Source organism: Pagrus major, chromosome 1, assembly GCF_040436345.1.
Source record: "Pagrus major chromosome 1, Pma_NU_1.0".
In the NCBI taxonomy this organism is placed as follows: domain Eukaryota; kingdom Metazoa; phylum Chordata; class Actinopteri; order Spariformes; family Sparidae; genus Pagrus; species Pagrus major.
In genome coordinates, this window is record NC_133215.1 from 15853164 (window position 1) to 15997342 (window position 144179).

The window sequence follows — 144179 nt, forward strand, 5'->3', positions numbered from 1 at the left end:
TTTATGTCCTCCCCAGCCCATAACTTATGGCAGCAGGTGTTGAAATGAACAAGCTTGTTGGGAGCAAATTCTCACACAAATGACAGATACGATTTCAAAATCTCTCATGAACACATTTGATTCAATGTTTGGACAGTGAGCTAAAGGCCATATGAGTATGATGAAAGGTAAAAAATGACTGTGAAGATAGTTTAATGAGAGAGGATACCAAGTTTCACAGTGAGACTGCAGCCATTGTTTTGTTGCTCTTGGCTCATCTGTGCTGGCCAACTGGCCTCTGTCTCATTTGGCCTACCAATGAAATTACAAGCTACACTACATGGACAATTTGTTTCATCTCACTTTTCTCGCCAGACCTATTCCTTTGAAAACTGTGAGCAGTATGAGCAACAGCTTCCAGATGCTCCTTGTCCTCAGCTGACAGATGTTCATGTAACCAGGTCATCAAACCACAACCTTTAAAAACGTCTGCATTTTTATTTGATAGAAACCAGTCACAATGGTCTTACGCTCATCGGTCAGGATTGTTGACACCTAAACACTCGAGTTAACGATGGAAAACACAGTTGGCAGCTGTTGACGTGTTGTTTCTGTGAGAGAATCCATTATCTGTGACATTCCACCTCTTTGATTAGACTTCTTTTTTCCCCTCTTGTCATCAGAAGATCAGTGTTTAATTACTGCGGGCTGTTTGTACAGTAGGCGCCCTGGGACATGCAAGAAACCACCAGCGGAAGCAGAGCAGATGATGAGGGCTGAGAGAAAGTTGTTACATCAAAAGATCAATCCACAGGAGTGCACATGACTGATGGTAACTCAGTATGTTAATATCCGAGGGCTGATGTTCTTTTTTCTTTCTATCGAGGCTTTGAAATGAAAGACCAGCAGGAAGATGTTCCTGATTTTGCAAACTAGTGGTATTCTGAAAAGCAAAACTAATGTTCCTTGTCCTATCAGGTAACTAATGTTCCTTAAAGAAACATGAAATCCTTGCAACATAATTTGTTTCATAAATATGAGGTAATAGAAACAGAGGGGATTTTCAGAGTTCATCTCTCAGATCCCACTTGTAAAACTAATAGCAGTTTTCAGCATATAGAGCTGGAATATTAATTTCTCAAGCGCATATAACCTAAGCTTGTTCAATTATTCATGATGGCTGTATGAAATCATTTTACTCTACGGCGAGGACTGCTAAATAAGGCAGCAGATATGCAGCAGCTTGTCTCTGCTACTCATTGCTTCATAGTTTAGGCTGCTGGTCTGTGACAATGCTTTTGTTAGGGATGAATTTTCACATCTTGTATTCAAATGGATAATAGAAATAATGTTAGATATACATGTAAATATGTGTAAATCACTAACATTGTTCGCAAAAGAATACATTATTTTCAGTGATCGTTTCCTTGTGTTGAGGCCCAATAAATACTGAATCCACCAAGTGTTGAGTGGAAAACGTTATGCACATGTTTTTGACACCAAGTCCTGCAAAATAGCAGCATTTCCAAAGAAGAAGTGCTATTTGAAGCATGGACCTGCACCACTAAATAAGGCAATTGTTACACAGCAATCCATGTCTGCTGCATATGGCTTAGGAGCGCTGGCCTGCTGGTCTGTGTCAGACCACTTGGCAGGTCAGTCATTTTTAGAAACAGCCTCTCACCCACCACTGAGGTGGAGGAGGAAAGAAGCATAAAACTGTCAATTTCCTTTGTGGCTGCAAAAATACTTGTTTTATGTTTGGTGGTTAAAATTTAAAGAAAACACTTGACGGTCGTGGCCATGTTAACAGAACACTGAATGGATCTGTTTCAGTGATTGCATTTAAGAATCCTCAGTAAGACTCATGTGTGAAAACTGCAGTACTATGTCTTTTTATCCCTCCTTGAGCCACTTTGCTAATATGCATCTTGAGGCTGCCTCTGTTGAGGAATTTATTGCTTCACAAATGAAATAATAGCGCAATTTTTTTTCACCCTGTTCCCCAAGCCTCTGAGTCTGAGGAGGCAGAATGTGCTGCTACACACATCTGTGGAGTACAGTTCCTCTGGAATGAGAAAAAGTTATCATGAATCGCTGCTATCTTCCAAATGTTGACCAAGCTATTTACTGTGAGCTCCATACTTCTTAATTTTGTCGCCTTTTTTAAAAAAGTTTGCATATCATGTAAAACTGAAATATAGTTTGACCAGGATGTGCTTTTTTATTGAAAAAAAGGCAAAGTTTCGTCAGACTTTGCAGTTCTTAAGTCAATGTATACTTCTGTGACTTGATAAAATCGAGCTAAAAAGACTACTCGTCATGTAGGAAGAAATTACAAGTTAATTAGATGCCTGCATACAGGTCGACTCATGTAAAGAATCAAGTTTCATGTTTGATAAATGAACTGAATCTGACAGTAACATAAAATATATCATTAGAATTTTCCCACTGACAGTGGTGATTATTTCTGTTTCTGTGAACCCCTGTGAGTCACCACTCCTGGCTCTAATCTAAAGCACAAATCTTCATAAAGAACTTACCGCAACAAAGAGCTTTAAAGTCCTTTCCCATTATTATGTTCTGTGTATTCACAGTCAGGGTTCACTCTGCATTGAAATGCAGTGCAAATTATATTGCACATGGTGCCATGAGCCTCCAGTTATATGAACTTCTGTATATACCAGCAGTATTGAAACCTGCGACTCACACTGGGTAAATTATACTGACTGTACGGAAGCCACGATGTGAAAAAACTGCTTTTTTTTCTGGAGAGATTACGTACGTCATCAATGATTTAAGTGGTGTATCACGAAGAGCTGACATGCATCAAGAAGCCCCTGGTGTGCAGACTTAGATTGAAAACAGTGAAACGTGCTGTAGTGTGTAGACTTTACCATTTACAATCATTTATGTGATAATACAACATTAACTTCTGCAGGCTTTTTTTTAGATGTTTAACATGCACTCATATTACAAAACATGCTTATGAACGATTACAAATAAACTCAACAGTGTTTCCGTATTAAGAACAACTTAATACGGTAAAACTTTCAGCCAAAGTTTCAGTTTGCAGAGTGTTGTATGAAGGGCTGGGCAAGAGTCGCTGCTCAGCTGCTTAGAGTCGGCTAGAGAGTTTGGATTTGAGCCAGACCCTCTGAAGAATAAACACATGAACTCACTTCGGATTCTCCTCTGATCCAGAACAGTTCACTGACGGTAGGAGAGCTCAGAGATCACTTTTTAACATCTGGGATTAAAAAGTGGATTGATCTTCACTCCTGTTTATCAACCTGACTGCAGCAGAGATCTGCGGAGCTCCGTTTTTGGGCGTTTATGTTCTGTAATGTTGACTGCTGACTGGAGCTGGAGGGGAAATGTACTTAACTTTAACTTGACAGAGATGAGAAGGGAAAAAGAAGAGAGAGAACCAGGATCTCTGGAGAGATGGTATTAGCTAACATTAGCTTACAGCTAATGTAGTTTACAGCTAATGTACAGTAAAGTAAACTGGCTGTTTGGCGCAGATAAACATTGCATGATTAACACAAATAAACGCAAATGTTCCTGCCCATCAAACTCGCATCACTGTTGATGTATACGCCATTAAACAACCTATCAACTATCTGATGTGACTCAAGCACAAATGTTCACAGATGAGTTTTATTCATCTTAAATTCAGTCTCGTTCACTGACTTCCCTGTCCCGGAAGTAGCGACAGGCGACCAAATGAAACACAATGTTACCATGAGTTAACTTGTGGATTTCTCTGGATTTGAACATTGTTGGAAACCTTTGGGATAATATGAATAATCAACTCAACAAAATGTATATAAAAGGTCAAGTCGTTATTTGGGCATTTTTATTCAGAATTCCTACATCTAATATCTTTAAATGAAAGTTATATACATAAAAGTGGATCAACATGTGAGGCTCGATGGACCATTGTGACCACCAGGAGAATTCCTATTGGCGTAACAAGTTGATTGCCCTCACAACTGCAGACCATCAGCCTGCTTTTAACTTGATGGTATGACCTGTCTGTCATCACAAGCATGCACATCAACACAACATGCAGTCAGTGCGTGGCTTCAGAGTGGACAGCACAGGAGAGAAGAGAGAGAGAGAAAAGGCAGAGCTGAGAGGGAGCGCAAGGAGAAAAGCCAGAAAGCAAAGTGCAGCTAAATGCTGTAAAATGACAGATATCACGAGCAGGGGATGTGGTTAGTGCTAAAAATAAGGGAAAAAAACACTCAAGCACGGCCGTTCTCAGCATGTCACAGCACAGCCTACTTTTCACAAGTTGATTTTGTTTCAGATCCGGCTACGTAGGGAAGCAATCAACGTATATACATGGAAATAATCTGGAAAATAATGACATCGTCTCCATAAGTCCTCCAAACTGAAGACACTTGTTTTTAACTATTTTGGATGCCTTTAAAATTCAAAGTAAAAGAGAATGGAGATTGATTATATTGTCAATTGATAGGTCATGAGCTTGCTGTGAAGGCTGTGACAGGCTGATGTCTTATCACACCTGCATTAGGCCATTTAAAGTGAAGAATGAAGCGATGAACTCATTCTGTCAGGTAATCCTTCTTTTATATTAACATTTATATTTCAATGTAATGCATTTCAATAAACACCATTGCCATGAGAATATTAAATATTGTTTTATTATCTTTTGTTACACTGAGTGACTTCAGACATGTTTATAGGAAAATGTCAAGTGTATTTCTACTGAAAAGTTCTTTATGGATTTGACAAAGGTAGTTACCAAAAAAGATGCCTGTTTTCTTTCATTGTTTGAAGTTTCTTTCCTCACCCGCCTCACTTACCTTTCTCATCACTGATTGGCCCTTGTTTTCAGCCTTTGTCACCCATGTTTACCCAATTAATTGGACCTGATTACTCCTTGTATTAAGACTGCACACCCTCTCGCTTACACTTTTACCTTTGCATGGTGTGACAGTTCTGGTAATAGGTGGTTATGTTACACTTTAGTTTCTTCCTATGTCACTTTTAGTTTTGCTGAGAACTGTTATTCTTATATTAAATATTTATTCTTATTAATGTTAATAAATGCTTTCTTTTAGAGACTGAAGTACTGACATTTCCTGGTTTTCTCACCTTCAGATCCAGTACCATTGATAGACCTCTTTTCATTCCAAACCTCCTAATTAACACTCAGTTACCATCATTTGAAAGTCAAGCTGAGGCTAATCACGGGCCTGTTAATTACCTTGATGGGAAACACCTGGAGGTGAGACAATTCATCATGTCACAGTAGAAAAAGCACAGGTGTGAGCAGTCAAATTAATGATGGCTTGATTCCATTTAGCTTCTCAGATCCAAGGTACAGGTATTGTGCATACTGGTTCACTGTCACTCGTTCATTAGATGTTGACTCAGCTATGTGATGTTTTATGGAAACCTTTTATTTTTGCTGAAATGGAGAGATTTTGATCTGATTTGTCTAATTTTGAAGGTTTGGGTTATTTTGTTAACGGAAGACATGCTGTATGGCTGATGTGGAGACTAAATAGCCCACCTTCATATTATCATTGTTTTCTGTATTAACACTGGACTAATTTAAATCGGCCTATAAAAGTATTTAACAACACAAAAGGTTGTGGTATGTGAGGATTCAGATGTGAAGCCCCGACAGTATGAATATCTGACAGATCAATAATGACAACTATTGTCTTGTATTTCTTCCCTTTGTGTTTGACTTTTAATGTACTCCATTTATTAATGTAGTCTGAGAGGGACATGTCTGTTCAGATGACTTATAAACAGCAGCAAACTGATATGAAGCTGATTTACATGAGAATTTGTGTAAAATGGTCAGAAATACCAGTTTGCCTGTGTAGAGTTTTAATAGGCTGCAGTGTCATAATTAATAACAACTGAAGACTGCGTACACACTGATAAATGTGTCTGATAATATTCAAATCAATCAGGGTCAGATCTAACAGGATGTGAGTGTTTCTGTGACTTCCTGTACTGACTGACCTGGAAAACTGTTTTGGCTCTGCCCCCTGCCGCTGCTGCTTGATCTCATCCACTTTCCAGCCAAGGCGCAGCTCATCTCTAATGAGCCTACTGTCATGGCTTTCTGGGACACTTACAGGAACAGAGCCATTGTGTTTTTGTAATACCTGTGCTTTTCCTGCTATGACAAGTCAAAATGTCTGCTGTGAGAAAGACCTATTAATGTAGGGGGAATGCTCAGAAATGCTTTGGAGACACAGACGCCCATTTAGACTGTGTTATCTTTCTTTTTAAATTAAAAGAAATGTACAAAAAACAAGAGAACACATACAGCATACACAAATATAGCCGTATTCATTAAGAGGTTACAGTTACAGTTTCTATAATGTCTCATAAGACTCAGTTTCTAAGTTGCATTGTGAGTAGGTCCCGGTTATAAAAATCACTCCTAGAACCCTGTTGGACTCATTATGGGCAGTTTAAAAACAAATGCTTAAAATCGATACAGCAGAGCCAGAGGTATCGCCTTTTTTATTCCACACATTCTTCTTCCCTTTTAAAACCTGGTGCCTACTTTAACCACAATGCAACTTAACCACTGAGTGTCATCACTGGTGGCATTTCATCAGATTACATGCAGATTATATATGGAGTAGTACTCTCCAAGACCTGTAAACACACTTTAATTTGGAAAGTTGGTGGAGAAAATTGCATATAGAATAATGAAATGAATCAGATATTCAAGAGTGCCATCATCTGGATGTTTTTATTTTGTTTGTTTGTTTCATTCAGGGCACAGGCTTCTCCTGGTAACCCTGTGTTTCACATCACATCACTATGAACTGTGGGTAATTCCTTCAGCCAAAGTCTGCTAGAAATACAGACTTAAGGGATCAAAAGTGTCTGTGAGGGAGCCCTGACGCACTTCACGATTTGATAGCAGGACTGCCCTAAACCCTCCAGACTTAAAGCGAATGCACCTCTAAGTCTGTGATTGAGGACACTGGGATTGGGCCTTTGACCCTGAACCTCTAACTCAGACATTATGGATACAGAGATTATTTATGAGTAGTGTTTACAAGCAGGTAGGTCTGGTGCTGTCTGCCTGTAACTCCAGCCAATGAAAAAGTTAACTTGATAAATCTGTGTGTGTTCTGAGATGTTTACAATTTCGGAACTTTCCGAGAGAAACAAAGTAAAGCTGTCCAGATGAGGCAATGTAGCGTTCATTGTGAGTCTTACGAGAGTATCTGGACATAATAGACCTTTCTCACAACACAGTTTGACTTGTCAAACACAGATGTAATAAATAACACGATTAATGGCTCTTTTCCATGTAGATATTCCAGTTTCAATAGCAATGCATCTAAAATGAAGAGCCATCATTAATATTACTAATGTGTGCTTTAGACAAGACACAGTCTGCTGCATGACATACTATTACTCTGAGGGGATTTCTTACTGTGTGTATGCAAGTGTGACAAAAAAGATTGCGGTATGAAAAGCTTAAGTTAAATGTTCATGAAAAAATGTTTATCCTCAGCTGCACTGTCTTGAGGAGCCTCATGAACACTTCTATAATGAAGACTCCAGTGTGTGTTTAGCGTTGCATGATGTAACAGGAGCCTCAATCTGTGGCGATTCCAGTTTGAGGTAATAACAAGGCTATAAAGTACAGAACATTTGACTAAAGAGGTCATAATCTATGCTAACCAATAAATGACACTTTTTATAAATATTGTGCAAAAAACTTTATACAAATCCACATCGAATATTGTGTAATCTAGTTACAGCATACAGGGTACTTACACTTTCCTCTTGGGCTTTTCCACTGGATATCACCCAGCAACAGACTCAAAAGTTTTGTGCTTAACTTGTTCAAACACTATTAAAATGAGTCCTCTCTCTACCGAATCCTCTGCAGATTTTCCGTTGTCACTGGCATGCATGACACAGCGTTGCGATGTTGGCCAACATTAATTATCCGCTGTGAGAGGAAGACACAACAGATACAATCCTGTGTATTCCCGAACAGCATTCATTCTATTCAGTTTACTCTGGTATATGTATGAGAGAGGGCTTGACACAAACACTTTTGAGCAATATTTATCAAAATCAGTGAATGATAGAGGAAATTCATAACAACAGGCTTCACACATACAAATAGAGTTCCTCTAAACACTACAATAGATTGAAAACACGTCACAACAGAGGTAAACAGAAAGGTGGGATGAATCCAAATGTTCAGACTTCACTGCATTTACAGGAAAGAGATAGAGATATCCTTACATACCAGCATTAGGAGCGAGGCCTGGCTCCTTATATAGACATCCTGGCTCAATCTTGAAGTAATCAGCAACCTTACAGGTCAGTCGGGTTCCTGTTTGTTACATCATGCGCAAACACCTGGCATAAAGTCAAAGTCGAAAATGAAATTGTTTTGTAAAAGCGATCAAGCACTAAGTATTTCTCTGTAAAAACTCTTCCACTAGTAACTACAAGTTATGTTCAGTAAAACACAGTTCACTGTCTGATAAGGAACACCACACCATAATGTTTTCTGTTTTGTTTTGTTTTGCTTTGTGTCATTCATCTTATGTAAATGCTGTGTTCACACAAAGAACAGAGCTAGAGTGGAGTTTTTTTAACAAAATGTTTATTTCAGTGGATACTGATTTATTTAGATAAACATAATATATAAATAACACATAGACAATTTGATCACTTCTGTTGAACTGGAGGTGGGAATGTCAGTTCAAATGACATGCATGGGGGTATTTCAAGGTACTGCATCATAAATTAGTTCATGTATATTTTAAATGTATGCTGTTTTTATCATATTTTTGTATTCAGTCTCATCATAGAGCTATATCTAATATCAAACTTGTTTTTAGATCCCTGACAGTCGCAGGAGAATCCTGACTGTAAAGGGATTTATAGAGTTTGACACCATGGAGAGTTTGAGACTCCTGTCACAGAGGACACAAAGTGTCCACATAAGGTTTAGTGCCGTCTTTGACTTTAAAGCATGTCACCCAACCAAATGAACTGTTCTGTACACAGCACACCTCATGTGGCACTAGACAGTGTCCTCGCCAAATTGTGTAATTGTTTAGTCTGCAAGCAGCTGCTGGATAACAAGACAACAAAAGGATTTTTCTTCTCAGCATTGCATGAAGAAAATATGAGACAGAATCACAGATTATGGTATGACAGCTGGTCGGTGCAACTGTAAGAGTAATTTGCGATAACAAACAGCCGACATTAAGCACCTTTTTGAGCACATATACAGTACATGAGTCAGAGTTCAATAGTTGTGGGTAGAGGAGATAAAGAAACTTTGGCCAAGCAGTGCAGGAGGTAAGAGGGGATAACTAGGAAACAGAGAAATTGCAGGAAGAAGCTCAGTCTGCTACCTACAGTGGACCTGTAGGATGTAACACACCAGTTTATCTGTCTATCTTAAAGCTGGCAGCAACACTTGCCTGAATCATAAAGAGAGACCCTACATTCAGCAGGGGATAATGAAGACAAAGACCGACAGAGCACACTGCCTCAGAGGTGCATTTGACCATGGATTGACGGTTTTGACCAACATAAATGTACTGTGCTTAACAATGGGTGGCTTGAGTTTCTCCAAGACAAAGAAAAGTTCTGGAAAGTTTAATTCTGTGGGAATGAAAATTAAACAGCTAACCATGGATGTAATTTCATTTCATCAGACTCCAAACACCTTCTGCTTGATTTTTGTATACAGCAAATAAAGCCAGCAAGCATCTAGCCAGCAATTCTGCTTGAGCCAGAAAAAAAACTGTTTTCGCTCAGATTAAACACAAAATGGAATTCTGCCACGTTTTAATCCAACTATAGCTGGACTGTTGGCCATGTTTACATGACTGTAAAGAACAGAGTTCAGGACTCTAACATCCTGCAGGTGATAGAAAATGTTTTGGGTTGAAGACCTTTCCCGGGACACCTCTGTGATGAAAGGGGTTTGTATAAATTGCTAAGCAAAATGACAAAGTGAACTGAGTGCTGACTACAACAGAGTGCGCCCTCTCATGCTGTTACTATAGTTACTATCAGTGGCGGGCTACTTAGCGCGAGACCTACAAAAAATATGACATTTCAAAATGCAAAAGAACAGAGCATACTCACTATTGACAGAGGTCACACCCATTGTCCCCTGATATTTCAACATTATGAACAACAAATCCGTGTTGAAATCAGCAGGGTCAGGGCCCTACAATGTGTTTGGTTCGAGGAACAATAATAGCTAATGGAGCCAACAGCTAATGCAGCTAATAGAGCTCACAGCTACACTGTTCACAAGGACGTGAAGCATTAAACAGTCAAGTGCAGTTTAATGTAACAACACAAGTTGACAGTATATAAATGTACCCAAGCACTTCGGCTGAGTGCAGTTTGAAGGTTGAAGTAGTTTGATTGCCAATTGTTTTGACTAACAACTATAGATGACAAAGTAAAGACACAGTTTTGATTTTGGGATGGTTTAAATTCACTTTGGAACAGTTCAAATGTTTTTGTTCTGGGACAGTGGTAGAAAAACAGTGTGGAGCCCTGATAACTACAGCTGTATCGAACAATGTGTATAGTTTGCGACAGTTAAAACTACTTGATTTTTTTTTTTCCTTCCAGACCCCTCTTCTTTTTCCAAGGAAAAGTTATATACCCTTGCACAAGAGTGTGAAAGGGTGCTCACAACAAAGTGCCTTTGCCTAAAATCTCTCTTCACATCACATGATCACATCTGCATCTTTCCACTGACTGTGTATGCAGTCATGTGGCCTGTAAAATGTCACCGTGTATGCATGAACACACATTGAAGGTGTGCTTATACATTAGCATTCCAATCATCTGATACTAATTACTCATATTGCTGCCGACACCCCTGCAATGTGGCTGTGTCAGTCGAAGGTTAGCAAGACAAACTGCTTCACAGCCTTGAATCCCTGAGGTCCTGATTCAGAACTTTAATACTGGTAATCATAGAACAATGACATGTCATGCTGAGACACTTAACAGAGCGATTAATTTTAGCTTTTAACAGCAAAATAATGTTTCACAGTTTTACAATTTTTGGCCAAACAAAGGGCACTAATCAGACAAAGATTATTTCTTGTTATTTCACTAATTCAACAATACTGAACTATAATTTAGCAGAAAACAGTTCTCACTGTGGCTGATGAAATCAATAGTCACTCGCTCTAATTCTCACTCTCTACAACAGTGATTATTATGTAGGCCGAGTTTAGAATCAACAATCACGACTCTTTCAAAAGGCTTCTTTAGAAATGTTTATCTTACAGCCCTGTTATTAGTAACACAAAACAATTTATATAATTATTAATGTAACAGTGAGTAATGTACCTAAGCTAACTGATGTTTTTTCACCTCACCTCACTGATTTCCATCAAAAGTTATTTTTACCTGACTTATTTCAAAGGAAGTGCAAGTTCTCACTGACTCATCCTCAGCCTCATGTGACATTTTACTTTCATCCAATTTCATGCCTGATCTATTAAATTACATGAACACAATGTTGGGTGTGAAATGATGTACTGTCTCCATGTGACTGTTAATAAATGTACGTAAACAAAGCAGTGGAAACTTTATTAACTTTATCTTACATGGCAGTCAGAATAACGTATTGTCCTTGTGCACATTAATCAGCTTGGAGCGTGTTTGATTAAATGTAAGCAACACCATGGTGTGAGTTAATCTCAATGGCATTCACCAACCAGGCAGTGAAAGAGGTTGACTTTTCTCGATGTCCACCTTATCAAAACCACTATACATTTATCCCTCTGTTATCACCTTTGCGCAAACACAGATTTCTTTCAATAAACCATGAAACAGAATAAAAAATGAGCCAGTAATTGCAGTTGAGGTTGCTGTTGTGGAGAAAGCAAACGAGGGTGCAAAAGGAAGAACAAGCCTATATACACTGGCAGTAATTATCATACCAGAAGTCTCCCCTTCTATTTTCAACTTGCTTCCATGCCAACTGCATGGATGACATCAGGCTATGCAACAGAGCGCTCTCTTCCATCATTACCAGGTAGCTAATATCACCCAACCATAGCAGTCAGACTATTTACGTAAATGTTTATCATGTATAAATGAAGCCATAGCAACATGTACGCACATAATGGACACTTATAGAGTTTCGTGATGGAAGGAGCTCTTTCTGGCACCACTGGACCAGGAAGTAAAATCACATTAATTTTCTCTTATACAGTTTTAGATGACTCATCGCACTTTTGCAGCTTGTATGGACATGAAACTTTCCTGATAGAATTACCATTGCAAAAAATTAACAACTGCATTAAAAATAACTCTAAAGGGTTACTTATTAAAAAGTTGAAGGTACGTACCTGTGTGCATTTCCATTTTGTACGTTTCAATTTGCATAACACAAGTGATTCAAACTGAATGAAATTGTATTTTAATTCACTGATTCTCTTGACATTCCATTAAAATTTGCACTAAATTTGGATGAAAACTTATCTTTCGACTCCTAAGGTACATTGGGGTGATAAAAATCGAATCAATTATCCAAAAGTCATATTAGCCAACATGTGCAACTAATAGATTACACTTTGCAGAAACAGTTGGTAGATGCGGATCGATACGTGAATGTCAATACTCGCAATCCCAAATGTTTCCGTGGATCGATTCTCATATTGAAGATCAATATCTAAACTCAGTAATTTGTCGTAAAAGTGTGCTCTATTATCAGCAGGGATTCAGCAGGAGATAACTACACTCAATTAAGTCTTGACAGTAACTACTTTTTTTCCTCCACCTATCATAGTCATCTAAGAACCAAGGCTCTATTGAGAGCCAAAGTCCTGCCCCTTCTGGTGGATCTCATGGGACCTTATTTTGGAAAATAATCTGGAAAGCAGTCAATGGAGAGAGACACATTTTTGAAAACGTTTGAATTGTGCCTTGAATTACACATATGAGACAATTTTTCAAGTCAATAAAATGGCTGTTTGTTGTCAAGATGGTAAAATATCACCTAGTTTTGTATGAAACCGCTCAGTGAATTACATCATCTCTTTCAACATAAGTCCCAACTCGTCCAGTACTGACACTGGGTTGGTGACTGACCCAACCTATTAACCCAAAGCATCAGCCATTTGACAAGTTGAGAATGACAATCAAAAATCAACTATCTTACAACTAGGAGCTTTAAATGTATTTACTTGTAAATTCTGGATACATTTTTAGAACACTGTGTTTTGCTTGCAACACTGGTTATACAATTTTATACAATATTTTGCAATAAAGACTTTATTATAACAATAACTCAAGGCATTTCTATGATTCTACAGCGTCATTCATTACCACAAGCGTCAGGGCTGCCAGTTTGAGGAGCTGCAACAAAAGGAGATCCAACACAGCAGAAGCCCCAGAGGGAAGTACTTATCTAACACAGCACACACTGCTGTGGGAAAACTGTACACAAGCGCCACTAAAGGACTCTGGGGACACTCTTTATCTGTTGGAAATTGTGATTGTGCGTGTCTGTGAAGAGGATAATGACTCTATGCATTGGCATAACATATTGCTGCAGAGTAACAGCAGCCTGATAGCACAACACTGGGCTGAGCTCAGCTGCTGGAACAGAGGACCTATTATACAAGACATAAAAGAACAGTATGATCAACTATACTAGCCTGATGAAATGTGTGAGTATTAATGGGTGCATTATAATGGACATGCCCAATGTTGTGATGAAAACCATTTCTCTGTGTTAAAGCTACAGTTCCTGATCGATTGCAAAAATCAAAAAGTACCACCAGTAATTAATGTCGTCCGATGCTCTAAAAGGTTAGTTAGATTCGATAATATTAGTAAAGCTTGTTTCTTTTTTGCTTGGCACCTAATACATTTATGACCGTACAAGTTTTGTTTCACTTGAGGACATTTGGGCACAGCTAGACTTTGATTTATAGACTTGTTCAGTGACGGCAAAGCAGACCAGACTGTCAACTGCTTGGGGAAGATAGATAGTTTGGGAGGTTGTTGAGCCCATGATAAACAGCTTCTCTGCCGATTTAACTGAAAACTGGGAGGCTTTAAAATTGGCCTGTAATTGCTTCTTCCAAAGAATCTCAATTGCAGTTCAGAGACAAAGAACAGCAGTTTTGTGGGTCTTTTGGAAACAACATGATGAGAAGTGGCTATTCTCTGCAGCACTGAAGATGCCTGAACAAACAAGATTTTAGATGACGCTCAAATTCCTCCAAAGTTCCCTGGTTTAAGAGATCAAAGAGTGTTATATTAACAATGAGCTCTATGTATGGGCTGGAGTGATGCAGGATTTATTCCGGAAATTGGTCACAATTAAGGAGCCAAAGGAGATTCCTGAAAGTTCCCCAAAATGTCACACTTTCACTCTAGTGATGATGAAACACTTCCTCATGCTGACGACATAAAAGATTTGGCAATGACTACTGAAACCAGATAGATGAGTGTTGGAGAGTAATGGTCAAACGTGGTTAATGTGGTGAAACATTCACAGTTTGGTCATGTTTAGGCACCAAAACTATGTTAGGATTAGGAAAAGATCATCGTTTGGGTTAAAGTAAGAATGGTAGTTATAGTATGTGACGTAAGTTAAGTACCTTACGTAAATTCACTTCCAAGTCAGAATAATTCAACGTTTGGTTTCACACGGTTTCACACAGTCTGCTGTGTTCGACCCGTCCATCCATATCAACCTTCTCCCTACATGGATCTTTATGCTTTGTCAACTGGCTTCCTCCTTTGCGCTTGTCATAATAACTGTGGCCTTCAGGGGTCGCCACCTAACATTAAGAATAAGTACGGTTCATAATATGCTGCATGCACAGACAACCTACAGGCTTATGATGAGAGCAAACGTCAGAGGATACTTTCATACAGTAGAAAGGAGGTTATGGTTGGTGTGCAAACAAAACAACCATAGCATCACCACACCATATCACTGATTCATTTTACAACAGTTTTGAAGAGAAAAAACAAATAGTGTCGATAGGGGCATCCAATCGGAAAATGTGTCTATATGCCATGGAAAAACTTACATATTTTGTTGTTTAATTTGGATGACTTTATTTACCAAAGTCATTACATGCTTTGGCGGACATCTTGGGTCCTCAGCGACAAACCTGCCAATGTGAAGTGGATCTGGTGAACGGCTTGCGAGATTGGTGTTGGACACGCAGACAGGCGTTAGATTGTCAGGTCACTGGCAGAGGCTGAAGTAAGGGCAGACAAGACAGAAACAATCTGGTGTACTCGGATTTAAAATGGCTAAGATAGTCACAAAATCACTTCCTGTTCATAATAGTTCAATTCATTCTGGTGCCCTTCACCGTCTCATATGCTGAGTCAGCCAACATTATTCAGAACGCAGGAGAGAGTTTTAGTGCCACAGTTCTTTATAACAAGAGAGTTAAAATCAAAGACAATGACTGTCGACTCAAAAGCAATACAAATGATTGAAAATTTGCAACATCATCAGAAAACAATTTTTTAAATGTCTGTAGATGGATGAGACACAACATGTTTTCAATGAAAGATAAATAGCATCTCCTCCATCTCTCTTATTTTATGTGTGAAATGCTCAACCTCATTCACAAAATTCAAGGACTCAATTGCTTCACTATGGTTTTTTTGCTCTAGCAAAGTCTCAGTTTGACAGAAAGTTTATCACGTCATTGCCGGGCAGAGGAGAACGTTTGCCGACCTTGTTGACCTTACCGGTTTCGCCTGGCCGGGCATGAGAGAGCTCTTCTCCCTTCCTGTCATCTTTATTATTAGAAGGGCCCGTGGTGCAGATTTGGCCTGGCATGGCCATTGAAGGTTGTAGAGGAGGTGGACGACATGGCAGGCCCGGGGGTGAGCCGGGGGAAGACAAGGTGGTGAAGAGGGTTGATGAGTTGTCAGACGAATGGTTGGGCTCAGTGAGTGTTTAGAATGAATTGTAAAAGGTATCAGGCTGCCGGTTAATTTAATTCCACTTCATTCCCTAAGAGAATCCTGAAAGTGTTGAAGGAGCAGACAGAACACTGATCCTTGAGCTGGATAACAATAAGCTGAGGCTGTTTGTGCTGAGACTGCTGCCTGGAATGTGTATGAGAGTGTGGTGTCTGGGAGTTAACGGGTGTTGTCAACCCTGTCTCCTAAAAATGTCTGTTATATTCTACTAAATAGTTTTGCCTATTACATTTGGGATTAAATGTTTAATGCTGCATGGATCAAGTTCGGTTGCTTGATTTTTCCTGTCAGTGTTACTTTCTTGCAATACACATAACTTGTGGGGAGGCATCTGAGGTGAATGCTGGGAATAAAAAGTGTTTTGACACCCAACACCGTAGGCTCACGTCCTGTGTCATGCATGTGGTTTAATTTCAACACGTTCTCACTCCCAACTTGTCAAATTCAGCAGCTTGGTCAATGGCCTTAAGCTTCAAACTATGACGCTCAACCCACCCCTCAAGTGGCACTTTTGGATGTGAATGACTCTCCGGTCAACTTAGCAGGAATGCTTTTTATGCAACGTCTGGTTAGACTATCAAAATAAAGGCTCTGCGGTCAAGTTTGCAACAATACTTTATATAAAATGTTCGGTTATACAAAAAAAGCTTGCTGAATGCTTTGAATGTTACCAACGTCGTCAAATGGCTGTGAGTAAACTAAAATATATAAATAAAATAAACTATTTGGTTAGCGTTAGAAAAAAAATTCTTGCTTAAAACATCATTCTTCAGGTTAATATCACTAACATAAGTGACGTAACCCACGTTACTAATGTTTTACTAATGTCATGTAAATGACATAACTCACGTCGTCCACTTACTTATGTTACACTCTTGACTCTTAAACAAATAGGACATGAACTCCAGTCACTAATGACTAATAAACCACCCAACCACCGCAGTCACCTCTTGACTTCCTCGCTCATTATTATTACCGCGCTAGAGCGGCACATCAAGAACTGGTTTCGATTCTGAATTGGAAATTGTTCAGAATGAGCTATAATTTTAGATTATTGCATTCAAAAGCAGGATCATTTGTTGCCCCGGGAATTTTTCCTCTCTTAACACTTAAAAGACGACACAGCTAGCTTACCAGTCGCCTGCTGTCCGACTTCCAGACACTTGTCTTCTGCATGCAATCACAATCAACCAACTGCTGGAGGTCACTCTGACAGTGTCTGAGATTGTTTTCTTTTTCAGAGCTCCTGTATTGGTTGTTTGGGAAGAGGGTTTACTTGAGACCAATTTCAGAAACTAAACTTTGTAACAAACTGATTTTCCATCTTTTATGGTTTATTATTGTATAATCCACAAAGGGTGGTATTTTCTGTTGAACTCTGAAATCCTTATTTTTGATGAATATTTTTAGAAACTTGCCCAACCTGTAAAGAGGTACTAAAAACTAAACTAGACTTTGGAAGCTATCCACTTCATTGTAATGGTCTGACTCCTCAGTATATTACAAAACTCTTAACCCTGTATGACCCCCACTTTGTCATCCTCTGGCAGGGGCCTTTTATCTGCTCCAGACTCCGAAGAATAAGCCGGGCAGAACTTTTGAAATAAGAGCCCCGAGGCTATGGAGCACCCTGCCCGAGGAAATATGATAGGCTGAGTCTGTGGCTTTTTTTTAATTTTAGCTTAAAACACACTTTTATCGCACTGCCTTTCCTGATATGATGTTATTGTAGTTTCTATTCTCTTTATGGGTTTTAGTGCAGTGTTTGTATGTGGTTCGATGTAATGTTTTTTTGCTCTTTGACTGTGATATGAAGCATTTTGTGCCTTTGTTTTGATAAGTGATATAAATAAAGGTATTATTATCACTTTATTGCTTATTAATTACTATATATTTAAGTTTGACTGAGGGGGATCCCCACACCTAAGATAACAAATCACAGTAAAGACTTCTTAAGGTCATTTTAATCAGAAAACTGCTTTATCCCAAAGCCATTCATGAATAGCACTGACCTAAGTTATGATGAAATGCATCCTGTCCACAAACTTAACAATACATTCTGTTGGTCTTTTACCGTATGTCTGGCGCTTCTGGGACAGGGTGTACTCCACATTGACAGCTGTTCTTGTGCCATGTCCTCTTTGGTATCACTTTGAAATGATTCATCATCTCTTGAATGATCATCCTTGCAAAAATGAATTCTGTTCCCATCTTGGCTTGAAAACCAAACTTTAAAATGCATTGCAATCCATTATGGAGAGAAAATCTCTGCAGAATTGTAGAAGATAATTGATCATGCTAAACTAGTCTGCACCTATATGGTGAGAATAATTGCATTATCTGCATGTTTTCTAAATTCGGGTGACTTATGTTGTTCATAATGGAACAAAAAGAGAAAATGAAAAAAAATCATTAAATTGTGAGTGCACATCTTTCAGTATCAGCACTCAGCCATATCATTCACTCTACGTTATCTGGTAGAGTGGTGGCATACACTGCCTCACATTTTGTGGCTCTGCATGCTCTCACATACTTCATGTATAAATCTTGATGATAATGCATGTTTTACTTACTGCCTGTGTCTGTGCTTTGCCGTTGCCACAATTTGTTTTCACACAGCTTAGTTCATTATAAATCAATTGCTATTCGATTATTGTGAGGAAATTGTTGTAAATTGTAAATATTCCCTTTTTCTCCGAGACCAAATCAGTTGCCAAATGTAATTCTGTCACTGTGATAGTCTCTTGGGGGATTTTCTAAATAAAAAATGTGTGTATGCTCTTGAAACTTCTTTGAATTTGAAGCTGTTACTGTTAAGGTTTTCTGGGTGCAGTCCACAAAGGTGTTTAACCCCTGGAGCGCTCTGCAAGGAGCTAGCTAAATGCATTTTGAATGACATTTTGGCCAAGTACCATAAATCCTCTCACAGTCTATTGCAAACTTGTATTGCTTGTTCTACTAGATCACCATTTCAAGTCTTTCTCTCCTCAAGAGGGATGAAACTGCAGAAACTTGGAGGTAAAATGAGCACTCATAATTTTTCTTTAGGACACCATTCAGAATAGGCCCCTTTGAAAGTAAATTGAACGAAATGATGTGCCCTCTCTGCTTTCCAATATCTACATTCATCACTTGACCTCTCATCACTACAGGAGGTCTGCAGCTCTTTGCCTGTGACACCCTTTTCAGGTCTGAGTCACCTCTCTTTGACATGATGTAAAGAATCAAATACCCTGCTGATGGTTTCATGGCTGTCACTCTGCTGGTGCTCAAGACCAAAGGTATACTGTGTATAATAAGGAAATGCTGCAGGGTGATAAATGGAAACCTGGACATTTGGCATGTTTCAGAGGTTGCTAAGGTGTTTCTGGCATGGCTTGTTTGTGTGTTCTGCTTCTGTCCACAGTTGAGAGGTTTTGCAGGAATAATTCCCACTGCTGACATGGAAACAGAAGCCACATCTATATTTGCCATCAAACTGCTTGGTGCTTCTGAACACTGAGTGGTTAAGTTGGATGGTTGACACATTATTGCGTGCACTTTCATTACATGTTCTACGTTGCTTCCATCTGTCCATTTATGGCATTTTCTTTCACAGTTCATCCACTGAAGCTTTTGACATGGTAAACATGCTGTATGTTTGCAGTTCCTTTCCATTTAAAATCAGGTGATAGGTTCATGGAGACATGCATGCTCTGTGTATTTTGGATATGCTAATAGGCAAATGTTTGCTAACACATTAGACATACCATTATAGACTTGTGACATTGCGGTGGTTTTTCTGCCCTTCAGTGGTCAATCAACCAATTTATGCAGATTTTAATTCACAATATGTAATTTACGCCACTAGGAATCTCTCTATCAAAACGAAACAAAAGTCATTTGTAAAGTGTTGCAACACGATATATCCCAACTACCATTAAACACCCAACAACAACAAGAAGAAGAGTGTTTTCACAGCTGACAAGCTCTGGGGGACAGAGTTGGATGCAAAGCCAGACCTCCTGGAAGAATAAATTCCCAGAGTGACTTCATATTCTGCTCTTATTCGGATTTGTTTACCAATAGCCAGACAACTCAGAGATTACTTTCAAACTTTTGGGATTAAAAAGTGGATTTATCATCACTCCAATTTACCCATCTGACTGCAGCGGCGATCCCCAGAGGTGATCTTTGTTGTCTGATGTATATTTACTGTAATGTTAAATGCTGACTGGAGCCGGAGGGGAAATGTACTTCACAGCTGACATTACAGAGAGGAGAGGGGGGAAAAAGAGGAGAGAACCAGAGCCTCAGGTGAGTGCTGAGGTGAGTGAGAGTTGACCTGAATTTAAACTCACAGACACATAAATCCTCAGTTGGTGCCATTGCTTGATAGTTTTGTTTGATGAAACACCCATTAATGAGTGGACAGGGCCTAAAATGCCTTCTGGGGGGGGCAGAAGTTGGTATTCTCTGTTTTAAAATATACAAGGAGACAAAAAAAAACTGTTCCTTCCTGAGTGCTGCAGTATGATTATCAAGATAATTTATTTGCTAGTTAGACTTGAAGTAATGCAGCATTTAGTGTTACTGTTGGGACTACAAGGAGAAGGAGTTCATCTCAGGAGAGGCCCATATGTAGGTAGTGACTAGGATATTTAATGAAGGAATTGGTGTTCTTTTGTAACATCAAAGATGGATATTCATGAGAACTGCACACTGCGGCAATGAGTCAACAGAAAACCTCAGTGTTTTTGTGAATAACATAATTTACTGCATGACGCGGTTTCATAATTGCAATTTTGTGGCACTCAGAAATGTCTCAAATGTGAAATGAGGTGATAATTTCCTCTCAACTAAAGGCAGCTGTGAATATTTAAAGGTCAGTAACGACAGTTTCAGTTCAAAACAAAAAAGCCTGTTGGCACTGCAGCTTTTATGTCTGTCTCAGCCTCAAACACGGAAACACACACACACCACAAAATGCAGGTCTTTCTGGCATTGTGGACATTGCCCACACAGAAACAAAGAAAAAATATACATCTGGTACATCCATATAGTTGGAATACAGCATTTATTTAGAGAATCCATGCTCTGCCCTGGAGGTTATATATCTATCATACAAAACTATGACAGTTTCAGAAGGGGAAAACCAAATATTACAAAGAGAAATTTAAAAATATCTCAACACTTGAGAAAATTGAGCCTCTTTCTACAGAACGATGTCAATGTGTGAAAAGGAGAGTTGGTATTCACTCCAAGATCTTGTTTTTGTGGCTGACCAGGATGTACTTGATAGGGAGAGGCAGTAAAGGCTTCACTGCATGCTGATGGACCAAAGCAATACACTGCTAAACTTAATGCCTTCCGTAGCCGACCCCACGGACCGATCGTTGAGACTCACCGATCTGATGGGCCGTAATACATAAAAGAACGCCCTGCACATGTCCAGATCAATCATGTTACGCATTATTGACAGAATATAGTCAGCTTCGGTGACTACAGCAGAGTTGCACACATTTATAATGACCAATGACAAGGAATTAGATTCTAATTAAATGTTGTCAAGGTTGTGCATATAGAGTAACAGTAACATAAAGGATTGGACACAGATGCAGGTGCTGGTGTTATTCAGTGATTTTATCAACACAAACAAGGTACAAAAGAAACATGAGATTGTGAAGCAGGCAAAGGTCAAATCTAGAAAAGGTAGCCAACAAATCCAACAGGCAAAAAATAAGCACTGTGGAAAGGCTGAAACGCTTAACACATGATTAATGAGCAGTAGTTTCCCCGGTAAACACACCAACCTCTCTCCTCTGCTCTCTACTGGGGGAGACCCCTTCTGGCTCTCAAGTAATTCGAGAATTGCTTGTTCACTTAAAATTTAGGAAAACTGCCTTTATTGCTGTTCTACCATAAATCATTGTTTAGTGTTTACCCTTCAACGTACAGGAATTATTTCATCAACAATTTATACTGTTCCTCTTGACTGCAGGTGTGCAGGGTTTTCAGAAGACTGCATAGCACAGCCTTAGTTGAACGCAGAGTTAGCCGCCAGCACTTCAAAGTTTTTGATACAGACCCCTGCTGTATGTCAGTGTATGGCTCCACTTTACAGTGCTGAACTCCCCTGACTGGAGCATATGGATGAGGCACTTTGATGATTGATACCCACTGTATTAAGCAACCTATCTTCCTTCATCAGATTCAGACTGACAGAGGGATCGAAGGGGGTTTTCATCCTGTCAATTGTCCTCTAGCTCCCTGAGAAAAGAGATGATTAGGCAAGACAGTTGAATGGAAATAAGCAACACAAAAAAGCCCATAAGGTCAGGACTGCCTGCTGTACCACCAAAACCTTCAGTTCAGGTGCTGCATGAGAACTGATAAAGAGAGTTAACCCCTAAGAGTGTGAATCACAAGAACAAAGAGGTCACTGTCAGGATTGTAAAAACAATTATAATATATAATTCAACACACATTACTTATTAAAAAAGCCATAATGTTACTGTTATACAGAGATGCTCACAAGTCATTTTTTGCAAGTCCAAGTCAAGCCTCAAGTCTCTTATGGTTATAATGAGCATTCTATCATCTGCTGCATGCCATCCGATCTGCTTAGAACACTGCATAGTTATATCTAAGGAATTCAAAGCATGTACTTTATTATCATCACTCCTTTATCTATTCAGATAGAGTATTATCAGCCCTAATTAGTTGTTTGGTTTTTTTCTTTCATTTCTTTCTGAGTCCACACTCCACCTGGGAAAATTAAACTTCACTGCAGTGAAAAAGATCATTGATCCCCGCTTAGCAGAGAGGACAATAACCACCTTTATAGCTGTAATGCTGCATGAAAACATTTTGTGTGTTAAAGGCTGCCAAAAGAATGAAGTTGGTGACATCTGACTAACTACAACATTGATCATTTTGTGTTATTATTATTCATTGCCATATTTATATAAAGGCTGAAGTTATAGCATTTTGTGTTATTACAAATTCAAGTGCAATGATGAATGATGTTCTCTTTACCTATACTTTGGGAATAGAATCAAGTTGCACCAAGTTTCACTTTGTCTCTTTTAAGGACACTATCCTGTAACCCTCAGTTTAGATAAGAGAAAAAATAGGAAAAGGGAAGAAACTTTTTTAAACAGTGTGCATTACTATCCCTGTTCTCAGATAATACTGCTACTAGCAATCTGTCGGACATCACATTGATGAAGTTCCTTTTCTAGTTCCATGTCAGTGGGGAATACGAAATGTTTTTTCCAAAGGCTCCCAGCTTCCTGCATAGAATTTCAATTTTCTGTTGGTCACTCCTTCCTGCCTTAAACAATGCACTGCAAGACCAGTAATTTTAAGTCTGAATTCACACACTACACACATGTTAAGCTACACATTTGCTTTCAGCACTACATCCCTATTTATTCTCTTCCTTTTGGAAGATTAAACTTTCTTTTTTCTCTGGCATTTGCTTGCATGTATTCAGCCGATTACGAGTTGTTACGGTGCCATGAGTTATTGTTCTGGTGCCAAGCTGAAATGTATGTGTCACAAATGTCTGTACGTATGACAGGTGGCTTAAAAGCTTGGAGTTTTTTTATTATAACTGATATAATATGAATAATAGTTCTTTACAACCCCAATCACCAGAGGAAATGCTGGCAAGTAAAACTTCCGCAAACAACAGATACGATTGATAAGGACAGGCCCATATGTATGGAATGTAAAAATTGAAAACTATTCTTTCTTTTTGCAGAAATGTAAAATTGCAAAGTTAAAGCAGTTCACTGCCTTCATTTCCACATGAAAACAGGTACCTGGATTTGTATACGAATTAAAGGTCCATGATCATTTTTAATTGCACTACAAGATACTTTGCCTTTGAAAGTTTGAAAGACATAATCCTCATTGGGGCTGCGTGTGGCATAACAGCTATTTAAATCAAAACAGGTATTCTAAGTGACTACAATCAGTATGATGAATAGATGTCTGAGTAGAAAATGTTGGCTTTTCTTAGAGGTTCTGAGAGACAGAAGAGAAGTTATGTGAACATCAGTGTGTCAGCTCTGTGTGAAAAGAATGAACTGAGGGGAAAAATCCTCCCTGCTGTTTTGGACGTTTTCCATTTCTTGTGCTTTTTGCGAGGGTTCACACATCCCTCAAGAATTGGGCAAAACTGCTTTTTGCTTTCACTTCAAATGTAAATTTGTCAAGCTTGAGTGATTCAAACACAAATGTTATTGTTAAAGGACACACAACTCAGCAAGTGTCAAACCCTCTCTGCTGCCTCGACCATCTTGGCTTCTTCCCCAAAACCCTCCAGGAAATGTTACGGACAGATATCAAGGCAGTCAAATAACTCGAAGAGGAAATTCAACTTCAATTTACAATCGAAAAAAAAAAAAACACTGTACTGTATCACTTAAATGTGGCTTAAAACTAGATGTCAGGGCTGTTTTAAGCACCATGAAGATGAGAGTATATTTTTTCATAGATCTGCTTCACTGACCTCCAGCCTACCTCTGCCCCTAATCCTACTCTTAACAGTTCTCACAGTACTGGAGCAAATACATGTATTGGTGTGAGGATATTGCGTCAGATGGCAATGTCAGAAAAATAGCAACGAAATTAAGGCGTGGAACCAACTGACAAGATTATTTATTAAAGCTGCTGATATATTTCTGTTTTGGCCAAGTGACATCTTCAAAGCTGAAATCAAAATCAAAATTTCTCAGGGGCCAAAAGCCAGACACTGCTCGAAATAAGCCTAGTGTAAATAGTAGCTATGTGACATTTGGGTGGCAATTCTACTGTAACAGAAGAAATACAAACAATCTATCTTTACTCAGTGTTGTCATGTTCCTCAAATGATAGAACCAACAATGTCAGATTGGAAATTGTTGATTGGATTTTCCAGCGAATCTATTGCAATCCCCATCAGTCGTCTGTCCACGGCTGCTGCTGCCGCTGGATTCTTGACAAAGACACTGAGCCATCAACTATGTTGGCTCTTACATACCCTGTTCTCTATAAAAAAAACGTTTCAGCATTTGAAGTCATGTGAAATGGAGAATCTCATGTCTATGTAAATGAAACAGAAGGAAATAGGAATAGTTAACACTCAAATTGTAATTTACAATACAAAAAGCCACCGTAATGATGCAGATGTGTATTTCAGTATATGCACAATATATGATAGCTACTTAAAATGCTGCATAAATCAAACGAGAAACAGCATCTATTTATACAAGTCTGGTAATAGGAATTGTAACATAACCACCAAATATTTGGCATATTATATTAATGGCATTGAGTTAAATTTGCAGGAGTGCCCTCAAGCTCAAGCACTATGATACTCAAGGATTAATTTTAAGAAATATATATTAATTTAAAAATTGTATATCAAAGTTTGAATATATTACATTTTTAATATTAACATAGCAGCAATTTTTTTTTTTTTTTTTTTTACAACTACACACAACATTTTTTTGTGGTCTGAGAGCCTGGCACTCCAGTTCGGTTGGCTGGTTGGTTTGTCAGCAGGATAACACAAAAACTTCAAACACAAAGATTTCCATGAAACTTGGATGGAGGATAGATCACAGCCCAGAATAGACCCCATTAAGTTTTGGTGTGAATCTGCATAAAAGGACAGATGCAGGAATTTCTTCTCACTTTCTTTAGCACTGTGAGATAGGTTGTTTTTCTATGGTATCTATCTATGAGTGAGAATTTAATATTTAGAGTGATACAGGACTAGTATCACTAGTATCACAATAGTATCACTATTGAGTTTAATATTGGATTAGACTCAACTGAATTAAAGTGGATTTTTGGGCCTTGGCGGACGTATGCGCTCTACTGAGTGACATTCTCAGTAGAGCGCATACTCCTGGAAAGATCAAGTTAAAGCAGTATTTTAAAAGGGAGTCAGATTACAATGTATAATGTCAAATGGGTCACTAGGGAATTATTTCTTAGCTTTACTAATTTGGATCAGTCTCACTGCTCTTATTATTGTCATTTAAGGCCGCATACAAGGTTAGTGGCTAGCTGGTGATTATAGTGGAGCACGAAGCTGCAAAAGAGCCACATATTTCCCTCAGGAGTTGCTAAAAAACAAAAATATTAAAATTACGTTAATCGGGTGGCCAGAAACACGACACCAAATGAATGCTGTAGTTGCACCTGGCCTGCTAGACTATGACTACTCTATGTAAGAGGATGCAAGACTGTCTGTCTAACATTACTCAGGTTCATCGATGCCTGAAACAAAACTGATTAACTGATAGAGATTCAATTTGAAAAGCTGCAGTGACCTTTCCATTCCCCCACCCGACATCAGATAAAAGGAACTCATGCATCAGGGATTCATCAAAATTCAACTACTGTGTTTAAAGTAAACACAGATGCAGGTAAGTTACATTATAGATCCTTGTGTTGCTTGGAATCGAAACCTCGGGTCTGGTTTTAAAGCTGGATTCTGTATGTTTTATAAAGACTATGAAAATATGTGGAAGCCTCAGCTAATATGACTTCTGTCTCTGTTTTCATGATGCTGTTATTTTTTTCAAGAAGATATATAAAAAGATTTAAAACCTGCTTTACTGACTGTCATAATGCCTAAAGAGTAATTACACTTGACTGAAGAAATAAGCCAAGATGGTCTCTGTGGGACTTTCTAATCACTGTGTCTGATCAAACTGCATTTCACTGTGAGGAAAACTGTGAAATGCATGTAATGTAATTCATGTCAGCACCAGTAATAGCCTTCTCATGTCTGATAAAATCCTAATGTTTTCCATTCTACAGGGGCCTAATCAGAGCAGTAATACTGTCACAACGCCTGTCAGAGTTCAAACTGTAAACCAAGCATACACCTGAAATAAGATTACATATGGCATAATGCAGTGGTGTGGTGCTCACAGTATATGATTTAGAATCAAATATAAGAGACTGCCCTTAATTGCGCTTCCTATTCCTATTGTTCTTTCGGACAAATGTATTTTGAACATTCAAGCAGCCTCCATACAGTCAAAACGAAGGTCTATTTCGCAAATTGTAACATCAGCATGTTCTACTGCCAAACACTATCAATTCTTTTAGTCTTAATATGCTTTCTTTCAATATTTTTTTAGTCCGACAATGAAGTCCCTATAAGCTTTCTGTTCACGGCTGTTAGGGCAATTAAAAATGAATTACAAGGACACAGCATGAGAGGCACAGTGAGAGATAAATTTCTGCAAAGTCCCTTCTTTTTACAACTAAAAAAAAACCCTTAAAGACTGAAATATTCAAGAACAAGTGGTTCTATGTAAAACCTTGGGGTTCTTTTTGTTGAAAAAAAACATTCCTATAAAGAATCTTTTAAAGGTTTAATCCATACATGTAAAGCATCATTGGATTCCTTTAATTTTGCTTAATAAATGCAAGCTTTTGGCTGTTGCTGTTGTTGTTGTTGCTGTTGTTGTTGTTGTTAAAACATAGTTCTGCAGAATTACCATGATATTAAGTTATATTTAAAGTATAGTTATATAGTTTTTATAGTTATATTTAAAGCAACATTATGTAACTTTTTTACCTTGAAATAACAGCTTCAGAAATCATTTTGATGGTACAGCATCTTGTAATAGGCTGTATGGTGTCTCTGTCACAGCTATGCACTAATGTAACTTCAGTGAGAGGGTAGGATCACAGCGTTACATACATGTTTACTTCAAGATCCAAGTTTTCAACACATAACATTGTTATGACATAATGACTTTTGTTTGTAGTTAGCACCTACATTACATCTGACAAATTGTTACAGACCTGGGATTTGTTTAATACGACAGTGGTGTTGCACTCAGAAACTACAGGGGGCACCAAATCATACAAAATGCCAATTTATATATATTTAAAACTTCAATAACATACAGTAAGCCCTTTGTCACTACAAACCTGTTGTAGACACAAAAAGAAAGGATAAAGGTGGTTTCAAATTGACTGTATTGATGGGTTACATACTCTCATACTTATGCTCTATGCTGTGATTGCTTGATAACTAAAACCATTTACAGACAACACTAACAGTAACTGGAAGAGTCTTCCAACATAATACTGCATAAAAGTATCTCCAGAAGCATAAACTAATCTTAAAAAATCTGCTTCTGAGCATGTTTAAAGCACAGTATTCACCCTCTGCATCTTCCACACAGTTCATATTTGGCAGAAACCGGTCCGACCTTTTTCTTAATTTGTAAACTGTCACTATGCCATAGTGGGGATTTTTAATGATTTGACACTTCTGTAGCTCCGGCCAGGCCCAGCAACTGCACTGCACAACTGCACCACAGTTGTTAATCGAATTTCAATGAAACAGCATTTTGATAAAGTATAAAAATATATTTAAAGCTGAAGTAGATGATTCTCGAGAGATAATTGATTTTCATTACTCAGGACATCAAATACTGACGCTTTGGTAGGCCAATAATAATCAACTATCTTTCTCTAGAATTGTCTACTTCAGCTTTAAACATTTTACAACCGAGGGCAACATTTTAATTTGCCCTTATCAGACTTCGTTCTTTGGTCTATTGATTAGTTTAATGACCTCCACTTTGAGGAAAGATGGTGACAGATACACATGTTATCCCCATCCCCATCCTTACACCCAATTAGGTCATCAAGTGCAATAGCCTTCCTCTTACTTTATGCAATACAACTGTACAGTGCAATATGTGGTTTGTACAATAATGTTTAGAATGCAATATGTTGCCAGGTACAATGTTGTGTAAGGACGTTTTATATGTTTTCGTGTGTGTGTGTGTGTGTGTGTGTGTGTGTGTGTGTGTGTGTTGTACGTACACAAAATGAAAGTATATAATCAGTTTTATAACTGTCAATGCAAAATAATGTATATTGTATACACACTGCTCCTGCATGTATACATTTACATTAACCTGTATACTTCATGTTCTGTGTTTAACTGCAAGACATTTAGTTGCAAATTATTTAGCTTCCCTTCAGGGGAGAACTGTTCAGACTTGATCTACTCATGCCAGCCTGCGGGGCAGAAAAGTTAAAGCAGGAGGTCAGGACTTTAAATATCACACGTCGTTGGCTTTCACAGCTAAAACACAATCCTGGCTGGTTTCATTTATCTTTGGTTTTATTTATTGCTTCTATATTTAATCTTATGTCTCCTTCGATCGATTTGTTTAGACATGTACTGGGGATCTTTTAACCGTAGTTTAAACACTTTTTATGTGCTGTTATGGCTCGTGTATTGACTCGTTCAGTCAACACAAATTATGTCAATCTTGTACAAATTCTTGACAGATTGTTTTGGGTTAAATGAATATATAGCTTTATGAAGGAAAACATCGTCGGCTTTTCTTCCAACTCGATCAATAATTCATTAAAGGTTTGCTACAAGTCATGCCTAATGCAGATTCAGCACAAATGCATTGATTCTTAAAGTGAACTCCAGTGATTTATATTTGCATTCCATAAGTGACAGATAGAGAAAATGGTCAAAATCAATGACATCACACGGCTGAAAGGGGCACCGAGGCTTTAGTATTGTGCCTCCATGAAGTTGGGGGAATCATAAAACAGATTAAAAAGAGGATATTAAAAATCAATGTGCCAGAGACCATTGACTTTAGCCTGGGGTAATGAATGGGTCATTACCCCACCTTCATTTCTTGTCATGCAACTAATGTCATGCTTGGGTGAAAGTTCACTCCCGGACAAAGTCTGACAAAAAAAGTCTTAACTGAAGTTCCACTTGCTGACTTTTCCCATTTTCAACTACATCTCATGGCAATTAGTAATATGAAGAGTGTGACGACTGAGGCATATAGGTATCAGTTACACTGGGGACGCTGGAACATGTCCCCACTACTTTTTAAAAGTAGAATTTGTGAAAAATGTCTTGAAAAATAGCTCCCACCAAGAAATGTTAAATAACCAAAGAGAACACTTTGCTCTCCATCAGCACCTGCGGTTGAAGCTGGCTGCTGCTGATTCTGGTGCACAATTATGACAAAATTTTAACCAAGCACCAAAAATGTACACTATAAACATAAACAGCCTACGATCACAGTTTAAAATAGGACCGGCAGGCAGGTAGAAAACAAAAGGCAAGCTTTTGTGAGCTGAATGAATCCAAAATACAATAATAAATAATAAATAATAAATAATAGATGTAATAAACTGTAAAATTAGCTACAATAGCTAGCTAGTTAGCTAGAATAGCCTAAGGTTGGCAAATATCTTTACGTCTTGCCCGCCTACCTATACATAAGAGATAGTGAGTGCTGTTCGCATAAGTGGTTTCTAACGTCTCCTATTTTTTTCCTCTTCAACATCGTGCAGTTTACATTGCTGTAAACAAGACTGTGCCCACTACGTCTCAGCACATTGACTGATTTAAAACTATAACACTAATATGTTACATGTTACATGTTACAATGTTCTCCTTATTACACCAGCATTATCACCATCAGTCATCATGTTATCGGCACCAGAGACGTGGGTTGTCAGGCCTGTCCTCCACCTCCTCGTCAGCTCAGTAGGATGTGCTTAATAAACTGTGGCAGAAGTAATTTGAGGACAGTCAGTATAATTTGCTTTGAAGAAATGCATGAGATTTTCAAAAGGCCTGAAGACCTTGTAAGATAACTCCAGCAGCAGAAGGCAGCTCTGAAAAGACAAAGTCTCCAAATTCAAAAGGATATTGCAAGAGCTTTGACTGGGGAGGCAGTGGACTGGCCCTCACTGCTGTTAAAAGTCAACCCAAGAATATAATAAGAAGAAAAGGGAGGCACAAATTCTTTTTTTAAAAAGTAGCTTTATTTTTTTTTGTTTAATTTTAACAATAGGAACATTTAAAGGGTCTTTGTCCCCTTGTCTCTTGCTGCTTGAGTTTTTTAATCTATTAAAAAACAAGTTTCTTAACAGAAAAAAAATAGATTCACCAAATTGTGGAAAATACTCCACAACAAGAAAAGTTCATGCATTCAGTTGGTCAAGCCTGGTGTGGCAGCTTTTGTATTTCTCATTGACCACAAGAACGTTTCACAAGGACACAGTGGAAAATAATTGGTTCTGAGATATAAAAGTAGCAGAAGACACACTGAATTCAATAAAAAAATGGATTTAGATTCATAAATAATGTGTCTCGCTTGTGCTTGGAATGGAAAACAGAGAAAAACAAAGTAAAGTTTTAACCAAAAAAACTCCCAAAAAATATGAAGTTTTATTCTATTATTTCATTTAAACATTGTATAACATTGTACCTATATATTTGCAAAAAGACTTGTAAATGTCTTAATTGTGATAATGCATAATGTGTGTCTGAATTATATGTGTGGCTGTTTATGCCTTAACTATTTATTTATCTATTTAAATTAAGGATTAAATAAATGTTGGCTTCAAAGTTTGAAGAGTTGTGATGAATACTTAGAAGCTACTACAGCATTTGGTCATACTCCATGAGCTGATAATGTGATTTTTTTAACTAAATGCCAAACCTTAAAGATCAACTTCTAGCCACAAATTTCAGATGTACAATGGAGTTTCTTTCTTTTAAAGACAAAAAATAAAAAATACTGTAATACTTACACTGTGCAACTGGCTGATGATTGTCTGATTTAGATTAGGAGGTTGCTGTTCTCAAATCACAGATGAAGGATGATTTGCAATCTAAACCTGCAACCAATTATTCAACTCAGCTTTAATAAATCAAACTATAAACCCTTAGTGGTGATAAAGTCGGGCCTTAGAACTTTGTGCAGATCTCAAAGGTCAAATTATTATCAAGACAGTAAAAAAATAAAAAAAATAAAAAAAATAAAGGGTTGAAGAGGTGGCTGAAACAGCTCCTTAATGACATTAATTTACCCCATAAGTATTCATCATGCACGGATATTATCCAGCAAATCATTATCTTGTTAAGCTGATGAAGGATACAGATGTAAATTGTTCATTCTGTGATAATCTATACCAAAAGGGATGGAAGGGCTTTAATAGCATCATTAGTCATAATGTCAACTTTGATTTGACTTTATGTCTGTGATGTTGTTGGGTTTCATTAAAGGTAAAAACAGCTAAATGAAAGACTGCCATGCTACTGCCCAAGTTTTTTGTTAATTTAGGTATTATTTGTAAATAAAAATAATATCTTTTTGCAAACTTGTACTCAGGTATGGACTCATCTTTGCTGGCCAGAGCCAACTGTGTGTTTTGATGTGGCCGTAACAATATTATTAACCTTATCATCTCTTGGCAAAATGTCATATCCACAAATCAAAATGTAATTAATCTAAATCCTCATTTATTATATTTGAAAAAAAGAAACCAAGCAATACATGAAGACATTGTGCGCCTCCTTTGATTAATTAACATCCTCTGGCTGTCTGTCCCCTGGCATTTGGTTTCGTTTATCTTGCTCATCTTCTGTGATGGATTGATGTCACCTGAATGTTTTCTTCCTTGCTGAGAATGTCATCTATGATATACCTGTTAAAACTGTGGTAAAATACCTTCATATTGATGTAACAAAAAATGGAAGCAACAAGCTCAGACCTTGTAAGGTCTAAACCAACCCAACTTTAACTTTATGAATCGAACTCACTATATCAAAGGAATCTATGACTGTCAAAGACCTCTCTAAAGGTGGGCTAAAGGCAAAAGACTGAATGAATGGAACATTAAAGCTAAGAAGGCTGAAACAATGTGTGAAATCCATTGGCAATCTGGCACATATTCCCTCAAACTATATTTGACAAGATGTTTGCTGTATAATTTATCTTAAAGTGTGATTACAATGTCACCAAATTGCCTCTCAAGATTTCTAAATGTCACCTACAGGCGCTACTTTTTCTGGAAGTTATTTTACAATAATAACTTTGCACCTCATAAACAGGTATACTTCACGAAAGAAAATCTTTCTTTAATAGAAACTGGTTGGATGGAAAAATGTGTTATATAATGGACCTTTTGAATGCAAATGGGGATGTATCACTTGACAATGACTTCTGTCTTAAACGTGACTTTAATTGGAACCTCACAGAATTTCAGTTTCTTATCAATGCCAAACCCAATACGTATCCAATTCCATCATTGTACTGTCAGTCCACATCTCATCTTCCCTCACTTTCAACAAATGAAATTCATTTTGGTGTTTGAGCAAATTCACAAAATCAGTTCTAACAAAAAATGTATATCCTGCTCAGTCTTGTAGAAACAGTGATTTTAATATTCATGAGCAACAGACAGTACCCAGTTCCACACAAAACAAAAGAAATTCACTACAAAGTAATAACGATTTCTACTCGGGTGAATTTGTATTATTAAGATTTGGTTTTGAAAGCAATTAATGTGTTTTCTGTGAAGGTGATATTGAAACAACGCCACATCTATTTGTTTCATGCTCTCGTACTCTGGAAACACTTCATGGAATGGTTAAGTAGCAAAACCACAATGCCTGCTGTAGATCAGACGGTAGTATTGGAAGACACAAAATTGGACCTTATGGTCAATGTTTGGCCATACCTACAGTATCTTCATGTGTTATAATGAAATTCAACTCAATCTTAGATTCCTGAAATTAATTAAAGGTGCCAAAAATCTTCACACATACGAAAAATAATCTCACCAATGTAATGTCTTAGTCAAGTTTTCTTTTTAAATTGTATTTCTTTATATATTTTTGTACCATATTGTCTGTGTTAATGTTTTTATGGTTTATGTCTCTTCTGTAGTGTCTGTTCATTATGGAAATTGTAATTATTTAAACATAATGTCAATTATTTCCTAACAGTTTATAAATTAGATTTTTTGACGATAAAATGTAAAGTTTTCTTCTTCTATTCACTCTTTGTGTAATAAAGAATAGTAATAACTAAATGTGCCCCTGCTGGGCAAAAAACACACACGCTTGCTCTCAATTTCATCTGCCATGCACACTTCCGGGTAGAGAACCAATCGCGGTACGAGTAGAAAGTCACGTGTTCAGCTGCTCTGATCAGCGTTCCGTTAAATGTCTCGGAGTCGGACCTGACCTGCGCAGAGGGTGAGTTTGACAAAGTATGACTTTGCAAAGTATGCGTCGTAAATATACAAATACCACAACGCAGTGCTTCACAGTTAGTTCAGCTGTAATGACGCACAACTTGCACTTATTTCCGTGCGGAAGTTATCAAGTGTGGAGTTGGTGAGACAAGTTAAATGAAACGCAGCCATGCCAGATTTACAGGCCTGCAGGGAAAGTGTGAGTAGTAGGAATCACGCAGACTGGCACGGAAGCAGAGGCAACAATAGCTTAATGCAACTGTCAACATGTACACCACAACTATACATCACTGCTGCAGTTAAGGCAGCATTTATTTGCAATCAAGTCTCACACCCTTAATCTAAACTTTAGGGTTTTTATATACCCATAAATCCGCTTGTAAATGGTAGAAAAAGATGATGCTCCTCTTGACGGAACTTTCCTAAGAATCTTCATGTTTTTACGTTTTCTTCAGTATAAGTTGTAGGTAGTTGTTTGTACATTCATGGAGGGAAAACATTGCAAACAGGGACAGCCGGTGGTTAATTCGACATACTTTTGAAGGTGCCAGCTTGCCAAAACTAGGTCTTTCCAATTGGGCAAAGGTGTTGTGCTTGAATTACTAGCCAGACGAGTTAGATCCACACCGTTTCAGATGTCCTTGTAGGGTGTGTTAGGATTTCCATATAAAGCTTACAAAGTCATTTAATTCTTGTAAATATTTGCTTTTGATTGACATTGTGTATTAACGTCCCCCTGAGGCTGTCACTGTACATTATACTACAGATAATTGCAGCTGTCACTCATATGTGCACCATTAGAGTCCTGAGCGGAAGTTTGACTTCACAGATAAATACTGTCCCAATTGGCATGTGTACATTCATTCATTTACACAGAGATAATTTAACCTACTATGACATTGGTATTTAGGGGTATTGATAAGTATACCTTTGATTTAAAAGCTAAACAAGTACAAGGATTTGACACACTTAAGTCCTATCAAAAAATATAAAGCGACATGTCCTCAGAGAGCCTTGTGAGAAATATTGTAATGAAATTGTCATGCATATTTATAGCCACAGACTTTATAACCATCTCCTACAACTAACTATTAAGGACACAGTAATAATGGACAGCTGCCCAATGAGCTCATATTAATACATTCTGATTCCATATAACGCCTGATTTTAGGTTTCATAACGCTCAGTAGTGTAGGCTGCGGGTCTGAGATTTTTTCTCTGAAGCCATAAAACCATTTAGCACATTCCAGGTGTCACTGCACATAATGTCTGTTGAGAAATAGCCTGTCAATCATTACTTCACAGTTGAGCAGAGATTGTTCTGTGATTGATTAATGCAACCAGTTGCAAACCTCAAGTGGTAAATCTGGTAAGAGTTCAGTCTCATGGTGCACTCCTGAGCGTTCACTTCATCTGTCAGCGTGTTTTGACATCATTTTTAGTGAATTATTCTCCTGGTAGAGATTGAGTTTCTTTAGTTGGAGCTGTTTTTCTTTTGTCTTCAAGCAGCTTTGGCTGCTCATGCATATACAGTGATATGTAATATATTCCTTTATTCCTTTATTTGTCATTCTTTACTGCAACCTTTCAGCTGCAATGATCCCTCATAAACACATTTGTAAATATCCAATGAATGCTCAGCAGAAGATCTTTCTTCTTAAGAAAGAGAGCCTCTATCATGAAAATGAACCTGTTGTGACTGTCCAATACCCTGTTTTTGTTTGTTTGTCTGTATCACAGCAGCAGTGAAAGGTGCACCATGGGCCGTCTGGACGGAAAAGTGATTGTGTTGTCAGCTGCCGCGCAGGGGATTGGACGTGCAGCAGCAATAGTAATGAGCTTTAATAAGAACTATTCACTGATATGTTTCCCACCAAGGGAGGAAAATTGTTGACTTAATAGCCTGTGCCTGTGTGCAGACTCGAAGCAGTGTATCTTTTGGCTTTTTTTTACATATTTCAACCAGTTTACGTGCAATGCAGACAGCAGATTTTAATGCTCAAGACATCCCATGATATCTTTTGTCACCGCAACAATACTGGTCATCCAAAAATACATTTTCGTCCAAATTACCACGCTACAAAAACATATAATACATGCGTATGTTTACTCTTACCTTACTCCATCTTTATGCCAAAATTATCCACTAAAAACTACAGTCTATAAACTTTGAATACATTTTTTTTTAAAAATCGTTGTTTTGTAGAATATTTATATGCATGTGCTGTAAATAACCGCTGTAACAATGATTCTCGAGATGAAGCAAACACAGGTTCAGGACAATCCTCACGCACAATCCTCTGGTGGTATACTTGCCAGAGAGATAGCAAAACACTTGAAAATCAGACACACATCCTTGTGAAGATTGGGTCATCGTCACTTCCATTCCCTTCAAGTGTTGTCTTCAAGTGTGCCTTATATGCAGAGATTTGTGTAGTGTGGAGGAATTCAAATGCAGCCGCCTATTTACATCGCGCATCACTAGGTTCAAATCACATAAGTATTAAAATTGGCACATGGTGTGAGGGGTGTATCGAGCATTTTGTATCTTGCCGATGTGGTCTGCTTTGGTCAATAAGGCAGTCACTCCATTAGCTATCACCTGACCCGAGGTAGAAGGGATTAATGTTAAAGACTGAGGGATTAGGGCTAGAAATTCTGTGTCAGCAGATACATGGTAATGAGACCTGAATTATTGCCTGTGTTTGCATCACTGTCAACATTCCTTTTCAAAAAGGGGATCCTGGGCTGTTACATGTTGTGGAACAGCTTGGATCTGACTCAAGTTTTTTCAACTTCAGGCATTTGCAAAGGAGGGAGCCCAAGTCACAGCGACAGACATCAATGGAGAGAAGCTGAAAGAGCTGGACGCCATTCAAGGTAAGGTTCATTTCTGCTGGTGTGAGCCTGACATCTGCTGGGCAACCAGTGCTTTGCAACCAGGAAGGCAGAGGCTCATTTTGGCTTGATCATGTATTAACCTCTGGTAGCTCAGAACAAGATTAATTTGATACATCTCCATAGTTAATCCAAACAAGGCACGGTTTTGATGATTCCAGCCATTTTCAAGGCTGCAACTATTGTCAGGTAATCTCCTTGTTTTAAATTATTAATCAATTAATCATAGGGTCTATAAAATGTAAAAAAAAAAAAAAAAAGTAAAAAAGCCATCACTGGTTCCTAGAGCTTATGGCGACATCAAAAATGTAGCAAATATTATATCAGACTAGCTGGATTGTTTTGGAAATTTTTGCTCAAAAATCACTCATTAAAGTTGCAATATTTAATAAGATATTATAAAAAGAATTGTTTAAAACAATCCAAAAATTGACTAAAATGATCAACAGAAAGTAACTGTTGGACAGAATGTTATGGCGGCACTCCCTGCTGGGTCTCGGTCCAAAACTCTTGTGCTAGTGGGGTAAGCTCCCAGTCAGGACCACTAGTTGCACCACTACCTGAGCTTATTAGCTAACAGCAGCTAGAGTTAGCAGCAGTTTGCAGTTCTCTGTTGATTTGTTTGTCCCTATTTGTTAGGAGTATGAATTCAACAGTCGGTCAATCTTACATAATGCACCTTTAATTCACTCTAGATAAGTAAATGTTTTGTAAGTTTTAGTTTAGCTGATATGGCCAACAGGTAGTTTTCTTATGAAAGCATTTCTAAAGATGATATATGATGAATGCAAGGGCAATAAAGTTTTGCTTTGTTTACACTTTTATGGAAGCCCTGAGAGGCAAGTCAGAAAAATTGTATTGTTTTATTGTTATTTTGCCATGATAATTTTTCCACGTGTTTGTTTTTTCAATACTTATTTTTGGCCACAAGAGGCTGGAGTGCACCACTACCCCATGCTCTAAATAGGACTAAAAGCATTCATGTTTTGGGTCGGGGGGGTCTCTTCCTTAAATTAAGTGTCCTGCAAAAAAATGTTTCATAATAAATTTGCTTTTTTTTATCATTATGTAAATCTGTGCCATTTCCATTAAAGTAAATGTGACTTGTTCTCCTGAACCAAAGCTCTTTTGTTCTCCACCAACAGGGATCAAGACCAAGGTCGTGGATGTGACTAAGAAGGAACAAGTCGAAGCCCTGGCCAAGGAACACGAGCATGTAGACGTGCTGTTCAACGTTGCTGGGTACTCTTTCCTTCTTTCCTGTGTTATCTGACCATATCCCTCTTTTTATTGTCAGGAAATCTCATGAATCAACGAGCCAGACTATTGCACTGGGTGACAGTTCTTTCATTACATTTTAATGGAAACTGTAGTTTATTCGATTCTAGCCCACATATGCATCCAAATATGCATTAGCGTCAGATCCACGGCTGAAAATAGTCTGCAAAACCTGCAATAGCCCAATGACACTGATCCCCCCCTCAATCATCACTTCATATTACTGCCATCTGGATGGAGACACGGGACTTAAAACTGAGGCTTCAGCAGCAGTTCTGTCCCCTCTGCCATTGCAGGATTGAACAAACTGTCTCGCTGACATTGTTGTGTGCTGGGATGTATGAAAGCACTTATAGTTCAAGGTTCAAGGTGCTTTTTTTGTCACATACACAGACCATACAATACAATGTGCAGTGAAATGCACGTGAAAAGGGAGAAAATAAAATAAAATAGTAATAAAACATAGAGATGAAAAGATAAAAATAAAGCATTTTATTATGTATGCATGTGTACATGTTATACAATATACTTAACATATACACTAGAAATGTATGCATAAGCACAAACTATAAACAAATATTAATACTGTTATGTATTGTCTTCATCTGTTTGCTGCTGTGTTTATGTCTGTACCGGGCTGTGAAAACAAATCTCCCTCTAGGACGATAAAGTCTAAATCTGTTTGTGTATTTAAGATATGCTAAAAATTACAGGTCCCATCTGTTTTAGAAAATTACCTCTTTTTTTTAAGAAACAACAATTGGTTGCAGCTTTTAAGGGGGGAGTCAGAAAACCCATGTTTTTGGTCAATTCATGGGATTTGTTGACAACAATAAATGTATATATATTATTGTATGTATACTGACAGCCTATCCTGGTAACACTTTATGAAACCATCCTTAATAATGCTAGTTAATTAAACTTTAGTTAATAGCTATTTCACTTTGAACAAACAACAAAATGCTTTATAAGCCATTTATTAACTAATTGTAAAGGTTTCTAAACATCAATTGCAACTTTTTAATGACAATCTAAATAATGTTTATAGATAACTACACAGTATTTATTAACCATCAAAAACATCAGTTGCAACGTTACAAATATAGTTGCTTAATAAATGGTTTATAAAGCTTTTCATTGTTTCTTAACAGTGAAATAACCATTATCTAAAGTTTACATATAAATTTAACATGTATTAATGATAGCTATTATAAAGTGTTACCCTTCCTTTGACACACAATTAGTGTATAGCAGTTCTGCTTTTCTTGCCAATATGCTGTCTCTACACTAAGCACGTTTATCCATCTCCTGCTTAACTACATTTCCAAAATCCCTATACCTCGAGGTTTAACCTCGACCTGACCTTTTGTCAATCCCCTTAACAAAACTCTAAATCGACCCCTTTTGGACAAATTCTGAGGGGTATAAAACAGCATTTTTTCATGTTTAAAAATCTTCATTACATATTGATCTCCTATGCTCTTACGTTTTGGTTCTGATTGACATATTTTAACCTCTTAGCTAAAGCCATATGTCAAGATAATTTATTTTAATACCGTTTGACTACTTTTGCTACATTCCAAGTTTACGTGTCATCTCCCGCCGTCTACAGGTTTGTGCACCATGGCTCCATCTTGGACTGCGAAGAGGCTGACTGGGACTTCACCATGAATGTGAACGTCCGCAGCATGTACCTCATGATCAAGGCTTTCCTGCCTAAGGTGACCTTTGCCCACTTAACTAAAAGCTTAACACTGTTTATCCTGTTGTTGGGAGGGAGAATGAAATAGGTGCGGTTACAAATTGAGCGACATATGCTTTTATTTTGTTCCCATCCTTTGTCCGCTGGGATTAGCTGTATTACTGTGAGCCTGTAACATGATGGGCGGTGACTGCCCAATCGCTAATCCAGCTTTAGCCACAAGCTAACCAAAGTGTCTCCAAGAGGAATTTTAGCTTGGATCTTGGCCCATTTGTCATTACATAAAAATTAAGACCTAAGCCTGTTGCGTAATGTTACTCTTCATTTTACCTTTTAAGTTCTGTTTAAATGCCACCTTCCTAATTGATTTTGTCATTCTAGATGTTGGCAAAGAAGTCAGGAAACATAATAAACATGGCATCTGTTGCATCAAGCATAAAAGGTAAATGATCTTCCACAGATCTTGTCACTGTAGATGACTGTAGAACAAATTTCATGGGACATTAAGTCGTTGAAGTATGACCATGTTCATTGTAATCCTCTTATCTCAGATAACTGCTTTGCGTGTGTGTCTGTGTGAGTGACATATGTGTTTCCTCGACACAGGTGTTGTGAACCGGTGTGTCTACAGTACCTCTAAGGCTGCAGTGATCGGGCTCACCAAGTCTATAGCCGCTGATTTCATTGAGAAAGGCATTCGCTGTAACTGTGTTTGTCCTGGTGAGTTTAGAACGCCCTACAAAATAAAAGTCAGTGTGTCCTTTTTCATTTTTTAAGTACGACTCAAGGTTACCAGCATTTCAAAAGATAGCTGATGACTGATAAATGAGATAACTGATAAATGTTTGTGGACATTGTGTATTTCAAAGATACCCAGTCCTTGAGTTTGTCCCTTCAAAACATTGTATGTACAAATACTATGTGACTTTATCAGCCTTTTATTTGAACAGCAGACATGAGCTGAATACACTCATACCCGTTTGGTAATCAAAATCATCCAATTAATCAAAAGCTGTCCGTATTTCAGTCTTCAATATTTTCTATATTTCATCAGGTACTGTTGATACTCCATCGCTGCGGGGCAGGATCCAGGCCCAACCTGACCCAGAACAGGTGTGCTAGACTCTACTCTGTCATTTTCTCCATTCGTAATCTGACAGTAATACCTGCTTGAGTCATTTAACATGTACAACTTATCCTTGTTTCCACAAGAACAAATCCTGATGCTTTGAAGATAATGAATGATACAACGGTAACCCTCCCCTCTCTCGCTCTTCTCTAACTTCTCAGGCTTACAAGGATTTCATGGCAAGACAGAAAACTGGAAGAATGTGCACAGCCGAAGAGGTGGCTTACCTGTGCGTTTACCTGGCGTCAGATGAGGTGAGGGCTTGCAGATAACAATGCAATAAATGCCTGAGTGTGGCACAGCATATCAGCAGTCTGGCAGTATTTTCAAGGCTGTAGCTACCACAGGACACAGAAGTCCAGGTGCTTTTTATTTGTTGTAGAAATTTAAGGCAACCTTGTGGAAGTTAACATTAAAGTTGGGATACTGATGGATATTTTAAAGCCTGATTTCAGTATTTTTAGACTCATTACACTTAAATTTAACCGGTTGTAGGAGGAGGCTTTGAAAATGAATCTAAATTCTTTAGATCCTCATGTTGGGAAATAAAATTAAAAGACAGTAAAATTGAAGAGTCAACCATTTTTATTTCCAGTAATCCTAAAACAGACTTTATTCTCTGTGTCTTTCTGAGAGGGGAGAGCTATTTAGTCTTTTGACCTCTGTGTTTCTGAAATCCTGGTTACGTACCCGAGTGCATAGTCCATAGTTTATAACTGCAAATTAAGTTGTTGTTGATTGGATAGTGGTGAAATCATTTCCCAGTGATCTGATGTTTCTCTGCTCCTCTACAGTCGGCCTACGTGACCGGGACAGAGCATATCATCGACGGAGGCTGGAGACTCTGAGAAAACTTCAGCGGAGGCAGTTGCTTCAATTTTCATTTTGAACCACAAATTAAGTGCACAGAATTTGACTTGATTGTTTGTTTTGATTTTGCATATTATGGGAGACATTTTCCAACTTAAATCTATGCTGCAAATGTGTGCAATGCCAAAATATGAACTTGTTGATTGTAATAACTACAGTGTACTTGTGTTGTTATCTAATAATAATAAATACATCCCTTGGTAGATGTTTTCACAAAGTTTGAATTGTGTTATTATTAATAAAATATGTTTAAACATCTATATAAACGTCCTCACTAATACCTCTGAGTGACTTTTCCATTTAACCTTATTCCCCCCCGCCCCAGCCGAGCAGCACTCCTGAGCGCGGTACATACATGCTTGGCCATCACTAATCCGCCTGATTCCTATTTCCCAGCTGGTCTCTGTGCCACAGGGCTGCCAGAGACGCTGCCGCTGCCAAGCGATGACACTGTTAACGATATGAGGTGAGCTGCTTTTTTCCATTTCAATACATATATTCATTTAGGGAATCCCAACAGAGGGGGGTCACGACCGAGGAGCGGTTCCCCTCTGGCGAGCTAACGATACCATGCTGCGTTCACTGACCAGCTGTTGGTACCGTGGGGCGCACAAGGACAGCTACTGGACGTGACTCCAATATCAGACAAGGAGGCGCCTGTTGCCGCGACGTTTAAAGATTTTTTTACCTGTTTGAACCCGCATGTGTCAAGAGTAGGGAGTGAAATTGAGCTTGACAGCAGACAATGTAGGTGACACGACAGTCCGTGGCGGTATAGTTTACCGCTAGCTACGTTAGTCGGCGCATTGTGAAACATTTTTAAGGGCGTTCCCACATCAGTGACAGGCTAATATTCAAGCTGATATTAGAAAATGTGTAGCTAGTTAATAACATGATGTGCTGTCGCCACTGAGAGCGCTACCTGATGTCCGATAATGGGTCCACCGGCGTGGATTTACCTCTTCAGTATCGTTAGCTAATTACTGCAAGCTAACGCTATATGTCCAGTTAACTCTGTCCCTGTACGTGTGTAGACAGAACCAAGCGTGAAGACAACCCAGCCTCAGACATCAGTAAGCTAACCTACACGGCCGCTGATGGCAATTGAGTAGGTTTGTTGTTGGCAGTAGGTGGTTGACTCTAACCTACTTGAGCTAACGCTTGCTAAATGTGCCATATGGTCGAGCTGTAAGCATTGATTAGTGTGGTCTGTCCGGAATTGGATTAACTAGCGTCTGTTGCCATAAGCGGCTGTCAAAACATTGTAGTAGCGTTAGCTTAATGTAAACGACCTGTCAACGTTTGTGTATAACATACCTCGAAGTGAAGCTGATGAAATAGCAAAGAGGGTTGTCCGTAATAATAAGTTACAGCTGAGTTGCGTTGCAATAAAACGCCATGTTGACATGTTAATTAAGCTCCCAGCACTTAGCCTCATATTAGCCTCATACATCCTCCTCATGTAGACAGGACCCATGTGGCTTTTCCCAACCCCAGTACAGTATCTGTTAAACTAAACACAACAGGCATGTGTGTGAGATTAACTTATCATTTCATACCAGTTTCCACACCTGTGCCAACACCTTTGTTCTCCAGTATTAAGTCAATAATAATTTGTTTTCCTTCTGATAAAACCTTGTTATATGAATAGGAGCCTGTGGTCAGAGTTGGACATACAGAAGCAGAAGTGAAGGAACTGCCCATCCATGGACAACCCCACCCCTCGGCTTGTTGTACTGTGATAGAGAAGCCAGTGGATCAGAAGTACTGTAGTCAATTGCCATGGAGGACACCCAGCCCAAACCTGTCACCCCGGAGCCGAGCTCTGCACCCAGTCCAGCACCTAGTCCTGCACCTAGTCCGGCACCCAGTCCAGTACCCAGCCCACTGCTGGAGAGGATTGCTTTGCCGGCAGCAAACCATGTGGAGGTATAGTATTTTACTAACAAGAATATCTCAGTGTAACCTAGCTAGATTCAACTTTTACTGCCTTGAAAAAAGTGTATTTATAAGCCTGGTTCTTGGAGGGAAAAAAGTGTTTCTTGTAGTCACTATATAAGACATTTTAAGCTACTCTCTGTCTCTCGTAGGAGTTTGATGTGTTGATTTAACACTGATCTGTTTTAATATACTGCTCTCTAACCTTGTTAAATTAATTAGATCATTTGTTCATCATCTGTTGCTGTGACTCCAACTTGAGAATTAATTAAAATGCAGCCAGAGGCAAAGGCACAAGTTTGTGTGTGATGTGCCCACCTGAGCAATATGACAAAGAGGGTGTTCTGGGAGTCACAGTTATCAGCTTCCAGTGCAAGTTCATATCTTCACTCTATTATTTGCCAAGAAACCATTGCCTGTTATCTGCTGGTATGACGCACCTCACCCACACTGATAGGGCACGACACTTAATAAGGGTTAGGCAATTAAAGAGGCTACAGGGACATCCTCCAGTTTTATAATCTTTCAATAAGCATTGTATTCATATTTGTGTCAGCGTGGCACCTTAGATCTGGTGTTCTGTGAAGGTGAGCCATTCATGTTGTCTACTCAGCTACGTGTTTAAGGCCTGGATCTTAAATAATATATGTTCTGTGTTGGACATTAATGTGGATAATCATTTTTAAGACATTAAAAAGTATGAATGTATTGATTAAAGTATTAAGTAAAATGTTACAACATATCTAAAAAGTGTAATAAAATTGAAGGTTTTCAAGCAAAAATACTTCTTTTCATGTCTTGACTTTACAGATGTGGTGTTACAACATCTAACAAAACATTATTCTTGTTTCCATTCTGATTCTCCGTCTCCAGCACTTAAACGTGAACCAGATCCAGGTGGTGGTACGGCGCTGCTCTACTCCAAACATCACAGAGGAGACCACCTATTTTATTCCTCGAAACCCGGTGGTGGATGCCGGCACCAACACAGACCCGCCGGTGGTCTGCTGCCCCTTGCTCCACAGATTTTGCCCATGTCCACCGAGAGGCCTTCTGGCCTCACTTATCACAAAAGGTAAGTGACGAGGGGGACTCTAGTTGGCTCAGTGAGTTCCTTGTATGTCAGTCCCTTTTTCACAAGACTGTGGAGAGACTGCAGATGACAGGAGTAAATCTATTATTTCATGCACAAAAAGAAATCACTATGTTCACAATTGTATTGTTAAGTGAGCATCTTTCAGTTAAACACTTCTTTACAAAAAACACTGACCTCTTAGTAGCTCCATTTGTTCAATTCTCAGTGATATAATTACTAATGTCCGTCTCTGGTGTCCCCTCCAGTTCTTTTGGCAGCTGTGCTCTTTGGAGTGGTGTGGTCCATCACAGAGAAAGAATGTCTTCCAGGGGGCAACCTGTTTGGCATCACAATCCTCTTCATCTGCGCTCTTCTCGGTGGCAAACTGGTGGCCCTCATCCGTCTGCCCAAACTTCCACCATTCCCACCACTCCTTGGTAAGGCTGAGGATTCAGTGGTTATGCTTTATGTGCTGCCTTTATATCATATTTAGTTACACAGATGCCTCCACCAGGGTGATATTTAACAACACATTACATCATAAGCATTTTTAATGCTTATTTGACTAGGGAATTTCCTGCTATTACTTGTTTTCTAAACAAGAATATGGAATCACTTTCAGTGCTATTGCTGATGTGGATTTATCAGTCACATATTTGAACATAAATATGGAGGTATTTCTAAGAGGTTAGCAAATGGCAGGTAGAGGTGGTGATTGGCATCATGCCAATACTCTCAGTGATTCAAATCTCACTTTTCCAGGTAAGTCTTCCGCCCAAGCATAAGTCAAAGTGGCCTATAAGCCAATGCTAGCCACAACCGTGGCCAATGCTAGCCACAACCGTCTCTTGGCAGTTGTCTAATGTCTTTGATAAAGCAAATTACAATATACAGCTACCTACAAATACCTGCAAATACCTACAAATACATGTAACAGTCCTTCACTGAGTATTCTGTATGTGCAGCTCTAAGAAAATCTGTGAGTCTCAAATTTGACTTTGAGTTTCATGAATCGCAGTAGAAGCACTTAAAATAATCTAAAACTAATCTCAAATGTCTTTCAGGAGCTTTTGAGTTTCGAGTTTGGCCAAGCAAACATTAATGAATAATAGAATACAAAATAGAATAAAAATAGAAATACCACAAAATATTCTCCTGTCCAGGAGCCTCATGTAATGAGTATGGCACATCTTTAAGCCACGGATGTATACGTTTGGTGACATATAACAAACAAGTTTACTGACTGAATCATTTCACCTTCATGTAAAAAAGGACATTGGGTCAAAAGGGCGTTCATGATTAATTGTACAATCTTGTTACTCACTTTCCGTTCCATGCTTAGTCAAGCACACATATACTGATATTTTGTCTGTTATGTGTTTTATTATGTTGAATTATTAGCCTACATGATCCTAATCCTGTAAGCTTGAAAATGCAAGTCAGTGATCCTGCTATTTATCAAAAGATGTTGGGGAGAAAAATATTTCTTTTCGCAAAGACATGTTGTCACTAATTATGAAATGTAAGAGATTAATTTCCAATCATTTGAATCTGATACTTGAAAATTATAATCTGCTGGCTGCACCCCTAACAAGATTAAAATCAAGAAAGCTGGAGCCACTCCTTATTTGCAAATAACATCAAAAGGTAGATTGAAGTTCAAATAAGATAGATCTGGGAGTCGGCTTCTCTCTAAACTTTACCTTCCGGTGCTTTTCCTCTAAAGGGTGCTCTTGTTTACCAGCTCAGTCTGTTTCTGTATTATGAAATTTGTTTTTGACACACACTGGGAAGAGGATTTCTTTGCGATGATATAATAATATAATAACAACAACACACCTGCAGCCATAGTCATTAAGATCATAGGTATCATAGGTATAACATCGTAATATAATATTCTCAGTCATGTTGCATGTTTTGAACATAAGAACTGACAGGTGCCGTGTGAATTTGTAGAGAAGGTTTGGAACTTGTCTAAACTTGATTTATCAGTGCTGTAAGACAGTGATCGCAGTCCCTCAGTGAGTCTCAGGTGTCCAACATGAGCACTGTAAGTTCAATAAGCAACAGGTGATCTAATTCTCACTCTGTATCTGTGTGAGACAGTCCTGAAGGATTATCTTTCCTCTCTCACACCCTCTGCTGTGTTGCAGGTATGCTGCTGATGGGTTTCATGCTGAGAAACATCCCAGTTGTAACAGATGGGGTGTACATCAACTTCAGGTGGTCCGCGTCACTGAGGAACATCGCTCTGGCAGTAATTCTGGCCAGAGCTGGTCTGGGGTTGGATCCCACGGTATGCCACACTATTGTATCTGCGTAGTGTCTGTACACATAAAGAAAGATGTTTGAATGTTTCAGCCAATTACTCAACAAATCCTCAGCACTACTAGACATCACTACACTTGTTAATCCTCCCTTCAAGCTAATGACTGTAACAAACTGTTTGTATGTGTTGCCAGGCTCTGAAAAAGCTCAAATCAGTGTGTTTACGTGTGGCATGTGGGCCTTGCCTCATCGAGGCTTGCACCACAGCTCTGATCTCACACTTCCTCATGGGCCTGCCCTGGGTGTGGGGCTTCATCCTTGGGTAAATACAACACTACTTACTCTCCCTTTGAGTCTCCTCTCTCCAGCTTCTACTTAAAAACAAGCTTTGTATTACCCATACAGTATTCTAGGACAGACAGACAGTCACCGTTTCTTTTGTGAAACCTATTTCGATGTCAGCTCTTAGGCCAAGCAAGGAAATCTTTGTTAAAAGTCTTTCAACTTCGCTGGCTCTAATTTTTCTGTAATATTTCTTACACTTTTCTGTCAAAAAGACAAAAAGAGCAGAGCTCTTGGTGCTACAGAAACAGTTAACTCCTCTGAAGCGGCAGCAGAGTGTGAATGTCAAGTGTTAGAAATACGACACGGAAGGTTGAACTGTGATGACAAAGATAAGTGAGACTTTACAACTGTACAACACACTAATGGAACATGTTCCCATGAAGCAGAGAACAGCAACATGCTGTTCAGTAGAGCCACCAGATCACATTACAACCTCTTGTATGATGTCAGGTGAGGTACAGTATGGCGGTAGGACTATTACATCAACCACTGATAAGATAATCTATGTTTGAATTTTTTCTGCAAATTTAACTCTACCCCACTTTTTATCAGTGGTTGAAGGGGTAGATTGGGTTAATACAAATATTTTTCCGCTGCACTACGTAAATGTCAGTGTTGTAAATGAAGCTAAAGATTACAGTCGGCATAAAACCTTCTTCCTTCTTCTTCTTCTCCCTCATCTTCTTCTTCTCTTCCTCCCTCTTCTTCTTCTTCTTCTTCCTCTTTTTCCTCTTCTTCTCTTTCTCCCTCTCCCTCTTCTTCTTCTTCTTCTTCTTCTTCTTCTTCTTCTTCTTCTCTTTCTCCTTCTTCTCCTCCTTATTCTTCTTCTTCTACTGGGAGCGCCGAGCCATTGATCAGTCATTTGATTTAAATGTTCACTATGTGAAAAATGTATTATTTACTATTATTATATTACTATTTACTCTTATTTACTCTTTTTTAAGCTTGGTAGCATAATTTTATCAATTAATAAAAAATAAACAAAAAAAGAGTCCATGTTTGAAGCGCAGTAAAATAACCATCGGTAAATACTCAAAATCATTGTATTAAATTTGGTATAACATCCCAGCTACAGTATAAACTATATATTCTGCTTTTGCGTCTCTCAAAGTGCATTTAAACGCTGATACTGTGCAAAGTCTTTACTTGTTACGTGTAGGAATATATAAATTAGTAAATGATGTATCTCTTCTACATTGTAGCTTTGTGTTGGGCGCTGTGTCTCCAGCAGTGGTGGTTCCCTCTATGCTGCTGCTGCAGAAGGACGGCTACGGCATTGAACAGGGCATCCCTACCCTGCTGATGGCCGCAGGCAGCTTTGATGACATTCTTGCCATCACAGGGTTCACCACATGCTTGGGCATGGCCTTCGCAACAGGTGTGTGTGTTTTTGCGTGTGTGGAGTGGTGAAGGACAATAAAAAGTGCTGAATTCACTGTTGTTTTTCTTGAACACAGCACCAGCATAATCTCCAGCAGAGTGGCACAAAGTTCAGTGTACTGCAGTGAAGGTCAACATGAAATAAATAACTTCTGTCTGTAGTTAGTCATGAGCACAGCAGGGGGCGTGAGTGTGCTGTTTACTCTGGGTGAAAACAGTAAGGGGCTTATTTGTGCCAGTGTTTCATGACTCCAGTAAACAAAAATATACAGCCTCTCTTGGGCTATACACGAACACTATGTAATTAAACAATCGGTGTTTACCCAGTTACTTTCACAAATTGTCATTGTGTCTACATTTTTAGGGTAATTAGTTCAGTTAATTGAACTCAGCTAATCATATATTTCCTCTGTTGATCCTTGTAGGCTCCACCTGGTACAACCTGCTGAGAGGTGTACTGGAGGTGGCTGGTGGGATGGTTGCTGGGATTCTTCTTGGCTTCCTCATCCAGTACTTTCCAAGTGTTGACCAGGTAGGCATGCTCTTGCAGCATTACCACGATATTAGCCAGTTTTACTGTTGCTGAGTCATCCTTACACCACTTGACACCACAGCCTGTGTATGTCCCAAGTTGCGGAGAGTGGATAAAAGCCTGCGAGAGAAGTCGGTGAAGTGTTCCGCTTCTGATTTAAAATGGTAAACTCTATGAGTATACAATGAGTATACAGAGATATAATGGAAGAGACGTCTGCCAGACTCAAGAGTTGTCAAAAAACCCTTCTGTATGAATAAGTGTAGATTAAACATAAGTGAGACTAACCACCACCTAAGGTTTGCTACCTAATATCGAATAAATATCTTATATATTTCTGTATATGGAGCATTTTGTAATTATTTCATTACATGAGAATATTCTGTAACCAATGACTGTCTTTTTGTCCTAGAAACACTTGGTGATGAAGCGATCCTTCTTGGTGCTGGGTCTGTCCGTCTTTGCGGTGTTTGGCAGCAGTGTGGCAGGGTTTCCTGGCTCTGGAGGCCTCTGCACCCTGGTGTTGGCATTCCTGGCTGGCGTTGGCTGGGGGAGGGAAAAGGTAATAACATACGCCAGCCATTTAGTACATTTTGACAAGGTTAACTTGGCAGGAAGGTCTTCATTTTTATTGAAGCATACTTTTTCCCAAATTACTAAGATTGAGAATTGTGTGCACGTTGCTGCATGTCAAAGATAAACATTTCTGTGCGCTTGTCTTCAGGCACGTGTGGAGGAAGTGGTGGGGTGGGCGTGGGACGTGTTTCAGCCTCTTCTCTTCGGACTAATAGGAGCAGAGATTCGAGTGTCTGAGCTGGAGGGACACACAGTTGGTGAGACACACACACACACACACACACACAATGAGGTGGCTGTTATCACTGAGAGATTCAAATGTGACTGTATGGATGTAAATATATTTGCATAGCCAAAAGAGAAGCCCCTGGAGAGTTTTACCTCTCTAGTCGGTGTCCAGGAGATATAGAAACCTTCGTCTGTGTTAGCATTCATATACTGCACCTCCATAGGAGTCCCAATAGGAGAGCTTGTTGGGAAACAGATCTTAGACTTCTCACAATAACCTCATCTTATTTGTGCCAGGACAAATGACAAAAATAACATATTTTGATGCTCTGCAGGCAGCTATAACTGAAGCATAATTATACATTATTTTCTTGCAAAATAGTTTTTTATTTTAAATTTCACTCAGTCCTCTCCTAGAAAAACATATATTTGGAATGGTGTACAATATAATTATCATTTGGGACTCTGTGTCTCGACCACAAAAACAGTTTTAGGAAAGATCCACCTTAACTCTCTACTTTACAAAGTGCGTGCTTCTTTTAAAAGAGATGAGACAAGCAGATGTGACGCAAATTATTAAAAAACCTCAACTCAGAAATGTTTATACGTCTCCACTTCTGTTTTTCCAGATGGCTGCATGCTATGCTATCGTTGCACATGTACTTCTGCTGAAAAACACGCTCACTGATCCTTTATTTCGAGTTTCCTGTCCAGTTTATGTTAAGCTCTTAGTGTTATGACACACGGAATATGGTAAATTGATCATAAATGTCTGTTTTTCATTACTGTATTTCTTTCATGAAATGTATGACCCTTCACAGATGCTACTTTTAAGAATAGATTTGTCTCAAAAAGAAAATGTCATATATTATTAGCATGTATGTGATCCTCAGGGACTAGTTTTTTATGTTGTATTTTATACAATATAATTGCTTGAGATGCGTAATGATAGGTGTATGAGTATGTGCACCAGAGTTACAAGATATTTCTAAGTAGGTTATTATAAAAGCAGCACTCGGCCAGCTTCTGCTATTTTCTATTTCTCACTCCTCCTTGCCCACAGCTGTTAAGAGGAAATACTGGTGATGTATTAATGGTTGCTTCTTTATAGCAGTATATCTCAAATATACACATAGTGCATCACCTCTGTATGTCTGTTTGTTTAGGCCTGGGTATAGCCTCGCTGCTCATCGCCCTGCTGGTCCGAGTCCTCTTCACCTTTGTCTGTGTGCTGTGTGCCGGCTTTAACATGAGAGAGAAAGTGTTCATAGCCCTTGCGTGGATGCCCAAAGCCACAGTGCAGGTATGTGCATTCATTTTCCTGAGTTTTACTTTGTGCTCAGTTTATGGGGTTTTGTAGTACATATCTGCAAATGTCTTTTTCTTTTTCTAACTTCAAGTGTCTCCTTGTATTGATGGTTAATGTCATTTGTGAGTGAGCATATACATAGAGAAAAACTCTTGTGTTTTGTCTTCATCAGGCAGCTATAGGCTCCACAGCTTTAGACATGGCCAGGTCGAGGGACGACAAAGATTCGCAGAAGTACGGCATGGACGTGCTGACCGTGGCTGTGCTGTCCATCCTTCTCACAGCTCCTGTAGGAGCTCTTATCATAGGGCTTGCTGGGCCTCGCCTGCTCCAAAAACCAAAGAACTCAGCCTGTGGTGAGCGAGTCAAACCCACTTTATCAGCTTTTTTCTTAGGTAGGTAAAGTCTTACATTTCACAAACTCAAACACAGCTCAACACCCCTGTCGAAGCTCGCCTCGTAGTAGCGTGAGTAGTGAGTATACTTTCCTGCAAAGCTTTTCCCTGCCTCACCTTTGTGGTAGATGCGTCCGCTCAGACAAGGATTTGCATAGTTTTAGAATGCTTCTGTTTACCCTGCAACTCACACTGTCACATCTTTTACATCCACACAACAGTGTCACTGTGGCTTTAAACCACAGCGCAAAAGAGCAACTCATGGTTGTTCACAAGTCTTCAGCTTTTGTTTCGTTTGTTTTTTAAAGAGACAGTTCACCCCAAAATCATAATACACATAAACACAGTTTTGGAGGGATCGGCCATAGAAATGTCTGCCTTCAATCGAATATAATGGAACAAGTTGGCATTCAGCTAGAGGCTAGCTAACTAAGCTAGCTAATGTTACAGCTCAGCCGAGGAGGATGCCATTAAAGTTCACATCCAGCACTGTCACAAGCCTCTTGCCCATGAGTAGATGTTCGTTTCCTTCTGCACGGTTATACAGTGTAATTTGGCAGAAAGAAAATAGTTTTGAGCCTGAATGAAACTGGCCACCACAAGGTCTGTAGACTATCTTGAGTAACCAGGTCATGATTTCTGGAAAGAAACATTGCCGTTGAGTTTTTTCAAATGTAGACAGCCTAACAGCCGATATCTCCAAAACTCAGTAACTCGCACAAAAACAATCTAGATGGATAAATAAAACTACAGGTAAGAAGAAAAATGTCATTTTGATTTTGGGGTGAACTACCCCTTTAACTTGAATAAATCTGAATAGCATGTAATCAGTCTTTTCTCCCTCTGTCTCCTCTCCTTCTTCCAAAGGCACGGCAGCAGCAGGTGAAGACGACAGTGAAACTCCCATCACCTATGAGAGTACACTCTGACATCACCTGTCTTCATCCAGCGAGCGAGGACACTTTAAGAGACCTCCGGTGTGCTTTCACACCTCGGACATTTGAGCTTTCCTTTGGCCACCGAGTGGCTCTCTTTGTCTCTTTATCTGCCCGTCAGCTCCTGATGTCTGCCATGCTTCAGGGACTCATGAATCACCCACACTGTATTTATAGCCTCGAGGGGTTTCCAGGCCTCGGGCTTCGAAACAAATGACCCCCACCCCAGCGTCTGCACTTCCATGCTGTGTGAACAGAAACCATGAGGTGCTTTTTTATGTTTTCTGGTCCTCAATGAACTTCCAATCAGCTTTATTAGTGTGAGGCATGAATATGGTTTACATTTTCATAAAGGTAGATATTGTTCCTGTCTGTCACGAATCAGCTATTTTCCCATTGTTATGACCACATAACTACAACTATTGACTGTAGCTTCCTCTGGATGGCTATGTAATTGAATGTACTGACAGTATATTTTAATGTTTTACTTTAGACAACACAGTTGACACACACTTAAGTCTTTAGGTGTTCTGCACTCAGTACAATATTTTTGATCACTTTGTGTTTGTGTATTTTTGAGTATGTTTTCATAAAATGTGTATTAGCTGTATGTCTTGGTGATGAAAAGGGTTTTGTAGTTTACAAATACTCAGGAGAAGATCTAAATAATCCACTATGCTTCCCATTAGTTCATACACAATGCTGCTAAAACCCATATCCACTACTGCACTCACTGTCCGCTTCCAATATCATGAATTCTCAATGAGGATCAAATCATTCATGCAAACCCATCTTTTTCTAGATTGATAATGAAGATAGATTTTTCACGTTTGTTCCGTATTTGATTTTTTTTTTATGACGTATGCAGTGTAACTTAAGATGTTTTTGATTTGTTTGAATTTATTTACATTTACAGAGGTTGTTTATTTTTAGCAATTATTTATGATAGTTTTACATGATTGAACATTAGTTTTATACAAAATATTCTTTTGAACAATAAAATATAAAACATACCAAGAATTCTGTCTTTCTGCTGTAGTTGTACAGTGATAGATTAAATTATTACTGTACAATTTGACTTTATAATATCCCTGATTCAGATCAATATAAAATGCTATGCAGGATTTTTCAGTTACTGTTTGAAAAGACACCTGGAGACAGTTAGCTGAATGTTAGGCTAGTGGCTACCAAACTGAAGTGTCAGGATTTGATGACCTGGAATATTGACTCAAATCAGGGTTAGGGATCAGGGTTACTATCTTCCTTAAGAATCACTGACACTCAGAAAGGTTGCAAACACAACAAAATACTAAGAAACAGGACAGTGCAGATACAGACATATACCTAGTACACCCTTGGTTTGCCTTGTTAGACATACTAGTACTGTGGCTCCAGAGATGGCAATGTTGGTCTGTCATTTGGTCTGCCACTTTGGTGCAAACTGAAGTGTCAAGACAGCCACTGGATGGATTGTTATCAAATTTGGTGCAGATATCCAGGTTTACGTTGAAAAATACGACTTTGTGACCCTCACTCTTCCTCTAGAGTCATCATCAGGTCAGAAATGTTATTTATTTATAATAAAATACCAAAGTAATAACAATATTAATAATTAAAAAATGGCTTTCCCATCAGCCTCAGCCTTACTCTATCTTTAATGCTAATTAGCAAATGTTTGCATGCCAACATGGTAAACATTATACCTGCTAAACATGTAGCATCGAGCTCACATACCCACTAGCAATGAGAGACTTAGTTTTGTTCTGTTTTCTGAAAATCTGATGCCATAGACCATATTTTCACAGCAAGCATTTTCCTATGACATCATGCACAGGAGGGGAAGCTCAAATGTCTTTCTGCCACGTTTCAGGTTCCAAGTCGTATAAACGTGGGGCATCAGAAAAGTAAAAGTGTATTTTAAATTTCAACACACATCTTGGAAACATTTATGAAATGATAATTTGTTTCCCAAATATAAACGTGAAAAAAAGGAATGAAGCTGCAGTTCTGTTTGAGTTGAGGTTTAACATTATGATTATCCCTTTTACATTTCAAATGCAGAATGAATACATTCCAGCCATTTCTGACAAAGGGTTACAACACACATCATGATCTGACAATAAAGGCCATTTTTTTTATATAAAATATTGCAGATGACTTAAAAAGAAAATACTCTAGCAGGATGTCAACTATATACAGCTGTTATGAAAATACAGAGCAAAAATCTTAAGCTACAGAAGCTACATTCAGAACCCTCAATATGACTGCGAGGATAAACTGTATATAACGGGGTATTAATCAATGGTGAAGACAGTGGTTTGAAATGTTTGAAAGCAACGGAGTTCAATACAATGCAAACTCAAATTTTTAAAGGCTATAAGCAGAAGAAGAAGCCTCCCATACACACAATAATTTAGAAGAGAATATTTCACATCCGTAAAGTGTGGACATGTTAATATTTGGCACACAGACAAACTGAAACAGGAGGAAGATCGTTTACAAAGGCTGGCTGTGAAATCTTACCAAAGAACCAGCCAAAATGAAGACAAACAGTAGATCATATTGATTACAGGTTGGACAAGTATTAAGTATCTCATTTAAACAACCATTTAAGTGGGAACAAACTTTTCCCTGATGGGTTCAGACTACTGAAAGTCATCAAAAAGTCACTGCAATTATCTTTCAAGTTTTCCCCTCAAAGTGGTCCCAGTGATGAATTGTGATTGATTTCTAAAAGACCAAAACATGAGTGAAACTTAATTTACAGTCATATAAAAGCTTCTTCTGTTAACCAGCATATGTGAACAGTGAAGAATGGGACATAAAAAGAAACAACACGCAACTAATATAACGTTTTCACACATTCAGACTGTGGAGATATGTATTCTAGGTGCATTAGGACCACTTCAAATAAAGACTCATTTAAGAAAACATTAACACGACACCAAGACGAGACAGAGATTCTTGTAAAAAGAAAAAAAGGCAAAAAAAAAGACAAATGGTTAAGAAAAGAAAACTCAAGGCAGGGGAGGTAAAAGGAAAACTCCCATCAGTGGTCGATTACAGTATCTTCTTTTTGAGTATGAGCGGTCCCACGTTGTCTCCAGTTAGCTCATTGTGCTTTAAGTGTGACTTGTCACAAACAGGAAACTAAAAGAGGAAACAACTTAATATTAGCTGATCAACAAGATGCAGAAACACTAAACTCCTGCTTATCCTGAAGTCAAAACAACACATATATATATATATATATATATATATATATATACATATACATATATACATATATATATATATATATACATACATGTACATATACATATATATATATATATATATACACATATACATATATATATACATATACATATACATATATATATATATAGATAGATATATCTATCTATCTATATATATATAGATAGATATATATATATATAGATATATATATATATACATATATACATATGTATACATATGTATATATATATGTATATATATATATATATATTAATAACACACTGGCTGATCTGTGTGACAAATAAAAATAACTATGCCAATCAACTGTGATATCTCTCTCGGAAAATAACCCGTCAACTTACAGTTTTGGAGCGCCAGCAGCGACAGTAACACACGTTTGCACTGTTAAGGTCCTCGATGTCTATCTCGTTCACCACTTTTGGGTTCTCCTTCTGGATCTTCAGGTTGATCAGGCTGTCTCTCTGCTTCTTCTTCTTAGGCAGGAACGGGCGAATGGTCAGGTAGCCCAGCAGAGCAAGGATACCCAGGAGGGGCAGCAACCGGAGCCACTCGGACACTGTGGACAAATTATAAGCATTTAACACACACTAACAAATGTAAAAAATGCTATGAGCATTATTCTCTATTTTCTGACATTTTACAGACAGAATTATTTGTTTATTCAGAAGATAACTGACAGATTAACCAGTAAAGAAAATAGCCATTAGTTGAAGCTGTACTCGTAATCACAAAGCCAATTCCCACTTTGGAAAACAATTACAGTCTTCCCCACTAACAGACAAGATTCATCACATGTAATTAACTTAAGACTTTTGAAATAAAAAAAAGTTCTTGGGGAACACCATTCGAATATGTGCACTGTAGTGCACTGATTAGTAAATTCATTGATTAGTAAATCTGCATTTTTACTCTATTACTCTCAAGCAGCTATCGGGGGGGGGAATGCCCCACTGAGCCCAGAAAAGTGCTTTGGGGAAACCCATCATCTGGTCCACCATACATGGAGGGGACAGAGGACAGAGGACAGTGAGGATTAAACCGTTATGTAATTTCACTATTAGCAGCCAGTTTTACTCCAGAACTTCTTACAATATTCTCACGGCAATTGAAATACTTTCAATAAAGGGATTTGATGCCTAATGGGACATTGCTAATCCTTAATCTCTTTAAAGGAATTATATCTCACATGTAGCAGCACTTAATACATCTTTCATCTTCTAATCTGCACTGACTGTTTGTTAATTCATGACAGAAAACACAACTTCAGAAACAGGTTTACACTTAAAAGCCAATCATAGCGAGAAATTCACAAGCCGTAGTGATTAGTACTAAGCACCACAACCATTATAATCTTCCATGTTTTTGGATATCACTGCCTTTGCTACTCAAATTGTTCTAGCATGTCAATTGTCACAAAAGCATTTAAGTAATGCACGACTAGCTCAGCTTTTCTACCTTTTTGAGCTATTTTTAGGCTTCATTTGATACTTTCCACAGATCTGTGTGTGCCAAAAGGTCAAGCTGAAGTGGACTTTCGCTAGTTCTCTAAACTCCTGCTGCGCTTAGTCTGCTTTCTTTTATTTAAACGGTGTCACTTGTACTGAAATAGAAGCTGTGAGAACATTTTCCCCAGTGTTTGGTTGAGGCCTGTCGTTGAAGACTTGCAAATAAGTTCATGAATCAGCTTTTGTGTTCTCAATTCAACAGGTGCAAGAGATGCCTCATGTGATAAGACATGAACAGCAAGCTATGATGTTGTCCAGGAGAGGTTGAGGGGAATTGTTGTGCATTAGATGCAGTATAAAGTAGAAGGAGAGCAAATATAGACTGCAAATAGTTAAGCGCACGTACTTAACTTGAGTTCTCCTTTTTCAGCTACATTATACTCCTACTCTGCTACATCTTGGAGGCAAATATTGAACTTTTACTCCACTACATTTATCTGCTAACTTTAGTTACTAGTTACTTTGCGTGTAGCATACTGAATGTTGCATCAAAGTGTTTTTTTTAATTAATCTATCTTCAAAAGTCCAATTCTGAATATCAGCTTCAACAGTTGGCCAGGCCGATTATTGATCCCTAGTATATCCACATACTTGTTAATATATGTTTAACTTATTATAACTTGTACTTTTGATACCTAAGTACATTTAATGTCAGATACTTTAAGACTTGTACTCAAGTACTACTCGTATGGGTGACTTTCACTTTTACCAAAGTAATATTTATATAAGTTTTTTTCAGTATGACTTTTGGGTAGAACAATGTTATTTTCATATTCAATAGCCTGGTGATTTCTCATATTAATCATTTGTTCTGCTAAATAACAGAAAAAAAGTGAAAAATATTTTCATCACAATTTCCCACGGCCAAGGTGGGGTCTTTGAATGCCACATTTTGTCTGACCAGCAGTCCAAACTTGAGAGAAAATCCAATTTACTAAAATGTAATATAAGAAAAAGCAGCAGATTCTCAGATTTAAGAGGCTGGGACGATTCCAGTTGCCTTTATTTATATTTTTTAAACTTTAAATGACTTGAACCTTTAGATTTTGGGACCTAACATGGAGTGACAGTGATCTTGAAGTGGGCTTTGTTCTGAGACTGTATGTTCCCTCTAACTGTCGTGCCTGTGCATCACTTTATGTCTGAGCTGGTTACATATTGTGCTGCAGGCAAACATAGCATCACATATCCAATTGTTGGAGTTAGCACGGTGTCACTTACACAGCACGGGACGGGGCTGCAACTTATGCAGACACTTTATGTTTAAGGTCAATATCATATTAGCATTTAAACACAAGAGCAAACTTGGCTAACTGTGGGGGGGTAGCAGGCACTACCACAATAAGGTCATTGCTGAGTTGATGTTGCTGATAAGAACAACACAATCAAACATTAATGGGGAGTTTTAAAGCAGCACTTGAGGATATAACACAGGTTTTGTCAGACACTGCCGTCCACAGCACGACTAGGACTAAGTTGTCGCTTGCAGGCTAGCTAAAGGTGAAGAGCTATGTGCTGTAAAGTTAAGTGTGCCCGATGAGTTCAGGAGTCATCTTCACAGGACAGCCAAGAAGTGCTGCGGTTCATTACCTGTTAACCTCGCGAATCCGCCGATGGTCTCCGGAAGCGGAAGCCTCTTAAGGTAGGCTGGAAGCTGGACTTTTATTATCCTTGAAATACTTTCCAAAACCATCTTGAATTGCTCAATGCGGCAGGTTTTGTGTTTGACTCGAGTAGTTCCTGGGGTTCGTTCATGTCATTGCGCTCATTTCGGAGCGCAGCCTGTCACCCGGTACGTAAGCTCTCACCGTGGAACTGGGAAACCACCGAGGAAACGCGGGGAACGCGTTCGTGAATACGCGTAACGAAGACCTGTGACGCTGGAGAGCGTGACCAATCAGCGTTGGAAGAGTTGGTGGCTGCTGATTGGACAACTTAAATTCCGGTTGTGTCTGCCTGCTTCACGTGCTCCTCGTAAACTTCGCATTCAAATACAAAAATTAGGTCAAATAAATTAATATACAGGTATATTATATATTATATCAGATCAAATCAGTTCATGACATTCGGTATTAATAAATACATATGTTAATATGTATTTTATGTTTTAATAAAGTTTATTGACAAAATGAGACGCATAGCCTGTGTATGTTGCTACGGCATATGTTAGTCTTTTTAACCATTAGCTGTTGAATGGGCGTGCATAGTCTCCATTATTTAGAGTCACCTCTATGCAGTGTGTTGATCACTGTTTCATGTTTACAGTATGCATTTCACTTTACAGGGTTCAGGTTTCATGTGGTAAGAACAATAATTACGGATTATTGGAGGTGCAACCAAAGGCAGCGCTGTTGTGGATGATCCAGTTTGGCCTTTTTGACATAATTTTACAAAAACAGTGTTGCAGAAACCTTTTGAAAAGAGCAAACATCTACAGAGCTGCAAATGTAATTGACTACATTAAGTGTATTACATGATTTGCCACACTGCTTCTCACTCATAGCCTTCACATCCCAGAGTGAAAGTACTGGTACATCAACTTTTGTCCCAGGTATCTCAGAACATATCTAGTAATGTTGGCATATATGACATTATGTAGGGCTAATATGAGATTTTATATAGATTTGTCAAGTGTCAGAGAGTTTGCCGCTAACACTGGAGCTATCCTTTTTATATCATTGTTTTTATGAGGCCACTGTAGGCGATTCTGATGCTTGATTTTGCACCAATTTGAGTACCTTGATTTGTCAGCTATGTAATTTTGTAATTCTTCAAGTTACATTCATGAAATTGCTCCAATTGTAGTTTGAGACTTCAAATTCTTGGTCTTAAAAAAACAAGCTTGGCTTTGACTAATTATATGCAATTATGTAAGCTGGTTATGGGTGTTGCAACTGAGACTGCAACACAACAAATCTAACTTTGCTTTAGGCAAATCTGGATATCCAATAAAAAAAATGGAAAAGCTCTGTATATTCCCATGATTCAGCCTGCATGAATAAAGTGACATCGTTACAGAAAACCAGCCAAGTGCAATTTTTTAGGCTCAAGGACTAAGACCTGGGACACCATGAATTCATTAGACTTCAAGTAAAATGGATTAACCCCTTCTCTTTAAAACAGTGAAGCATGATTCTCAGATTCTCCACAAATGTATAATATACTAAGAGAAAATTTCCGTTACAAGTGAAGGTCACATGTCATTGTTATTACAGTAACTTTTTATTGAGCAACTATTTATTTCCATAACATAGCTTGCCTGCCTTCAACTGTATAAAATTATTGTAAATTATTTAGGTTTTATTATAAAGTTGTAGATTGTTCAGTTAATGTTAAGGCTGACTACAACGATTTACTGTATTTAAGAATTATTGGTACAGGTTGACCTATATACAAGTTACTGTCTGATATATTTAGGCAACAATCTTGCAGTTTTTTCCTGTGAAGAAAATACACATCTCACAAAATGGAAAGCTCCAGTGCCTAAAAACTTATTTACAGTATGTGAGTAAATGTACTTATAGCCACTAGCAATCACTGACTCATGAATGTAATTGTACATTCAACTTATGGTAGATTGCCAACCAGATCCCTGGCAAACTCCAGGAAATCCTGTTATAAAACTCACAATCATCGCATGTCATGACACGCTCACAAGAGGATTTAACATAAAAAATCAGCGACTCTTCAATTCATATCACCCACATACACTGCTCAGATACCAAAGAGACAATTTTTCATGCATTTCAATGTATCCAAATTAGCTTCCTATAATGTTTCGTTACATCTCCAAGGTAATAATGTGGAGTACTTTGTGGTCACAGCAAATATATCCTGCTCACTGAGCTGGATTTTGAAGTTCAGAAATGTAGATGCACAGTGGGGCAATTATGAGCAAAATCACAATGAGCCTATATTAACAATAAAACAATACAATTATTATTTAAATTAAGCATTTATTTTTTGATGATAGTCTAATTTATGACAACTATGGCTCAGTTAAATATTGTTTGAACCCATCAAGGTTGCCTTCTGTGAATAGTTCTACAGCAGATACATATATAGGCTATATATTTTTAAAATAATCATTATATGAGTGCAATAAAATCTTTAAATGAGTGCAAAGTGTTATTTTTCAGTGTTTTTATTTCATTAAAACATACAGTGTGCCATTGAAAGCTCTGGAAATGCTAAGTGGACCTTAGTTTAAGATTCTTATTCGTATCTTAATTACTATTTCCGGGGTCAATAAGTAACTTCCGAGCTTAATTTGTATTTTTAGCTAAGGGCTTTCAGGGTGACGTTTTCTGAAGTTATCCATGTGGTTGACGCGTCCTCTAGTGCTGGTATGGTGTTTTCCATTTACTCTGTAGAGGCCTACAGTACCCAGAATTCATTGTGGGATGAAGCAGCCCACTATTTCGCCTGGAATAATTTTAATGCCCGTATCTGTCTTTTGTACCGTACTCATAGCGCAAGACAAAACACCGGCACGCATTTATAAACACATGCGGAAACCATGGCGTTAATTGAGAAAAAAGAAAATGTTTTCAAACACATTTTAAAATCCAGATTTGACGGGGATATATTTGCAGTCAGCTAAAATCCGTGTGTCGGGTCCTAAGCCTCCGGTGTCATTGGTGAATGACCGAAGATGTCTCACAGCAGGTTGTTTGCCAGGCTGCTTTGTAAGTATTGAACTAAATTCTCATTTTAACCACTTGAAATGTTTGACAGTTTAGTTTCTGTAACAGACGTGCACTCGGTGGCTCTGTTCGCTACATTAGCACAGCTTTTCAGGCTCCCTCAGACTTGCACTGGCTAGCAAAGCTCCCCTGGGTTGGCTGTCAGTTAGCTTCCAGGCTAGTTAGCCACATTAGCCTGCCCATAGAAAACGCATATGCTGATATAGCTCAATGACAGCTAGCTAGGTTTTCGCTAACGTCCAACTGAAATCTAACTTTAACCTCTAAGACCCGAGCAAGTGTTGATCTTCGACCTTCCGTGTCCTCTTCACTAAATATAACGTTAGCATGTCCATTTCACTGTCCTGTTTGTTTAAATAGTAACTAGCTCATGTGTAGTTTGCACCCAGCAGTGGAGGCATCTAACTGTCTGTCTGTCAACAGCCTGTATGAAAATGTTGCCTTAGACGATGCAATGACAAGACTCCAGTTGGCATCGCTGCGTTATTTGGCTGTGATCGTAATTCAGGAGTTGTTAATTTGTTCGGACATGGGGCTCAAGTGGGCAACTGAACTTTGTACATTGTCAGTGATAAAATGTCTTTGACTGAAGCACTGACAGGAGACCAAAGTTCAGTCAGTGAAGGTGATTGCTGCTGCTGGTTTGCGTTAGTCTAGTCAGAAACCTCAAAGCAAAAATATGCTGTTTTGCCAAATGTTTTCATAAAGTTTTTGTTTATAATTTTTGTGAAGCAAGTTACTTGCCTTTCAAGGTCGAGTTTTTGTCTTCATTTTGTTACTTGCAGCAGCTTTTGTTTGATGCTTTTTTTCTTGCAGGGTTGAACCTATGTCCATGTGATTGAGGGAACACCTGGTTGAATAAATTAAAGCAATTTAGCTTAAAGTGCTAAAGCATCTGTGTGTGTCAGACTAGTGCACTGAGGAGGAGAGGCAATCAGTTGAGGGTCACAGTGTCATATCCTCTGTTTATGGAGCAAAGTCTGATTTAAGTCTTGCCTATTTCTAGTTGTTTAATTTTTAGGCTGCAGCTAATGATTCCCCCCTTTATTGATTAGTTAAGTAGGTACAAAGTGTCAGAAAGCAGTGGAAATAGGCTACCACAAGTTCTCAGCACTGTGGAACCAGCAAAGGCACGACCTTTTTGCATTTTTATCAAGTTTATGTTGCTTCATCTTCTTTCAATGGATAAATGGATAATTCAGCAAATTATTTCAGCATTAAATTAGTTAAATCATTATGATGTTCAAGCCCCTCAGCTGGTTATTATTTCAGCTTAATGTACAATTAAGCGTGATACCTCAAATTTACTTGTGTTAGGTTATGTAAAAAAGTGAAAGTCCAAGAATGCCATTTTGGGTGCATATTTTGTCCTCAAATGACCCGTAAAACATACCTGTGCAAATACAATAGAATTCGTCCCTGGAAAACTGATTAAAGAAAAGCAGCTATAATGTTATGTGTATAAAGCTATATTCAAGTTCAGTTGAAACATATGTCTAGTATCCTGCGTGGTAGTGAGATTGTGCAGCATGTTGCTAGTTTCACCTGTAAGCTAACGTTGTTATACAACACCTGCAGTATTTGTCAAATAACTTGTCGCACAGTAGAAGTAAAACTTAACAGAGCCTCCTCACTTGCACTTTGACCTGAATGTCTCTACTGCAGCTTGGTCATACAAGCATGTACAGTATAACCCTGGCCTTTGAAAATGTTTCGGTAAACATGTCCCCTCGAAAAGCAAAACACGTTGCTAAAACAGGAGAGGTGGTTGACAGTTCTCCATGGGTTCTGTCCTTGACATATAGTCATATAATACAATCTCAGTGTATCAAACACAGATTAATGCAGCTTCAAAGAATGTTTCATTTTAGCTCACTGTATACAACATGTGCTGGTAATAACCTTTTTTTTTTAAATCAATAGAATTATCACACTAAGTAGTAAATTATACTACAACATTTCCAATCAGTTAGTGTAATTAGACATAATTTGTTCTCCATGTGTTACATTTCCCTCAGTGGTTGACATCATTATGCTCCAAAGCACAAGCAACAGTCTGTAATTTAAAAATGTTCAGAGAACCTCTTAGAAAATGAAGAATGCTTGTGGTCACAGGTGCAGTGAAAGTCAGCTGGCAAGTCTGAAGAGAGGCTGAAATTGTTGCTCAGCAACAATAAAAGATGATTGTATAAGTGTTGATTGCTAAAATATTTTGAGTTCCTGGAAGAAAAATTGACAATTTCTATTTGAACTTTTTACTATTGACTGTGAAGAGAAAGATGCTTTTATCTGAGTTTTTTTCAAATCCAAACCGACAGCTTATCTTTGTATTTGCACAGCTTAATGAAAGCAAGCCTTTTTCACAAAATAGAGCAATGCAGTTAATGTCCTTGTGAGTGAATTGGAAGATTTCACTGTGTGAGGTTTCGATGGTTTATTTTGACGTGACGATGTCACCCCCTTTTCTCTTTGTCCATTCAGTGCAGCAGAGTGGAGTCAGGCACTGTTATACAGGATCAAGACAGAACCTCTACATCAGCAAGAACACGAAGGTCATCTGCCAAGGTTTCACAGGGAAGCAGGTTTGTACTAAACAATTATTACCATTAAAAGTTTTTCCTTACACTTCTTACACTCACTAACATACACAATACCTCATTCTTAGTGTGTCTTTCTGTAGGAGTAAGATCACCAGAGAGGATTAGAGCTGCAATGATTTGTCGATTTGATCATTTAGTTTATTGAAAGAAAATTAATCGGCATCTATTTTGATAATTGATTAATTGTCATTTTTCAAGCATAAAATGTCAAACTTTTGCTGGTTCCAGCTTCCTAAATGTGAGGATTTGCTCCTGTTCTTTGTCATTTATGGTAGTAAATAAAGATAAATAAAGAAAAATTTTAGATTTGGACTGTTGGTTGGACAAAATATGCTATTTGAAGACGATACTTTGGCAAATTATGAAAAGCACTTTTTACAATTATGTGACATTGTAAAGACTAAACGATAAATCGCTTATTTGTGAAAATAATGGGCAGATTAATTGATAATGAAAATAATCATTAGTTGCAGCCCTAGATGGGAAAGACTATTTTCATTTATTCAGATACATAAATTATGTCAAATAAGTCAGGTTAATTTTATTTACACAGTCCAAAATCCCAACTTTTGTGCGCATTCTTGTAGAATTACAATAGAGAAAAACAGAATTGCAGTACTAGGTCATGTTATGTACAATGTTTTAGGAATTAATTGAATAAGTACAATTAAAAGAGTTGAAAAATGCGAAGAGAGTATTATTCAAGATCTGTGTAAATGTGAAACTCGTCCTTGGATCAGTTCACACTGTTGTCCTGTAGTTTCCTGTTGTTTGAGTGGAATTTTGCAAGAGTTGTTTCTTTGCCTTAAAGGCCTGTAAATTAGGTTTGTTCCTGTTTGGATACTGCTGGTTTTGTAGATTTTCCTTTTTTCGTTTTTTGAGTTAAAATTTTTTTTTTTCACCTTGACTACTGTTAGTCATTGTTTTAGTCAATAGTAATGTTTGTGTGGCAGCTTGTTGATCCTCCCAGTTATTTTTCAAAACCTTGAAAAAGCTCAGGTGATTCACTTTGAAACGTGTCCAGTCAAGGAGAATAAAAATCTTGGCAAGTGTGTTCAACAAGCCAGAAAACGTGGACTTAACAGATTTATATCCCCCCTCTGTCCTTGCGTACATTCCATTTTTCATCCTCCATTTTCTCTTCAACGTAATAAAAGGTTGTTAAATATAGTTCCAGTGAACACTCCGGGTAATTAGAAAAGGATGAGAAATGAAGCAAGTGCTATTGAGTGCACATTGTGGTGTCTTTCTGGCTCGATAAGCAAGCAATTTTTCAACTTTATTGTCCCAACATTTGCGATAGTAATGACCGGCAAAAACGGCAAAGTTAGCAGGGTGAAGGGGTATATTCCAATTTGGAATAAAAATGCTGATTCATAGCTTCTAATTCCTCTTAATAGGCTAGTTATAATTTTTACAGGAAGGTCATTTATTTGCACTTGTAGTTATGACCCCTGGCTACTTTATCTACATTGTTTCAGCATCTTCAGTAATAATTAACTGACTACAGACTGATGGGATTTGTTCAGCAGAAAATCAATTAACGCCGCCTTGATGCACTAATTTTCTGGGAAAGTACAGCTGAGATTCACTCAGAAGATTTTTACCTCCCAAAACACATTCTGCTCCCTTTAGTGTTATTGCTGCTCTATCTTGTTTTTCATTTCAAATGGGGCCTGGTGGAGATATTTGTACCAAACACGGAACACTAAGAGCAGCAAGTAATAACAGAGATTACCCAACACCAGTGTCCTTTCTCTTTACCTACATGTTTTAACCTCTAAATTTCCTTTCCCTTTCCTTTTCCCCTTAATGTAGTGACTTCTGGTCCATCTTCACTTTGATGAATAGACGAATTAAAACTTGTTTAGCTCGTATATATAACTTTACAGTGCAATTACAACGCAAATCTGATGTCAGAAGAAATCAGTATAGCATGTTTACATGGAAGCAGTTATAACAATAGATATGTACAATAATGTGTACAAGAATCTTCTGAGGTCAAGATATCAGATAAGCAAAACTTCTGAAATGTAAGATTGTGAATTAGATGGGCTTCTGTTTCGGTTGAGGCAAAAAGCATAGACTTCATGAATGTGAGGAATGAAGTGTTACAGCCCTGACAGGTTCCCTGTAGCCTTCATAGGACTGACAGTACGTGAAATATTTTTGCAAACTATCTTCCCTGGCAGATATTTTACTGTCGGTGTTGGAAAACATCCAAAATCTGCTTTTGATTTGTTTTTCAAATGTTCTGCAAGCAGATTAAACCTAGCTTACATCATTATTTATGTGTCAAGAACATTTCTATTCCTTCTCATTGGATATTATTTACTAGTAGCTGCATCCCAGAGAAGAACCCAGCCTCACCTCTGTATCCATCCCTTTACTCTGCATGCAGCACAGGTGATTAATCCTGGATGGCAGCATATTTCCTCCTTCCTCTCTGTCTGTAATGATATCTCAAGGTTGACACCACAGAAGTGGCTGCACCCCACTTCATTACACACTCATACACACTGACTCCTCTTGCCTTGTAGGGAACGTTTCACAGTCAGCAGTCTCTCGACTATGGCTCCCAGTTAGTTGGAGGTGTTTCCCCCGGCAAGGGTGGTAAGACACACCTCGGCCTGCCTGTCTTCAATTCAGTCAAGGAGGTATGTATGACATCTTACCAATCCCTGGTTGTTCCTTTAAAAATGTATTGTAAATATATTAAATACAAAAACTGAAATATGTGCTATGGATCTGGCAGATTCGCTGCAAATAACCTGTGAAGGACTGCTGAAGATGATTTTTAAAGAAACATTAGGTGGCACTATTTCATAAATTTAGAATCTCCATTTTAAATGCACCACACTTTTTTCTTTTTACTCTCCTCAGGCAAGGGAGGGCACAGGGGCAAATGCCACCGTGATTTATGTACCCCCTCCATTCGCGGCAGCGGCCATCATTGAGGCCATTGACGCAGAGATGCCTCTGGTGGTGTGCATCACTGAGGGCATCCCCCAGCAGGACATGGTGAGAGTCAAACATAGGCTCCTGCGCCAGGGCACCACCCGTCTCATAGGCCCCAACTGCCCAGGAGTCATCAATGTAAGCATACGCACACACATGCACACACACACACACACACACACACACACACACACAGACAGAGATATATACACTGACACATTTTGGCAGAGGGAGAGAGATGAAAGTAAAAAAGTCGCTCTCAAGGATCTAGGCATCATTCAGATTGAACGCATTAATATTCTGTTATCTTTAAGTGAAGTAAGGAAACTAAAACCTTAAAGGAGCATGATTCAGTTATACTTGTGGTTTTTGTGTTTTCTATGTTTTATGAATACAACAAATAACTGGCATTCTTTTAAAAAATGTCATTTATTAGGGTTGAATATCCCTGTTGTTTTGGGGATTTTAGGCTTTATCAAAATTTGCAAAGTTTATGAAATGATCATTACTCATGCAAATATTTGCAGTGAATCATCTTTGAATTTGTTCTGGTTATTAAAAATGATCTTGTGACATAGTAACAAAGCTAAATAATGAATCACTGTGTTCTGTAGAGACATGAAACAAGAAAAATCTTCAACTCAAGACTGAGTTCAAAGGTTTGGCATCGGGATAAACCGATTATCAGATCTGATATTCCCCACTTTTTCGATTATTGTAATTATTTGGTGTGTTTTTTATTGCTCTGAAAATAAATTATTTAAATGTGCTACAGTCACGAATCATGAATAATAACCTATGATCCCCGTTTAATCTGAGTCTGCAAAGTAATCGTTAACTAAAGTTATCAAATAAATGCAGTGGAGTGGAAGTATAAAGAAGCAGAAAATAAAAATTGTACTTGAGTACTTATTCTTGATAAAGTAAGTTACATTCCATTTCTAAATTTTGACACGAAAATTTTCAAAATGTATGTAATTTCAAATGTATATCGGTTCCCAACGGCGCTGTCACAATATTAGATTTTCACTACACGATTATCGTGGCCAATCAAATTCACAGTAACAGTATAAACGCAATATCTATAGAAATTTGAGAAAGAAAAGCTAGCAAAGAAATCCATCTTTAACTTTGTTTACCGTTTGTTTCTTCACTTTTTAAGCAAGTTAATTACAATCAAAATATGAGTGTAGGGAGATGGAGAGAGTCTGTAACCATAACTGTGAAAAAGAGTGTACAAAAAGAACAAATACACTCATTACAAGTGATAAGGCAACCAGATACTCATAAAGAAAAGATGCACAAAGCCAAACATCTTCGCTGGATCATTCACATTATCATTTGTGGATTATAAACACCATATCATGAATATTGTGATATTGCGACATAATAATCGGCATCAGTATGGGCCCTGAAAAAGCCATATTTGGTTGACCCCTAGTTTAGGAACAGGTTACAACATTTCCAGTGATTTTGAGTAGAAGTACTAAAGTTAAAAACCACAATCATTTGTGGGTAAGTCACAGTAAATGTTCTCTATTTTAATCTTTTAATCTTTAATCTTTTTGCAGCCTGGAGAATGCAAGATCGGGATCATGCCAGGCCACATTCATAAGAAAGGACGAGTCGGTGAGATTTTCTAATTTGTCTGTGAACATTATTTGTTTGAATGTTTATGCACTTAATTGATACAAGAAAGCACAAGTTAACTTTTAGATGCTAATGGTTTATATTATTTGAGAATGTTCGCTTAATGACAGCTTACATGTTTGTGTATAAACAGAGATTCACCTGCTGACTGTTCAACAACAATCTTGAAAAGACTGAAGTGTAATGGAACAGAAAGGAAAAACAAACTTTAATACCTTTCTTCTCAAATTAAACTTATTTATAGCTCTGCACTCCACTAAATGGAGCTTCTGCTGTTGACAGCTTGATAAGCAGTGTGTGATGCTGTTGACCAGTGAACCTTTACAAGAAGGCTGTTTTTATAGTAATTCGACTGCCATCATTCCCAAAGCACAGACAGAACAGCTGTTACGGAGCTGTACTGTGATAGCGATCTCATTTGTTTGTGCTGTAACAATAAAACAATTCAGCCAAAGTTGGACAGAGAAATTAAAGCAGCATTTTATATCAACTTATCATCCTTGATTGGAGCATTGTTCTGCATTTGATTTTCAAAAAAAAAAAATCATTATCTATATTTTTTTGATTTGTCTTATACCTTGTGAAAGAAAGATAAAAAAAATATGTTTTATAACAGTACCCTTCCCCTCCATCGAGTCTCATCAAATCAGACAACAACACCGCTAAATACAAACTAATAACATGCCCAGTCACGGCTCTGTGAACAAACAAGTCCCATGCCTGATGAAAGATCGGCATGTTAAAACGAAGCTAAAAAACAAAAAAAAAGATAGTATTAAGGTATATGCCCTTTGTCATTTTTTGACAATTAACAATCTTGACATGTAAAGGAAAATTGGTAGACATTGTCCTTTCACTGCCTCTCAGGACTATAGACAGCTTTTCTAACGGAAGAATCCAAAGGGTTTTATTGTACCACTTGTTAACTGTATGGCAGGCAGACTTAATCCATTTGAATAACATACATGTCCTGACAAAGGTTTCACCAGAATCTTTAAACTCAGTTTTATTTAGCTGTAACAACCCCTTATTAACCCATTATAAATAGATAAAATGCAACACAAGTGTGTTTTGAATGATTTGTTCACTTTCAAGATGCTTAAGCTCTTAAATGTACTTAATTTCAGGCTTCCATCTGCTCCGGAGGCTGAGAAATAAAGGCTTTAGTGACGATTCTGTCAAGTTTGTCAGAAAACCCTCAGGTTTTAGGAGGTGTTTTCAAACAATGCCCTAGGTTTTAGAATGCATGTTTAATGGCCGTCCTATGTCTTGATGGGTCAACTTTTGGGGGGAAAAAAGGGATGGATAAGCATCTATATTCAGACATAAAATTAAGTTTCCTGCTGAGATACCATCCCAGAAAGATTTAATTATAAGACCAAAAACGTATGTATATAAGAAGCGGTATGTAACTTACATTCTTTTGCACAGTGGAACTGAATTTGCTTAATATCGAAAATGAAAAGTGGCCTATGAAAGAATACTGTTTTTCATGTAGCCGACTCCAGATCAATAAGGAATTAATTGAGTGTATGGCTTCATTCCAATCTTCTTCATTCAAAGATGAAGATATTCCATAAATCGTCTGTATCTAATAAAATGGCAGACTATTCTTGCAATATGTCAATAATCTAAATTCCTTTATTGTATCTATGGTTAAACATGGTGTCCTGTATACCTGGTAAAAATGCAGCTTTTCCTGTTAAGGGGATACGGTGAGATGTTATTTTTACCACAGTATTTTGTAATATCCTGCCAGGAACATACAGTATAGTGCTTCTTATCATCAGGCTTTTGGTAATAACAACAGGTCCTTTTGTGAAATCCTTTTATATATTTTTATTTTGTCATATGTTGCAAGTGGGTTCACTATGAAATATAATTTGGTTAAATCTTTTCTTTCAGGCATTGTGTCTAGATCGGGTACCCTGACATACGAAGCTGTGCACCAAACCACACAGGTCGGCCTGGGCCAGTCACTCTGCGTCGGTAAGTTTCCAATGACATCTGATATTATGAATTTAAATTTAGCAAACAGTAACACAGTTTGTAATTTTGTATCCAGTTCAAACAAGCAGTTGGGGACTGAAGGAACAAATTGATCCTGATAACAACATATTGCTTCATGAGTAGCTTGAAGAAATTTCAGAGAGGAAAGTATGTGTTGCATTTGGCTTGAGGACAGGATGGCCACTCAACATTACATGCCTGCATTTAATTTGAGCCTCTTTGTGATGGCGAGTTACCTTAAGTCTCGTACAATAATGCCAGAGGACATCAAAACTCATCTTACTCGATCTCTTACAAATGCTGATGCATTCCGGGGAATAGGACAGACACTTTGTATAGAGAAAGCACTTACCCACTTTCTGATCCTTGCTCAAACTACTCCTATCGGATCTGAGCATTAAGGTAGCTGCTATCTTTGAAGGGCACTAGTGAGATTGAATAGACTGATCAAGTGACTCAGATGCAAAATCTCTTTGTCCTAAAGAAAGCGTGTTTCATCTCTGATCCATGATGGGGAAATGTACTTTTTTTTTTTTTTTAAGTGCACGAACCAGGGGAGTACAAAGTTTGGTTCTATATCATTACTTAGGAAGAGAGAGGTTCAAAATGGAAATACCTTGTTTTAAAGCTTTCTATGAATATTTTAAACAAGCCATGGCATTCAAAATGAATTAATATCATAAATGCTTTTTAGCTGCTGCTCGTTTTTTTACCTCATGTACCTTTTTGATTACACTGAATTTGGATTTCCTGAAGCAGGTTTTCCTGTAGTTGTCAGCGTAACTGCAAACAAAGTTATACTGAGGAGTAGCACTTGTTTTGTAAATGTTTTCAAACCTGGCAAATAGGGATGGGATGATAAAAGATTTTATCACGGATCGGGATGAGAAACACTCACAATAAGTCGATCGTGGTGAATTTTGTAATCAGCATCAACACGAGTGAAGATAATTGTGAATATCCTCACATGAATGACTTAAGAAAAGCTGTCTAGCTCACTGACGTACAGTCCGATATTGGTTTCCTGATTTATTTTATATTTCCTAAGCCTGCCACCAGCCTGCTTGTGTTTTATCCCACACCAAGACAAGTTAAATTGTATGTGTGTAAATATTACAGATTCCAAACTTACCAATGACAGGGAAATGAGCTTACCACCATTATTTTGTGCAGGAAGACATATGATTTATGATGACTTATGTAAGAGTCTTTGCTTGTTTTTCACAATCCTATATATCCTATCTGTAATGCAATGAAAATATTTTTTTTCCTTACAAAACGTAAGGTTTAAGTGATTCCAGTATATGTTGGTGCCATTTTCACACATATGTTTTATATGAATTGCAGGTAAAACTGTGATCTTTGCAATTTTCTAGTACAGATGTGGAACTTTCCATTATCTACCCATTCTGTTATTACCTTACTTTCCTTCCACACAATGTTTCACAGCCTTGTTTCTGTAATAGATTAACAGCACATGCACACACTTTAATAGCACAGCCTGAAGCTTATATAGACAAATATTTCTTTTTCTTTTTTTTTCTTTTCTTCTTTCTTTCATTAACTTCTTTATTCATCAAGCTTTAATTGCTCCTTGTTGTCACTGAATGATCAGTTAAGCTACCATGTCTGTCATCTGTTCTCTTGAAGCAGTTCTGCATTATAGGAACATTAACTGTTTTCATTTCACCACACCATCAAGACATGCTGTAATGTGACCATTATACCCAGTTCTATTACTTCTTGGCAACACAGCAAATATAAGATTAACTTTTTTTACAAAAACAAATTCCTTTGACCAACTTATCTTCCACCAGAAACTCCATATTAAAGGGATGGTTGGACACCCAAATTAACTGAAAAACAACTCCGCTCCATTATTATTTAGACATTTTAATTATGGCATGTCCTCTAGCCAGACTTCATGAAACCAGTGCGGCAACAGTATTAAATATTGTAGAGTTCATTAAAGGGGGTTTATTGGTGGCTCTGCTGGCAACTTCTTCAGTCTGAGCATGACCCACGGGCTCCAGCAAATTACAGTTAATACAATATTTAAAATCACTGTCATCTTTGTTGCTGGTAATGTGGTTCTCTTTGATTATTATTCATGTAATTTTTCTTTTTTTTTTTTTGGTGTTGGCAGGTTTTTAAAATAGTGTGACTATGAATTTAGGGGACGTTTTGTCTGTGAAGATTTGTCTTCTGGAGGTTTGGCCTTGATTTATAGATCCTTGTGTCATTTTTTGTGGGAATTATTTTAAAAAATTATTATTGGCCCCTTGTGATTTGAAAAAGCTGCGTAAATCATGTTCCTTGGCTTTAAAAGGAAATGCATAATTAAACTACCATGCAGAGATAACCGTGTATCGGGGCAGTTATGTCATTAAACAAACTTTGAAGTGACTTTGAATTAAAAATTGTAAAATGCTTTTTCTTCTGCCTAATCTCAGTGTAATATTATTTCTGAGAATGAAAGTTGCTCATCTACAGTGGCTTTGGAAAGCATTCAGACCTTTTTAATTTTTTGCATCCTTTATTGTTGTAGAGATTTAACTTATAGCGGCTATAATCGATATTTTTATATTAACATGGATCACATGATTTTTTGCGAATGAAGTCACTTGTAGTAACAAACAGAGAATTATAACCCAATTTTGCAGTTTCCCTCAGTGATTCAGCAGCATTTAAAGAAAAAATTTAAGTTTGTAAACTTTCATGCTACACAAACAGAGAACATGTATACAGTTATTTATATCCATACAAATTATGTAAATGCAGAGTCCACCTCTCCTAGTCCCATTGTAGTCCTGCTCTCTGTTAGCATCAGGACATGGTCCAACCGCTGAGTGCAACATCTTGGTCCAGGATGTTGTGGTGGTGACAGGTCTCTGTAAAGATGTGGGCAAAGATGTATTAAAATCCCGAGGTCTGAAAGCTTTATAAAGCTTCTGAATATATGTTGCTGCTGAAAGTTAAAGATAAAGTATGTAACTTTTCCACATGATACATCTAAAAACGACTCGACTTTGTAACATGTTTTGTTGAGTATCCTAAACATTTCCAACATTGAGCAAACCAGCAAAATATGTCATTTTAAAGGATTTTTATTGGCAGTGATGGTTGTCTGACAGTGGACACAACAAATCCCATGTTCTCCCACTAAACATGACATCAACAAACGACTTTTGATTTTTTTATTTTATTGAGAGACCCCTAGTGCCAAAAATTACAACCTGTGCGTTTTAAGAAATACTTGTCAATATGAATAACTAAACTTAGAAAAGCTAAAATAGTAACAAACAACAAATTCACACTACGTCTTTATACTAGAACTAAATCAAGCCAGTAAATGATATGTTACAGGCATAAGGCTGCTTCTTATTCAACTCAGCAGCTATGTGATCCTCAAATATTCACAGGAATCCTCCTCTGAGAGTCTCGAGTATACAGCAAGTGTTTGCTTTGTCTCCTGCAAGGTATTGGCGGCGATCCATTCAACGGCACAAACTTCATAGACTGTCTGGAGGTGTTTCTGCAGGATCCCAAGACGGAGGGCATCATCCTTATTGGAGAAATCGGAGGCAACGCCGAGGAGAATGCAGCAGAGTACCTCAAACAGCACAACTCTGTAAGAAAATAACACACTGGACACCCATTATTTTACTTTACTTTCCTTGTGATATGTCTGCTACAGCGCTTCACCTCTGCAGATATATCTGTTCGTATAAAAAATTCATCCTTTTCTGATTTAGCTCTTAGTCATGCCCTTTCAAATCTATCAGCTGCAGTGAATACTGGAAACTATCATAAGTCTAGAACAAAGTGGAACTTTATGAAAGTGTCTTTTTGGTAACATCGTCAGGCTTCCTCCCGATTCCCCCGTATGATGAAGACAAAGAGTGACAGATGGGATGAAGGAATGATTCGCAGGGCCACTCGGCTTACATAGGCTGAGAACTTGTAATTTACATTTTTAACTTCAGCAGGCCTCTTCTTGCCATTTTGCTCCTTGCAGATGACTTCTAATCTATAACTTTTTTCAGCGTGCACATGTTTGTTTCAGTGTATGTGAGCGTGCTTATGGCTCTCTGGAGTTGAGAAATGGACTTGATTTGCCCTCGGCTGCTTTAATGAATGCAAATCTCCCGCTGGCCTCTCGGGAGAATAACTTCTCTCACTCAACAAATAAAGTACAAACACCATCCACCCCCCACCGAATCACCCAGAGTATTGACAGTGAGGGACAGCTCAAATGAAACACGTGCATGAAAAAGCCCAGCAGAGCGTGGGAGTAAGCTGCAGATCTTCCGTTGAAAGTCAGTTGCCTAGAACATTGTACATGAAATTGAGTATTTGGACCTTATTTTGAATATGAGCACAAAGTCCGGAGCAAACTTAACTTTACTTAATTTGAATACATTTGAATTCACGTCACCGATACACTCACCTAGGGCAGCTCCCTCATGTGAATTTTGTATTAGTGTGGAGGACAGTCTTGCTGGAAAAGAGCAGCAGGATAGCTCAGCCAAAATCAATAAATACTGCAAAACAGTGAAGACTTAAACTTGATGATAGATTATATCTGCTCTCTGATGATCAAAAAGATTTATCCAATACGTGCACTTCTTTATGAGATTTAGCACTTTGATCTCCTGTAAAGAGAAACTTTCTATACGTTACCTGTGATATGAATTTGTAGCCTTGAACTGTCAACAGAAAGCTGGAAGTGTGTTACTTGCTCATGCTTGGTGAAAACTTTATTCTGCTTTTAGAGGGCAAATGTTAATAGAAAAATGTTGCATTTCAGAGGTAGATGTCTTTTTTTTTGTCAATATTATCACCTTGTATGGCCTTATTGATAGCTATACCCAGAACTTGGTCATCTTTCATTTGAGCAGCTCATATAAGCCTCTGAAAACTGAGTTAAAGTTTGGAGAAAATCATCTCTTAGATATTATTTATTAAGAGTTTAACCTCTTATTTAGGACTCTGTAGATATGGTTTAATTAGAATTGTTTGAATGTGGCCCACATAAGACCTCCCACTCACATTTCAGATTTGTTCAGAATTTTTTTAAATAGGTCACACAGCTTGTGTTGTGCCCGTTGAAGGCTTCGACTGTTCAAGCAACAATCGATAAATCAGAGCTTTGTGGGTGGGATTATTGGGTGTAACTCCTTCATAGCCAGTGTTGTGCAAGTTTGCTAAAAGTAGTTACAGTTGTTAGTTCTCTCTGAAGATATTGAATAACTGTACCAATTAATTGCGTGTAAAAGTTATTAGTTACTTGTGAAAGTAGCTCTTGCGTTCCTTTTTAAATAAACAATTAATCAAGATATAATTGTAATCACAGTGTGGCTAAATGCCATATCCAAATCGCAAGGAGCTGTGATTTTTCTGATGAAGGTAAAATGTGTGCCAAAACAGCATTATAATGAAGTACTGTAGCGCTGCAAAGATTCTGGCCTACAAATCTTGTTCTGTACAGACCCCAACAGATGCCACATCAACATCCTGATTTTAGTTTTTCTTTAAAAATTTAAATTTTCATGCAAAAATAATCATTCCCACAAATTTTTTTGAACATATTGTGCCGCCCTACTTTTACATGTCTGCTTCAATTCTCTTGTTAATTCGCACATAGTAAAAAATGTATTTAGTGTTCCCGTAAAACAGTTTAGGACAAGACAACGATTAAATTGTACATGTCATTAAATCAACAATCAGCGCAGTTATAGGAGCTGTTATTACTCCAAACCACCAGAGGGCCGCAACCACTAGCGTTCCTGCTTCCACTTGTATGGGTTACCCAGTAGGATTTGGTAGAATAAGATCTAGATGTACATGTTAACAGTAATTAATGAGTAATTATATTTGATAAACTCAGGTTTCTATCTTAGAAATATTACAGTCACTAAGATGAAAAGCAAGCTCACGTTGCCTGAACTGTCTGACACCACTGTAGGGTTAGGTAAAATTAGATAATAAACCGTAAAGTTCGGGGAACATACAGCATAACAGAAAGTCAGGCTGAGTGAAACAAAATAAGAATTCACTCTGATTATCAGCTATCATCAGATTTTGGTTCAGTTTTTGCTCAATCCTGATTGGTGCTCAGAAGTACATTACATCATCTTTCTTCAACCAAGCCCTGGCCACTTCAGACCAATGACAAAAGCACAGAAAGGACAGAATGATCTCATGTGAAATAAACTAAACTGTGTTCATGTATGACGCCATTACTCACAGGAAGAAGTTGAGAATTTTTTTTTTCCCCCATTGACTTGACAAATACTGCCACATTGGAGAGACATTAAGTACAGGCTGCTCAGTGAAATTAAAGGTCCAGTGTCATGATTGATTTGTGTCATGCAACATTAAATATATTGAATTCCTATTTGAGAAACACACATTATACCAGAAGGTGAAGAAGTATTGATTTCGGTATCCATCAGTGTTACACTTGACTTACTGCAGACTGTTTATCTACTGACGCCTTAATTCAAGAGAACAACCTTATACTTCCCGCTTGGTTGTGCTGTCAGATTTTATGATGCAGGGCATATTTCAAGGTTCAGTCTTCATCAGTGTCTGCCAACATAATACGGTCTCAAAGAGTCACCTGTATCAAAGGTCTGCTTGTCATCGCCAGAGTTTCACAGGCTTTCTCAAGTCAGAAATAGGTTTTACACAGAATAACCATGTTACAATTTGCTTCATGCATATCAAGTAGGTCAGAGTATTTGGCACCTAAGCTACCGTAGAGGTTTACTGATTCTTTTTTTTATTTCTTTATTTATTTTATTTCAGCCAAACCTGTCTCCACTGAGCTTAGCTAAACCCCTTGTAATTCTCCAGAAACAAGACTAAAGACGAGCGCAGGTTGTAGTCAGGAGAAAAACCAAGGGTAGAGAAGCGTCACGTGGACACGCTCGTGCCGGTTTTATTCATATCGACCTGTCTGTCATGTTTATAGGGCCGTTAAGTGTCTCAGTTGGACTTGTGAATACAGTTCCTTGGAGCAGGCTGTTTTTGTGTTCATAGAACAAAGCCCTCCTCCGGTCATGTTGGCAAACTGAGGTGGGGGAACTACCCTATTGGTCTCATAATTAAGGTAATATATCTGAACTGCTAACAGTGGAAGACAAAAGATGGGTAAAGTGAATGATAGTATGACTTCCCTCCCTGTATGCATTGTGAGTACTTAGTATCCAGGGAGGCAGGGATTAATAGAGTAATTAAACCCCTTTCGTTTGAGGTAGATTTAAGACTTGATTCACATGAGGGTGGTTTGTTTATTCAGGACGTGATTTGACTTCTCAATACTGAGTGGGGGTTTGGTGCTAATTTGTGTTGTGCTTACTTTTTTTTTTTTTTTTTTTTTTTTCAACGCACAGAACAGATGCTTGTAACATATTTCGAGCACTTAAAAGTGATATTCCCTCTCTCTTCATCTCCCTGCTAACTGTGCAAGTGTTAATGTCTCATTAAGGGTGCATTTCTAGCCAAGGTCCTAAACGTTTCCCTGGCTGACATATGTCCTGCTAGTCTTAATTATTGAAAGTCATCTCCAGTTTATATAAGTGGCTGCCATCTTCTTCCTGCCAGTGTCAGGTCTGAGTTTGGAGCTGGAATGTCTGCAGAAGTGGGTGTCTTTGAAGGACCTCGCTGTATTGCTTTGGCTGTTGAATATGTCACATTCACTCTCCGAAAAGCAGCCTGCCAGATGAGCCACAGCCTTTGTTAAAAGCTCAGGACGAGGTGTGTGTATGTGTGCGCACGAAGCCGTCCTCTACAATTATGTTGTTATTCCTAAGTATGAAATATTAGCTGCCGTACGTGTGCACACACACGCACTCCATCCCACTTGCTGGTTATGATGTTATTGCTGAAGATGAAATATTAGCTCTCTTCACCTTGGAAATGATCTTAACTGTTGAACGTAACATCCATCAATGAGCAAGCAGCATAGACAGCAGCTGAGCTAATCAGTGCCTGCATGACTAATTACCATCTCAGAAATGAGATGATATGAAATGGCAGGAGCCTGAGCCCCTATCTGGTCATACACCAACCCATGCAATTAAATGGCTTGATTGACCCTTTGTTTTAATAATGCAGGCTGAGACGGAGATGGCTGGTTAGACAAGCCTGTTACCATGGGTGCTCTGTAATGGGGAGGGCATGAGGTGTTTAATTTATAATGAATGAATAAAATGCAGGTGCAGAAAACTAATTTTCTCTGTTCTGCTATCCCTCTTCCTCCTTGTTTTTGCTCCATTCCTTCCTCTTTCTTATTCACTTTGTTGCTTTGCTAACTGTTCTCACATCCTCACACCTTCCCTCAAGCTTCTTCACCTTTCTTGTCCATTTCGACTCATTTTACGCTAATGTTTTTCTTTCTCTCCCTTGTCTACGTCCAGGGTGCTAATTCAAAGCCCGTGGTGTCCTTCATCGCAGGGCTAACTGCTCCTCCCGGCCGTAGGATGGGCCACGCCGGCGCCATCATCGCTGGTGGAAAGGGTGGAGCCAAAGAGAAGATTGCAGCCCTCCAGTCAGCTGGAGTTGTAGTCAGCATGTCCCCTGCCCAGCTGGGCAGCACTATTTTCAAGGTGAGTCCTTTGTTCCAGCAAGATAGTGTTGTAGATAATAACACTGCGAGAGGGGCTTTTCTGCCTAATGAGTACATATACTTTTGGTGCTTTAACGGGGATCTATAATGCTCATTAACAGGTTTTTATTTTTTTTCTTGGCCTCCACTTAAATAGTCTTGCATGATTCACAGTCCGAAAAATTCCTTATTTATCTTATTCTGGCTCTTTATGCAGCCCCTCAGTTCATCCTCAGAACACACAAGTACTCATTCTGATTGGATAAATTTCCAGAAGCCTGTTGAGGGGCAGCACCCACTGTCGAATTGGATAGTGACATGAGCTCTGCCCCACCCTCTTGCAGTCAATTTGAGGCCGGACTTCACTGACTACTGTACAAAATACAACTGACTACATAATGGTATTACCTGATTTTGGTTAAACTGATTCTTATTTTACTGGGAAATAACACAGTGTCCTGATAGACCTACCACTCTACTTGTTGCTTTGCAAAAAAACAAAAAACCTTGTTGCTTAGCTAGTTAGCTCAGTTAGCCATGAAGCTTGTTAGCTTGAACAATCTTTTATGTTGTAGACGTCTACGCCCGAACAATAAAAATCCATTACTTAACATTACTAACATAGATACTCTTTGTCTTTAAAAGGCTTTTATTTACAAGAGACCTACATTACCAAAATTCAATTGTCACATTTTGTGTTTTGCCTTGTCACTTATGCACACTTTGAAACTGCTCAGTCACACACTCCAAACAATGTTTTATTCACTAAAATATAGTCCCAAATATATCAGGCTCAGATGTTCCCCCCTGTTGTTGTTTTTGTCTGCCTCATCCATCAATCTCATCTTATCTCTGTCTGACTTGCATCTCATTTCTTTTTCCTTATCTCAGTCTTTATTTTCAGTCCCTGTCTGTACTGTTGCTTCCAAATTAAAATGTGACACGATGTCTGCTTGAGAAACATAAAAACATACAAGAAAATATTTCACTTAATTACAAACAGTCAACTCTAAATTTCTATGCTCCACTGTTTTACTCATAACTGCGTAAATTGATAGAAATACCTTTTTAAATAAACCAAACAAATACTAAGGTCACATTTGCATTATACACATAAAAAGCTAATTAAAGCAGACCGTCCACATAACCAATAAAGATGCTACACTGTAATAATGCTTCTCTTTCGGCTTCAGAGCAAAACCTCTGGTGACGCTGCTCACTTGTGGCACAGTCTTTCATCACCGAGCCGTTACAAGGTTTGCTGGGAACAGGAAAAGCAGGAGTAGCAAGTTGAGATTAAACTTTTAATATGCCGTAAAGAAAGGCAGAAGACAAGGGCAGGAATTAATAAATGTGTGTTGACAGTGGCTGAGTTGGCGCCACTGCCCCTTTATTTCAATTTATCTCTAGGGAAGCACTGTTAACAAGATGTATAAAAAGTGAAAGCATGTATTACACCCATTCATCATCTTATACTTTCATTACCAGTGCTGGCACTACTGCATGCGGATATAGATTTACACACCTCGTCCCCCCCAAAGTTTAATTCATAATCATTGTGTGTAATGATGAAAAACGTGCAACGTGGTTGCTCATTTTGCTGCACATTGTGTTCATACATCTCTGTTAATTTCATTGACCGTCGTAATTGAAGTAATAACGAGAAAGAGACGCAAGTAGACAAGACGCTTCAGGTGTGGGCTCAAACAGTGACAACCTCAGTGAGAAGAGCATCTCTGCTGTCACCGACCTGCACGAGCCTCGACACCACCAGTGACAACCTGTATCTGTGTAAAGTGGATACATGCATCATCATATTTAATTCAAGCTTTATGAATTATACATCGAGCCACAGTTGGATGTTGGAGTTTTCACAAGAGGTCTAAAACTGGAAAACAATAAGGCTCTTAGATCCGAGTGCATTGAACAGATGTTTTCGTCGACAAAGTTACACAAGCACAACACAAATTTAGCGAATTTAGAGTTTTGTAAAAGTAAAGTTTGGCGGCCTGAGTTATATTTTTGCCCGAGACCTTGGGTTTTGTGTTGTCTAATGCACCCCTGGGAAAATGAAATTAGTCAAAAGAAGTAGTTGGATCTACATTGTCAGTACTGATTTATTAGAAGAAACAATGTATTCGTCATGGAACTTGGGTGCAGGAAAATGTAAAATAAGTAATTTTTATCAACAAGAAAAGTATTAATTCATAGGAAAGGAGGAGGAAGTTTAATTTTTTGTATCTAAACCAGAAATATCTTTATAACCGCACACACATATACCTTGAATAAAATTACATATTGTTCAGGGTTTGAACATTGTTAGAAGCATTTGGAATAATTTTAAGAAGTATTTCAATTGAAACTGGAAACAGTGAGGCGGCCAGCCTCTAACAAACAACATTGTTTTTATAGTTGAGGCATACGCTAAAATACGTTCCTTAAACATTTTAAGGAGAGGAGTTGACAACAAACAGGATTGTGGTTCATATTTGATCAGCTCTGCCTTGTTTTATGGTTTGATCAGAGTTTTTTCAGCCCATTTTATACAGTACAGAAACAATATGGCAGCCACTTTTGGTTCACAATCTTCCGTATTGCTTCTAAACAGTACACAAAAATATGTTTCTGAAAACATGTTGGGCAGTAAATCAGCAGTGTAGTCCCTGAATCTTGGTTCATAGTTTATCAGCACTGCCTCGTTTAGACAGTTTGATCGGTGTTTAGTGAGACACCTCGCTCGATCGTGGCAGCACTCTCTCTTGAGATTGGTCTGAAGTCTTTGTGTACGTGGATGCACACTTGCAAAATGCGGATTCAAAAGCCCTAAAGTCTGTTGTTGGTTTCTTGTCACCAAAAAACATGGGGGTGCTCTGTGTGCAGGCAAAACAGGAGGAGTTTGACATTGTTCATTTGCATATACTACCAAAACTGTGATACAGAGCTGGCTGAAAATTCCCATTAAAAGCTAAAACCTTTGAAAAATTGTTTTCAGATAATGAATATTTATTTACCAGTTAAATAACTAATTAAGCTCAGATAAAACATCCCTATTATATTATTTATTAAGAGTTTGACACTCAAAAACTCAACTGATTCTGCTTCATCAGGACTGTGTGGGTGGGGTTGGATCTTATGTGATTGACAGTACTGATAACATAAGCAAACAACCCCTCAACTGTCATCAGATTCTGATTCAAATGTTGCTTGATTGGTGCATGGAAATACATGACGTCATCAAAAAAACCCAAAAAACAAGCAACCAGAAGAAAAGAGGATAAAAACACGTGTGTGTATATATATAAAAAGCCTCTAACAATTAGAAATGACATACAGTATGCTGAAAGATAATTAAATATGCAGTGCTTTCAGTGGCACTGGTGCAAGGACAAGATACCAGAAAAACTTATGTTTATCTGAGCAGGACTTAATTCATATGCATGGAAGAATAATTATGACCTTTTTACTTGTTTACAAAATATCTGGAACTCATAATCATAAACAGCAGATAATTTTATCCTCTCCTGCTTAGTATTCACAGTGTAGCCTGCATGCACATGTATGCAGGAAAACCGAAGCGAACGTGTTTAATCTCAAGTTTTTGTTTACGATCCTGACTCCTCATACACCTGACTCCAGGTGTGTCAAAGCTGTTGTTGTAAATGTCTCGCTCTTCTCTCACGTCATGTTCTCCTGCGCTCGCTACAGTTTCGATCCAGATGTGTTTTCACCCATCCTTTTTGAGTGGCAACCTCTACTTTCTACGTTTTACTCCCCCTCTTGCTCTCAACTCGTCTTGTCATGTGTCTCAGTCTGTCTCGCGCAAAGCGTCTGCTCTTTTTTCCCTCCTCTCTGTCACATACAAACAACAGCTATGATTCCTGTCTTGTACCCTTGAGCTACTGTCTGCCGCCTTGGGCCAACAAAGCATCTATCTCTTTACGTAATGAATGCCCTGCTCCTCCTTTTCTTTGTCACCCTTTCCATCCTAATACCTTTTTTTCACGTCCTCTCATTTCCTCTACAGCTTTGTCCCTAATTACTGAACCCTCTGCCACTCCCTCTTCTAACCCAACTCATCTGTGCTCATACTTTTCATCCTCTCCAGAGAGTCGAGGTTAGAGAGGCTGAGGTTACCTTTTCAAGCATCTCAGAAATATGAACGCATTTCCTCCTCTAGGTGGCAGTAGACCTTCAGGTATCCACAAGCCACAGAGGAATGGGCCAGTATGTGCACGAGTACTTGTGTGTTCTGAAGAGCTGATAAATGACATTTGCATTAAGTTACTTTCCCCCTGTGGAATGGAAAATTCTCTGGGAACGACATGTTCTATCATCCTATGGTTTGTGTGATATTCCCCAAATTGAATATGTAAATATCTACATCGTTTTTAATGGCTATCGTAATGCTCTCTCATTTTGTAGCCACATGGTTGGACTGTGCTGATAAGCCCAGCAACTGTATCCTCACATAAATCAGAATTTTTTTTTTGTGCACATGTAGCCTCTATCAATCACAAGTGAGCTGTTTTTAGCGTCACTAACTGGAATTTGGTGACACGTACGGCGCTACGTGATTTGCACTCTTCAGGAAAAAAGACAACAGGCTCTCAAAAGCTCTAGCCGCCTCTGTTTCCCCCCCGTCTCAACAGCAGATCTGATACACAGGATCAAAACAGAGCCGTGTGAATTCTGCATGAATAAATCATTCACTTCTGTCTATCTCACTTCATTTCACGTTGCGTATTCTCTTCTTCTCTCTCTTGTCCATCTCTGTAGGAGTTTGAGAAGAGGAAGATGTTGTAAAATTGTGCGACGAGGCACCTGACCTTTCACCCCCTCCCTGCCCGGAAGTGGAGATGAGCAGCCTGATTCTGTAGGTGGACATGCCCTACAGTATCTGTAAACCTGATTATTTCAACCACCAAGCGCACAGCCAGTGTTTATATTGTAATTTCTGCCATGAACTTGTACCTTGCACATAACGACAGAATAAAACATAGTGTCTTAATGGTATCCTAAAGAAGTCATTGTACACTATGTAAAAGCTTTATAGATGTTTTCTCTTCCTCCACACAATGTCGACAGCTGAAAGGAAGGATGCCATGGTAACCTTGGTGATCTGTTTCATTCTGCTATACTCCTGCTGTAATGCTTCACTCATTTCACTGGCTGTCCATCTAAATAAGAAATATTTCTCATATCGTTTCCCTGCTGTACTTGTTTCTATACATTTCCCATGGCAACGTTCATAAAACAGATGTGGTCTCATCAAGTTTCCTTCCTTTTTGAAGTAACATGAGCGTAAAAATTGACATATGTCTGAGAACAGACGGGAATGCAAAACGTATCACATGTTGAGTGGGTTTGGTGTTTACATGCCTTCCAGCACAACCTGTGGGGGTCGCATATTGTATGTAGAGAATCAGTTACCAGGAGAGGAGTTAAGATCAAGGTGCTTTTCATACATGGATATTAAGCTTCAGAGTTTGCTTGGTTGACATGTGAAATCATAGCATTTGGTTTCGTTTTCATTCCGTTAAGCAAGGCAAGTTTATTTATATAGCACCTTATCATACACAGAGGTTATCCAAAGTGTTTTACAGGCAAAATAATAAAAAATAAACAGATAAAAACATAGACAAATGTAATGGAAGTACAGCGAAATCAGGGTATGAAAATAAATATAACGGTTCCAACGGTGGGCAACATAATGGCTAAAAGGTGTTTCACCATGCTTGGTTTTTACTCTGACTGGACCATGCAGACCAGATCTTTAGATTGTTTAAGAGCAAAAGGGTTTAATAAACTCACTGATAAGTCGATCAGAAGACGAACTGGAAACAAATATGACTAGTCGATTACTCATGTTAAGCACAATCTGGTATTGCTGTCTTGAACATCAGGAAATGTTGCTCCAGGACTGTCATTGCAACTGACAGTTTTGTGATGTCACAGCTTTGTAACTTGTGGAAAAAGACTGTAGAAATACACAAATGGGATAGTAATCCTTGTTTAACGTTGTAAACGGTCTATTTTAACCCAAACCATGTTTTCCTGAACCTAACCAAGAATTTTTGTTGCCTAAACATAACCAAACAGTAACAGAAAACTGAATAGAAATGCAGAACAAGAAGTAAACATCTTGTAAAAATAATAAAGGAAACAGTATCATAATTTGTTCCAAACAGGATACCAATGCCAGTCTCTTGAGCAAGAGTCCTAGATTTAACCCAGTCAGCCACAGCAGCCTGTTCCAAATGCTGACTTTGTCTCTCTATCCTAGGTTGAAATGATGCAACATTAATTATGATCTTCCAGGAACAACAACAGCACAAGTCGCAATGCTATGACATCACAACAGCATGGCTGATTAGTTGCAGTGATAGTCCTGGAACAACATTAATTATGATGAGATCAGTGTTTAAAATGGCAACATTTTGTGGAGGTTCCTTCGATATTAATTCAACTTTGGTGACCTTTGACATGCAAGTTCAAGCCATTGACTACTCGCTGATCGCTGCTGATTTTGTGTCCAAAATGGAGGATGCCATTTTAGCTTATTAAATGTGTTGCACCCTACATAGAATAGAAAATACGTTATTGCATACCTTTTGCATGCAAAAAGCAAAAATTTGTCTTTGCTTGCATGTGCAAAATGATGCATTAAAAACTCAACATACCAAAGTCAAGTCAAAAGCTTGGCCAGCTGTTGTGAATGTGTGGTAGCAGGTTCCTGGCTTGCTAGCATGTTAGTGGTTAGCTCGCCAGCTACAGCAGTTTATCACCAAGCTTCACGTACCGCATATTGTTCAAGACACGTGTGAATTTTGCTGTGCCACATTGCTGATGTGTCCCGAGTTCCAGTTTCAAATATGAAGAAGACTTGCTGCTTTTTTTTCGTTTTCTGTAACTGGAAACTGAACGTCTCACATTTTGGAATTTTTTGGACACAATAAGTAAGTTGATGATTACAACTTAAGCTCTGAAAAAAAATTTGGTGAGGCGTTTTCAAAATTTCTGACATTTTATTGACCCGCCAGTTAATCTAGAATATATTGGCATATAAAAATAGAAATTGGTTGCAGTGATAGTACTTTTTTCAACCCAAAACATTTTCATAATAATCCTGTATTTTTGTCAAGCCTCACACCACAGCTAACCTTGCAGGTGAAGAGTAGGTATTGTTCTCAACACTGTTCACATGTAGAGGAAAAATAACAGTAAATTGCAAGCTAAAATGTAAAATTACCACTAATAACCCAGCTTGTAAACAAGCAGCCTGTGTGAATATTCAGAGCAAAGTTGCAGGTTGTGCTCTAATTAAGACAAACCTCCAAGTTGCACATAAAAGCTATAGGTTAAATTAACATCTCATTACTGCACACGGGTTGAAAATTGGACTGAGTGGAGGAAAATGAAAGGGGAAGATAAGGTTACAGTCGGTTCTGCTCCTGCTGAATCTTTTTTAAATAAACATGCAAGGAACAAAAGTGTGTAATGAAGCATATAATGCCCTACACTGGACATCTCTACAGCCTATTCTTATCTGCTCAACAGCAGTCGGCCAAGGCAGATTATTCTGTGTACACATTGTTAACAATTACTTTTTAATCTGCATTAGCGAATTAACATAATGACTGACAGTGGAACAGAAAGCTTATTTGTTTAGAGGCTCAGAAGTTCCTTCTCGCATTGAAGTTGCCAAGCGGTTTCCTGCTTTGCTTTGACTCCCATGTAAGATGTAAAGGAGGCCAAAGTTTGCCTTCTGGTGGTGTTTTTTGACTTAATACAATGTTAGCGCAATTAATTACAGGTTCAAAAAGAAACTTTCACTGTGGCACCAAAAAATGGTCCTGAAAAAAAGGAAATGAATTATAGTTTTCATTGGTTATGATAGTACAGGCTGCATGAAAACAGCTACAAGTGAGTAATTCACTGTTTTAATCTAAATATGAGTCACAAAACATGACATTTTAGCCATAAGGTTCTATAATGCAGACGTATAAAAGTTGGGAAATATACTACAGTATATGATGAACTGACAATCCTACAAATATTGCCACCATTCAACCATTTATAATGTCATTAAGCAGTTGATTAGTATATAGTGTGTCCACACTGGAAAAGTAACACAATTAAAGGTGCAATATGTAAGAACTTTAGTTTAAAATGCTCCAAAATGAAAATGATCAACAACATATAAAGAAATAAGTTTTACTGTTAATTCAAAGATGTCTTTGTACATATATATATATATACATAATCAAACAAATAAGCAAATGTAGAGGGTACGATAACCGGCAATAGAGCATATTGCTGCAACCCTACCCACGATGCAATTCCAAAGTTACAGGAGGAGCCACTCACAACTGCAGAACCTTGAAACTACTTATGGATGGAGGTGACACATCTTGTACATCAAGTACAAAATGGAAAAGCAATGTGACTTCTTGTATATTAACTGCAATTACAGTAATATGAAAATGAGTGTGTCATACATACACAGGCGCAGATGCCATGTTTATGTCATATTAGATGGATAATGTATCCTTATTTGTTTCACTTTTCCGTCACATAAATCCAAGACTCCACTCTACAGTTGGAAATATTATCTTGATTATGATATGAATGTGGCAACAGGATCAATGGCAGTGATTGAGTAATTAAGTAAGTACATGTAATTAAGTACAAGTACTGTACTGAAATACAATTTTACTTGTACCTGTATATTTTTGTTTTCTGCTACTTTATACTGATAACTTTAATTATCAGTTACTTTTGAGATTAAGCTCGGCAACGTGTGATAATAACTAGGCTACAGCACACTGAAGAAAATAAATGAGCAGTGTTTTATTTTGTGCTGCACCGAAGACCAAAAGACAATGTGAGCTCAAGCTCACGACTTCAAAAGGATTTGTGTCATGTAGAAAAAAAATCTCCACCACATACTTTATTGTCCACCTTCAAAGGAACAGAGTTTGTGCTTGAGATGGAAACCTTTTAAGCTCCATATGAAATTAAATTGGTCTGGAGTTGAGTGCACTCAGTTTAGTGTTCAGGTCTGTTTGTTTGCATTGAGCTATTAATGAAAGCTGTATTTTGGAGAACATTTCTCATTACAACTTCCGACCTCGGACTTCACTAACAAATCACTGATCACAAGTGTATTTATGGAGACCTTGAGCCGACAATTTATTCTTTCTGACCTAGGTCGAGTTAACATTATTCATAAAGCCATGAATGGCTGACTGGGACACACCCACAGACCCACAGCAAAGGCCTCATTACGAAGAAAGTGCAGACTTCGGCCGAGTCAGTCGGCTGAGTTAAAGAAACAAGAATATTCCTGAGAGCAGACGGCAGTCTTAATGAACTCAACAGGGTACTCTGCGAGTGCCCTTGCGCACACTGCAACACCTTATGACTAATGTATGTGAGGAGAAGTTGAACAGTGCCCAGCATGTAAATCAGTCATTTAATTAAATGGTTTGTAATGAAAGAGACAAGATAAATCTTATGTTAAGAGGCAACAGCTTTTTTATACATTTCCATGAGCTAGCGGGATGAGTAGGCGCTAGCATGCTGTGTAAGACAGGTCATTAACATTGCCATTGAAATGTAACAATAGCACAGGCTGCCACCTGACAATTAGGATAATTATGTTGCTGTATCAAAAAGTTGTGGAAGCTGCACAGGTGCGGTTTAGATTGTTGCCCCTTTTTGAAATTACCTGGTTTGTTGGCAGCAGCCCGAATGAAGTGCTCATTCAGTCAATGTCACATATTGCTCTTTTAAGCCTGAATGTGGCGGCGATCATTGTCAGATTGTTCCATTGATACCATTGATCCAACCTGATGCTGTGAAGTGTGTTTGGCACGATCTCCATTAAAGCATCGGAGAGCCATGGTGAGGACGAGAAATAAAACCAAGGGGCTTGACAGTAGCAATTTGCATGAGGCAGTATTGTTTTAATAGAAGCGCTGACTTTAGATTGCTTTGGGAATTGAGGGCAAGGATGAGGATGGAGGAGCGGATGTATAGGGATCCTGGAACAGAGCCCCATTCTATTTTTTCCAAGTCATCTGTGGATTGGTTTCCTCTTCAGACAGGAAAGGTTTTATTTGTCTGGCTTACGATGATAAAAAAAACAAAGGACAATGTTTCATATAAAGAGTAAGCTGCTCCTTCATTATTGGCGTTTTGATAAATCCATTCATATTATTGGCATATGATCAATGATACGACTAAAGAGCTGCTTCGTATTCAGTTTTTTAAAAATAATTCATAAAAATGATATTCTTTCTTTCTAACAAGGCAAACCTGTGCCTTCAAGTTGTAAATCCGTGACTAATGCTTTATTCATATGCTATAAGCCATTAACAATATATTGTCATATCTGTCCTTTTGAATATACGGCTAAAGCCAACAGCCTGTTAGCTTAGCATAGCACAAAGACTGGAAAGAAAGGGAAACAGCTTGATTGGTTCAATCTGCCGGTAAAAACAATAGGTTTACCAGCACTAGACTTTTATTACAGTAAAAGATACATATATACAGAAACACATAGTGCCTTTTTTAAATTTGCATTGTGGGGGATGATGACATGGTTGGCATCTTCACATTAAAAGTTCAACGCCAGGTAAACACTGTCCATCCACTTTGACAGCATTTGAGCACAAAGCATCAACACCGTCAACAAACCAGTCCACCTCTCCTTGTCCAGCTGTAGTCCTGATCTGTTGGCTCAGAACACTGTCGGCCCCGTTTGATTGCGACTGCTTGATCCAGGATGTCGTGGTGGAGACAGGTCTCTGTAAAGATGTTGGCACAACAGTCTCTGTTGTCCCTTTGCTTGGCCAGCTGAGTCCAAATTTATCCATTTAATTTTCCTAAACGTGGAGCAGCCTTAAAACCAAGCTGGATTAGCTTGGCTGTTATCCCGTCTCTCTCCCTCCATGGTGCGGTCCGGCTGGTCAGGAGGAATGGTTGTTGGACGCCATGAGCAGAGATCGTCTCAAAGTCTGCTGAAAAAAGTAAAAGTGAAAAGATGCATGTTGAACTATTCCATTAGAGGAAATATTTGGCTTATTACAACTTGGCTTTTATTCTCATGGCCATGTGTTATGATTCTTTTGTACTCATAATGTTGCCACTAATTCCTTTTTTTGCACAGGAAAGCCTTTAGTAAAGCCCCTCAAATCTTCAAATTTGATGTATTTCACTAAAACATTAAATATTCATCAATAAATAAGTCACAATCAAATAAAAACAGAAGCACCCTGACATCATATTTTAACAAGTGAGCTTCTGCCCATTTCAAACGAGTGGGAAGAACACAGAAAATACAGAAACCACTTCTGTGATATACCCAAAACTGTCATTACTTTTAAAGAAAACTGTGTGCTCATGTTGGACCCCATTGCTCATAGTAAGAGGCTAATAAAATATGTTTTTAGAGCCTTTAACATTTGGAAAGAAGCTGCCGAGCATCCGGACCAACATCCATTTATTAACATCTTACTAACATTTACAACTTCAGACTTGATTTATCAGCCTTGAAAAACAATTAATGACTTATTAGCATTCATAATTGCGCATAACTTCTGCTGGAGTGAAATCTGTGACCCTTAATAATTAGAAAGTGAGAAAATAAATGCATTTTTCAACCTGTTCAACCATGTTTCAGTGTCTCATTTGTCTGTCTTAATTACTTTTTTGAGTTATGTGAACTTTGAATTGCCCTGTTAAAAGTGTGATGCAAATACATGCATTAGTGGCTTATTAATAGCTTATAATTAATCTATAATGCATCAAGAAAGGGCTTAAGGCATTAGATACAACATAGAATACCTTTGTAAAGCGTGTTTGTGTTTCTTCCCCGCAGCAGAGAGAAGGTTTTGAAAGCAGAGGAATGAGTTTACATGCGTCTCCGCTGGTGGCCATATAATGACTGTTATGGCGAGCTCACATGCTGGGTTATCATGTGCGACCAGTCGGTGCTGCGTCGCCTCATCAGGATTCCTCCCAGTGGGAAGGACGGCAGAGCGGGCTAATCCCAAGGAGAGATGAGTTTTGATGTGCAGGGGTATATTTTGTGATATGTACACGGGTGGCCTTTAGTTCGCTTGTCACACACAAATAGTGTTTGCAAAAATAGGAACACGACTGACAAGAATATGAAATCTAAAGAAGCAGAGCTAGGCCTTGACGGGATCATTGTGGTTCTTATAATGTGTTCCTGTCCCGTCATCTTTATTCTTTTTTTTTTTTCCTTCAATTGTGCTAAAACACAAAAGCCTGAGCCTGGTTACAGGACGGCTCATACTGCTCATGCTGTAGAGATACTACTGAAGCTTGCATGCATTAAACTGAGCTTACAGAGGGATGTATAATGAATTTAAGTTCCTCTGATCCTTTAATGCCTATTTAAATTTCAGTTTACTCGCTTTTTTTGTCGGCTGCCGGAGGATGGATGTATCTCTTAACATGTCATGATTAGCCGCTCCGGGCGATGCTCTAGGACTTTAGATACTGTAGAACATGAGGCACATCATAAAGTGCATTAATTTTTCAACTTTAAAGAGATCAGCCGAAATAGCCTGGGCCTCAAGAGGATCCGTGGAACTTCTGTAGAAATGCTTCTTCGACTGTGTCATGCTTTTATTGATCCATTTGTTGCCGTTCTGTGGACATTTATAGCTGAGCTCGGCCCTTTCACTTGCTGTCCTCTTCAGAGCCCCGATGGGACGTCATAAACACTGATGTCCCACTGATGATGAAGATATTGTGACTTCTAGTTCACTAAAAGGCAGCCGAAGAGGATGATTACTGGTAAGAGCTGCATCAAGCTGGGAACGTCTCTCGATTGATGTATCGATCTCAGCCATGGAGTTCCTAACAGCACAGAGGTAAGCTTACCTGTGCTTTCGATAAGAGGAGGATTGAAGAACATCGCATTTTGCCATATAATGGCTTCCTAACAGCCCAGAGTCTCATCAGAAGGCAGTGATCTCCTTCTGCAGCTCATCCAGTCCCTTATAGCAGGGAGTCACCGCTGCCGATCCATCACACCCCGAGTGAGCACAGCAGACCCAGTAATGTAAGACTTAACACAATTTAAGCTTTTCTCTATGTTGTGCCTTTATTGAATTTAGTGCCTTTGTAGGTACAGTCAGGGCTCTCTATGGGCAGCCTGATAGGTAGACAAAAATCCAAGGAGGAAACAGCTCCTGTATAACAACACTTTGGAAAAAGGCTGAGAAAGAATCTCCAGTGATTTAAAGGTCACAGGTTTGATGCCAACAAAAGGAAGAAAATGGCAGAATTTCATTGGCCTTAAACCCTACAGGGAGTCTTATAACACCCCATCTTCCTGGGGGAGTAAACCTGAGCAATAACTGACGCAGCAGTCTGGGCTGTGGTTAATGTTCTGTGTGTCTCAAGGTAAAATGGGGGGAAAATCTATACTGTGTGTGGCAGTTTGTCGCTCCTTAAATTCAAAGAATTAGATATTGTTCCCCCCCTCGCTCTCTCACTTTCCTTCTGTTTTGCGACAACAAAAGCACCAACTGGGCAAGGCGGGCAATTGGCCTGATACGCAAGACCCCGAGTGGTCCCCAAAATACCATTATAGTTCTTTATTTCCTCAGTTACATTAACTAAATAATCAAAAATAAGTGCTTATAGTGCTAACAGTCCATACAAAGAGCAAAACGTATACAACTACATAAACTTGCATATTTTCCATGTTCAGGCCTTAGAAAACTAATATAAACTATATTTTGCTGAATTTGAAATCTCATTGGCTACATAATGTATCAGTCATCTGGAGGCTGCCTGTGAGAGAGGGGAAAGAAGAGAGAGCGGGTCTTTATTGTACATGATCACTCATTGACTGTTGTAGGCTGTAGGGCGGGCATAGACACTCCTATCTGGTCAAATAAGCTGTCAAACAGCTGTCATCTCAGGATCTAGCCGGTGTAGAGGGATAACGGCATCTGCTGTGAAATGAGTGTTTTTTTGATGGATAAAAGCATCCGTGATTTATCTGTCACCATTAATGCATGGAATACTGTGTTTTGGACTAAATATTTTAAAAATGCATCTAGTGGATGTTTCGGAATAAGAGAAAAGAAGAAGTTGGAGTTTCCGTGGTGTTTCAACATTTGTAAACGTGACATTTTAATTTGCACAATCAGCACAAGTGTTTTCATTGCATATTGTTATATACTTTCAAATGATATGTTTTCACTGATAAAGGTTATTGAGGGGGACAAATCTCTCTTTTATCTAGAAAGGGGGGCTCCGGACAGGAGGTACAAGGCAAACATTTTTTGTCAATGCCACAATTATGTGTTTCTGCATGGCGGTTTGGAGAAAATGTTAAATCATTGTGCTTGAGAGATGTTGGCAACAGTACTCTTGAACTTTGAAGAGATAAGGCCAGCTGTTTCCCTTTGTTTCCAGTCTTTATGCTAAGCTAGGCTAACTGCCTCCACACTTAACGAACAGTGGCATCAAAGTGTCAAATTATACCAGTCAAGTAAAGCATACAAACTTATTTCAACTATTTCTTATAGACAAACTTTATTTCAGCGCATATTTTCACATGGTAAATTTAGTGTTTAAGTGCCTGGGACCTTGTAATATTCCTCAATAACAAAATAATGTATGCACAGAGAGTGGGAGGGGTTAATGGTGGCCCAGTAGCTCATTCATTATTAACACAGGTGTTAATGTGAAACCTTATTCTTGTTGTTTAAACCTACTTGCTGCAGCTGCATAAGGCTTTGCACCACCTAAACCAATTTGAATTCCTCCATAGTCACACACTTGTTTATATTATGAGGCCAAACCCAGACAAAACCAGACAAAGGTGACATTGCTTTTTATTTGCAAAATTCCAATCTCACCAGCTTAAGTCAAGGCCTTTGGATTTCTTTTTTGTTTCTCTCTGGCTTATGACAACTTTCTATCTATATTCTGACTGGTTTTATAAGTCATAACCTTTGACTCACATCTCGCTGTGCTGAAAATGGCACGGCTCTGAAATACACACTTTTTTCCTTTTGCACTTTTATTTATCTCGGGGAAGTCAGCTGAGCATGCTCACCCTTTTTCCAGCTATGCCCTGCTTAACATTCATGGTACAGTTGCACACATTCACGCCTGGGAGCAGCTCAGCACCGCCGCAGTCTTCAACTGTTGACCGCTGAGCGGCTCCAGTGGAGCAGCCGAGTTAAGTGTCTTACTCAAGGGCACCTAGGCAAAAGTGGTAACAAGCTCTCCAAGGCCTGGTGTGACCCTCGCCTGCTTACTTTTATTTGATGTAGTTTCTTGTAAAATAAATATACATAAATACCCAAGGGAAGGAGAGCAAACTCTCTCTCCATTCCAAAAGATTCATGTTCTCAAAATTAAAAGCAAAATTAATATTAATATAATTTTTAATTCTTGTAGAGGGTGGACTGGCTGCTCTTGATGTTGTCGACCCTAGAAAACCTCCACAGTCTCTCTCAAGCATGTCTGTTTATTTATCTTTTTTCCTTTGCTCTGCATATCTGCCACGCCGATACTGTCCCTGAGGTTTTGAGCCAAATTTTTCACAACAGCAACTGCAATAATCATCTCTATGGTAACTCATTGAAAATGCTTTGCTGCATTCGAAGCAGAGAGGACAACAAGCGGGAGCGGGAGGGGGAGAGCGAGACAGGCTCGGAGCTTTTCTTTTCATTTTCTGCTGATTTCCAGCCATCACTTATTCATCCATGTTTAAAGTCCATCACTCACACTTACTTAAGAATCCCCAGATCACATCAAAAATGGAATTGAGTGAATGTTATTTTTCCTGCCAATGCCGCTTTATAAAAAAAAAAAAAATCAAGTTGTGCTGTCAAAAATAATTCGATCCAATAACATGTCTGACTTCTCTGTGTCTGAACAGACGGGCACTGCTGCCTGTCTTCCATGCCAGTCTGTGTTTATCAATAGTAGTTAGAGGGAAAAAAATATGTTCCGGTTTGAAGTAGACGTGCCGTCAAGTTTTAGGACAGTGCGTTTGCTTCATAAATATCTCACGCTCACCATCAATCAGCGAGCTAGTTGTAGTCAGTTTTACATTCTGGTCTGTTGTTGAGATATAAGGCTGTAAGTGGTTGTGCCGGAGTCATAGATGAATAATCTATGTGTCCACTAAATTCTGCTCTCATCCGGCTGGGAAATGAATACCAAACCAGCAGTGCTCAGCGAGGTGTAGGACTCAAATCCCTGGCTCTTTACTTTTATCTTTCGGTGCAAATATTTGTCTCATGAATTTCTCCTCCAACTGTTCCCAGAGATATCCTATCCCCAAGATAGAGCATAGGTTCTCCTCGACATTTATTTAAATCTTTATTATCAGTTCAACCTCTCCTTAAAGCTCCTAGCTCAGGGAGTATTGCTTTCATACATTTGCTGTTGGAATATGTACACAGGGTTTGGGTGCTTTCCTTTCCTGGTGAGAAATGTATTTTTCTCTGCTAGGCGCCTGAGATGAAGGCTGCCTTCGTTACGTGTCGGTTCAACCTGTGAATGTATCACTTTGCTGAGATTAATTAGTGCTGCAGGTCTGACTTAAAGGTCACAGCCTGGGGATCAGTCAATGGGGCCATAACAGCCTTGGGACATCTCTGGACAAATTGAATTAAATTGTAAGAATCAAGCGCAGGTGCTTGCATTGTGTGTGTGTGTGTGTGTGTGTCTGTGTTAAAGTGGCTGAGGTCAGACAAGAGATAGTTATTATTTGAAATCTATGGAAGCTCATGTCTGTCTGCAAAACAAAATATAAATAGATGAAAAGTTATGCATGAGGAGAATAGAAATTCTCACAGCAGGTCAAACTTATTGGATACTGAATTATGATGCTGAATTATTTAGTCCAAAATTTGACATAGAATAGAAAGGAAAAAAAATGCCTTAGCTTAGTCCCAGTCATGGCAGGTCTGTCAAGCTTTGGATATCACCAAATATTAAAACGCAATTTATTTTTTGTCCTCGGTAGGTACATGTCTTGCGATGACATGTACGCATGGCGGTTTAGGGCAGGTCACCTCGGTTACTAGCTGTAGGATGGAGGATGGGGTATAGAGGTTTGTCTCAGTCAAACATGCAAAGACCACTGTGGTCTGTTGCACATTTTGTGTCAGTAACAAAACGCTTTCAACCGAAAAATACAACATGTAACTCACTGAAGCATCTGATATGGCAGCACAGCAATGTGAAACGTGTCGAATAAAACACTGGCGCTGGAAATGAGGAGTCTACTCCCAGCTACACAACTGAAACTGGATTTTAGAGCGGGAAACAGTTGTGGAGAGACGTTAAATGAAGCAGATCTAAAGAAGCTTGTTGCTGTTATATCGTGGAGGAGATGTTACCTATGTAAAAGTAATACAGTAATATAACGAGTAACATAAGTAATTACTTTTGATACCGAGTAATAAGTAAAGTAATTTCTAAGTGCTTGCAGTCGTCGGGCCTAATTCATAAATCCGACTGAAGGGGTCAGTTTTGATTGCAAGTATGACTTAAATAGAAAATGTTTTGGAAAAACTAGTTATTCATCCAAACCGGTCTTTGACGTGGCAATGATATTATCTCAGCAATGTCAATTTTCCGAGCCAACTTTATGTATGAGCTTTATGAAAAATGTTGAGCAGTGCCACACTCCTACTCCCGCGTGTTTGGCTTTGTTTGTCAACCCGCTATTTAGTCCACTGAATAATACGTGTTACCTGGCCTTAATCTCCTCTGCCATTGTTGCGATCTCGTCTTCCAAAAAGTTGGATTTTCTCTTTTCATCCATGGCTGTTCCTGACCAAAGTCTCATTTGTGCGGGCATTATATCAGGGCAGGTTGAGATTTATAGATCACAGGTATGTAAGTTACTAATAGGATTCTTATAACCTGCTTCAGCAAGGTTTTCATGCTCAGAAAACACTGCACCTTTATAAATCAGACATACAGCAAGCACACCATTGCAAACGATCTTGAGACAAACCTGAAGTACAAATCAAAGAGCATTTCTTATAAATGAGGCCCCTGATCCTCAAAGCCTGTTCTCTTGTAGAAGTGAAAATACAAACTATAATGCATGAACCTAACCTCTGTTGCTTCCAAGTACGTTTTTTCTCCCTTATCATGCTATAATAATAACACATTCTACCCTACAATACAAGACCAACGCTGCTCCTTTATGCCAACTGGTGAGGATGCTAATATTTTGCCTCGGCATGCAGCTTAATCTTTACAAGGCTCTCTTTTTAAGACAATTCAGACAGTGTTTTCAACCAACTCATGGACTTAGAGTTAATTAGCTAGCTCGCCACAACCGATAAAATCTGCTGCAGTTGTCATTTCAGCCAGCAAACGGTAACCAACTGCAGATGATAAGCTTGCTTTTGTCTAATTCTGACTGAAATCACGGCACCATGGTTTAAAAATGATCAACTCTGAGAAGTAAATCTGCTATTGTTATCACTGTATACTGCATATGTGTAATATGAGCATCAGAGACATGATAGGTAAAGCAACGGTAGCTGAGCTTTGTATCTGTATGTATTGGTTTCGCATTCGTGCTCAAATAGAAGGACGCTCGAATGTGTTGCCTCAGAGGAACAAAACTGAAACAGCGGACCACGAGCCAAAAGCAAGAGCCTATTGTATTATATTGTATTGTTTAAATGCAAAACTCTACTATACGGAATCCCTGAGAGGCAAGTGAGAAAAAACAAAAACAAAACTATCCATTATCCATTTTCTAAGTCTGGTCTAAACTGTTGTCTCTCCTGAATGAATGGACAAAAGAACAGGTGAAAAGTAAAGCCAGGATAATTTTTCTTAATTGTGTCCCCCACCATGCTCAGATTGTGAAGAAGCATGTCTAATATAAAGGGATCCTATATATTTAAAGAGTATGTTTACCTCACAAAAAATAAAACAACATGAACAGTGATTAATAATTACATGGTCAAATACATACAGTAGGTGTCAGTTACACTCGGGACATTACTTTTTTTCTAAAAATAGCTTGCACCAGGAAATGTCTGACATGCACTGGTACTTTTTATATACTATTAGCATTGTTCTAGTGACATGGTGTTGATTATGTGGATGTGATGCATGGATTAGTGTTACTTTGTCAGACAACGTTATTGTGTGTTTTATGCTGAGTATTTAGTAGTCAAGGCTATGCCCTTTTGATGCACCATTATGCAATTTCTTTCCTGCCATAATTATCTACTCTGACCTCACAGTGCTCCCACCATTACATTGCCCACAATCGCATTTGTTGAAGACCTTATGTCTCCACCACTTTTCACAATAAAGTGATGTCCTTGGTCAAATATATTACTGCGATTATTGTCTTGTCTGTGTATTCTATATTCTGTATACAACATGTTTCAGCTGTGGCTCTTCTCATCACCTGGCACTTAACATAATGATGTAGGAGAAAATGTTAAGCTGCTCCCAAGTCCCAAAGTGGATTATTATCTCCGCACCTCTTAACACTAACATCAAAAGACAACTCCATTCCCCCAAGGTGCATCTCTTGGTCTCGCAGCTTTCTTTATTGTGTGTTTTCTCACCATTTCCTGAGAGACAACAAACTTCTCTCCTGTGTGCGTTGACCCTGCGTGACTCGCCAGGTGTTGAGTTTTTGTGGATATTCCCTCTCCTGAAATGTTGCATTTACACCACAAAAAGGAAAATATGAGCATCATTTTCAAGCGTGTTAAACAAAATGGGCTAATTAGGATGGCTGGCTACCGCTCCTACTGCGTTTTAATTTGCTTCTCTCAGTGCGAAGGCTCTGTTTCACTTTACAGTTTGTTGACTGCCAATGTGTGGGAAAAGTCTAAAAATGCTGACATCGGTTAGGGACATTAATAAGGATATCACTTCTGCTACCCTGGGCGCTCGCATCTCAATAATGGCATTTGAATTGTACATACTGTGTTCTGCATGGCACTCTGCTGGAGACTAAAGCAATTTGAAGGCAATCAGACAGTGACTACAGAGCACTACTCTGATTAGATAACTACAACCATTATACAAAATTGGCTGTGGAACACTGGACTGTATCTTAACATTTGTTCCACTCACCCTGCCGTTATATATGGACAAGGATTAGAACAGCTAGTAATACACCGGTTTCTTCTTGTTCCCACAGTGGAGAGGATAACAAGACTAGAAGAAAAATGTGGCAAAGAGCACACAAAATGACTTCTGCTGAATAAATGACAGCCTGCCCCTGGAAGTGACATGGAGCCTCACACATACCAGGAGGCACAAACCATTAGCAGAGTGCAAAACGGAATGATGAAGACATATTTTGTGTTGCGGGACTCAAAATTACAGTTTGGGGGAGCAGTCGAGAGGAGAAAAAAAAAACGGGGAGGAAGTGGAGAGGTTTTGCTGTGTGGGTGTACGAGCGATGAGCATGAATTGTGAATGAGCAAGTGTCTGAGCTGAACACTTGCATAACAACTTAGCCGAGAGAGAAATCCGGCTCGCTGAAACTGAAAAGGATGCACTGAAGACATCTTGTCGTCTTGTTCACATTAAAAGATGAGAACTTCTCGCCACAGTTGTGGTTTACACATTAAGGTTATTCATACATTATTGAACGTTGTTGTGAGTACTAGCCACTTAAGATTCTGGAACATTTAAAACCTCTGATATTCTTTTCCTTTTTTTTTTTTTGGTTTACAGATCCTTATGAGGCTAATTAGCTAAACTGATTTCGCAGATTACCTGTTCTCAGCAGCAGCCGGGGGAAATGAGAAGTGATGGAGGAGAACTGCTGAGTTAGGCACTGAAGTGACACTTCATACAGACTTTAACATTCTGCTAATTAACCATTAAAAAATGAAAGTATTGTTACTGTTGCCAATACTGTGCACTGCTTTTTTTTGTTGTAAAATAAAACAAAGCAGAGATGAAGACAGAGATGCAATTTGATGTCTTAATTTTAAATTCTGGTACAATAACTTTTTAACTCTTCTAAGAACCAGTGTTATTGTGATTCATGTTTGGAAGGAAAAAAAAGCACAAGACATCAATGTGCCAGTCAGCAGTGTATGCGTATGTCTCTGCAGGCTAATGGCTGTGTACTGTATTTGAAAACAACATGAGTTGATGACTTCTTTTCATGACTAGATGAAATACAGCAGGAGGACTTTTTTCATTACAGCACTCAAGAGTCTTCCTTGGCGTTAACGCTGATAAAAATAAATGAGTGTCCTCAAATGCTCCACTAGAGCTTTCAGTTTGATCTCTGATCTTTGCTAATGTGGCTCTCAACAGTGTAATACACGGCTCTTTCAGTGGATACATCCTGTCTGACTCGTGCCCACATCTTTCAAGTTTTCCAGCAGAGTTTGTATTCGTCAAGCCTGAGTCAGGACAACCGTAATGACGACAACTACACCTTGGAGTTATTTTGTTGAGCTGTGTACTCACATTATACCAAATGTTTCCAACAATGTTCAACCCCAGAGAGATCCACAAGTCTACTCAAGGTAATGGTGCGTTTCATTTAGTGACGAAGGATGTCGGCGTATAAGACTAAATGTGGCGTGACTAAAGCTTAAACATTACCTCATGCATGAACATTTCATGTCAGATAGATTTTCATCAGCAATGGCGATTGGTTAATGGTGTGTTCCCCACCAGCGAAGTGAGTATGACTGCGGGATCATTTGTGTTTATTCGCCCCAAACAGCCACCGTAACTTAACTGTACATTAGCTGTTAGCTTGTGTCTGCGTGTTTCTAGTCAGGTCGATCACTCAACTCAGCACTCACCAGAAACTCCGGTTCTTCTTTTTTTTCTTTCCCTTCTCCTCTCTGTAGTTACCTTAGTGAAGTAAAGCACACCTCCCCACCAGCTCCAATCAGAAGTCAACATTACAGTACAACACCTGGCAAAGCTGTCACTAGGATAACAGCCTGTTGTCAGCAACATTTTCCAGCAATTTGGATACTTTATTTAGCTCAAGCAGTAGGTGAATTTTCTCTACCCATAAAAGAACACTTAATGCTTCAGTTTACCATTGAAAAATCAACACATTTGGAAATACTTTTTTTTTTTACCAGACAGGAAGGGTATGAAAACTTGTAATCTGAAAAGTTTCTAGTAGCGAAGGCAGTCAGAAAAAATGTAATGGAGTAAAAAGTACAACATTTGCCTCTGAGATGTAATGGAAAGTTGCATTAAATGTACATACTCAACCTCAAATGTACAGTCCTTGAGTAAAGGTACTTAGTTACTTAGTGCTAGTACTAATCTCTTTGTATTACCAAGACAAAACCTCTCTGAAGTACCATTGGATGAAATATATGGTCAGTTGTGTACTGTGAAAAATATACCTTCATCTCATAGACGAGTGTTTATATAAATGAAAACATTTGGCACAACACATAATATGTTGCCTCAACAACTGTGTTCCTGTGAGTCAGACAGCACACAAAGCACATGTTTCCTGCTGGGCCAATTTTAAACCCTTGAACACACAGTACCTACCAGACTCTAACTACTCACCTGATTCACTGGGAAAGAAAAAAAAAAGTATAATTCAGCCGGCTGCAACACAACAACTCATGCATGTAGGACGGCTGCTGAAATGTCTTTATTTGTCCCCTCAGCTGTCCTGTCACAGGGCATTTTAGCATAGCAAGTAATCAGTTTAAGTGCCTCCAACAGCAGGAAATAAAACCAAAACATTCAGCATGTATTTCATATTGATTTTCCATCCCCTGCTCGTGAATATAGCAAAGTTGCCACTATTTCTATTTCTGTCATTCAGCTTTAAGTAGCCTCTACATGACCCCCTTTTCATAAGAATATATTTATCATTATGTTGAGCTAATATTAAACAATTCTGACTCGGGGTCGGTCGCAGTTAAGTTGTAAACATAATTGTATGATTTCAGCAGGGTTATTTAAAGGCAAAATATGATACATTTCCGTATTTAGATATCTGAAAACAACTAGAGTTGTGTACTTACATTTTCACAAATGTTTCCAAAAATGTATAATTTCTGCCACTATGGGTCTCTCAATCAAAACAAAACAAAAGATTTAAGTAGAGTGGGGTCTTGGGAGTTTGGTCAGTTTGGGTGAGGTCATGGTCTTTGGTTATGATAATCTATCCGACACGACTCAGGCGGAAATGCCCACGGACGAGGTAATGCTAAAAGTTTTATTCAAAGGTTCATAGGTTAAGTCACGTTTGATGACTTCCTTCTTCACTCTCTGGGAAGTTATAGCGACAGGCAACCAAACAAAAAGCACCTTTACCTTGAACAGAATTACAGATTTATCTGGGTTTGAACATTGTTGGAAACATTTAGGATAACGTCAGTACACAAGTTAACAAAATATACGACAAAGTCTAGTCCTTTTTAGACGTTTTAATGCAGAAATGTTACATATTACATCTTTAAAACTAAAGAAACCACTCCTTTAATTCAATGTTAAATTTTGGTCAATGAAACACATTAAACATAGACTTACACCTCCCATGATCCCGCACTACTTTGCAACATCATCAAACTACATCTTTTGTCGTTGTTTTGATTGGCATAAATTTCATACTGTGCCTTTAAGGGTGAGTTTGCCATGAAGCTTTAAATGGCCCTGTGAGACAGTCTGACAGTCTACACACCACATACATTTTTATTCTGTTTCTGTTTTGCAGTTGATGGAGCATGTCTTTCTTTTCTTTCCAAATGTGCTCAAACTTAGTTTGTTCTTTACAAGCTTTGCCCTTCGGCTGGTACATACAGTAAGTGCTGCTGGAGGAATGCTTACTCTTAAATGATTTAACACGTTTTGTGGATCAATGTTCCCCCAACTTTGGAGAAACGACGCCTATTGGATTGATGTTTCCCAGAGCAACACTCTGAGTAAATATATCTGCATTCATTGAGCTGCCCTGCTCAATCACACTGCTTTGGCTGCAGCTCTACAAGATAGCTTGCACCCAGAGGGAGATACTGGCAGACTCTGTAAGGCGTCTTGCTGACTGCTCAAGTGCCTTTATCTGTGCATTTCCTAATGGCATAGTGCTTGCACAGACTTTTATGTTAAAAAAGAGATAATGTTCAAAGTGATTTTCTTTCCCTCATGACTTAATTAGTGATAATTACGCCTGAGAAGTGAATGTTTTCAAACTTGTACTGACTCTTCAGTTATTCTTTTAGGATGGCTGTGACTGAAAACTTGATTCCAGTTCTGTGAAGCTGCTTTGTATTTGAAACTTTTGGCATCGCTTAGCTCTGTCGGTAGTATGTCTTTGAATCATGTAGCATGTTCCTTGTTTGATTTTAAAACAACTGCCAGTTAGCTAAAATGTGAACAGGATATATTCACCTTTAAAGTAGTTTGACTGATGCCATTTGAAAGCAATAAATCCAAGTGAAGTGATCATTCAGCTGCACGTTAAGATTCCAGGAAAGATCAGTGCTTCACCTGATGAGCTCTCTCAGATAAGATGACCTCTAGACGTCTACTGTACATCCTCTGCTGTCGTTTGACAAGTAATCAATGGGTCCTTGTGAGGACAAAAACAATCCCGGGAGACCATTATAATGTATACATACCTCCACTTGTTTTAATGGCTCGGCTTGTTCCAAGGTCCCTGCCAAAAAGGGGTGATGCCATCTGTTTTAAATTAGCACTGGCCAGGAAGGAAGCGTTTGACAGTGTTGTTTAAATCAATCAGAAAGGAGATGGAAGGGATCTCATTATGGTTATGCTGATCCTGGGAATCAATCAAGACCCAGCAGATGTTTCCAAAAAGAAAGTCTCAATTTTGGCCCTGCCTTCGCGATCACCTGTCAGCTGAAGGAACATGAATAATTACTCTGTTTAAGTGTAGAGGTGAAGTTTTGTACTGGACAACTTGTTCTTTGTTTATTTAACTTTCTGATCCCGGAAACTACATCAACGTCTCTCGGAAGTAAATGACTGTAAACTTGCTCCTTTGTCGTTAAACATTTCAAATATGTTCCTGTTGTGGATCATAAACGTGATAACATCTTCTCAATGAGAAGTTCACTTGCTGTAAATAAACACAGCATCAACTTGAGCTGTCACAAAATTAAATCAAGTGCGTGGTGGCAAGACAAAGTTTATCGCCAGTGTTTCTGTCTGCAGTATATGGCCATATGGTGTGTGTGACTGTGTGTGTGTGTGTGGAGCGCCCATGCATATGGATTTATCTGAGCTCACGCTGACAAGGCTCCAGTGGCTGACTGTGTTTCTAAAAGTAGAGAATAACAACTTTATAATTCCTGTGCAGTCTGAAAGTCTGGAGGGAGGACAAAATAACAGGGTCACCTCACCATATAATTCAATCCCAAATCAAAAACATCAAAAATACTAGCCAGAGCTGAATCAACGCAATGTCAACGAAAAAAAGAAAAAGAAAATAATGCATTTGCTTGAAATTAGGTTCTTTTCTGATCATCTAACAGCGATTAAACCCCCCCTCCATCCTAATTTTTCTAACATCAGAAGCTGACAAATAAGCAAACTGGCGAAACAGGTATAAATACTTCTGGATTCACATGTGGTCAAATGACACGTTAGACCACAAGTTGTACGATATGGCTGTCACTTTCTCATGAATCTCATGAATCTAATGAATTCGAGCGGACATGTTTTTAGTTGGAATTCATTCAAATGCAACACACGTACCCTTAAATACAGTGTAGAATTGACGCAGTGCTTTCACTGCCTCACTTGAGTGACAAGCTAAGGCACTGAACAGTGATGCATCAGCATTTCACAAAGTCAGCAAACGGCCTTACCTCTATCTTCTTTCTCCCTATCGTGTTGAATTCAGAATGCTTCCACATGTTACTTTTCAGATTGTTTGGTGTCATTATAACCTGGTCACCTCGGCTCGTTAGTTTCCTCCATTTGTGCCAGCAAAGAAAACAACAATAGCCTAGGGGGCATGCTGACCCACTGTATGCCCCACTGGAGACGAAGCAAGGCCTGTTACAGTGAGAATTCTGAATTAACAGCTTATATTTTCTCTAGGTGTGGATTTCAAATGAGAAGTGACACCTCCGTTATGTGACAAAGTTTGTTTTAAGCTTTATAAACCCTAAGACGAGAGCAATAAGCTCTGTGGCAAACACAAGTTTATAATACTTTCTTCAGTGAAGATAAACTTCACAGATGAACACCACCTTTTTGATTGCATTCGCATGCCATAAAGGTCACCACCGCTAAGCGTCTTACTGTACACTTTTTCTATGAACTGATCAATCTACAAGCTGTAAAGTTAAAGTTAGAAAAGTTTGCAACTAAAGTCGACCTGTAGAGACGGACTAGTGAGTAGACCTTCTCGAGCGAGCTTACATCTGTGTCAGCGTCTCCAACACTTACAGTTTAAGTAGCCGTTCTGTCATATGCCAGAAATCAAAAATCCTACATGTCATCCTCAACTGAGGTCCTGTAAGATAAAATTTCAGACTAAGGAGGAACCTGTAATGAGCCTTGGACATGTGAGTGGTGTCTCATCTAACTCGTAGCAAGAAAGCCAAAATGTAAAACTGTTCCTTCATGATTCACATGTACGATATTATTTCAGTGATACTATTCTTAAGTTACATTCTATACTCAGTTGTCCCTGTTATTTTGTCCACCCCTTGTGCATTCATACAAATTTAGGGTAGATTCATCATGATTCACGGGGGGAAAAAACAACACTGCCTATGTAAAATACTGAGTCCAAAATGCATGACACAAGATTAAACCATCCTCCTCCTAGCCGCCAAAACACACACACACGCACACATGCGCGCGCGCACACACACACACACACACACACACACACACACACACACACACACACACACACAAGGGCTTTGGATAAAAACTAATAAAAAGCCTGGCAGAGGAGGAATGTTTTGAGCCTACTCTTTAAATTGATAAGATTAGGGGCACATCTCAGGTCATCTGGCAGGCTGTTCGACTGTTTCGGGGCAGAGTACTAAAAGCAGCTTCGCCAGATTTTGATTCCATTCTTGGAACAACGAAAAATTCCCCCGACCAGATGATCAGAGAGGTCTGCGGCTGATTAACAGTGAGCAAGTGAGAAATGCATTGTGGAGCCGGGTCATTCCGTGCTTTATAAAGCAGAAGTGCAATCTCAAAGTAAATTCAGGACACCCCGAAGGAAGGAAATGCAAAGGCCTGAGCACAGGAATGATGTGTTTAGCAATTTATGTTGTAGTCTACTGGGGGAAGACCAGACAGGAGCACATTTCAATACACTAATATGCTGGAAACTAATGCATGAGCAAAGCAAAATACAAGAAAGCATGCATACTGAGCAGCAGAAAGTTTTTGGACTTCTCATACTTAATGCCATCATTGTAGTCAGTCAGCATTTTCACTGCACTAACACTATTGTTCTGACATTATACACCAGGGGGGCTTTCATTTTCCAAGCCCTCAACAGTTTCTCGGGATTAGACTGGAGGATGTCATCTTGCGATACACTAACTGTATCAGACTGTAGCATCCTCGGGGGAAAGGTAAACTTCACTGGCTAGAATATGTGATCTACACGCCTGATGATTCACTGTGACAGGTGTTCTGTGGTCAATTCTTTGCTGTTACACTCTCAGAAAAATACTTCAAAAGTTTTTCTCACGCTTCATAGGCTCAGCAACCTTTGATTGAAGTTGAAGGGTGAAAGACCACTCCTCTCTTTCAGAACCTTGAGGCATTCTTTAGCTCTGCGAGAGAGATGAAGCATGGAAGACGACTGATTTATAAGGTGCTGAAGCTACAATTAAGGTACAGCCAAAGAAAGCAGAGTGAAGCCTTATGCACCTCTTATCAGCCACAGGAGTTTTGTACCTTACTTTTATAGCCTACTTTGATTCCCAGTATTATTGCTCTTAATTCTCCAATCAATATATTTACATAACAATGAGTTGTTATGTGAAAAGTTTCACTTGTGGCGGCTAACTGTTAACAGCTAACTGTTTTAGCCTCTTCCAGCTAAGTGTTTTGGTTTTATGGCCCACAACTTTACTGTTTTGGTTCAGTCTCTGCACTCTCATCAACCTTGTTTCAGGCTGCAATAGGCAGCTGTTCTCAGTGTAAAAGAAAAATAAATCTACCTGCCCAGCACCAACGACTAGCTGGTGAACATAGTGGAGCATTTAGCAAAGAGTCAGTTATTAGAGCTAAAAAGGCACTACGGGACTACATTTGCAGGGTATCAGAAACATGTCAATAGGTGATTTGACATGGAGAGACAAAAATAGCGCCATACAAAATCATCAGATTTGTGTGGAGAGATGAGGAGATTGCAACAAATTTCTTTAAATACATGAAGAAAAAAAATTAAATGCCATATTTCTATCATGTTCTACAGTGTTTGTTGCCATTTGAGGTTTGACTGATGCTCGTTATCCAATTCAATTCAATTCAATTCAATTCAAAAAATTTCATTTGTCCCCGAGGGGCAATTAAAGGCACGTGGAGTAGTTGTACACAGACACAAACAAGTCAGCACGTTAGTTACACAGACACAAAACAAGTCAGATAGAATAAAATAGACTAAATAAACTAAAAAGATGGGAGTTTAGGAGCTGAACAGCCTTGGGAACAAAGGTTGCTCTCCTCCTCTGTGTTCTGCAGCCCCGGCAGTGGAGCCGGCGTCCCGAGGGGAGCCGCTCAAACGCTGGGAACAGAGCGTGGGAGGGGTCCTGAAGGATCCTGCGCGCTGTCCTCAGTGTTTGCTGCTCACACATGGTGGAAAGTGCTCTGACCAGCAGTCCAATGATTTTAGAGCAGACTTTGACTGTGCTCTGCATTTGGGCTCAATCCCATTTCCAATTTGTACCCCTACATCTAGTTTTCATGTGCCCCCTTTCCCCTCAGACTATAGTTACAAGGAGTAGTGGTTGAAATGTCCCCCTATGAAATGGGACAATGCTTCAAGACCCTCTTATGTCACCCTACCCATTTATCCAAACAAGAGTCGGGACATCCAACTCCTCGGTACGGTTGCCCAGAAGGGTCAAACTAAATGCAAAAGTCACAGCATGAAAATGTGTTTGTGACTTGCATTCGTGCTGTGGCTTTTGCATTTGATTCGACCCTTCTGGGCCACCGTACCTAGGCATAAACAACGCAACATGCAGGGGTAGAGCTTAGTGTAGGAGCAAGAGGTGTATTGGGATTGGTTCTTGTTGCACTCTTTACTCCTGGTTTAATGGCACCCAACTGGAAAATGAGGGTCTCCAGCTGTTTTTCTTGAGGAACCAACTCCTAATAATCGCTCAGTGGTACTAGATGGGAACAGCACTTCACACAACTGATACAGTAGCTAACAGTTATAACTTTGTGTAGTTATAACTTACAAATAATAGCTTATGTGGCACTATGCCAGTGATTTGTATAGAGTTTTTGTTGCACTGCCCCAAAGTGGCTAAAAAACGTTTGAAGTATTTAAAAGGTATCTTTCGCTCAAAAAATTTTGAGTTTTTCTTTGCTTTCTTGACATCTTTTTCTAAAAAATGTGCCATCCATGGACAGCCTAGAAGGAACAGTCTCATTATATTGTTGCCTACCAAACCTTTTGAGGAGCAGAGGAGAAATACTGAACTTTCCTCACGAGGGCATCAAAGGTAGGTATGTCCTGAGGGAACAGTTTTCAATAATGACACAAGTAGACATGTTTCTGTCACTGCTCAGCCTCTCTAGCCTTTCACTTCAGTACCTCTATTGTGGTTCATCCAAAGCTGACGTGGAGACATCTACAAAATATGTCTGATAGTATCTGCATCCATTAGATTCTTGGATCAGGAAATCTTCCTTGCAGTCGGAGTATGAGTAATATGCTTGCGTTGCGATGACCAATGAGATCGTCTAGTAATAATCCCCAGGTGGTGTGGTTGAGGGAACGTGCAGCCAACAATGAGCTGTCAATAACTGCAATTAATGCCAATCTTGAAATCCAACAGCAAAACAAAATTAGTGAGACACATCTGCTAATTTTATTTTTAAAAAGCACTATTAAGCACATTTACATAAAACCTCCAAAATTAAATGTACTGTCATGGACCATAATCTCATTAAAAAACAAAATACCCGAGAATGAGGAGAAACTCACTCTACATGACCTCTTATGCACACTGCATAAACATACAAAGTTTTCCTTTCTGTATGTCAGTGGTATGATGACCTTAATGACAAAAAAGTGAGTCATTCGTGAGTTGACATTGGTGCCCCTGAATCATCATCATCATGTTCACTCAACTGTTCTGCCATTTATTTTGTTTGTTAATATATTCCAAGTTGTTCTAGCATTTAATCTCCATTTACCCCCTCTCTATGCCGGCTCTACGCCTGACTGTACTGGAAGATGGTTCCCTCTCTGTCAGACTTTCTGCAGTTTCCTCCATGTTTGTTTCCTAATGAGTTTGTTTTATCTTGCACTTTTTATGATGTCATTTTGGTGGTTTGTTGTCTTCATTCATCAGTTCAACATACTGGCATTGTGAAGACCGTTGAGGATGTGTTAAAGGGCTTAAATTGAAGTGGTAATGTGATTTTGATAAGATTCAACTTTAATGACTATAATGTTGACCACCACTCCACTTTTGCTCTTTTGTTTGCTTCAACAAGTGACAAACCAAACACTGGCTCTAGAGAGGGCCCTTTTATATTTTTCTTGTTTTGAGCAGCCATAGTAGGTGAGGGTGAGGTGAGGGGACTTCAGTTGGTTGCAATCTGCAACCACAACAGTAGATGCCACTGAATCCTGCATTCTGTCCCTTTTGGTGTTTTATTACAGTTTCATTCTGGCAAATGATTTGTGTGGACACATGTAAAAATAGTACTACACATAAAATTATAATCAATTCAAATACATTTTTGTGAGTCATTGATTATAAATATTTGCTTTTTTTATTTAGGCACATGTGGAGCACTGATCATCTTAGTTTTTCCATATCCACAAAATACAAGATAAACAGCATTTTGAGAGAGGGGATTTATCTGTGGTGGTAGTGGGTGGACAGCTGATATAAGGATTATCAGCATGACATGTTGTGACAGTAAAATGAGTAAAGAGTGGTGGAAATGTGTTTGCAAAGGGGTAAAGATAATTAATCACAAATTCATAGCACTACCATGCCAAATGCGATAGTGTGATAAACTGAAATGTAGCAAATATAATAAAAGCCAAAATAACCACGGATTGAGATAATGAATAATTTGTAGAACTGTAGGATTATGAGCGTGGTACTTTCCCAATAGAAAAAGACTCTGGCAATAAACTGTACCCTTGTGTCTGACTTTGTCTGAAGTTACCTCTGACCAACAGCGTGAGTTTTACTTTTCCTGGACAGAAAAAGGATGAAAGAGTCAGAGGTGATTGAAAATCCTGTAGTTTTCTGTTCAAATCGCCAGTGTGACATGATGTAATGGCCAGTGGTTGTTATGTAACATTTTTCCAGACATTACATTACACTGTGCAAAGAAATAGCGTTCATGTTCTTCTTGTGCCGGATCACAGTTATAAAGAAAGGTCAACAGGTGGCACCCACACTGGAAGGTGAACGTTATTTCTTCTTCCTCTCCAGCAATTTATTCCTACCGTGTCGTGCTCGACAATCATTTTGTTGTAGTGCAGCACTGAGCTCGGTGAAAGACTTTACCTTCTCATTAAATTCCAAGACAGCAGGCATATATAAAGAGAGGTGTTCTTTACTGTGTCTGTGTGTGTGTGTGTGTGTGTGTGTGTGTGTGTGTGTGTGTGTGTGCATGTTATTCGGTACTGTATGTGTTCAGTACATTAATGGTTTTCACATCAAATATGCAGTGTAAAGTAAAGAAAAACTGAGGAATGTGTTTGTGATGCCTGGGGAGGTGATGTACTGTGCTGTACATATAATAGATAAGAAATGCCTGCATATAAAAATAGTCTGGTTGAGGATGTCTATGATATTTTATGTAAATAACCCTGATGATCTGTATGCACCTAATGCCTCTCTTAATGACAAAATAGCATTAACAATGCATAGCTAATGGAACTATTTATTCAAACAGCAGACGCTTGAAACATGACTAACAAATCAGAGACACACTGGTGGGCAGGAAAGAGAATATGATGCTAACAGAATCCTAAGTGCACATTAGCAGCAGTCAGATTGTGTCTTGCCACAACATGCATGCATATACACAGGCACACCCTCAAAATAAAGTAAAGTTTTGCTAAAATGAATAATAATAACTTGATTTATATAGCACCTTTCAGAAACAAAGTGCTTTTAAATATCGCAAGGCATTGAGATCCACAGCTTGGGGACACAGACAGTGAAAGCCCAAGATTTTGGAACCATTACTAAGGTCCTGCTAGAGGATATCAAGCAGCAATCAGGCTCATTGGGAGGTAGCAGATATACCATTCAAAGCAGTAAAATCTGAAAATCAGTTCTAAAGCTCACAGCTAACCAGTTAAGGGCAGCAAGGGTTGGTGTAATATGGTCATTTATCTTTGTACATGTTAAAAGCCTGGTATCAGCATTTTTTTTATAAACTGAAGTCTATGGACATTATGATGATAAGTGCATTGCAATAATTTAGTCTGGAAGATGAAATAAAGCATGGACGATCTTTCCAAGTGTGCAGGCTAAAGGAAGACCTGATCTTAGTTAGACGTCTCCAACCTGCTGCCAGAATAAATGCTGGCAATGTATGTTTCTGCAAACCATCCAATATTGAAACTTAACATGTTGCAACTTTAAACTTCTTCGGTTTTCACTTTTATAGTCTGACAACGCTGTGCTTATGGTCTGGTTAGGTTTAGGCACATATAACCATTTGATTAGGGTCAGGAAAAGATCATGTTTGGGCTCAAATTACCAGTTTTGGTCGACCACAAACACAGCTGGAGATGTCCCAAGATCTTGTTAAAAACACCTGGTTTTGTTGTCACAAAGATGGCTGGAAATACTCCTGGGGTCTACTTAAAAATATCCAGTTGTGTCCCGCTTACAAATGTTGAAACGCCCACTTTAGTCAAGTGAGTATCAAAGGACAATTTTGAGTCATAGATAACACTGAGGTTTTTCACTCGATAGGGCACCCAGAGCAGAGGAGAGATTATTGATGCTGCTGGTATTGGGGCCACAGGGGGGGAATTATAATCTGATTTAGAGTCATTTAGTCACAGGATATTTCTGGACATCCAATTTTTAATTTCAGTGAGACAGGACATAAGACAGGTTGCATCCGTAGTGTCAGGCTTTATTGGAACATACAATGTCGTGTCATCTGCGTAGCAATGGAAATCAATGACGGGTAGCATATAAATAGTAAACAAGAGAGGACCCAAAATAGATCTTTGAAGTACCACACAAAATGAAGGCGCACAAGAGGAGGAGGCATCTCCATGCATTATAGAGGAGGACCTGTTTAAAGAATAACCAATTAAAAACCAGCCCAGCGCCACATCATTTTAGGATGTGCATTTTCATGGCTTCAACAGGTCGATTGAAGACTTTCCAATATAAAGCCCATAGACCCTCGCCTTGCAGCTCAGGCACCAGAATGAAATACTGGCATTGTGCATTTCTACAAACCACAAATACTTTTAATTTGTACATATTAAATCCTGTATATGAGCTGACTTTCTTAACAGTAGGAGAGAATGGTAGAGGAGTTTACCACTGGAGTTTTCTGAATGACAGAAGTAAGCCCTCTAGCAACACTTTTGTTTCTATGAGTATTAAAGAAGACACATATGTATGCATATAAAAATATATATTTAAATTCTAGAGTAAAACTATTGAGTTACCTGATAACTTCTCTCTTTATACAAGTGAATTCTCTTGGGTAAATGATCTGTTCCATATTAATGGAAGTCGTTTGTTGCCTGAGCTGCTTCCTGCCAGCTGCCAGTCTCTTTAGCAATTAATTTGATTCCATTTGTGTTGAAGTAGTGTTTGGGCAGGAGACACAACAGTAGGGAGAGGCGACGTCTTCCGACAACGGAGCCTTTGAAGTTGCCGGTGCCCTTTAAAATAATTATGAAAAGAGAGGAATGAAAACATAAAGAACATGCTGCTACATCTCAAAGACAATGCGGGGTGAAGCTGATAAAACAGTTTACTGCAGGGCAAACTGCCTCCCTTTAATGATTTTTTTTAATGATATTTCAGTCAAACAGAATCTGTGTAGTTGCACTAGAATCTGCACTAATAGTAGAAGTAGAGGAGCAGTACCAAGTCTACAGTTTTTGCACCTTTTGATACAAATGACAATGCCTTCTTTAATGCCTAGCACACTGATTTTAAACCAGTTCATCTGTATCTTTTTTGAAGTAAAACAAAAGTGAGATCACTTAAAAGCACCTGCTGTGATGACAGCTGGAAGTGATGAAGAAAGTTTGTAACTATTAATGTAGATCACATTCATATCGACAGTACACATATATTATATAAATATGTGTCTAGACAGAAATCATCTTTAATAATGAGCTTAAAATTTGTATTACCAGGCTGAATAGCAGTGTTTACCACCTTCTAGTCTGTCTTTTTGCTGTGGTCAGGAGTGTACTCCTATAACCACACCCAACAGTGATGTCACGCTGGACTGACGAGTACTGTACATGTTTATGCCAATGCTACAAGATGAGATGTTAAACCAAAGGATCTCAGCAGGAACAAGATTTTCAGGGGGTGAAACAGGTGCTCTGTGGAATTTCTGACAATGTTAACGGTCCAATTTGCAAGAAACTTGATTTTTGAGTCTCATTCCCAACCCAACACTCCCAGTCCCAAAAGCATCAGTATTTGACGAGTTGGGAATGAGCCTTAAAAATCTACTTTCTTACAATGTGGACCTTCAAGTTAAATATTGAAATCATGGAGTTTACTTGATCTTCAAATATGAAACAAACACAGAAGGTAGAACATAAGGTTAGACAGTTTTACCATTAAATACATTAATGTACCATTCATCTGAAAGAAACTTACGTGTCCCTTTATAGAGATCATCAGTTATGCTTATGTACTTAAAGGAGAGTAAGTTCCTTTCCTTCAGTGTGTTGTATAGGGTCTTGTGCATCTACAAGTTCTTGACAGTTAAAAAACCACAAAGGGAGCTCCTCTCCCACAGAAAACATTGTTCCTGAAACACCTCATCACCTTTACTTCCTGACATCGCACTACGTCTCCATGTCATGCATTTGCAGAATTTATGCCTATATTCACGGTAGATGTGAAGCTAACTAGATGCTGAAAACACAACGGAGCCAACCAGAGACACGGAGAGCGTTTAAACATAATCACATATTACAGACAAAGCCAAAAAGAAGTGAGTCCATTTCTGATATCAAAAGTAGTGCATGTGTAAGCTGATCACGTAAATATAGTCTAAGTAGTTCAAGTATAATAACATAGTGAGCATGAATTATACTAATGTTACAAAACCTACCATTTGATGTAATTATGTTTAAATAGACAATTTTCACCAAAAAAAGGAATCAATGGCTTAAGAAAACAGTTTCTAAAACTGGCCGAAAACATCCTATTTTGCAAAATTAAGGTAAGGCAAACAAATAATAAGATCCCGAAAGCTGCTCTAAGGAGGAATCAAGGGAAGCTAATTGAGAAAAGCAATTTATTTAGCCGATTTAAAGTTTCATAGTGAATTTAATTACCACTCAGTGAATAATTTACTCAAGTTTTTCTCATTTCACACAACCGGGGCCATAATTCTCAAAGTTAAACACAGCGTCATAGCTTTTTTTTCTCTATCCCTTAACAAAGCTCATTATCCACTGCCTTCTCCTCCTCCTCCCTCTTTTCTCCTCCATCCTCTGGCTTACTTTACTTTTCTGCTCCACAGCTCATCTTGTTCACTGCAGCCAATTTAAAAGCAGCTTAATCCTGGAGAGAATACTGTGGCTGCTTCCAGTTGCACTCCTGTGATTGATGTCTGGCAAGATCTAATCTAATGCGCAATGTCTGTGTGATTGACACCACACAGGTGTGCTCCTACAAATACTAGTGGATGCAGGAAGCACAAAAGGGTTTTACTTTGTGCTCAACGACGGCTTGGAGATTAGGACCACATGTCAAGACTGTAAAACTAGCAAGTGCTTCCTGATTGCTCTTGAAATCAACTTGCAAATCAGAGGTTCTCTAGTGTTCCTCTTCTTGTTGTGTATTTTTGTTTGTCTTTTTTTATCCCAAAATTTGCAGCAGCCTTGATTGGCTAAAGAGTGGGAACTGTGACGTGGTGTATGAAAAGGTTGTGAGAAAGCCAAATCAAAGACCACTCCTCTAAAAAAGAAAAATACTGCACTAAGTGGGGCATGTAGCCTAAGGGTATCATTATGAGCAAAGTTCCTACTGGGATTTGAAGCACAGATGCACACAGCAAACCACAGAGGATTCACTCAAAGTAAACCACAAGATGCAGGTTTCCATAGGAAAGCAACATATCAAAATCATGTCTTGTTTTTCTGCTTGATCTTCAAAAAACCCAGTGCCAAACAGCTCAGGCAAAAATACTCACCATTACTTCTTAAAAGTGGTGTCAGAAAAGGGAAGACTTCAAAACTTTTTGTGCCCCCACTTTCAGGTGGTATGGTACAAAGTGGTAACGTCTAAGCCAGATGTTACGGTCATGGTACGTTGATAAATTCTAAGTTTATGGCATACAACCTAAATAAATGTCAGCTAAGTATGTTTCTGCAAAATCACTAGATGAGTTAAAACTTAATGTTTGTTTATGTTTAATTTTCTATTTCTCTCTTGTCACAACTTGCTTATGCTCTACTTAGATATAGGCACAAAAACCATGTTGTTAGGGTTATGAAAACAACATGGCTTGGCTTAAAATAAATCTTTTAGTTGCCACAGAAACATCTGGAAGTGTCCCCACAGACTAAAATAGCATACGTCCGTTTGCTGCCTTGTAGCTTGTAATATCACTGTCACCTTCCCCTACACCTCGGGATGTGAAAGTCATTTAATGGGCATATAACGTGAATGTGAATACCACATTTGGTACAAATGTCGACCATTGACGTATCTGTGGTTTGCAGAATGTGCTAACATTATATCCTGGTGACAGGGCAGCGTCTAACATGCATCTACTTGCACTTGTGTTATCAGCTGAGCCCTCTCTTTCAGCACGGTGGCCTGGTAACCTGTGTGTGTGTGTGTGTGTGTGTGTGTGTGTGTGTGTGTGTGTGTGTGTGTGTGTGTGTGTGTGTGTGTGTGTAACAGAATCTAGTATATTTGCTGTGGAAAATAAGTCCCACTCATTTCCCGCAGCATACTGTTATTACTTTAGTCAGCCATAAAGTGTATAGATAAGCTCAGTTTGCAGCACCCATACCTGCAGGCTATTATAGCGATAACTACCCAAAACAGCACAAACTCAGTTGGAGCAAGCAGTTTACACTTGAGGGAATGTCATTACCTACATTTTTTGTCCCCCCACTGTGACCCAAGTCAGAGCCATTGTTTCATGTAGAAAACTCCTCACCTCCTGAAAATGGTATGAACTGTTTTTTGTTTTGTTTTGTTTTTTTGTTTGAAATGTCGAAATGTCAAAAGTGAACCGGCCACATGACCTGAGCTGCAACTGATCTAAACTAACTACTAGCAAATGTTAGAGTGAAATCCAATGCTATACCAGGAACTGCAAATAGATCAGAATACCAGAAAGGAAAAGGAAAGAAAAAAAAAAAAAAAAGAAAAAGAAAAAGAGAGGCTTTTCAACAAAATAAGAATGTATTTATCAACTTTTTTCCAGCCAGCTCAGAAAACTGATCTGAAGTTGAAAATCTTCTCCCAGCCCAAAGACACTGGTTCACTCAATTAGTTTAGTCAGTTACTCTCCTATTTTGGCTTCACTCCTGCCTGTCGTATACCACTCATCTTCTATCTATTTCTCATGTTCAAAGTGCAGCAGCCATCCCACGCAGTATAAACAGACTTCACTGGACCGCTCTGGACCATGCTACAGTCAATCACTTTGATTTTATTTTGCACTATATTCCAGGTTTTACTCTTCAGGCAGATTAGATCAAAGGAGCAATCAAAAGACTTCTGAAACCAGTCCGCCCTCCACCAGTGTCAGTGGGACATATTGTGGGGCTTATTAACACTGTTCTGAAAACAGCGATCAACACCAAGTGCATGTCTTGGTTTTAAACAGCAGCCTGTGTCAGACTCTCTGCTCTCAGGTCTGTCGGTCTCCTAGTCCGAGGCCCAACATAAGAGACGCTGGTTTCTTTCCTTTCAACCTCACCCCATACTTGCACAAGGTATTAGCGACGTCAGTCGTCAGTGAGTCATTACAACCAGACTGTACGTCATCTGCCTCTCAGAGGTCCTGCCTCCTAGCTGACACCCCAGTTTGTGGGTCTCGTCTGCATTACTTAGTGGATCAACCCCCTTCACATTCAAAGCTCTGTGTGTGTGGCCAATATTCCACACATTTAAAGTCCTGCTTGTCGGGGGCAGTTCTTTGTCTGCTGCCTCTAGACTCCTACCCCTTCTCCTGGCTAGTGAATGGTGTTCACCTTCAAGGGAATGGCCGTTCGAGTCTGGATTGAGATTATGCCTTTTTTTTTTCTCCGACCTATTAAAGGAGACCTATTGTGCTTTTCATTTTTTCCCTTTCCTTAAGTGTTTTATATATTCTTGTGCATGTAAAAGATCTAGAAATCTTAAAAGGTCATAGTCCACACCAACAGTAGCTCCTCTCTCCCACAGAAAACACTGCTCCGGAAACGCCTCGTCAGTAGTCCTGCTTTTAATTCTGTGACTTTGTGACATCACACTATGTCACCATGTCACACATTCGCATAATTTATGCCTAGTTATTTTGGCATGTAAGAAATGATTTAGCACAGCTGCTCTGTTGTTGTTAGCAGTGCTGGGTCAGGCTTGTGTGAGCTGACCAATCAGAGTAGAGGGGGTATTCAGGAGGGGGGGTCTTAAAGAGACAGGAGCTTAAATGGAACATTTCAGACAGAGGGGGAATACAGTGCTGCTGCACTGGACAGTATGAGAAAACTCAATTCCTTATTAAAGCATATAAACCTATTCTAATTGTAACCCAAAAAATGAGCACAATATGTCTCCTTTAATTTTCTGTCTCAAAAAGTGGTCTTTTCTTTGTCTGTATGTTGTATGATAACAACTTTAACTTGTGCCTGCCTTCCTTTTTATTTAAAATGAGGATGTGTGTGGCAGAGAAGGTGTACCTCCAGCCTGCCTTAGTGAGAACACAACAGAAGCAGAAAGTGCAGTAAAAACACATGGCTGCACTGATAACAGCCCAAAGGTGCTGCCAGGGTTCACAAGAACCTTCACAATAGCAGCCTTGAGAGGTTTTTATTGGACTATCTGCACACAGTTAAAAACTTAGTTTTCTTTCTGCCTGTATTGGCTCTGTTTTGATGCTTTCTTTTCCTGTTTGTACTGTAAACAACCTTTTCTTGTTTGCCTCTCGAAATTGCTTTCATAAAATAAAATATGGTTTAGCAAATGGACAAACCTTTTCCCATCATCCCAAATAACCTTGGTCGAAGTGTGTAATCTTAAAGTTTGACTTCTGAATTTTCCAACTCCAATTCTCCACTTTTCTTTAACAAGTTATGGATTGAACATTCAAAGCAACAATTTGAATGTTTTCTATTGTGAGAATCTGTTGTAAGCTTGCTCTTCCCTCCTATTCCCTAAAGCTGGTGAGGCATCCCTTCATTGTCACTCATCTTGATAAGCTGCCTCGAAACAGCATCTATAGCCTGGGGCTGAGGTAACCAGCAGCTGTAAAGACCACAACAGATGTTCCACTATTTTCTCCTGTTTTTGTTGGGCTTTCTCTGCATCTTTCAGTCTAGCTGATAATCGTTCCACTATTTAACCTCAAATATGTGTGTTTATTGTAGCTTTAAAGTGGTATTCTAGCACACTGAGAGCATTTTAAACAGTCACTTCTTTGAAGTGGATGAAGTTCATAAAAAGTTATAAGTGTTTGATTCTGAAGTACTCCAACATCCTCCACCATGGCATTGCAGTCCAAATTGTATTATGCAACAACATTTGTGTTGTAGGTCACCTTTTTTTTTTTAGCTTGGAGGTACATGTGACATAACATGTTGTGATGGGATTTCAGGGTTTTCAGTCTTGGACCAAATTTGTTTAAGGTTGGCTTGACATGGATGGAAACATTCTTTGTCATGTATCGTCTCTATTGCTGTTCACCAATGTAAATCCCATTAAGCGTATGTGCACACAGAGCCCACAAATGATGATTTAATCCTACAGTAAGTGTTCCTGGATGATGCTGTGAGTCCCGGTGTGAATGTTAAATTAAGTCTCAATGCTATCTTGAATCAGGCTCCATGCCAAACATCTAGTGGCTGGACAGTTTTTCCACGCGCTCACCAGAAAATGTGTATTTGAGCAGATGCTGCGAGTGTGCACATGAATAATACACAGCATTTCTAATGACTCCTGTTCTCTTGGCTGGAGAGCTGTTTGTGCTGCAGTGGGCGGTCTTGTGTCAACCAGACTGACATAAGAATCATACTGAATTCTCATCTGGTCTGTAAAAGCTTTGCAATATTGTCTGACTGCTGGAACAAAAAATCAGAGCCTGTGAGTTGAAGTATTCGCACTTGTAGGAGAATACATTGCAACTTCAGGCTGCAACGGTGAAGATCTAGATGATAGTGCAGATTAAGTTTTCTTAACCCCACAATGAGTGATTTTTTGGCTTCTTGGGAACAGCAGAAAACAAGTTGTTCTACCACATCCCACATCATCTCCTCTTAAATTAATGTGGCAAACTTATTCCTATGCCTTATTCCTTACACATCCAGCAATTATACGATACAAAAACATTGATTTAGGGTCCAATATTCTCTTTGCTGACTGTCTGTCTTCCTTTCTTTGCTGAGTAGGTGGAATACAATATATGTATCGGGTTTTTTGCTGAAATCAGTTGACTGCTGCAGCTGAAAAGAAGACAATAAGAGAATTGAGCAGTGCAATCACCTGCAAAAGTGTTGGCAGTTAAAGTTTCTGCAAACCAGTAATACGTTCACAGTTGTACATGTCATAGGCTACGTATCATACGTGAAGTTGGGACATCTCCAGTTGTGTTTGTGGCGACCAAAACAGGTAGTTTAAGCCAAAACAAGATCTTTTCCTAAACTAATCAAGTGTTTTTTGTGCCTTTTGCACATATGAATAAATAAGAATAAATTGCAACCATTCACCCTGTTACAAGACACTACCATCAAAATGATTTTGAAGTTCTTATTTTAAAGGAGCTATTTGTAAGAAAAGTTGATTTTTTGAGTCTCATTCCCAATTCGTCTTACAATATAGGACGGGTCGGACGCCACCCCAAAGCGTCAGTTTTTGATGACTTGGGAATGAGACACAAAAATCAACTTTTCTTACAAATACACCTTTAAGGCAAAAAAAAAAAAAGCTCTGAGGTTGCACATTACAACCAACTGAACCCCCCTCGCCTAACTCTCCCCTACAGGCTGTAGAAAATGGCTGTGCAACTTAGCAGACTCATAGCATGGAAGAGGACCCACTCCTTCTGTAGATATGAAATGACTAATTCTAAGGTAACGAAAACAGCGATTCTTGTATTCAGGTGATCATACATTAATGACATAATTATGAATATTATATTCCATTTCTGCCCCTAAATCCTCCACACTGGACCTTTAAGTAATCTTCCATACACAAATATAATCACCTCCCACAGCTTGTTAAAAGCCCACAAACATTTATATTCTAAAATGTGAGCCCACGGCAGCTTTCTAGTTAATGAAGAATGACATCTAGGCACACTGAGCGTGAAGCACTTTCTTGTTTTGTTTAGGGAGTATTACTTTAAAGCCCAGGAAACCTGTGAAAACAAAAACATCACAGAAGGCATAATGTCAGCATTCTAATGACATTTTGGAGACAACATTTGTCGCCAAGAATATTAACATCGATGAGAGCAGCAGGGACTGCTGCAACATTAACATTCATATCTTTCAATATCTGGCTTCTGACATTGATGAGCTTTCACAAAACAAATTTAAAAAAAGCATCATATTGTAGCTGCTTGTATTTCATTTCCTTATGATGCAGGTTTTTATTGCTTGACTCAAAGCAACTTAGATTGTGCCTTGCTGATTTGAGACAAGCAAATATCACCAAGGCTGAGACAACTGATCAGAAAATCGCGGTTTTACTGGATACAACTGCCATCCAACTATGACCACAGTCACAAAATACAATATCTCTAGCAGCAGAAGGAAATGTGGTACTCATAAACTGGTGTGATAGAACAGCATGGCATTCATCTGCTTTCTGCTGAGAGGACAGTGGCACTGTTTTTGCATGCGCTTGCAAATTCAATCACAGCTAGGCGGCTGCTTTTTTATGAAGCCAAGAGGACTTTGTCTCGTTCTGATTTATTCCACATGGTTAAAATGAAGGTGAGATGAGCTGGGCATAAGGCTCAGGTGTTCTTGAATTGAAAGTTGTGGTGAGAGAGGCAGCCCCCCCCCCCCCCCCCCCCCGTAAATGAGTAGTGTATTGCCTCATTACAATTTACGCATGAATTTTTATGATTTCTTGAGGTGGTTCGTCAATTATATTATCTGCAGCATCTCTGAATTCCCATGGAGCGAAGGATGTTTTCTAAAAAGCCTAGATATCTTTGTGAAGTGTATTTAACAGCTGTGGTCCATCATAGAAGGCCAGGTTCATAGCTATATGGGAAAGTGGGTTTGCTGGAAGAAATTGGTCCAAAGGATCCTCATGACACATGCTGTAAACGAAGGAAGAACATCTCCACACATAAGGGCTGCAGACAACTATTGAAACCCTTGATCTATCCACTTCCTTTAAAGTTCCAATAAAAATCAAAAACAATCTTTTCCTTACGAGTAAAAGTCCCTACTTTAGTAAAGGTGCAGAGGCATTCTTAACAAAATTTACTTAAAGTATCAAAAGTTAAAGAACTCAGTAATGCAGAACAGTGTCCCGTGTTGCACCTGATCTATATGGACCTACTAAAGCTTTAAAAACTTTAAATACAGTTATGTGGTTTATTCCATTGGCTCCCAGTGTAAGTTGAATGTTGGACCAGGATTGAAAACAGCCTGCTAATGTTCAACTTTTCTGAAAATGCATTATAATCTTTACAAATGAACACCACGTTTATATTTTTTGACACATGAATTCAATCACCACAAGTAGAAAGCTAACCTGAGGCATCCCTGGGACTAAAATATGTTGCCTATTGTATCTCATTTTAGTCCACGCAGAACATTTTAAAACTAAATTTTTGTTGCAGATTATGAGATAAGATAAGATCATCCTTTATTAGTCCCACAATGGGGAAACATGCATTGTCACAGCAGCAGGGATAGCAAAATAGAGATAAGCATCAATAAAAAAAAAACAATAAAAACAAAAGCAAGATATGAACAGGAGGAAATTAAACCGTAAGAACAATATAAACAAAAAACAAACTCAACGGTTGAATTTTCACCATTGCACATAGGAATATTGAAATTGCACAGCTGAATGATATCACACCTGAGTCAAATAATGACATTGCACAGTATGAAATTGATATTACACCTAGTGAAATATACATTTTACTCACTAACTATATGATTTTTACTTGTTGATTTTCAAAATATAGATATCATGAATATTTTTAGTCTAAGTCTATGTGAGTCTTCCTCATGTGGGGAGTGTGGGACAGCATGTTTTGGACTTGGGACTAATGTTTCCTTTTTTTGTGAAATACTGGATAATTTGAACAATGCCCCTTTGGTGGGACTAACAATTCAAAGACCCTGCTGTCAAAAACATTGGGGGCTGATTTGTTTAATCTTTACCAATGTATTGTGGAGGTTGCTGGGATAAAACACACACACTCCATTTCACACAAGATGGCGCTGTCACGTTCTGCCCTGTAACCCACAACATTGCACTGGCATTACCATAGTTACACTGCAATATCTTTAAGACACAAGTCAACACTTACAATGACTGGCATAAGAATGATATAGAATGGAAGTCATGGTCAACATCCTTCAAACACGTTTTGGTGAATTGTGTCCTTACGTCCATATGGAGTCCTCCACATCTTTATATTTTTAACCCTATGATATATTTTATTTATGCATAAAATCTTAACCTGAAAAGTAATTTCAGCTGTCAGATAAATGTAGTGAAGTAGAGGTTTAAAGTAGCATCAAATATAAATGCTTAAGTAGTAGAGTATAAGCATCTCAGAATTGTACATGTAGCACCGGTATTAAATCTGTGCTAATTGAAACCTAGGTTCTAAGGAGTAATAGAGAACATAGATAAGGTAAATAATCTGACAGTTTTATTTCAGTACACAAACACAAAAATATCACAATTACAGTGACTGAAAAATACCCCAAATAAAATAGAGCTCTCTTTACTTTTAATAAAAATAAAAAAATAAAAAAATAAAATTCTCTGGAAAGAAATAATTGTCTCTGTATCCAGTCTCTTTCGTTCAGTTCTTGTTGTACTGGTACTGTTCTTTGTATTGTTGGTCTTGGGTTTCTAATGTACACTACCCGGGTAGGTATTAGTGTATGTGCTCATGTGCTTATCTGGGAAATCCTGTTGCATTCCAAGACGATCTGACAGTGGGACCTTGTAGTAGCTGGCCAGTCTACTAACAGAAATCCTCAGAGTTCTTCTGGTGGGCTTCGCTCGCCATCAATCTTCAACTTCTCTCAGTGGATCCGGGGTCACCAAAAACCAGTCTACACATATTGTGCAGACAACAAATCAAATTACTTATCATCTTCAATAAAAATGATATCATCATAAATGAAATATCAGATTCAATCAAATCAAGATTTCTTCACTTTTTTAACTTATAGAGATAATCTCCCATGAATTTACTAGTTTTTAACAGTATTTAGACATGAATTTCCTCACATCCACATTCACAATGAAATTCAGCATTTTAAATAACACAGTAACATGTTTTTAACCTTTACACCTTTTTAACAGTGCTTTCATGCGAACTGATGAACTTATTAACACCATATAGCAATACAATATTCAGCAATATTCAGCATGTATAACTTCCCAAAATACTCCGACTGGTTTTAACTCACATTCTACCGTGCTAAATGATACTAACGTGACCAATTAGCTAGCCGACGGCCGTATTAGCCGACGGCCGTATTAGCCGACGGCCGTATTAGCCGACAGCTACACATAATCAATGCCTTCACTCACCGGAGTTTCAAAGGTAAGTCAACAACTATCCTGATCCGCCAGTGTAAGCGAACATGCTCGGCGACGCTGCACCTCCTCTCACACACTTTTCCTCTCTTTTCAACAGTTTTCTCTGAGCTCTCGGTTTCACCAAACACATGCGTGGGGTTATCTCCTTGTGCTTCCCTCTCGTGCTTTTCCGTCAGTCTAACGAACGGAGGATCGGCCCTGACGTCAGTACAGGTGCCGACAGGTTCAAAACAAACAACGCGAAGAGTTAACCCTATAGTAACCAAACACTTTTTAGTGTGTGGGTTACACCCTCCCCCCTTTAATTAGCATGAGTCCCATCATGTGCTTAATGCTGAGATTTAAACATCATAAATTGGTTGATCAGAACCGTTACTAAATAAATCAAGTGCTTGATTAAAACCCTCGAGAAAACTCTGAGCAAAGGAAATCAGAGGTTTACCTAGCTGTGGGTAATGAAACCGACCTGGTGCTCGCCTTACCCTGTCTGATTTCCTCATGTCTGTGTTGTCACTGTTCGTCTTAACTGTTTCAATCTCTTCCACAGTCTGTCGGTCAGGTATGTCAGTGTTTGAATGGTCATTGTCCATGTCCTCCAGATCTAACACATGCATATCGTCTGTATCAGTATTGCCTGCAACCTCCTCACTAGATGACTCTACTATGTCATCAGACCCCTGTTCACCCTCCATTCTGTCAGTGTCAGGACCAGCCTCCATTACCTCATCTGGCATGGTCTGAGGGTCACCTACAGTAAGAGGTAATGGGGTGTTAGAGGTCTCGGGCTCATCATGCTCATCAGATACAATATGGGGTTCTAAGTGTCTGTTTTTATCATACACCTTAATGAATGTCTCTGTATGAACAGGTGGGTCTCCCTGAAAACCTACATACTCATCCTCAGAGTCAGAATAGTCAGGCTGCTGTAACTGAGGAGAGCTTTGCCTAGTTCTCGGCCGTTGGGGAGGTTTTGGCCTTTCTGTTGCACTTTCATTCTCAGTTTCAGACAAATGACCACAAGGAAGCAAAAGATCCCGATGGAGGGTGCGGGCGGGGCCATCTTCACCCTCTGGAAGAACTGTGTATACAGGTAAGTTCTCCATCTGTTTCAAAACACGGTACACAGTGGACTCCCATTTGTCTGCCAATTTGTGCTTGTTTCGCAGGCGAAGATTCCTGACCAAGACTCGATCACCAACTTGGAGAGTAGCTTCTCTGACATGCTTATCAAACCGCTTTTTGTTTCGCTCAGCCAATTTTGCTGAGTTCTCCAGGGCAAGCCGGTAGCTCTCCTCCAGACGAGCTTTTAGATGGCGGACATACTGAGAGTGAGGCACTGGCTCTTTATCCTTTACTGAGAACCCAAAGGCTAAGTCGACTGGTAGCCGGGGCTGTCGCCCAAACATCAGTTCATAAGGGCTGAACCCAGTGACCTCATTTCTGGTGCAGTTGTATGCGTGAGCAAGAGGTTTCACAAAATCACGCCAATGAACTTTCTGCTCCTCCTTCAATGTGCCCAGCATGTTGAGGAGCGTACGGTTGAACCGCTCAACTGGGTTGCCCCTCGGGTGATATGGGCTCGTTCTCACTTTCCGGATACCTGTCATAGCGCAGAGCTCCTTGATGACACGTGATTCAAAATCTCTGCCCTGGTCGCTATGAAGGCGCTCCGGGTACCCATAGTGTACCAAGAAGTGATCCCAAAGACATTTTGCAACCGTTGTAGCTTTTTGATCTCGCGTAGGTAAGGCAACAGCATATTTTGTGAAGTGATCTGTCATGACTAAAATGTCCTTGGTATTCTTGCTGTCTGGCTCCAAGGACAAGAAATCCATACAGACCAATTCCATTGGTCGTGATGTCCTGATATTGACCAAAGATGCTGCCTTTTCAGGCTGGGATTTTCTTCTCACACACCGCCCACAGGTCTTTATCTTGGTCTCAATATCTGCAGCCATTCTTGGCCAATAAAATCTTGACCTTATCAAGTCATGGGTACGCTCCCACCCCATGTGCCCCATGTCATCGTGGAGGAGCTTGAAAACTGTTGGCCTTAAGGCAGCTGGAAGAACAAGCTGATAGACTGTTTGACCATGACACTGCCGTGCCCTGGTTAGAAGACCATCTCTCATCTCAAAGCGTTTCCACTCTTTCAGCATCAACCTGACATCAGGTGAGTCAACCTTGATGTTACGTGGGACATCAACACCTGATTTCAGCAACTTAATCACATGACTTATGTTTGGATCGGCTTCCTGCTGTTCCCTGAGGTCGGCTTTAGAAAACAAAGGCACTGTCACTTGACCAAATGTCTCCTCTTCACCATACACATCAGGTACGGCATCAGCATGAATAGCCAAAGACTCAACCAATGTAATGGAAGGCAACTGGTTGTCTGTCTCACCAAGAAGATGTTTGTGACACACAGCTGCAACGGTGTGTGAGTCTAAGCAGTGGTCGGATGAGGACGATAACAGAAGGCGTGAGGTGAGCTGTTGGATGCGCTCTGCTTCCTCAAGAGAGTCATGGTCTGCAGCCAACTCATGATGGGGCCGCCGTGACAAACCATCAGCATCCTGGTTAGCTTTCCCAGCCCTGTATCTGATGTGGAAGTCAAAGGTGGATAGGGCGGCTAACCAACGATGGCTTGCTGCATCCAGTTTAGCGGAGGTGAGTACATATGTTAGCGGATTGTTATCCGTCACCACCGTAAAGGTGTTACCATAGAGGTAATCATGAAATTTTTCAACTATCGACCATTTCAAGGCAAGAAATTCCAACTTGTGAGCTGGATATCTGCTCTCACTTGGTGTCACTCCCCGGCTGGCGTAAGCAATTACCCGCATTTTCCCTTCCTGCTCCTGGTATAGAGCGGCGCCTAGTCCGGTTGAGCTGGCATCCGTGTGAAGGACATACGGGATCTTTGGGTTGGCAAACGCCAGTACAGGAGAAGAAGTCAGTTTCTCTTTGATACACTCAAAAGCTGCTTGGCAAGCAGGGGTCCACCTCTCTGCAAAAGGTGCTCTGGGATTGAAATACTTGCCAGCACAATTAACTGTCTTTTGACCTTTCCTCAGTGGTGGGTAACCTCCTGTGAGGTCATTCAAAGGCTTCACAATCTTAGAATAATCTTTAATGAAACGGCGATAATAGCCGGCGAATCCTAAGAATGACCGGAGCTGTTTCAGTGTCTGCGGTATGGGCCAGGTCTTTGTGGCAGCACTTTTTTCAGGATCGGTCTCAACTCCTTCCCTTGAGACAATATGGCCCAAATACCGCACAGATGTCTGGAAGAATCTGCACTTTGGTGGAGACAGCTTTAAGCCGTTCTCCCTCAACCGCAGGAGAACATGTTGCAGCCTTTTCTCATGCTCCTCTAGAGAATCTGAGAACACGATTAAGTCATCAAGAAATACCAGGACCTCCTTGAGGTTGATGTCTCCCATGCACCTCTCCATCAGCCTCTGAAAGGTGCTGGGTGCGTTGGTTATCCCTTGTGGCATTCGGTTAAACTCATAAAACCCCAGAGGGCAGACAAAAGCAGTTTTGGGCTTGTCCTCCTCCTCCATCTCAATCTGATAGTAACCGGACTTCAAATCCATTACTGAAAACCATTTTGAACCAGAAAGGGCTGAAAAAGTCTCTTCAAGGTTTGGCAGCGCATAGGCATCCCTTATGGTCTGTGTGTTAAGTTTGCGATAGTCAACACACAGGCGAACATCGCCGTTTTTCTTTTTGACTACAACAATGGGTGAAGAATAGGGGGATTCTGACTCTCTTATCACCCCAGCTTCCAAAAGCATTTGAAGATGCTTCCTCACCGCCTCATAGTCATTAGGGTGAATGGGTCTTGATCGTTGTTTAAATGGCGCCTCATCCTTGAGCTTTATTTTGTGCTTGACTCTCGTAGCATGGCCAAAATCAAGATCGTGCCATGAGAACACATCAGAGTAAGTACGGAGACGTTGTGTCACTCTGTCCTTCCATTCCTCAGACAGAGGCGAATCACCGAAGTCGAATGTCAACTCAGCCTCTTTTGGCTGACTGGAGGATTGAGTAGATGCACTACAGCATGCTGCAGTAACAGAGTCTGATCCAGAAGAGCTCTGAGGGGTAAGAACTTGATCAGCTACATGCAGCTCAGCAAGAACACAGTTGGTTGGAAGAGTTATATCATGCTCTGTCTCATTTCTGACCCACACAGGAAACGTAGGAGGACCATGGTCGGGCAACGTGACAAGGCAGCAGTCAACAAAGATTCCCCCAGGTAAGGCGGATGAACTTGGTTGCTCCAATATTGCCCATTTCTCACAAATGGGGTTTCTTGCGTTAATGGAGCCTTCAAGACTGACCCTATCACGTGCTGGAATGACATGTTGTTTGTTATTCTTTAATGTCAACAAACCAATCCTCCCGGTGGTTGTTGCTGTGTGCCTGAGTTTGAGAGTTTTGAGAATTTGCCTATAGCTATAGGCAGAGGAAATGTCAGATGTAGCTCTGTCCTGACAATGCTCACTATACAGCAGATCAAGAACATTTGTGCCTATCAATACTGGCAAATCAGTGTTGGAGCGCAAATCAGGAACAACTAAAGCTAATGTGGAGATCTCTGGCAGCGTGTCAATGAACTCTTTTGGGAACTCAAGGCTGACCTCTATATAACCCAGGTAAGGTACTGCTTGCCCATTTGCACCCTCAACATCAAAATCACTGATAGGCTGTATAGGTCTGTCTGATAGGTTCTCATTATAGAATGACACTGATATTGTGGTCACTTGTGACCCAGTGTCCAACAAGGAATTGCACTTAACTCCAGCTACAATAACATTAGCTGTGCATTTCCCGCCAATTAGCCCTTCTGGAAATTTTTCCTGGTGCTTTAATTTGGGTTTGTATGATGAGGTTTTCAGAAAAGCTTTAGGCGTGGGACTTTCAGTGTTATTTGTTCCAGTCTGTCCCTCAACTGGAACAGTACTTAGTTTAAATCAGCCTTGTTTTGCTCTTCCCAGGCCTTTTGCTTTGCTTTTAGTTCTTTTCGTTTGGATTCAACAACATCAGGATTGGGCTCATTGTCACATGTGGGAGCAATATGGCCGTCCTCACCACAGTTAAAGCAATACCAGGGCCGAGGCCTCCTGCTACTCTTGCTTACACTTTCACCCACTGGGATGTGGCTATCTGTCTCTTTTAGCTTACCTTTCTTTGGCTGTGCTGCTTTTGTCTGTGACTTTTTGGTAGTGGGCACATCTATGGAAGCTTTGAGGGATGTGAGCTGACTCTGAAGTTGAGCTATTTGCTTTTGTAGTTTCTTTGTCGATGTGTGCGTCGTCTCATCAGTACTAGCTGTCATGTCACTATCTGAGTACACACTTAAAGGATTGGACTGCACCTTTAATTTTGAGAACCCAAGGTGCTGCTTCATGCGGCTAGATTTTGCAGCTTGTTTGTCCTCCTCTGTTCGTAGCCGCAACAACAGTTCGGAGAATGTGGGGGGCTGGGATTTCTGTTGTTCCAACTGAAGGCTAATGATTAAACTATTGTCCCAACACCCTCTGCAGAATTGTTTCAGCAGTTGACGATTAAGGTCTGCGGCAGGAACACCACCACCTTTTACAACTTTGCTCAGTGTGGTCTGTAAGCGATGTAAATAGGCAGAGGGTTTTTCACCTGCATTCTGATTGGTGCTGAGAAATTTTGCAAACAGCTCATCAACATCATCCACTGTCCCATAGGCTGAGTCAAGAAGGGTCAAGAAATCGTCTGGCTTGGAAAGAGGGCCCAGATGTTTGACAATGTTGGCAGCGGGAGGTAAGAGACTCTCTATGATCTTCCGGACCACCTGTCTTTCCGGGACAGAGGGATCTGCAAAGTAAAACTCCACATTACTCCGCCAACTGTCATATTCAACTTCCATATTTGGACAGGGGCTCTTTCCTGAGAACGGTCTGAACTTAGAGGAGCTTGGGTAAGTTTGGGACAAGTCACTGCTTTTTACAATGTGTTCAACTATCACCCTTTGTACCTCAGGTATACTGATCTGCTCAGGTGACAAGAGAGGGGCTGACTTCTCAGCAGCAGCAGGTAAGGTAGTGTGGTCTGGTTTGGGTGTGGCCTGACTAATCTGGGAAATCCTGTTGCATTCCAAGACGATCTGACAGTGGGACCTTGTAGTAGCTGGCCAGTCTACTAACAGAAATCCTCAGAGTTCTTCTGGTGGGCGTCGCTCGCCATCAATCTTCAACTTCTCTCAGTGGATCCGGGGTCACCAAAAACCAGTCTACACATATTGTGCAGACAACAAATCAAATTACTTATCATCTTCAATAAAAATGATATCATCATAAATGAAATATCAGATTCAATCAAATCAAGATTTCTTCACTTTTTTAACTTATAGAGATAATCTCCCATGAATTTACTAGTTTTTAACAGTATTTAGACATGAATTTCCTCACATCCACATTCACAATGAAATTCAGCATTTTAAATAACACAGTAACATGTTTTTAACCTTTACACCTTTTTAACAGTGCTTTCATGCGAACTGATGAACTTATTAACACCATATAGCAATACAATATTCAGCAATATTCAGCATGTATAACTTCCCAAAATACTCCGACTGGTTTTAACTCACATTCTACCGTGCTAAATGATACTAACGTGACCAATTAGCTAGCCGACGGCCGTATTAGCCGACGGCCGTATTAGCCGACAGCTACACATAATCAATGCCTTCACTCACCGGAGTTTCAAAGGTAAGTCAACAACTATCCTGATCCGCCAGTGTAAGCGAACATGCTCGGCGACGCTGCACCTCCTCTCACACACTTTTCCTCTCTTTTCAACAGTTTTCTCTGAGCTCTCGGTTTCACCAAACACATGCGTGGGGTTATCTCCTTGTGCTTCCCTCTCGTGCTTTTCCGTCAGTCTAACGAACGGAGGATCGGCCCTGACGTCAGTACAGGTGCCGACAGGTTCAAAACAAACAACGCGAAGAGTTAACCCTATAGTAACCAAACACTTTTTAGTGTGTGGGTTACATACAGTTTTCTTTTAAATAGGTTTTCTTTTAAATTAGCATATTTAATATTTTGAGGTTAAGGAACTTTGAGAACTTTTGTATTTTTTGTGTTTGTTACAGTGAATGTTGACACAAATAATGTTGAATGAATGATTACCAAGTCATGAAGATGGAGAGGTTGAGAAATTGAGTGAACCCTCTTCTCGAAACAGCACTTGTGAAGGCGTTGCAGCTCCTCCTTCGTACAGTAGCTGGAGGTGTTTCTCTGCTGACCTCTCCTGTTTTTTTTCCCTCTGCAGTGGATGAAGAAGAAATCTGAGACTGCCAACAGAAACATTAGTCTTTATGATAGCATTGCATCATTTTCATGAGAAACATTAGGCTGCAGTAGATACAGCTGGCTAACTGCATCACAATTGATTAGGGCAGGAGCCAACAATAACACGGGTTCAGATAGCTGGTTCTTATCTTGTTATAGTGCTGTTATCAGTTCAATCATAGACTCAACCCACAGACACAAACGTGACAGAACAGAAATGTTCTTGCGTATCATGGCTGTTCATCATTAATGGAGCATGCTGCTGCTGCCACAACAGAACAGAGGCTGCTCAAGAGATGTCGTGTTAACCCGCTGTAACCTGTACTGTTGTACTATATGCTTGGTGAGTGGATGTTGTTTTAATCACTGACATTATCAATGTTTGATGCAAAATCAGAGTAGGCTACATTAGGAGTTAGAAGAAGAGATAAAGTAAACACCAAGTTACTTCAATGAAAAATTGAATACGACAAAATAATGCTCCCATCTGTCGCTTTTCAACAACCCATATTGAGTCAGCTTGTATAGGTAGTTGGTTTTTAGTCATACCAGCGTTTCATATTTTATATTGATATATTTAATGAGGAAGTATTTGTAACTTGTAACAAGGTGATTTGTGATGTATTTGTGCCCATCTTTGATTGTCGGTTAATACATTTTAAATCGGTTCAATTCTTAATGCTATTAATTGGTCTATAATTAATCATTAAAATCTCTTTATTTTATGTAGATAATTGCACCGGATTCTTCTGAGTGTCACTTATGTATTTTATTTATATAATATCTTCTGCTGCTGTTGCATGTAGCTGGTTTGTGTCATCAAACAGCACAGAATATGAGCTGGTAACCCTTAATGTTAATCTGATTTCCCTTGCATAGCATAGGTGCGGATATCCTCTTTTAATGAATATAGAGAACACGTTGGTAAACTAATATGTGTCCAGTGCTTAAGCATTAATCATCATGATCCATGATTTGAGACCACTCTTCTATAGGAATCCAGTTTCCCTATGGCTTCAAATGGCTTCCCCATAGATCATTTTCTGCTTAACTGACAGGCTTAATCCAATTTCAACAGTATGTTTATTCCTAACCATTTACTGTCAATTTCTGTTTTTCAGTTGATTATGTCTCCAGGTGTATTTTTCCTGAGTCTGCCAGTCTGACAGCATGTGTCAAAGCCTGCCCAAACAGTAATAGAGGCAGAATCTGCACCTACCCACTAGCTGAGAGTTTGGGATAAAGGCAGTGTTGGGATGTGTGTTGATTGTGTCGTATAGTGGCCACAGTTTGAATTGCGACTCAGACAGTCATTACAATGAACATTCATTACAAAAGAAATGATTGAAAAGCTAAGATCCCACACATATTCAAAAAATAGCTCTCAATAGAGTGAATACCTCTGCCAACAGTCCCCTTTAAATCAGTCAATCCTAATCCAATACCAAACTCGACAGCCCTGTATCACTCTAAATTAGTATTAATTGTGCTCATTCACAGATACCAGAAACCTAAATACACATCCATGCATTATTCCCTCAATAAATTAACAAAAGTATTAAAGAACGTCCTATCTCGCAAAGTGAGAAAAAATACCTGGATCTGCAACAAAAGTTAATGGGGTCTATTCTGAGCTGAAAACCATCGTCCATCCAAGTTTCATGGAAATCCATCCAATAGTTTTTGTGTAATCCTGCTGACAACCCAACCAACAAATGAACAAATGGACACAGGAAAAATATATCTGTTTTAGTATAACCACAGTTATGTGAAGTGCATCAAGAGCAATGCAAGTGAGCGACCTGCAAGTGTTCCCCAGAACAACTTTATAAACTAAATGCTACTTGCTTGTTTTTTTCTTCCTTTTTTGTTGTCCTGCTGGCAGTTACAAAATTGCCTTTTCTTGTATCATATTAGTTTTAAGTAATTCTATTGTTAAAAAAAACATTGCTACTTTCACTGAACAGTAAAATTACAACGTTCTCAAGTTAATGGAGAATCACTCTCTGCCAATACACTTCCCACAAATTATTATTGTATGCAAAAAACATCGCCAAAAGCAAAATGTCTCCATATATAGTAGCCACTGGCTTCACCTGTTTCTTTTAATTTTGTTCCTTCTTATCTTCCATTTTAGTTTATACGACTAATTTGCATGCAAGCAGTGGAGCAAACAAAACAAAAAGTGGAAAAAAAGAAAGGAGAAGGAGTGCTCACCTGCAATGTGCACTGTTTTATTTATGAAGGCTCTGCCAGGCACGATGGAGACAAATTACCTTTTAACAATGTGAAATAGAATTTTGTTTACAAGGCTACGCTTCCCCTTGCTTTTTCAAATGAGATTTTTCACAGCTTCCTCATTTGTATCTCGCAGCATTATCGTCTCAATCTTTCAAAACCAATCAGTCTCAAGAAAAGAACAGAAAAAAAGAAGAATGAATCACTGCTGTTCATAAAACAAGCCATTAGGTATATTTATGAATGCACACCACATCAGCCACCAGCTTCAGACAACCCCCCCTCCTCCGCCCTCCTCCAAACCACCCATCAGTTCAGTCATTTCAGTGACATCCCCTCCACAGTTTTATTTAAAACCCAATACAGTCTGTAGCATGGTAGAGTGCCCCCCTTGAAAGGCTGCACTTGGTGGAATTTGGGAAATGTTTACACAATCTGAACACAGACAGGAGGCAATAAGAGAACCGAGTGGAAACACGCTCAACTAAAACACAACCGTATCGCTGCATCACAGAGCTGCTGTGAACAACCATTTCTAAGCCTGGAATCCATTTCAAAGATTATCAACATTTGATACTAAGGTTAACCAAGCAAAGCATATAGTCTTTGTTTGCAAAATACAGCAGGGGTTTTGGCAGGAAAAATCAACATCTGTTAAAATCCTCTCTTTTAGCTCACTTTGTTAGATTTCCTTTGTATTCTGGTGATTGTTTTTTTCTTTTCTTTTTCTGTCTTTGTTGTGTATCCATGGTGTTCTGAAGAATGACTTCTCTCTTCCTTTTGTCAAACTGTTTTATTTTTTTTAATGAAAATATTATCTGGCTTTGAAGATTGTTTTTTTAAATCAATATTGTATTGCTGTAAAACCAAACAACATTACAGATACAATTCTATAGAAAAAAGAAAAAATAGTGCTATTGTATTATGTATTGTATGTTACCACATTTAACTGTGAGCAACATTATACAACAGCTAAGCTAAAGGCTAAACCGAGGGCAACATATGAGACCAGCGATCAGAGATCAGCGTGAAGATATTTTCATTTTAACAAGAGACGTTATTATCAAAACATATGTTGAAATATAAATATAAGCAACTATAATAAGTAATATAATTTACATGAATCAGTTTACACAAATTGACTTAAGTTTCGCCTCTGCAAGACTCAGCTTTTATTGAGCACAGTAGATATCTTAAACATGCATATATTATCTTAACAATGCATAAAGTAAAGAATTATGAGATGACTGACCTTTTTTAAAGGTTGCATCATTTCTCACTGATCACCTGGAGGGATATGTAAGGCTACTCAAATAGAAACTCCTGGTCTTGATTTAAATGGATAATTGGTATTCTACTTTATATGGATTAGCTGTAGTCGGTAATTGGTGTATTGCTGTTCAATAAACCATAACCAAGATATGGCTGAGAGATCCAGTTGAATTTCATAAGAAATCCTTTACATCGCACATCCAAAACAAGAAACATGTTAATGGTTTTTCACTTGCACAGAAATCTACTTGACCAAAGTCAAATTTTACTTCCCCTTATACAAATTGTTTATTTATTAGCAGTTGTCAGATTAACAACACATACTAGTCAATTGATCAATGTTTAATCTTTGTTTAAGTAAGAGAGAAAAAACAAGTAGAGTGCGTCATATGTGTGAATCAACAAACTTATTGGATATTTGTGATGCAAGGTATAGATTTTTTTCATCTGATATTGTTAACCAATAATCACCTGCAGCCGATGTCAGATCATTTTATATTTTGGTATTTTAAACAAGTTCATAGCCTGTAGCTGTTGCTCAGCGGAGGTTGTGGAAGGCCAATGTAGTGAGCAAAGATTGATGAGTTAATCTTTCATAGCTCTAATAATAGTTATTGTGTTAAACTCATAGACTTTTTTCTCCTTTAGCAATCATGTTATCTTCCTCTGAAACTCTATAAAGATGTCCACACTGGTGACTTGTTGCCTGAAAGTTTTGTCTGAAAAATGTACTCACTTCGCTTCTTGACACTCATGTTTTATTCAATTTCAATTGATTAAAGAGGGACAAAGATGAGGTTCACTCAAAAGAAGGCATTGCATCCCCTGTTTTCCATCTAGGATAATAAAAAAAAAAACATTTTGGGAGAAGTACAAGGAATAAAAAATCACCATCTAGTATTAAAAATTCCAATAGACCCATGATCCAGGGCCAAACAGGGTCTGCTAGGGAACCCTGGAGAAAACAATCTCTTTGGGCATATCCTCACCTCATAAATACCACATACCAACAGATTTGGGGCTTTCAAGAACCCTGACAGCTCCCCCCCACCCACCGCCTTTGTCTTATCAGTAATCTTTTCTGTGATTGCAGTGGTTTTTCCGCGACCTGCATTCCATTAAGTGAGCCTTGTAGTTTTTAATCTAAATTATTTATTGCCCTGTTTGCTCATACAGAAGCTCATAATGTTTGATATCTGAGCATGTATGCCTAGAAAGGGTAATGCAGTTCTCGAAAACATGCTTTCACCAATCTCCCTTTTTACCTCTTTCAGTTATTGTATCTCAGTAGAAATAAGAAACCTCAACATTGCTGTAAACTCCAAACTGCTGTTGCAAAATAAAATTGACAAAAGAAAATTGATATTTGCTGCTGCACAGCAGCTTTGTCAAGAGGGCAGATATAACTATAGAAGCCATCTCCAGACCAGCTCCTCTCATTGCAGTGGTCTTTGTAGGAGGAATGAGTGCTGTTAAAATTTTACAACCCCGAGATGGTGCAATGTGTTGTACATTTTTTATAATCGAACAAAAAGCTTCTTGATGATAGGTGTCCAGTAAAAATGGGCCAACACGTACTCCTCTGCTCTCTCTCTCTCTCTCTCTGTCTCTCCCTGTGTCTCTCTGTCTGTCAGCAAAGAGGCAATAACATGTGGTTTCTTCACAACCATGCGCTAATGTGCTCACTGTAGTGCTGCCAAACCTGCTGTGCTGGATAGAACATCAAGATGGAAGAGGTAGCCGTAAACAGGACCCCCCCCCGTGCAACAGAATAGTGCTGATGGACAAAATGAAAACCTGAAAAACATGGCTTTCTTTTTAGCCTGGTTTGAGTCAGCAGGGACGAGAGGTGACGGAGGTAAATTGAGGTCATCAAACAAAAGAGAGAATATAGCACTTTGCTTTTTTACCCCAAAGGCTGAGTGATTGATATGTTGTTGACCAAGTGGTCTCTCATATTCTCTCCCTATCATGCCTCCTCTCTCACCATCCTGATTAAACTGAGAACAGATCATGAATGTAGAATATGTGGCAAGTATTTATTACTAAGACACCCTCCAATATCAATGAAATTTGGCTGTGATCTAGCAACAGATATATTTGTAGGCACCATCTGGAGATGGGGCATTAAAGCATTAGTTTATATCAAACAGTGCCAGCACACATGGTTTCTCATTAAGCTAATAGAGCATAATGTTTTAAAGTTTAGTAGCTTTGTGGCATTTCTGGCTTTTTAAACAGCAAGTAGAGAGTGATTAAAGACTGTCGAGGAAACTAAAAGAGTCACTGCTGTGCGATTTGTCAGTTTGTCACAAACTGCACAGGTGTGTTGAGGTGAATTGTGGAACTCCATGGATTTATAATTATAGTGTTTGTAGCTTAAGTCTGCGCCTAATCTTTGTGTAGCCATGACATTATCGCCCCCATCAGCCAGCTAGATACCACACCTGCAGCAGTGTCAGGTATCACCTAATGATTACTTTCATGATCAATTAATGAAGGAATGAATCATTTTAGAACAAATGTATCAAATAAGTATAATTTAAAGATCTGGTACTGAAACTTAGTTATCAATTGGCCTTGTATCAAAAAATCCTTACCCAGCCCCAGGGGTTGGTGATCTGGCCGAAAAGTAATGTCAAGATGTATTACATCACAGTCACAATCTTTCGGTCTAAATTGCAGTCTTTTTTTAAAATGATTTTTTATTGCCCTGTAGACTCAAACTAGCCTATGAATTGAAAGACAGTTATGTGTTTGTACAAGATTGTCATCTGCCATTCTGTTAACTATTACTTTTAACAATACGTCACTCAAGGAGGAGTCACATTAAGTAATTTGTCCAATCAGCACAGCCATCCATTTGGAATCAGAACTCCTTTGGTTTGTACATTTCGGGTTCAAGATTGATCATGATCTAAAATCATCAGATCACCCATCCCTGCCAAGCCCTGGTCTGCAGTTCTGCAGTACCTCTAATGATAGTACAACAATACTTTAGGGATGACTATTGGTACTTTCACAAAATACTAAAACAATGCGAATTTTGATAAGTAATGGAGATATAATGATTAAGTGGGTAAATGTAATTTGCCATTAAAACAAATAGAACAGCCTGGTAAGTTAAGAACATTACATCACTTTATAGTAATGCCGTCTCTAAAACCAGGAAAGGCAACACTTACAAAAATCTAAGAGCATATACACTATATTGTCATATCACGGTAACAACACAACATCGATACATTGCCCAGTCCTAGTCTAACGCACAAATATGATTGTTATCTGAAATTGGATTAAGCAGAAATGAGCTAATTCAGTGTAATTTTGTGGTTTAGCGGTGCTGTGTATAGAACTACAGATGCAGACTTGAGTCTCTGAACACTGACAACCAGGGATTATGGATGGGTCCACCTCGGGCTGAATAGGTGTTCAGCAGAGCATGTTATACATGAGTTTCCTGCATGAAAGTAGTATAAGAAAATCCTTAAATACTTTAATAATCTTTTGACAGCCCAGAGATTTTGCTGTGCTGTGACTGGATTTCGCCACCGTTGCCATGGAAATAGTCCGTCTACTTTGCTTTTTAAACTGACAGACATTGTTAGAGTTAAATTTGACTGCGGTTCAAATAATCCTCCTTCAAGGAGAGGGCATATGTGATGAATGACTGCCTCTTGTCATGTGATGTCACTTTCCTGAAGGACTTTATAGGATAGCTGACGTGAAAGGAGGTGAAGCTCTTAAAAAATGTTCCTGGTGTAGCAGGCAGGGAGGGGTTATTGTCAGTCATTGTCACACACCTCTATAACGTTCCCCCCTGTATATGAACATCATCTGCAGTACGTCTGACTACATTGTTGGGCAGTGTCATAGAGTCATCCGTCACATACACAGACATACAATATACTCTACATATAGGTGATATTATGCTCCTGTATTTCTGTCTGCCCTGCTCCTCGGCCTCTCACCCCTCCTTTGCCCTCTGCTTTGTGCTGCAGTGTAGTCACTCACAGAATGGGAATGGAAAACAAGACCCACCTCCCTCCCTCTCTCCCTCCCTCCCTCCCTCACTTTTTTTCATAGAGCGCAGTGTTTTTAGTCTGACTTGCCTCAACCTAAAAGTTTGAATATCTCCATTTTCCCCTCCAGTAAGTTTCTAACCGTGGAAGCAGATTAACAGCAATACGAGAAATAAATTCAGGAAATACAATTCAAAAAGACAACTGCCCATGGGGTGTAAAAACAAAGAATGAAACACTTCAATCTTTAAATTTGTGGAATCCGTAACATGCAATATTGATGTTTTCTCTCAGCGCCGTTCACTGTTGGGAAGAGCGAGCGCACCCTTCAGTGTTTTCACATTTTACCGTGGTTCGAGACTCAATCACACCCTGAGTCAATCTACTGTAGAGTCTTAAAAGATTTGAAAACTCATTACACTTTGCAACTCCATTTTCAGAAGTAACTCAGTTTAATTGCGGCTGTTTTGATGACTTTTCTTATGCCTGAGAGCACTTTGTAAACTAGGTGAAACTTGGATTGCATGTTGTTTCCTCTTTGTAACCTGCCAACAAAAACATCAAAGTAACGTCACAATACACTAAACTGGATTAATTAGAGTTCTGCCGGTTTATGTGCATGTTGTCCAACTCTTTGGTAGATAATTCAGTTAAATCAGCCAACTTCTTCTCTATTGTTGCTGGAGACAAAATGCTCAATTTTGAGAACAGATGACACAAACCGCAAACCTGCGTTCCAGTTTGCAAAACAACATTGTGTTATCAAAACTGCACAACCAGTCAAAGTATTAACAAAATCACAATGTGGCATACTGCAATGTCCACACTGCAAGAAGCTGCAATTTTTTTATACAGATAAAATGTGTTACAAAGCAACATCACAATGAAGTAGATACCCTTGTTCTCCAGATGTAATAAAACATGTTTGTTTGATATAGAGCCCAACGGATGTCACACTTTCATGACTTAATAGTTTTTTCAATTAGAATAAAAATTTGTGATGCGACCATATAGTGCAGCCCTGAAACTCTTCATACGGTCAGCAAAATCACGTAATGGTTCACAGACAAAAAAATCCACATCAAAGAAAAGAAAACACAGGTTATCAAGTTCACAACCACAGTCCACTTCTTAGATAGATTTTCATCCACATCACATCGCGGCTGTAACAGTGTACCTGACCGAACCTTGACTGACAACAACAAAGCTTTGTTGGTCGGTCGTCTTACCCTAGCATGCCTCTGGGGTGATGTGCTCTGAGGTGAATGCTGTGACCTCGACATGAGATTTGTCTCTGTGGAATTTAGACCCGAGTCGGCAACAATGCGATGAAGAAATGTGGTTTATGTGGCAACAACAAGTCACAACATACTGTAGTAGGGACAGCATTGGGCTTTTTACTCCAAAAAATAAATTAATAAAAAAACAAACAAACACAGGTCTATTAAGTTCTTAAACAGTATTTCCTTTGAGTATTTATTCATGACATCATCTTACATTACTTATTTACATTCCCCCGTTCAGAACTGCCAATTCCTTCCCTGCATACCTTCAGAAATCAGGATTGCTCAGTCGCCTTTCCCGTGTGCTTCTCAGTGAGTGGTCAGCGTAATCAAATATTGCTGATGTTGAACGTTCTTGTCATCCCTTCACCTGTCAAACAGGGAATACATCCAGTCAGAAAAAAAGCAGACCTAAACCTCACTGCTGCTTCATATTAAAGCCATGCCAGTAAGTCTTTTATCATTCCCCCGTAATTGAGATTTTTAGACTTCATAATAAATGGTTACCATTAAAATTATTCTGATTTTCAAATAATGCATGACACAGAGAAGGGAATCTTAAACATATGCCTTCTTATCATCTTATTTTAATGACCACACAAAGTACTTTGGATTTAATATATTCTCTAAACAGAATAATTCACCAAATGTATGCTTAATAATAGATATAAACGTGTACTTTATGTAACTAACAACCTTTTCTCCTTTCCTCCCACAACATACTTAGAGCTTCACCACTCTTCCACTGCTTCGACACAGCAATTAGGCCTTTCACCACCTCTCATAGTTTATTGTAGCCGATACATGGTCTAACCTCCTTTGATCAAAGTCCAATCATTCCTTTAATTAGCCCCATAGGTGCAAACTGGTTACAGAAGAGGGCAGATTTGTTAAATGTGTAACCCCCTCCAACACACACACAATACTTGCAGTCTTACACACCCACACAACTGTATGTTACTGCTTGTTTTTGAAATGAGAGCTTGCATCGAATTCCTTTTCTGAGCTTGTTAACGATCGCAGTCATGCTGCATTACCGTGAGGTCAATGTGAGACTCAATGTGCCTTTTCCGTATCTTTGCTGCTGTATTGATGGCCTTTATCGATCTTTGATCTATGCTGGGATAGAGTCTGATGTTATAATTTGTCATGAAATCAAAGAAAGGAACGTGTGGGATGATTTGCGACTAAAGAATTTTACCAGACTTAGTTTATTCAATTCAATTCGATCCGCTTTTGTGGCTCACTAAAAACTCTTGTGCATTACTTTTTTAAGCTCCAGCTGGAGTCTAAATCAATAGTCACACCACAAGGAGGTGGCATGCAACCTTGAAAAGTAATGGTAGCTCTGAGGGGAGAGATCAATTGAAGGACTCTCCTCCTCAATGTCGCCCGCTCCAGGCCTTCTCACAAGACTGAGTAAAAAGCGATTGCTTGATAAAGCCAGTGCACACATAATGAGGAAGGCGTGTCGTTTAATTTGTACCATTTTACAGTTCTGCTCATTATAAGACTGACCTGGGGTTTAATTTTTATATTATCATTCGGTTTTATTCATTTTCAGGTTAGCTGAAGCTTTCTTTCTTGAAAGAGAAAAGAGAAGAACGAAAGAGAAAGAGAAAGAGAATAAAAGGTCTTTTTTATATTATTGAGCTGAAGCACAGTAACAAATGCTCCAGTGTTTGATATTCATTGGTTGGAATGCAGAGTGAATGCATCAATGTACAGCCACCCCCTCCACCAGCGCGGAGAGGCCAAACAAACTCAGGTGGCTGCTATGAATGAGTAGAGCTGTCATCCGGTGAGGAAACAAACACATATACTATCTAGAAAGGTAAAGGCCGTATGAATCAGTGACCTGTATGACGTACAGGACAGTCGTTGATCTGTGGATGTTGAAATGTGGCCAGAACGAGAGAGTCCTAAACATTCGGGATGCCTGACATCAGGGACATAACGCCTGCACTGTAAATCGCCTGAAGCTGATCCTGTTTTAAATCAGGATTTGTCAGCATCACATCACAATTCTGATATTAAATGTTGCGTACCGAATGCTTAGTTAACTTATGGTAAACAGCTCTTTTGTGATTGTAGCACAAAATTACCCAATTGCAGATTCCAGGCAGGCAAATGGTGGAACAAAAAGCAAGCTTTAATGAAAAGCTGATATTAAAAAACAGGCTGAAGAAAGAAAGAACCAAGGACATACGAAACAATGAAAAACTAAACCAAGGACAAGCGGAATGAAGCGCGGGGAACACAGGCAGGAACGCAGATGAAACACCAGGAACAAACACAAAGCAAACACCGACGAACTGACGACACAATGAGGGAAAACACATGGACTGAATAAACAGGGACAGGGGAAACTAATCAGGACAATCACAAGCAAGGGATAACAATACAAAGACAGGAAGTAAGATGACATGACACATGGA

General features: G+C 39.0%; 4 protein-coding genes and 1 long non-coding RNA gene across 9 annotated transcripts; 3 read left to right on the top strand and 2 right to left on the bottom strand.

Moving 5' to 3' along the window:
• The first annotated feature begins 34016 nt into the window (after window positions 1–34016).
• bdh2 (3-hydroxybutyrate dehydrogenase, type 2) lies at window positions 34017–42132 on the top strand. 3 transcript variants are annotated; one of them, XM_073478948.1, is made up of 10 exons: window positions 34017–34039; window positions 35782–35869; window positions 36840–36918; window positions 38082–38178; window positions 39827–39935; window positions 40298–40358; window positions 40523–40636; window positions 40971–41029; window positions 41207–41299; window positions 41840–42132. In XM_073478948.1, exons 2-10 carry the CDS (start codon window positions 35798–35800, stop codon window positions 41891–41893), a joined length of 738 nt encoding a protein of 245 aa, XP_073335049.1. In that variant the 5' UTR covers window positions 34017–34039; window positions 35782–35797; the 3' UTR covers window positions 41894–42132. The 3 variants fall into 3 exon arrangements, with proteins under 3 accessions (XP_073335049.1, XP_073335043.1, XP_073335057.1); XM_073478942.1 differs by having other exon boundaries at window positions 34018–34039; window positions 35779–35869; XM_073478956.1 differs by lacking the exon at window positions 34017–34039 and adding an exon at window positions 34040–34053.
• A 406-nt stretch (window positions 42133–42538) lies between these two features.
• LOC140997608 (sodium/hydrogen exchanger 9B2) lies at window positions 42539–53906 on the top strand. 3 transcript variants are annotated; one of them, XM_073467571.1, is made up of 13 exons: window positions 42539–42662; window positions 43567–43844; window positions 44727–44928; window positions 45195–45365; window positions 47082–47224; window positions 47391–47518; window positions 48744–48919; window positions 49347–49453; window positions 49866–50015; window positions 50178–50286; window positions 51424–51560; window positions 51739–51922; window positions 52829–53906. In XM_073467571.1, exons 2-13 carry the CDS (start codon window positions 43698–43700, stop codon window positions 52888–52890), a joined length of 1716 nt encoding a protein of 571 aa, XP_073323672.1. In that variant the 5' UTR covers window positions 42539–42662; window positions 43567–43697; the 3' UTR covers window positions 52891–53906. The 3 variants fall into 3 exon arrangements, with proteins under 3 accessions (XP_073323672.1, XP_073323663.1, XP_073323679.1); XM_073467562.1 differs by having other exon boundaries at window positions 42618–42988; window positions 52829–53904; XM_073467578.1 differs by lacking the exon at window positions 42539–42662 and having other exon boundaries at window positions 43617–43844; window positions 51739–51961; window positions 52829–52980.
• A 1949-nt stretch (window positions 53907–55855) lies between these two features.
• cisd2 (CDGSH iron sulfur domain 2) lies at window positions 55856–59437 on the bottom strand. Its single transcript, XM_073467588.1, has 3 exons — window positions 59253–59437; window positions 56499–56713; window positions 55856–56046 (listed from the first exon to the last, which is right to left on the bottom strand). Exons 1-3 carry the CDS (start codon window positions 59353–59355, stop codon window positions 55957–55959), a joined length of 408 nt encoding a protein of 135 aa, XP_073323689.1. The 5' UTR covers window positions 59356–59437; the 3' UTR covers window positions 55856–55956.
• A 2824-nt stretch (window positions 59438–62261) lies between these two features.
• Window positions 62262–85468, top strand: suclg1 (succinate-CoA ligase GDP/ADP-forming subunit alph). The gene is made up of 9 exons (XM_073466620.1): window positions 62262–62350; window positions 64850–64950; window positions 67509–67625; window positions 67852–68064; window positions 69498–69555; window positions 71482–71565; window positions 75066–75217; window positions 80013–80201; window positions 84977–85468. Exons 1-9 carry the CDS (start codon window positions 62317–62319, stop codon window positions 85001–85003), a joined length of 975 nt encoding a protein of 324 aa, XP_073322721.1. The 5' UTR covers window positions 62262–62316; the 3' UTR covers window positions 85004–85468.
• Window positions 85469–124663: 39195 nt separating this feature from the next.
• On the bottom strand, window positions 124664–125699 carry LOC141005191 (uncharacterized). Its single transcript, XR_012179846.1, has 2 exons — window positions 125575–125699; window positions 124664–125090 (listed from the first exon to the last, which is right to left on the bottom strand). It is a non-coding gene; the product is annotated as an uncharacterized lncRNA (long non-coding RNA).
• Between the last annotated feature and the right edge of the window lie 18480 nt (window positions 125700–144179).

What these genes read in the sequence shown, in the direction of transcription:
- bdh2 (XM_073478948.1), top strand. Translation starts at nt 35,798, where the DNA reads ATGGGCCGTCTGGACGGAAAAGTGATTGTGTTGTCAGCTGCCGCGCAG. An exon ending in AGAGCTGGACGCCATTCAAG is followed by an intron (nt 36,919 to 38,081) that starts GTAAGGTTCATT and finishes CTCCACCAACAG; the next exon opens with GGATCAAGACCAAGGTCGTG. An exon ending in TCAAGGCTTTCCTGCCTAAG is followed by an intron (nt 39,936 to 40,297) that starts GTGACCTTTGCC and finishes TTGTCATTCTAG; the next exon opens with ATGTTGGCAAAGAAGTCAGG.
- LOC140997608 (XM_073467578.1), top strand. Translation starts at nt 43,698, where the DNA reads ATGGAGGACACCCAGCCCAAACCTGTCACCCCGGAGCCGAGCTCTGCA. An exon ending in CGGCAGCAAACCATGTGGAG is followed by an intron (nt 43,845 to 44,726) that starts GTATAGTATTTT and finishes CTCCGTCTCCAG; the next exon opens with CACTTAAACGTGAACCAGAT. An exon ending in GTCTGGGGTTGGATCCCACG is followed by an intron (nt 47,225 to 47,390) that starts GTATGCCACACT and finishes ATGTGTTGCCAG; the next exon opens with GCTCTGAAAAAGCTCAAATC.
- cisd2 (XM_073467588.1), bottom strand. Translation starts at nt 59,355, where the DNA reads ATGGTTTTGGAAAGTATTTCAAGGATAATAAAAGTCCAGCTTCCAGCC. An exon ending in CGGATTCGCGAGGTTAACAG is followed by an intron (nt 56,714 to 59,252) that starts GTAATGAACCGC and finishes ATTTGTCCACAG; the next exon opens with TGTCCGAGTGGCTCCGGTTG. An exon ending in GCTGCTGGCGCTCCAAAACT is followed by an intron (nt 56,047 to 56,498) that starts GTAAGTTGACGG and finishes TTCCTCTTTTAG; the next exon opens with TTTCCTGTTTGTGACAAGTC.
- suclg1 (XM_073466620.1), top strand. Translation starts at nt 62,317, where the DNA reads ATGTCTCACAGCAGGTTGTTTGCCAGGCTGCTTT. An exon ending in ACCTCAAACAGCACAACTCT is followed by an intron (nt 75,218 to 80,012) that starts GTAAGAAAATAA and finishes GTCTACGTCCAG; the next exon opens with GGTGCTAATTCAAAGCCCGT. An exon ending in TGGGCAGCACTATTTTCAAG is followed by an intron (nt 80,202 to 84,976) that starts GTGAGTCCTTTG and finishes CCATCTCTGTAG; the next exon opens with GAGTTTGAGAAGAGGAAGAT.